The sequence below is a fragment of the Tasmannia lanceolata genome, unplaced genomic scaffold (assembly GCF_043159265.1).
Source record: "Tasmannia lanceolata isolate RefF3 unplaced genomic scaffold, GAP_Taslan_0.1 ptg000011l, whole genome shotgun sequence".
Classification (NCBI taxonomy): Eukaryota; Viridiplantae; Streptophyta; class Magnoliopsida; order Canellales; family Winteraceae; genus Tasmannia; species Tasmannia lanceolata.
Window position 1 is genome coordinate 12899481 of NW_027518688.1, and position 124335 is coordinate 13023815.

A 124335-nucleotide genomic window follows, 5' to 3' on the forward strand; every position below is an offset into this window, starting at 1 on the left:
CTTCCTGGTAAGACTTTCTAATTTCTCCATAACTACTTTATCAACCATGGACTGAGAAGGCCTGCTGCGATCTTCGCTGTACTGCTCTTTTTCAAAATCTTCTTCAGTTTTGTCAGGGATAGGAATGAACACTGGCTGGGCAGGTGCGGCTGAAGTAACTGTATGGTGCATGGACCCTTTATCTTTGGACAACGATGGCCCCAACTTTTCAGAAAGCTGGGCCTTGATAACTTGGTTCTCTTCTTTGAGTTCTTGAAGCTGCCGGAGAATCAAGGTGAGAGTATCGGTAATAGCAGCGGGTGGAAGACTACTGTTCTGGTTTTCTGCCATTGGGGAGGATGAGGATGGGAAAGAAGGAGATGCTGGGGTCCTCAGAGAAGGTGGCGGGGAGACAGATTTCCTCTGCAATCGAGAAGAGATCCGAACCCAAGGAATAGTAGGGTTAGCTATGGTGTTTAGTGCCCTGTCATGGAAATAATGAACACGAGGTATATGAGCTTGACATTCATGGAGTGTTTCTTCTCAATGACTGAAAAATATTACACATTTAAGCAAGTAATTGGGACAATAGAATGAATCCAAATGATGAGGGGAATGCCCTTAGTTCAAGGATTATGAGAGTAAACTCTGAAGGATTTAGCAGAAATATTCTTGAAAAAGGTAGCCCCTTAGAGGAGGAAGAGATCAAGGGTACATGCAAGATTGGATCATCAAGATTGCACGATCAAATGATTGAGACACAATTTCCGCCAATGAAGACACAATCGAATCCCACAAGAGACGAATGATAGACACATGATCAAAATGTGAGATTGCATAGGATTACTTTCAACGGGTAGATCAAGAATAACTAATCCTATGAGATCTTTGGAAATGATGGGATTTATATCCTAACCCCAAAGGAAAAGTTTTTAGTCTTCGCACATTTTAACAGTGTTACCTGAAGGCATCAACCCTAATCCTAATCTAGCGGAGTGGAGAGAGGATCTCGACTCATGACTTTGTTTGTGTACCTAGGACCGATCGTAGCCATTGGAAGATGGACTACGGCCTAATCTAGACACAAATGGGTAAGATATCCTAAACTAGGCTTACACATGTGGTGCACATGTGTTCGTATACTGCATGCATGTATGGGTTAATCTAGGGGTAAGGCCAAGAGTCCCCTTAGCGCGAATCCATGTTCGATATACTGTACCAGTGTCCGGCGTATCAGTACGTGAACAAGAGATCCGTTTACGCACCATAAAGGTACTAGGCTAAGGGTGGAATGCTTCTCTAGCACAGAGGCACCAGGTGATGAAATCCCAGTCAACCATGCTAGATAACACTCCGGGTTCCTAAAATAGGACGTGTGTGCATGTGAAATGCAAGGGTTTAGATGCAAGTGATGTAAGTGTGTGCAATAAGTTCGCGCAATCTATGATGCCTTCAGGTTTTGTTAAATTAAGTTCGAGTAAAATGTGATGAGAAAATAAAACGAGACAAACTAATCTAACAAGTATAGAGTTTTTATGAGCCAGTTTAAATTAAATTCAAATGAATTATCTTTTGAAATTTTAATGAAGTTAGGTGGTCCCCAGCAGAGTCGCCAGACTGTGGGACCCTGATCCCGCGAGAGGGGCGTGGGGCGCGAGCCGCCGCGCGCTCTCTCTTGGTTTCTCGTTCCCACGCGATTGGCGTGTGCATTTTATTTGTTGATTTGAATTCGTCTTTCCTGTGAACTTGGGATCACTAAGGCAATCCGAATTCCACACGAAAGAGATTGACAGAGTCGCCACCTAGATGTGGGATCTAGGACCCATAATTAACCAGAAATCTAGACTCGCTACCTGGTTACGAGAATGGAAGGTATGGGGAGTTATCCACCACATGCACCATTCTTGCCCGATAATCGGTCTTCGATTCCAAAAGCTAACTCTTTTAAATTTATTTTAAATGGCTCATTCAACTCTATGTTATTGTGCGAACTAAGTGACATGCATCCTATGATCTAATTTCAATGTGAATCCTAAATGTGTATCTTGATTTCTTAATTTGTCTGGATTCAATCTAGGTGAAAGTTCTCCTAAAATTCTAATTTCATGAAAAATCCTAAGTGATTTGATTAAGCATTTACAAGAAAATTAATATACAAAACACCACAATTTGTTGTGGTGCCGACTCGCGGGTGGTATGCCGTCAGACATCCAAGCTGCCTACGTACCCAAGCCTCACTGGGATCAGAGTCGACGTAGTTCGGTGCACCTAAGCCAAGCTACTTATGCCTAACTCAACTAGGACACCGACCTAGACAGAATTGACTGTTTCAACAGTTTTGAGAGAAGTTATTTAATTCAAGTTGAGGATTTTATTATCTTAGGATTTCATCTGAGATGCTATATGATTCTTATCTAAATGCAAATTGTTCCTTAGACTAATGCAGGTTTGCCTACATCCTAGGTTACTAGGCTCGTCTTAAGGAAAGATTGGGTGACTAGTGTGACTAGACCTATGGCACGGTTGTTATACATAACAAACGTCCGTGATGAGGCTGGACTCCTAACTCTAGGACTCCCTAAAACTTAGGACACGACACAACACTAGTGTTCCTAAATTGGGCTCTAATGGTTCTTAGATTGGAAACCATAATCCAATGGTTCCGGAAGACTCGAGACAAATCAATTCAAATTCTTGAAGTTAATTAATTTCAGATTTCATGGATTTTCGATTTATGGACACTTGAGGATTACCAATGGTTCTAGGGTTCACCAATTTCGGCCCAGAATAGCATCCAAGGAAGGGAATCGTGCGTTCTTTCCTTGCGCAATTTAATATTTAGGTTATAACATCTTATTGCCTGGCATATCTCAGGATTTCCGTGGACAGTAACCTCGGAGCCAACAACATGCTATAGCTTAAGTATTCAAATTGTCAAAGATCGGTTGCAATTGGGATACGATTATGGATGCACTGACCATTTTTCCAGGGAATTCTAATGATCCTAAGATTTCTGTTTCAATGGATTAAGGAGTTAATGTGTGACAGAGATTTAAGGTTCTTTAGAAATATTCAGATGATTTTCAATTAATTTCGGATTTTCAATGAATTTTATCAATTTTAAACATATGAGTGATTTTACAAGTGAAATTGTAGCAAACGAATTCGAAATGAGTTGAAATTTCTACAGCAGCAAGATATGATGAAATGTAGCTTACGGAAAGAGTTTTACAGATTTTTACATTAAGCTCATATTTAATTTCGATTTAACAATTGATTGACCAGATTGCACAAATAACACAGAAACCACTAGAAATATGAATCTAAATTCAATGAAATTTCTACATTAATAAGATATAAGTAAAAATAACATACTGAGAAATTTTCATGAATTTTGGAAACCATTTACTATCAGTTTCAGATTTTTTAATTTTCAGACCAGATTATGAATTAACCCTACATCCCATATGAAAACAGATCCAAATCACTTGAAACTTTTACAGTAACTAGAAATGTGAGATTGAAGACTACTGTAAAAATTTTAAGAATTTTAGTTGTGATCTGATGTCAGTAACAATTCCTCCAAAAGCTGGTAAATTTCAAAGAAAGCATAAAATAATATACCAAACAAATTCTCAAAATTCTCAAAATTTCATGGTAGAATGTACTGGTATCATATTAGTTTCCCACGAAATTTCATTAATTTTGGAATTCATTTAGTATATATTTTATTTTCGAAACACTCATGGAGATCATGATTTTGAGCATACATATTTAATTTTCAACTAAATCCAATTAAATACTAAAAATCATGCAAATATACCAAATAATTCTAGAAAAATCTAAAAATTAAGTACCTACCTGTGATCGAAATCCTCGCCGAATCCGAGAGCCGAAAAATTCGAAAATCGCACCGCCGCTTGATCCGCTTCCGCTTTCTTTCTCTTTTTCTTTGTTTTATTTTCTTTTATATTTTTTTTTATATGGAACAAGGGAGAGAGATGGGGAGAAACAAATAAGGAGAGAAAGTAGATAATGATAGTGTGAGAGTGAGAGAGTGAGAGATATTGAGGGAGAGAAAGAGAAAACTATCCAAAAACAATGTGTTGTTTTTTTTTTTTTTTTTTTCTCCTCTCATCACCTCTCTTTATATAGTGAAAAACTTAGTGGAGAGGTGGAAATAAACAATGAGAATGGTGGGTGTGGTGGAGAATAATGGAAATAAACAATGAGAATGGTGGGTGTGGTGGAGAATAATGGAATATATAATGGTAATGGTGGGAATTGTGGTGGGGAATAATGGAATATATAATGTGAATGGTGGGTGTGGTGGAGAATAATGGAAATAAACAATGGTAATTGTGGGAATGGTGGTGGGAATAATGGAATATATAATGGTAATGGTGAGAATGGTGGTGGGAATAATGGAATATATAATGGTAATGGTGGGAATGGTGGTGGGGATAATGGAATATATAATGGTAATGGAGATAATGGTGTTATTTTAAAGGGAAAAATGAAGTTAGTGGAAATGGTAGAGAAAGTTAAGTCATGCTAATGGTGAGTCCCACATCAGCGGGTTCCGCACAAGCGGGTCCCACATCAGCGGGCCCTACACAAGCGGGTCCCACATCAGCGGGTCCCACACAAACGGGTCCCACATCAGCGGGTCCCACACAAACGGGTCCCACACTAGCAGGTCCCACACTAGCAGGTCCCACACCAGCGGGTCCCACACAAACGGGTCCCACACTAGCAGGTCCCACACTAGCAGGTCCCACACCAGCGGGTCCCACACAAACGGGTACAAATTCTCCCTAGTTTAGATTTTTCTGAATAATCCTTTTCAACATTTAGCGGGAAAATGCGAAACACGACGGAAATGACCAAAAATATTTAGAAATGTAACAAACGGATGCGGGAAAGAAAGACATTGGAAAACCGACGGAAAACAAACCCTAATTTCTTTATCGATTAAGGTAGAGCAAAATGGGGTGTCTACACCAGCACTAATCCCCAGGTTGTAAAAAAATGCGTAGACAGGGGTACATTCCCGGTGCAGGTCTGGGTCGCAATCATCAGGGGATAGTCGAATGGCCTGATATGAGAAAGAATGAAGGGTCGTTTGGACTCAGATATGAACGTTCTCGTGCTGAGATTAAAGAAATGAGAAATTACATGCGGAAATGGTCCGAGCTCCGTCGTCAAGGTCTGGAGCTGTCGATGAAACCATTTAGTCTGATCAGAAATGGTAAGTACCGCAGAGAGGGAGATGACTTTGCATTATGTGGGTTCGCAGAGCCGTGGGTTGATGAGGTCACAGGGCAAAAGTTACCAGGGTTTGAGATATTTTTCAATATGGATCTGCCAGATGAGTACCCGAGTTTACAGATTCATGAGATTGAACTAGAAGTTGATTGGGCTGATATCCTTGAGTCGTGTCTTCTGAATTCCCTGTTCCAGGTTGAGTTACCGATCGTAGCCATGATCGGAGGAGATGCGCTGATTCTTGATCCCAAAAGCCTTATCACCCCAGCCGAGGGATCCCTCACAAACTGGAGTTCTCAGATCACACCCCAAGTCGTCATCCAGTACAGTCCTGTTTCTATCAAAGAGTCCGTTGTCTCTAGCTATATGTCCATTTCCGAGTCAAAAAATAGAGTTTGCTATATCTGATGTTTCTTTTGATGCAGGTATAGTTGTGATCGAGCCCGTCGATGAGATGGATGAGGAGTCTTCTGATGCCGCTGTTCAGTCCGATGCAGAGTCCGTTGCATCTTCCGTTGAGTCTACCGAGTCTGTCAAGTCTGTTCATACGATAGTCCAGTCTGATGATGAGTCTGTAAAGATTTTTATGGATTCAATACTGAGCCCATTGAGGGCGCGTCAACAGATGTAACTTCGATTTCTTTGAATGAAATAAAAGACTCCTCTTTTTATTCGCCTGTCTCTACTTCAATTTCTGCTTCTTTATCTGATCAAATTAATAATAATAATAATCAAGACCCCCCCTCTGATGAGGATGTCGACGAAACTCCTCCTGAAATCAAACACATGATTAGACAGGAGGAGCAGCGTCGAGCAAAACCATTCGAAGAGGAAATCGAGACCATCAATATTGGCGATGAAATCCTAATTTGGAAAATTCGAATTGGCAAAACATTAACTCCTAAAGAGCGTGAGGAATTAATTGCCCTATTGAGGAATTCAAAGAAGTTTTTGCTTGGTCCTATGATGACATGCCAGGATTAAGTGAAGACATTGTTCAACATAGACTTCCCCTAATCCCGGGTGCCAGGCCGAAAAAGCAAAAACTCCAAAAAATGAAACCAGAGTGGGACTTGCTACTCAGAGATAAAGTTCAGAAACAATTGGATGTTGACTTCATACAAGTTGTTGAATACCCTGAATGGCTAGCCAACATAGTACCGGTGCCCAAAAAGGACAGAAAAGTCAGAATGTGTGTGGATTTCAGAGATCTGAACAAAGCAAGTCCGAAAGATGATTTTCCTTTGCCGCACATTGGCATCTTGGTGGACAACACAGCAGGCCATGCTCTCCTTTCATTTATGGATGGATTCTCAGGATACAACCAGATCAAAATGGCTCCTGAAGACATGATCAAGACGGCCTTCATCAATCAATGGGGGACATATTGTTACAGAGTTATGCCATTTGGACTCAAAAATACTGGAGCAACATATCAGAGAGCTGCTACCACTTTACTACATGACATGATACACAAAGAGGTCGAAGTATATGTTGATGACATCATCGTTAAAGCGAAGACCAGGGAAGAGCATGCAGGGGCATTGAGAAAGTTTTTCCAGCGAATTCAAAAGTTCAAGCTCCGTCTTAACCCGAATAAGTGTGTATTTGGGGTTACATCAGGAAAACTGCTGGGATTCTTGGTCAGCCAGAGAGGGATTGAAGTAGATCCACAGAAAATCAAAGCTATCCAAGAAATGGTGCCTCCAAAGACCGAGAAACAGATCCGTGGGTTCTTAGGCAAGGTTCAATACTTGAGAAGGTTCATTACACAGTTGACAACGACTTGTGAACCGATTTTCAAGCTCTTAAAGAAGAATGCTCCCAAGAAGTGGAATGAAGGGTGTCAAGAGGCTTTCGAGAAAATCAAGCAGTGTTTGGCTTTGTCACCAATCATACAAGGACAACTGATGTTGCTGTACTTGTCTGTTACTGACACATCGATGGGGTGTATGTTAGCGCAACAAGACCCGAAGTCGAACCGAGAAAGAGCCATTTACTACATCAGCAAGAAAATGTTGGAGTATGAGCAGAAGTACACCATCCTCGAAAAGACCTGTCTAGCACTGGTTTTTGCTACTCAGAAACTAAGGCATTATTTGTTATCGAATAGGGTTCTTCTACTCTCACGGATGGATCTATTGAAATATTTGTTTGAGAAGTCAGCCCTCACCGGAAGAACTGTCAGGTGGTTGCTGTTATTGTCTGAGTTCGATATCACTTATGTCACTCAGAAGTCAATTAAGGGGCGCGTGATAGCTGAACAGTTAGCTGATTCACCAACAGAAAATAATGAATTTTTGAAAGCAAAGTTTTCGGATGAGAAAATAATGACTGTGGAAGATGAAGTTCCAGACACAAAGTGGTTGATGTGCTTTGATGGAGCAGTCAACAATCGAGGCCAATGTGAGAGGCGGTGTTGGTGTCACCAAGAAAGGAGTATATCCCTATATCCATCAAACTTCAGTTCAAGTGCACAAACAATATGGCAGAATGCGAGGGGTGTATCGCAGGTTTGGAAGCAGCCATAGCCTTGCACATTCAGGACCTAGACGTATTTGGAGATTCAATTCTGAGCATCTGTCAAATCAACGGAAACTAGAAAACAAGAGAAGATAAGTTGATTCCATATAATACGTACCTACAGTCTTTGGTCAGAAAAGTCAGAAATATCACATTCACTCACCTATCTAGAACAAAGAATCATTTTGCTGATGCATTAGCTACTCAGGCTTCAATGCTTGATATTTCTGCAAGAATGGAGGTTCAACCATTAGAAGTAAGGCTTCAATGGGCCCCAGCGCATGTTAACGCCATTGAAATAGCAGCAAGGTGTCCAGATGGCAAGCATTGGTACACAGATATCAAATACTTCATCTCAGACAAAGGACATCCGTCGGAAGCTTCAGGAAAAAAGCGAAGGTCTCTTCAGAAATTGGCCTCTAACTTTATCATCTGTGGTGAGGAGTTGTACAGAAGGTCGTTCGATGGAATCCAACTTTTGTGTATAAATGAGGATCAAGCAGCTGAACTCGTAGAGCAAACGCACGAAGGAGTCTGTGGACCGCATATGAACGGAAAGATGCTGTCAAGGAAGATTCTCAGACTTGGGTATTATTGGCCGACAATGGAAGCAGATTGCTACGCCTATGTGAAGAAATGTCACAAGTGTCAGGTCTATGCCAATCTCATCCATGTACCACCTTCTCAGTTGCATTCTTTCACTTCACCGTGGCAGTTCTCGGTATGGGGAATAGACATCAGTGGGAAGATAAGTCCGAAGTCTTCTAATGGGCATGAGTATATCTTGGTTGCCATTAATTACTTCACAAAGTGGATAGAGGCTGCTTCGTATGCATCATTGACCTCGGCTTCTGTTGCAAAGTTCATCAAAGCAAATATTATTTGCAGATATGGAGTACCACATGAACTAATTTCAGACAATGGGTCCCATTTCAAGAAGGAGGTGGCGCGCCTGCGTGAGGAGTTTAAGATCAAGCATCATAAGTCTTCCCCCTATAGACCCCAAACAAACGGAGCTGTTGAGGCTGCTAACAAAAACATCAAAGTAATCATCAGCAAGATGATTGAGACTTACAAAGATTGGTCGAAGAAGCTCCCGTATGCTTTGTGGGCCTATAGGACGTTGTAGACACCCTCATTTTGCTACACTTTAACCAACAATAACATAATATATTGATCCGTGGAATTTCATTGGTAAAGTATGCATCCTCAAATTTTCTGAAAACCGAAATGATAAAGAGATGTACCTTGTGAGATGATTAGATCCGAAAAATTGAAAAATACCCTCATTGGTGAATTTAGTGTGTTAAATCCATGTGAGAGCCCCTCTATCATGGATTTATATGTTTTAGGTCATTAATATCTCGATCTGACTTTACGGATCATCAATCGGGACAAAATAAGCTAGGGTCACTTCACAGCTCGGGACCTGATTCCATTCCGAGACCCGATTTCCGTAAATTGTTAGATCAAGGGCAGATCTTAACCTGGGTGTCTTTCCTTACTAAGAATTTGTGATCATTTAGTCAAAATATGATCGATCAAGGTTAATCTCAAATTCAGATTAAACATTGTGTCACTTAATTGAGCAAACACCCAGTGAAAAATCACGGATCAATGTGGGTGAACGAGAGCCGTCGAAATAATTTAACCAAATTATCAACAACAGTGCTTTCAGTACTTTAATTGTTGTCAAAATTCATATTTCAAAGGTTAGGATCATTCATCAAAAATTGATTAAGTTGGTTGGATCAATCGAATCGTCAATTTGATCAACGGTTGGAAAAACGATTCGCTGTTAAAAACCGACAGCTCGCATTGGTCAAAAATTCAGAAAATAATATTTCTATGGCAACATTGGGCTTAAATGAAAGAGGAAAAATTAACAATTTTAACGGCGAAAGAATTATCGAAATCGGACTTCAAAATCTCCTGAAAACCGCATTTTTTGATTTTTACATTCAAAATATTTGAAAAATCTTTTACAAGATTCTAAGAGATTTGGAGGCATCATCTCGTCCATTCTTTCGATCGAAATTGATCTCAACCACCCAATCTTATTCTATATCATTGCAAAGATTTCAGGATATTTGGAAACCCGATCTCGCCCGTTCTTTCGATCACATGGAGATTGCAGTGAATCGCAACCATCCAAATCGTTGCCATTCTCTACAAAGGCAACCAAATTGGACATTTCCCTTACCTTGAAATTTGCTTCCAAAATCTACAAAGATTCCAAGGACAAATGGCATCATCTTGGACCTTGAATTGTTCCTAAATCTTTAGTACTTGATCCTGGCCGCATAAGTGCCTGCCACTTTTAACATAGCCATGGCTTAAATGGACGATGTCAAAGAAGAGGGAGAATATTCTAGAAAAATCCGATCTTGGCCATTCTTTTCCCTTCCTTTTTCCATCACTCAATCTCCACCCTACACCTCTAGGCCCTAATGATGGCAACCTGGCTCATCCCTCACCTATAAATACCCATGCTCTCTTCTTTCAAAAAAAAAAAGAAAAAAGAGGAAGAAGACTCAAAGAAAACTACTAGAGAAATCCTCCATATCCCCGCCTTCAAATCTTGTCCTATTCAAAGGATACCCAAAATCTCCATCACAGGTAGGTTCACTATTCTCAGATTTTTCCAAGATTATTTGATACTTTTTAATGTATTTTTGCATGATTTTTAGCATTTAATTGAATTTAATTCAATATTATATGTGTGTGCACAAAATCACGATCTACATGCGTGTTTCAATTCTGATTCGTCCCAAAATTTAATACACTGATCTATTTAAATAGACTAAAATAACCATGGATTGGATCGGACATTGAATCAAAGGATTTCGAAAATTTGAGTGATGAGTGGAATTTTATTTAAAATAATGGCTGAGAAATTACAAAATTCGAAAAAATAGCCATCTCAGGATGATCTATTTTTTGGAATTAAAATTTTTCTTGTGTTCATCATATCAGAACAAGATTAAAGGATATTTTCCGGAGTCGTAATTTCCTCGAAAATCGTGTTTTAAAAATTGAAAACTCTTCAAAAATATCTTTTCGACGAAGAAAAATAAAATATATACTAAATGGATTACAAAATTAATGAAATTTGGTGAGAAAATAAAATGGTACTGATACATTCTACCATAAAGTTTTAAGAATTTTTGGATTCTGTTTGATATATTATTTAATGCTTTCTTTGAAACTTATCAGATTTTGTGAGAATTGTTACTGACATCAGATCAACATTAAAATTCACAAAAGTTTTACAGTAGTCTTATATTTCATATTTATTTCTGGTGTAAAAGTTTTAATTTATTTGGATCTTGCTTCCTATGGGATGTAGTGTTAATTCATAATCTGGTCTGAAAATTGAAAAATCAGAAATTGATAGTAAATAGTTTCTAAAATTCATGAAAATCGTACAGCATGCTATTTTTACTTATATCTTACTACTGTAGAAATTTCAATGAATTTCAATTTCTATTTCTAGTAGTTTCTGTGTTATTTTTGCAATCTGGTGTCGTTATTGTTAAATCAAAATTAAATATGAGCTGAATGTAAAAATCTTCCAGTAAGCTACATCCCATCATGTCTTGCTGCTGTCGAAGTTTCAATTCATTTCGAATTCATTTGCAGTAATTTCACTTGTAAAATCACTCATATGGTTTAAAATTGATAAAATCCATTGAAAATTCGAAATTAATTAAAAATCATCATAAAGTTTCTAAAGAACCTAGAATTTTTGTCACATATTAATTCCTAAATCCATTGAAACAGAAATTTTAGGATCTTTAGATTTCCCTGGAAAAATGGCCAGTGCATCCATAATCGTATCCCTATTGCACTCGATCTTTGACAATTTGAACATTTAAGCTATAGCATGTTGTTGGCTCCGAGGTTACTGTCCACGAAAATCCTGAGATATGCCAGGCAATAAGATGCTATAACTTAAGTATTAAATTGCACAAGGAAAGAGCGCACGATTCCCTTCCTTGGATGTTATTCTAGGCCGAAATTGGTGAACCCTATAGCCATTGGTAATCCTTAAATGTCCAGAAACTTAAAATCCTTGAAATCTGAAATTCATTAACTTCAAGAACTTGAATCGATCTGTCTCGAGTCTTTCGGAACCATTGGATTATGGTTTTCGATATAAGAACCATTAGAGCCCAATTTAGGAACACTGGTGTCAGGTCGTGTCCTAGGTTTTAGGGAGTCTTAGGTTTTAGGGAGTCCTAGAGTTAGGAGTCCAGCCTCATCACGGACGCTTGCTATGGATAGCAACCGTACCATAGGTCTAGTTACACTAGTCGCCCAATCTTTCCTTAGAACAAGCCTAGTAAACTAGGATGTAGGCTAATCTGCATTAGTCTAAGGAATAACTTGCATTTAGATAAGAATCATATAACATCTTAGATGAAATCCTAGGATAATAAAATCCTCAACTTGAATTAAATAACTTCTCCTAAAACTGTTGAAACAGTCAATCCCGTCTAGGTCGGTGTCTTAGTCGAGTTAGGCATAAGTAGCTTAGCTTAAGTGCACCAAACTACGTCGACTCTGATCCCAGTGAGGCTTGGGTACGTAGGCAGCTTGGATGTCTGATGGCATACCAATCGCGAGTCGGCTCCACAACAAATTGTGGGGTTTTGTATATTAATTTTCTTGTGAATTCTTAATTAAATCACTTAGGACTTTCCATGAAATTAGAATTTTAGGAGAACTTTCACTTAGATTGAATCCAGACAAATTAAGAAATCAAGATACACATTTAGGATTCACATTGAAATTAGATTTTAGGATGCATGTCACATAGTTCGCACACTAACATAGAGTTAAATGAGCCATTTAAAAGAAATTCAAAAGAGTTAACTATTGGAATTGAACACCGATTATCGGGCAGGAATGGTGCATGTGGCGCATAACTCCCCATACCTTCCATTTTTGTAACCAGGTAGCGAGTCTAGATTTCTGTTTAATTATGGGTCATAGATCCCACATCTAGGTGGCGACTCTGTCGCTCTCTTTTGTGTGGAATTCGGATTGCCTTAGTGATCCCAAGTTCACATAAAAGATGAATTAAAATCAATAATAAAAATGCACACGCCAATCTCGTGGGTACGAGAAACCAAGAGAGAGTGTGGCGGCTTGCGCCCCACCCCTCTCGCAGGATCGGGTCCCACAGTTTGGCGACTCTGCTGGGGATCACCTAACTTCGTTACAATTTGAAAGGATAACTCATTTGAATTTAATTTAACTGGCTCATAAAAAACTCTATCTCTCATATACTTGTTAGATTAGTTTGTCTTGTTTTATTTTCTCATCACATCATACTCAAACTTAATCTATCAAAACCTGAAGGTATCATAGATTGCACAAACATATTGCACACACTTACATCACTTGCATCTAAACCCTTGCATCTCACATGCACACACGTCCCATTTTTGGAACCCGGAGTGTTATCTAGCATGATTGACTGGGATTTCATCACCTGGTGCCTCTGTGCTAGAGAAGCATTCCACCCTTACCCTAGCACCTTTATGGTGCGTAAACAGATCTTTTGTTCACGTACTGATACGCCGGACACTGGTACAGTATATTGAACACGGATTCGCGCTAAGGGAACTCTTGGCCTTACCCCTAGATTAACCCACACATGCATGTAGTATACGAACACATGTGCATCACGTGTGTAAGCCTAGCTTAGGATATCCTGCCCATTTGTGTCTAGATTAGGCCGTAGTCCATCTTCCAATAGCTACGATCGGTCCTAGATACACAAACAAAGTCATGAGTCGAGATCCTATCTCCACTCCGCTAGATTAGGGTTAGGGTTGATGCCTTCAGGTAGCACTGATAAAATGTGTGAAGATTAAAAACTTTCCCTTTGGGGTTAGGATATAATTCCCATCATTTCCAAAGATCTCATAGGATTAGTCATTCATGATCTATCCGTTAAAAGCAATCTTATGCTATCTCATCTCATCTCTTGATCGTACGTCTGTCAATATTCCATCATGTGATTCGATCATGTATTCATACTTTCCTTTACTGGCAGGAACTTATCCCAATCTCGTGTTCATATAACCCTGATCATTCTTGTATTCTTTCTCCTGGCTTACAGGCATCATGTCTACTCGTACAATTCTTGATTGGATCCGTGGTATATTAAGAGAATCCCATATCTATGCCATAAGTGAGCAAGAGAAAAATCTCTTCGGCTATGTGGCGACCATTAAGCTCGATTGGGGATTACTCTATGCCGCATCAGAGTGTTGGGATCCCAATCATCATGTCTTCCGTTTTGGCAACCAAGAGATGTGTCCCACCTTTGAAGAATGGTGTGCCTTATTGGAATATCCTGTGGATGGCCCTCTAGTGAAGCCATCCTGTGTTCCAGATTATCGTCCTTTGTTCCTTCGCTTAATGAATAATCCAGATGAATCCATGAACTCTTTCATGAAAGGCCAAGAGGTGTCCATGCAGCAACTAATTGACATTTATCCTCCTATTGGACACATTGGTGCTGTTGATATTCAAAAAGCCCGACGTCGCGCTTTGAGATTCTGCTCCTTCGCCAGGCTCTTCACTGTTCAGCCTTCTCGCTTTGCGTCAGCTGTTCTTTTGGATCTCGTGGATCAATTGGATCGGGGCGCCAATCCAATTGCTACTATGCTTCCAGAAACCTTCAATGGATTGGGTGATATGGCTCGTCTTCGTGCCGGCTCAGGTCCAGGCTCTTATGTTCGCTCCTTTGTTGGTTCTTTCTCAGGATGTCCTGCATTACTTCAGGTGTGGTTGTGCCACAAGCTAAAAATTGCAGCTCCTGTCCATTTTAATCATACGCTGTACACCTTCAGCGAATGGCGTCATGATGTTTCTTTCGATCATAAAAGCGATTGGGTTGAATGGCTAAATTCTCACCGACAAGATCAGATTTATTGGCAAATTCCTGGAATCCAAGAAGCTGTCTTCAACACCGGAGAAGCTAACTACGTTCGCCTTCTTGGTCTGAAAAAGACTTCCTTTTATGTTCCTGCCAGGATCCTGCGTCAGTATGGAAGGGAGCAATCTATTGTGCCTCCCCTTCGTCATTTTTATCCGCCTGAGGATCTCAAGCCCAAGATTGTCAAAGCCGTTTCATCTGCTTGGGATGTCAGAATCATCAAACCTTTAGAGTCAGCTGAGCAAGATTGTCGTCCAAAGAAGAAGTCTAAAAAGAATGCTTAGTTCCATGTTTAATCTTATCCGTTTATCTTTGAAATAATGAATCCTGTACTTAGGCTTTAATGATTGATCAATAAAGTTCATCTTTCTCTCTCATTATCTTGGTCTATGTGTGCATCATTGTCTACTTCTTTCTGATTTTAAAATATGTCTTTCAAATATTTCAGGGCAGTAAACACCATAGCTAACCCCACTACTCCTTGGGTTCGGATCTCTTCACGATTGGAGAGGAATTCTGTATCCCTGCCACCTTCTCTGAGAACCCCAGCATCTCCTTCTTTCTCATCCTCATCCTCGCCAATGGCAGACAACCAAGTCGGTCTTCCACCCGCTGCTATTACCGATACCCTCACCTTGATTCTCCAGCAACTTCAAGAGCTCAAAGAAGAGAACCGAGTTATCAAGGCTCAACTTTCTGAGAAGTTGGGGCCGTCGTTGTCCAAAGATAAAGGGCCTATGCACCATGCAGCTACTTCAGCCGCACCTGCCCAGCCAGCATTCATCACTATCCCCGATAAAGCCGAAGAAGATTTGGAAAAAGAGCAGTACAACGAGGATCGCAATAGGCCTTCTCAGTCCGTGGTTGATAAGACAGTTATGGAGAAATTAGAAAGTCTTGCCAGGAAAGTTCAAGACATCCAGTTTCAAGACCAGGGTGGTTTCAATCCAAGTGATCTTACGCTGTTTCCCGAAATTCGTCTCCCTGCCAATTTTCAAATGCCAGATTTCGACAAATATGATGGTGTGGGTTGTCCAATCACCCATTTACAGATGTTTACCATCATGTGTCAGCCTCAAGGCGTTATCTCCTGAGCAAATGGCTCAATTGTTCCCGGTTTCCCTAACCAAGGTCGCTAGAAGGTGGTTCATGGTCCTAGACAAGACTCGTTATAGGACATGGAAAGACATCGGTGAGCAATTCATCAGGCAGTTCAAATATGACGATGGGACAGAAATTACTAGAAAGGATTTGGAAAGGACCAAGCAAGATTCGAGGGAATCTTTTCTAATTTTTGTGAAGAGATGGAGAAGACTACCAGCTCAGATGATGGAGCGCCCTTCTGAGGAAGAGCAGGTCCAGATAATCATGAAAAATATTTTCCCCCAGCTCCAGTATCACATGTCGTTGCAGTATTATCCGGACTTCAAACACTTTATCGTGGCAGGCACCCAAATAGAGGAGGCTATGGCTCAAGGTGTATTCAACCGCAGTAACCCGAATACAAGAGAATTCAGGAAGTCTCCATCAGCTGAAATTAATAACCTTTCCCGCTCCAAGCCTCAGCCTTCAAAACCTCAGAACCCCATGGTGATGGACTATACCCAACCTGCTGTCGCACCTCGACCACAGGCCCAGACAGAATTTACCCCTCTCCCTCTTCCACCATCTGAGATACTCAAGAGTGTCTAGCCTCAGGTCGCATAACCTTACCCGACATTAGAATTCTTCCTAATCCTTTACCAGCAAATTGGCAAACAGATCAACGCTGTGAATACCATAGAAATTCCGGCCTTCTCACTGATAATTGCATTGCCCTAAAATTCAGAATCCAGAGGTTGCTTGACAATACATGCCTTGTGTTCGAGCCAAGACCCGATACTACCAATAACCCATTACCGAATCGTGCAGTACTTCCGCCAGCCGATCGCAATGCTTAGATATCTGAGGGTTCAAAGGTGCACAGGTCCGGTTGCAATGAAAAGAATCAGAAGTTGAAAGTACCAGTTGTGAGCCAGCTTTCGCCGAGCCTCCGAAGCTGGACAGTTGCAGCATTTAAAGTTTTAGTCATTTACTATTTTATGTTGAGTCAGTCATCATGGTCAGTACAATTGTTGAGTCCGGTCTTACGGTTCAAGGTCAATGCCTAGTCCATGGCAAGTTATCTTTTGCTTTCCTTTTATTTAGAGTTGTGAATCCTGAGCATGTTCAGGATAGGTCGTCAGATGTAATAGCTTTTTCTTTAAATAAAATTTCAGTTCCAATAGTTCACTTGTGTCTATTTCTTAAGTGTGCTTCTGATCTTAAAATAAGACTCCCTCCTCAAATGAGGACAAAATTGACGAAACTCCACTTGAGTCACAACAATTACTTGAACAAGAGGAGGAGCGTCAATCTCAGCCTTTCAAAGATGAAATTGAAGTGGTAAACATTGGCACTGAAACTTTGATTCAGTGAATGCCGATTAAAAGTACATTACCCTCTGAAGAGTGTGAAGAATTGATAAACTTATTTCAAGAATAAGAAGATTGTCTAGAAAAGCTACAACCGATACCAGGAGCAAGACATAGATAGAAAGCTCAAAGAGAATGAAGAAAGTGAGAAGACATATGCTATACAAGGGGCATAGAGTGGAAACAACTTTTATATTTCCAATCAATAACCTTGGTTCTCAAATTCATAACATGAAGCCAACAAATTCAAGATAAGAAGTTCAAGAGCAAAGCATTGAAAAGTGATCATCAGATATCAAGAGTTACAAATTCATAGATGGAGGATGTTAAAGAACAAGTTTCGCTCTATGAAAGTCGAAAGCGCATATTAGAATCTTGAAAGAAGAAGATCCATTATCTCTTACCTGGAAATGCCGTCAAACTTCGAAAAAAAAAAGAAACAATAATAAAGAGAACTCATCAACCTAGATCAATTCCAAACCTGAACATTGGAAGGCCTCCTTTGGCCGAACAAATCCCAGAATCATAACCCGATGTCAAAAGAATACCGGTTTGCAAACCCTTCAAGCCTGAATGAAATTTTCTTGAAAACCCATCAAACTAGGGGCATCCGCCCCGAACTACGCGAGACCTGATCCCTACACTGGGGTACATAGGCAGCTCGATTAAACCGAGTTCGGTCGATTCAAAAAAAAAAAGAGAAAAGAAATTCAATCGTTCCAAAAAAGAAGAAGATGGACAAGTTCCAAAAGAAGAGATGCCAATCATTCTAGAAAGAAATTAAAAAAAAGAAAAAAATCAATTAACCTTCAAACAACTTATCTTCAAACTAGGGGCATTCGCTCTGAACTACGCACGACCTGATTCCTACTCGGGGATACGTAGGCAACCTGTTCACAGGTTCGGTCGAAATCTTTGTTAAACCTTAAGCCATTCTTTGAAAAGCCCTATCCTACCTATAAAGTCCTTCTGGTGTTCAGAACTAATGATCTAGGTCCCGAGACACAATAAGTAATAAAAAAAAATGATGAAAAAAAAAGAACGGAGTTTGAAGATCTGCTAGACTGAAAACCTGAAAGGGCGGTCTAGGCAAAATTTAAGATCATTCCCCTGCTAAGTTGAAAACCCGAAAGGGCGGCTTAGGCAAAAGCTAAGGGGATAGCTTGCTGGATCGAAAACCTAGAAAGGTGGTTCAGGCAAAAGTTAAGGCTAGCACGGTCCGCCAAGTTAAAAACCCCGAAGAGGTGACTTGGTCACGGTAAGAGAACCATTATAAGAAGGCTACAGTCGGTATCAAGACTGAAGATCAATTGAAGTTCAAGCAAATTCAAGTGACATCCTCAAAACTGGGGGCATTGAAGCTAAACAATCTTAGGGGTCGTAATTAAATCCTTGAGGCATTACTGTTTTAAGGAAGAAGTCCAGTGTTTACCAATTGGAAAAAAAAACATTCCTCGAAATGATAGACTTACCAAATAAAACGTTAACTAAGTCAGAAGCATTACTGTGTCTGTCAGTGTAGTTAGTAAATCTTTGTCATCCTATATTCACTCCTTCAGAGCTGCTCAATCCTTTGAGTAGTGCCTTTTATCTAAGTTTCCTCTTTATAAAGAGTCAATCGTCGTTCTTATGTCCAAATGATGCAACTATCTTGGTGAAGGAGGCCCGGCCTCGGCAGCTCCCTGCGATCGTATGAAAGAGCTCGGTAATCTAGTCAAGCAGCTTTATTTCAAAAAAGATCAACTCAGAAAAATTCAGAAGTAGAAACATCAGAAAGCCCAGCTTCCGTAAAAGGTCGTACCCCAGGAAGGTACCTTAAGCTTGGAAGAGCCTGAGATGCAATGGTGGTTGAGCCAATTTCTCAAAAAGATGAACCATTAAAATTCAGAATCTCCTTCCAGTTAGTTAAATACTATCCTGGTCAAGAAATGTTTATCTAAACACCTGTCAAGAGGCAAATCCCACTTTTCCATGATTATATCCAAGAGAGCCGTTGTTCTGGATTACCAATCTCAAAAATCTTGTTCAAGGTTTCAGTTATCAAAATCCCCAGAAGACAAGACCAGCAGTCTCTTTGAGAAAGATCTTGTTGAAGTTTCATAAAAGTGTCCATAATCCATTCTTGTTAGTAATGGTTCTTCGTTCCTAAGGTTTGCCGTTTCATTATTCGTCAAAATCGTAGTTTCCAACATCTTTGTCGGGCACGATTCATAATATCCCCGATTTCATTGAGGTCAAAAAATCAAAAATTCATCAAATCCAATCTTACGTCAAATTCAAATTCATGAAAAATCTCTAAATTCTTCGTTGTTGAATTCATCAATCGAAGCTATCTCGTTTCTTTGAACCCGTTTGTGAACGGTGTCTCATCTTCCGGGTTCATTTGGGAATGGCCTGTTATCTTCTTCTAACCCGTTTGGGAGCGGTGCATCATTTTTTTAAATCCATTTGGGAATAGTTTCTTATATTCTTCGAGCCCGTTTGTGAACGGTGTCTCATTTTCTGAGTCCATTTGTGAATGGTCTCATGGTCTCTTTGAACCCGTTTGTGAACGATGTCTCATTTTCTGAGTCCATTTGTGAATGGTCTCGTGGTCTCTTTGAACCCGTTTGTGAACGGTGTCTCATTTTCTGAGTCCATTCGTAAATGGTCTCATGTCCTCCTTGAGCCCGTTTGTGAACGGTGCCTCATTTCTCAAAAATAAAAAATTCATCAAATTCAATCCCCGATTCAAAAAAAAAATCCAATCCTACGTCAAATTCAAGTTCATGAAAAATCTCTAAATTCTTCGTTGTTGAATTCATAAATCAAAGCTATCTTGTCTCTTTGAGCCCGTTTGTGAACGATGCCTCATTTCTCGAGTCCATTTGTGAATGGTCTTGTCCTCCTTGAGCCCGTTTGTGAACGGTGCCTCATTTCTCGAGTCCATTTGTGAATGGTCTCGTCTTCTCCTTGAGCCCGTTTGTGAACGGTGTCTCATTTCTCGAGTCCATTTGTGAATGATCTCGTCTTCTCCTTGAGCTCGTTTGTGAACGGTGCCTCATTTTCTGAGTCCATTTGTGAATGGTCTCGTGTCCTCCTTGAGCCCGTTTGTGAACGGTGTCTCATTTCTCGAGTCCATTTGTGAATGATCTCGTCTTCTCCTTGAACCCGTTTGTGAACGGTGTCTCATTTTCTGAGTCCATTCGTGAATGGTCTCATGTCCTCCTTGAGCCCGTTTGTGAACGTTGCCTCATTTCTCGAGTCCATTTGTGAATGGTCTTGTCTTCTCCTTAAGCCCGTTTGTGAACGGTGCCTCGTTTCTCGAATCCATTTGTGAATGGTCCCGTCCTCCTTGAGCCCGTTTGTGAACGGTGCCTCATTTCTCGAGTCCATTTGTGAATGGTCTTGTCTTCTCCTTGAGCCCGTTTGTGAACGGTGCCTCATTTCTCGAATCCATTTGTGAATGGTCTCGTCTTCTCCTTGAGTCCGTTTGTGAACGGTGCCTCATTTCTCGAGTCCATTTGTGAATGGTCTCGTCTTCTCCTTGAGCCCGTTTGTGAACGGTGCCTCATTTTCTGAGTCCATTTGTGAATGGTCTCATATCCTTCTTGAGCCCGTTTGTGAACGGTGTCTCATTTTCCGAGTCCATTTGTGAATGGTCTCGTATCCTCTTTGAACCCGTTTGTGAACGGTGTGTCATTTTCTGAGTCCATTTGTGAATGGTTTTCTATCCTCCTTGAGCCCGTTTGTGAACGGTGTCTCATTTCTCGAGTCCATTTGTGAATGGTCCCGTCCTCCTTGAGCCCGTTTGTGAACGGTGCCTCATTTCTCGAGTCCATTTGTGAATGGTCTCGTCTTCTCCTTGAGCCCGTTTGTGAACGGTGCCTCATTTCTCGAGTCCATTTGTGAATGGTCTCGTGTCCTCCTTGAGCTCGTTTGTGAACGGTGCCTCATTTCTCGAGTCCATTTGTGAATGGTCTTGTCTTCTCCTTGAGCCCGTTTGTGAACGGTACCTCATTTCTCGAGTCCATTTGTGAATGGTCTCGTCTTCTCCTTGAGCCCGTTTGTGAACGGTGCCTCTTTTCTCGACTCCTTTTGTGAATGGTTTTCTATCCTCCTTGAGGCTGTTTGTGAACGGTGCATCATTGTCCGAGTCCATTTGGGAATGCTTCTTATCCTAGTTGAACCCGCTTGTGAGCGGCGTCTCATCTTCTTCTAAAAACCGTTCGAGAACGATCTTTGTCCTTTCCCTTCACAATCCATTCGAAAATGATATCTCATTCTCTAATTGCCCATTTGTGAACGGCGCCGCATCGAGTTTTTTTTTTTATTATTTCAATTTTAGGATTTTATCTAGGGTCTTGCATTATAGTAGGTTGCATTGTGTCTAGGGAGTCCTTTGTCGATTAAAGCTACGCAAAATGGCTCTGTCACTTTTACTTTGGTATTCAATGACTACGTCATCTCTACCAAAGAGGGGCATCTGTAGACACCCTCATTTTGCTACACTTTAACCAACAATAACATAATATATTGATCCGTGGAATTTCATTGGTAAAGTATGCATCCTCAAATTTTCTGAAAACCGAAATGATAAAGAGATGTACCTTGTGAGATGATTAGATCCGAAAAATTGAAAAATACCCTCATTGGTGAATTTAGTGTGTTAAATCCATGTGAGAGCCCCTCTATCATGGATTTATATGTTTTAGGTCATTAATATCTCGATCTGACTTTACGGATCATCAATCGGGACAAAATAAGCTAGGGTCACTTCACAGCCCGGGACCTGATTCCATTCCGAGACCCGATTTCCGTAAATCGTTAGATCAAGGGCAGATCTTAACCTGGGTGTCTTTCCTTACTAAGAATTTGTGATCATTTAGTCAAAATAGGATCGATCAAGGTTAATCTCAAATTCAGATTAAACATTGTGTCACTTAATTGAGCAAACACCCAGTGAAAAATCACGGATCAATGTGGGTGAACGAGAGCCGTCGAAATAATTTAACCAAATTATCAACAACAGTGCTTTCAGTACTTTAATTGTTGTCAAAATTCATATTTCAAAGGTTAGGATCATTCATCAAAAATTGATTAAGTTGGTTGGATCAATCGAATCGTAAATTTGATCAACGGTTGGAAAAACGATTCGCTGTTAAAAACCGACGGCTCGCATTAGTCAAAAATTCTGAAAATAATATTTCTATGGCAACATTGGGCTTAAATGAAAGAGGAAAAATTAACGATTTTAATGGCGAAAGAATTATCAAAATCGGACTTCAAAATCTCCTGAAAACCGCATTTTTCGATTTTTACATTCAAAATATTTGAAAAATCTTTTACAAGATTCTAGGAGATTTGGAGGCATCATCTCGTCCATTCTTTCGATCGAAATTGATCTCAACCACCCAATCTTATTCCATATGATTGCAAAGATTTCAAGATATTTGGAGACCCGATCTCGCCCGTTCTTTCGATCACATGGAGATTGCAGTTAATCGCAACCATCTAAATCGTTGCCATTCTCTACAAAGGCAACCAAATTGGACATTTCCCTTACCTTGAAATTTGCTTCCAAAATCTACAAAGATTCCAAGGACAAATGGCATCATCTTGGACCTTGAATTGTTCTTAAATCTTTAGTACTTGATCCTGGCCGCATAAGTGCCTGCCATTTTTAACATAGCAATGGCTTAAATGGAAGATGCCAAAGAAGATGGAGAATATTCTAGAAAAATCCGATCTTGGCCATTCTTTCCCCTTCCTTTTTTCATCACTCAATCTCCACCCTACACCTCTAGGCCCTAAAGATGGCAACCTGGCTCATCCCTCAACTATAAATACCCATGCTCTCTTCTTTCAAAAAAAAAAGAAAAAAAAGAGGAAGAAGACTCAAAGAAAACTACTAGAGAAATCCTCCATATCCCCGCCTTCAAATCTTGTCCTATTCAAAGGATACCCAAAATCTCCATCACAGGTAGGTGCACTATTCTCAGATTTTTCCAGGATTATTTGATACTTTTAATGTATTTTTGCATGATTTTTAGCATTTAATTGAATTTAATTCAATATTATATGTATGTGCTCAAAATCACGATCTACATGAGTGTTTCAATTTCGATTCGTCCCAAAATTTAATACACTGATCTATTTAAATAGACTAAAATAACCATCGGATTGGATCGGACATTGAATCAGAGGATTTCGAAAATTTGAGTGATAAGTGGAATTTTATTTAAAATAATGGCTGAGAAATTACAAAATTCGAAAAAATAGCCATCTCTGGATGATCTATTTTTTGGAATTAAAATTTTTTCTTGTGTTCATCATATCAGAACAAGATTAAATGGACGTTTTCCGGAGTCGTAATTTCCTATAAAATCATGTTTTAAAAATGGAAAACTCTTCAAAAATATATTTTCGACGAAGAAAAAAAAATACTAAATGGATTGCAAAATTAATGAAATTTCGTGAGAAAATAAAATGGTACTGATACATTCTACCATAAATTTTTAAGAATGTTTGGATTCTGTTTGATATATTATTTAATGCTTTCTTTGAAACTTATCAGATTTTGTGAGAATTGTTACTGACATCAGATCACCATTAAAATTCACAAAATTTTTACAGTAGTCTTATATTTCATATTTATTGCTGCTGTAAAATTTTCAATTTATTTGGATCTTGCTTCCTATGGGATGTAGTGTTTATTCATAATCTGGTCTGAAAATTGAAAAATCAGAAATTGATAGTAAATAGTTTCTAAAATTCATGAAAATCTCACAGCATGCTATTTTTACTTATATCTTACTACTGTTGGTTACTTCTGTGTTATTTTTGCAATCTGGTCTCGTTATTGTTAAATCAAAATTAAATATGAGCTGAATGTAAAAATCTGCAAAAATCTTCCAGTAAGCTACATCCCATCATGTCTTGCTGCTGTAGAAGTTTTAATTCATTTCGAATTCATTTATAATAATTTCACAGGTAAAATCACTCATATGGTTTAAAATTGATAAAATCCATTGAAAATTCGAAATTAATTAAAAATCATCATAAAGTTTCTAAAGAACCTTGAATTTTTGTCACATATTAATTCCTAAATCCATTGAAACAGAAATTTTAGGATCTTTAGATTTTCCTGGAAAAATGGCAAGTGCATCCATAATCGTATCCCTATTGCACTCCATCTTTGACAATTTGAACATTTAAGCTATAGCATGTTGTTGGCTCCGAGGTTACTGTCCACGGAAATCCTGAGATATGCCAGGCAATAAGATGCTATAACTTAAGTATTAAATTGCACAAGAAAAAAGCGCACGATTCACTTCCTTGGATGTTATTCTAGGCCGAAATTGGTGAACCCTAGAGCCATTGATAATCCTTAAATGTCCAGAAACTTAAAATTCTTGAAATCTGAAATTCATTAACTTCAAGAACTTGAATCGATCTGTCTCGAGTCTTTCGGAACCATTGGATTATGGTTTTCGATATAAGAACCATTAGAGCCCAATTTAGGAACATTGGTGTCAGGTCGTGTCCTAGGTTTTAGGGAGTCCTAGAGTTAGGAGTCCAGCCTCATCACGGACGCTTGCTATGGATAGCAACCGTACCATAGGTCTAGTTACACTAGTCGCCCAATCTTTCCCTAGAACAAGCCTAGTAAACTAGGATGTAGGCTAACCTGCATTAGTCTAAGGAATAACTTGCATTTAGATAAGAATCATATAGCATCTTAGATGAAATCCTAGGATAATAAAATCCTCAACTTGAATTAAATAACTTCTCCTAAAACTGTTGAAACAGTCAATCCCGTCTAGGTCGGTGTCTTAGTCGAGTTAGGCATAAGTAGCTTAGCTTAAGTGCACCGAACTACGTCGACTCTGATCCCAGTGAGGCTTGGGTACGTAGGCAGCTTGGATGTCTGATGGCATACCAACCGCGAGTCGGCTCCACAACAAATTGTGGGGTTTTGTATATTAATTTTCTTGTAAATTCTTAATTAAATCACTTATGACTTTCCATGAAATTAGAATTTTAGGAGAACTTTCACTTAGATTGAATCCAGACAAATTAAGAAATCAAGATACACATTTAGGATTCACATTGAAATTAGATTTTAGGATGCATGTCACATAGTTCGCACACTAACATAGAGTTAAATGAGCCATTTAAAAGAAATTCAAAAGAGTTAACTATTGGAATTGAACACCGATTATCGGGCAGGAATGGTGCATGTGGCGCATAACTCCCCATACCTTCCATTTTTTTAACCAGGTAGCGAGTCTAGATTTCTGGTTAATTATGGGTCCTAGATCCCACATCTAGGTGGCGACTCTGTCACTCTCTTTTGTGTGGAATTTGGATTGCCTTAGTGATCCCAAGTTCACATAAAAGATGAATTAAAATCAATAATAAAAATGCACACGCCAATCGCGTGGGTACGAGAGACCAAGAGAGAGTGTGGCGGCTTGCGCCCCACCCCTCTCGCGGGATCGGGTCCCACAGACGTCGATCAGGTTCTCTACAGGTGCAACTTCGTATTCTCTGGTGTACGGAATGGAAGCTGTCTTGCCTGTTGAACTGCGAATTCCCTCCCTGAGAGTGATGATGGAAGCTGGGTTGACAGAATATGTTTGGGCTCAAGCTAGATATCGAGAGTTACAAATGATTGATGAAAAGAGGCTGAAAGAATTGTACCATGTTCAGGGGTATCAACGCCGTGTCGAGAAAGCCTTCAACAAGAAAGTTCGTGTTTGAGACCTCAAGAAGGGAGATCTTGTTCTGAAATCCTTCTGGGCACCGGTATATGATCCCAGGGTTAAATTCAAGACGAACTGGTTAGGTCCATACATTGTCGACGAAGTCCTGCCTGGAAAAGCCGTCAGACTCCTCAATGAAAATGGAGAAAAGTTAAAAGAGCCAACAAACCTTGACCAACTCAAGAAATACTATGCTTAGCGCACCAGAAGGCCTTCCTTGGCCGACCAGAACTCCAAACCAAAAAATCCTTTAAAAAAAAAAACCAAGCATATCAAAAGAATCCTTTGCAAAGCCCTTTTGAGCTTACACAAAAAAAGGGAAAAAGGAAGACCATTCTCCTTTTGAAACCCGTAAACCAGGGGCATTTGTGCCTTGAAGTACGCTAGACCTGATCCTCATCCTTTGGGGGTACGTAGGCAGTCTGGCTAGTCTAGATTCGGTCAAAACCTTGGAAAACTTACCAAAACTTTGTTCTTTCAAACCCTAACCTACCTAAAATGTCCTTTTCGTGCAATAGGCAAAGGTTTATGGCTAAGGAAAAACAAAAGAAAAAAAAATGGAGTCTGAAGACCCGTTAGATTGAAAACCCGCAAGGGCAATCTAAGCAAAAGTTAGGGTCATTCACCTGCTAAGTTGAAAACCTGAAAGGGCGGCTTAGGCAAAAATCAAGGTGTGAGCCTGCTGGATTGAAAACTCGCAAGAGCAATTCAGGCAAAAATTAAGGCAAGCGGTCCGCCAGATTGAAACCTTGAAAAAGGCGATCTGGTCAGTGGCAGTGACTTCTAAAGCTGTCAAATCCACTAGGACAATCAGAATAAACCAATGTCTCCAGCAAGTTGAGATTAGAGAAGCTCGAGCACATCTGGAGTCAAACCTCCAAATTCCCCAGCTAAGCCTACTCTATAGTCAGCTCATCAACAAAACTAGTCCCCAATGGAGTCTAGCATCTACTTCTTAGAGAGTCCGCTGGCAACTGCTCAAAGCATTCAATTCCCAGCAAAATCTAATTCTTTAAAAAATGGGTCAATATTCAAAATCTCAGCAAATCATGTGAGTCCAGACCTCAGCAAGGAACTCGCGCCCCCATTTTCTCGGCAAGAGACAAAGCAATTCCCAAAGGGACCAATCTGAATCAATCCAAATCAATCAATCAATCCAGCAAGCATATAAAAAAAAAAGTTCCCGCTTCTTTGGAGAGACAAAGCAATCTCCAAAGAAATTAATCCAAATCAATTAATCAATCAAAAGCAAGAGATTATCAATCTTTTCATAAGAATTTTACTCCTCAATCAAATTCCCGGCTTGTTACTGCTTGAAGGTTCCGCATAACAAAGCTTTTCGTTTTGATTAGTGCGTGAGAGTTCCGCCTAATTAAAATTCCCCATTTTTTTACTGTGTGAGGGTTCCACATAACAAAATTTCCTGCTTGTTACTGTGTGAGGGTTCCGCATAACTAAGATTTCCCTTTTGATTAGTGCGTGAGGGTTCCGCCTAATTAAAATTCTCCCTTTTTGTTACTGTGTAAGGGTTCCACATAACAAAATTTTCCTGCTTGTTACTGCGTGAGGGTTCCGCATAACTAAGCTTTCCCTTTTGATTAAAGCATAAGGGTTCTGCCTAATTAAAATTCCCCATTTTTGTTACTGTGTGAAGGTTCCACATAACAAAATTTTCCTACTTGTTACTACGTGAGGGTTCCGCATAACTAAGCTTTCCCTTTTGATTAGTGCGTGAGAGTTCCGCCTAATTAAAATTCCCCATTTTTGTTACTGTGTGAGGGTTCCACATAACAAAAATTTTCTGCTTATTACTGCTTGAGGGTTCCGCATAACTAAGCTTTCCTTTTTTATTAGTGCGTGAGGGTTCCGCCTAATTAAAATCCCCCATTTTGTTACTGCGTGAAGGTTCCGCATAACAAAGCTTTTCCTTTGATTAGTGCGTGAGGGTTCCGCCTAATTAATTTCTCCTTTTGTTATTGTGTGAGGGTTCCACGTAACAAATTTTTCCCGCTTATTACTGCGTAAGGGTTCCGCATAACAAAGTTTTTTCCGTTAGTACGTGAAGGTTCCGTCTAGCATTTTTTTACTTTTTGTAGTTGGCGTGTGACGGTTCCACCTAACTATTTTCCCCTTTTGATTAGTGTGCGAAGGTTCCACCTAATCAAATCCCTTTTTCAGAGCGTGTAGGTTCCGCCTGATTATTCCAGCCTCATTTTCAGTGCGTGTGGGTTTCACCTGATTGTTCAAAGTCCAAATTTCCATTTAATAAAAATCCATTCCCTTTTGTATCTTTTCATTTGAAATTTTGGGCCGATCAAAATGTGTTGTCTCTTTAGCTTTGGCATTCGTGGAACAAGCGCCCTCTACCAAATAGGGGCATATGTGGACACCCCATTTTGACCGAAACCTTTTCCCCAAAATCAGATAAAATCCCGAAAGTTGAGTCGAGGTCCCGAACCAAATCCCCAAATTTCCAAAAAGTGGGCCCCAAATGCGAAGAAAACCCGAAATGGTACCAACTTGTTATCCCCATTGGTAGGTGCAAGTTCCTTATAGGATAGTTGATACTTTAAAGAAGACATCCGCAAAATTTTGGACAAATTGAGCGAAAAATGGCAGAATAGACGTGCCAAATTTGTGCGGTTATCAAACACTTGTTTGCAGATATCACCCTACTTTTATTATAAAAGACAAGGGATTTTTTATTTAGTAAAATGGGGATTTGCTATCTTTGGAAGGGTGATTTTGTAATTAGGGGGTAGCTTTTGTTTCAAGCAATCCTTAGGAGCCACTAGATCAAATTAAAAAGGTTGAGATCATGTAAAGAGAAGTAAAGAGAAGGGAGTCTTTGCCCCATTTTCTATTTGGCCCCCATGTAGGTTGAAAGAGTAGTCATAAATACATTGATAGGGCTGAATATTTCATTTTCCTTACTAAAACCCACCGAACTAGGGCATTAGGGAGAGGTTTTTCTTGAGAAGCAAGAAAAAAAAGGAGAAACAGAGGCTGCACAGAGAGAGAGAGAGAGAGAGAGAGAGAGAGAGAGAGAGAGAGAGGAGATTCGGCCATGAATTCCGGCCATTTTTCGTTGTCGTTCGTTAACTCCATCCTCAACTTCACCACCACCATCACCTTAACCCCAAAACTCTCTTCTCCATGAATATCTTCAAACCCATCTTCTCCAACCCCATCACCTTACCCTAACCCATCTAAAATCCTCATCTAGATCCAAACCCATCTTCTTCATAAACCCATTTCTTCACCCCTACCACCACTAACTCCGGTCGGCCACCACCTCTCGCCCCCACCACCACCGACACCACCATTGAAGGGGAGAAAAACAGAGAGAGAAAGAGAGAAGAGCTTTACATCTACTTCTCCAACCTCCATTTTCCCTTCCCAACCATCACCACCTTCTATTATCCCACCTTCACCATCTTCTCCGGTCGTCCTTGTCGGAATCTGGCCAAGCCATCTCCACCTTCCTCCATTCTCATTCTCTTCTTCTTCTACCATCATCCTACTCATCTTTCTCATTGATTTCAGCCACCACAACAGATTTATTCCCAAACCCTTCTTCAAAACCCATCATACCCTCTTCCATTTAAACCCACCTCCGCCCAGATCCGACCATCAACTTCCCCTATTCTTTTGCCCTTTCACTACCAACCCCCATCTCCAACAGATTCATACATCATCTATAGCCATTATAACAGCAGCCTTGGACCCCATTTAACCCATTTCTCAGGCCACTTTCAGGTCGGCCACCATCTCCTCCATTGATTTTCACCACCTCCATCTTCTTTGAACCCAGATCCGACCACATTTATTTGTCTTCATGCCCTCTAATCCTTCTATGTTAAAGAGATTGGATTTGTGAAGTAGGGTTTGAGCGGCAGAGAAGCATAGAATTAGAGAGAGATACAGAGAGAGAGCAGAGAGCGGAGCGAGAATGAAAATGGGGAATCAATTGGAGTTTTGATTTCCTTCATCAAAACAGAGAGAATAGAGAGGGGATTGAGAGAGCACAGTAGAGACAGGAGCAGAGAAGGAAGAGGGTCCGCTGCCATTTTTTGTTGCTATCTCTTCGCTGGATCCAACCTTGCCGTCCGGCCGTCATCATCTCGTTGACCGATCACCACTCCGGCCATTATCATCTTCGATCATCACTCCGGCCATTATCATTTCCGATCATCACTACGAACCCCGCATCAACAAATACAGGTAACATTCATTCTTTTTCCCTGTAAGTTCCTTGTCTAATCTATCAATCCATGATTCATTTCATCTCTAAAGAGGGATCTGATTATAATGTCTTGTCTCTATTACCTATGTGATTGTTGGATGGTGTGTTTTCTATTGACTTTGATAAACAAAGAGATGGGATTTCGATTGGGTTTAGGCAACTGTGGTTTTTATGGTTGTCTTGACCTAAAGCTAATCAAGAAAATATATTTTTAATGAAAGGGTTGGTCTAAGATTGGAATTTATCAAAATAGATGAGAATTAACCCCAAACCTCCCGGGACTGTGGGACCCGATTCCGTGAGAGGGGAATGGCCCGCGAGCCGCTCCCTCTCTCTTGGTCTCTCGTACCCACGCGAATGGCGTGTGCTTTTTATTATTGATTTTAATTACTCAACCAAGCAGGGAACAACCAAGCCTTAGGGTGCAAACAAACGTGCAACCCAGTACCGATAAGGGCAGGGGTAAGCCGCCAAGCCTAGCAAGGTGTGATTTAATTCATTCTTTCTGTGAACTTGGGATCACTAAGTTAATCCGAATTCCACGCAAAAAAGAGTGACAGAGTCGCCAATTAGATGAGAGATCCAAAACCCATAATTGACCAGAAATCTAGACTCGTTATCTGGTTATGAGAATGGAAGGTATGGGGAGTTACCACCACATGCACCATTCTTGCCCTATAATCGGTCTTCAATTTTAAAAGTTAACTCTTTTGAATTTTTTTTAATGGCTCACTTAACTCTAAATTAATAGGCGAACTACATGACATGTATCCTAAAATCTAATTTTAATATAATTCCTAAATATGTATCTTGACTTTCTTAATTTGTTTGAATTCAATATAAGTGAAAGTTCTCCTAAAATTCTAATTTCATAGGAAGTCCTAAGTGATTTAATTACTTTTAATTTAATGATTAATATACAAAACCCCACGGCTTATGTGAGGAGCCGACTCAGGCTTGGTATGCCACTCAAGTATTCAAGTTGCCTATGTATCCCGGCCTCACTGGAATCAGAGTCGATCGTAGTTCGGTGCACCTAAACTAAGCTACTTATGCTTAACTCATCTAGGACACCGATCGAGACTGGATTGACTGTTTCAATAGTTTTAAGAGAAATTATTTAGTTGAAGTTGAAGATTTTATTATCCTAGGACTTCATCTAAGATGCTATATGTTCCTAGCTAAGTGCAAGATGTCCTTTAGACTAATGCAGATTAACCTACATCCTAGGTAACTAGGCCTGTCTTATGGGGAAATTGGGTTACTAGTGTAACTAGATCTATGGCGCGGTTGCTATCCATAGCAAACGGCCGTGATGAGGCTGGACTCCTGACTCTAGGACTCCCTAAAACCTAGGACACAACGTGACGTAAGTGTTCCTACGCAATCCAACAACTCCTAAGACTTTGATTAAGTTAATTCAATTTATTGATATCGGTAATTTTTAGATTGACTGATTTTTTATTTTCAATTCCTAAATATCTAAGGGATACCAAAGGTTCCATGGTTTGCCGATTTCGGCCTCGAATCGCAACCATAGATGGGAATCGTGCTCTCAACCCTTGTATAATTTAGCACGTAAGTTATAGTATCTTATTGCCTGGCATGTTTCTCAGGATTTTCGTACACAGTGGACCTCAGAGCCAATATCATATTATAATTTACGCACTCCAATTATGCAGGATTAATCGCAATTAGTATACGATTGTGGTTGCGATCTCGGTAGTTAAACTATCGCAATATAGCGAATTTACATGGGAGATCTCTGAACCGTAAGGTTTTTGTTTCAAACAAGTTAGGGATTGAATTCACGATGAAAAGTCAAGCTTTTTTTTGAGATTTTTACTGGCTTTTGTGCTGATTTGCCATTAAATTGTGATTTATTTACATTAAGACCAGATTGCTAGGATTACACAGTAATCCTAAGCCATCAAACTCCAAATTCATTAAAACTTTTCCAGTTACCAGATATGAATGAGTTTAGACTATTGGAAGAGGTTCATGAATTTAGAACAAGTGTTGCTATCAATTTCTGAATTTTTAAAATTTAGGTTAGATTACAAATTAACAAATCAACTCATAGCATACAAATCTTAAATTAAGTAAACCATTTATAGTACAGCTAGAATCATCGTATTAGACTACTGTAAAAATTTCAAAGGTTTTTATCAAGATTTGATGCCAATTACATTATAATTTACGCACTCCAATTATGCAGGATTAATCGCAATTAGTATACGATTGTGGTTGCGATCTCGGTAGTTAAACTATCGCAATATAGCGAATTTACATGGGAGATCTCTAAACCTTAAGGTTTCTAATTCAAACAAGTTAGGGATTGAATTCACGATGAAAAGTCAAGCTTTTTTTTTTGAGATTTTTACTGGCTTTTGTGTTGATTTGCCATTAAATTGTGATTTATTTACATTAAGACCAGATTGCTAGGATTACACAGTAATCCTAAGCCATCAAACTCCAAATTCATTAAAACTTTTCCAGCTACCAGATATGAATGAGTTTAGACTATTGGAAGAGGTTCATGAATTTAGAACAAGTGTTGCTATCAATTTCTGAATTTTTAAAATTTAGGTTAGATTACAAATTAACAAATCAACTCATAGCATACAAATCTTAAATTAAGTAAACCATTTATAGTACAGCTAGAATCATCGTATTAGACTACTGAAAAATTTCAAAGGATTTTATCAAGATTTGATGCCAATTACAATTCACATAAAATTCGGATAAAATCAATGAATCAATTAAAAAGTAGATTAAATTGTGCCCTAAAATCATGTAAAAATTCCAGTTGATATAAAATAGGTTATATGATTTACTGTCAAAATTTTAAGACCTAAAAATCAATGATCCTTCACAAAATTGATTTTTGAATAAAAAGGAGAATTCGTTTCCTAGGAATTAAAACCCGTTTTTTAAAAGAAAATTATAAAATCATATTAAACCTTTGTAAATTCTTTTGAAATTTTTTCCCTAACTTTCTAATGGCATAAAATATTAGTTTCTAGGAAAAAGATTAGAAATTTCATTAATTTAATATAAAAAAAATTGCACCACCTAAAACGAAGAAGCGATTAGAAAATGGATAAAAAAATAGTTTGTTTGAAAATTGTTTCCATGAGAAATTCAATTTATTATTGAACATTAATTCTGGAGAGTTTCATCATTTTTTAAAACCTTTTGATATTTATTAAAAAATGGCCGAAATCTAAAATAATTGAAAATCAGACTAAAAAGATTCAAACAATTTCGAATATTTTTGGGTCAACTTGAAATTCAAAAATCGGTTTTGGGTCAAAATTTCATCAACCTTGGACTTGATTTGACCTGTTTTCCATTTTATTCTTCAAAAAATAACCTTGTGCTGAGTTACCTTTCGAAAAATCGAACGGAAACTGAGACGGTCCAACCATGGTCCAAGATCACGATTTCCAGTAGTTTTGGAATTTTTAAAACCCTAAAAAAATATTGGTTTTTGAAAACGATCCTAGTTTCAAACACTTGCTTTGTAAATCTCGTTTAAAACCATACCGAAAATAAAAGAAAGAAAATCGATCTTTGAATGGAGGAAAACTAATTTTTGGGTGAAAATTTTGATTTTAAAAACTTATATTCTATGTTATATCATACTTGAATCTTAAATTAATTCATAGATTTGATGCTCCAAAAAAATAAAACCCTAGCATGTTTTTTTCTAATTCTAAAAGAAGAGAATTCTTACCGTTGATCGCGATCCTTGTCTCTAGGGTTGGTGGTGCTAGATATACGCTTTGTCTAACCCTTATATACGCTCAAAAAGATCCAAAGAATACTCAAATAATCTTTGATTGTGTGATGCCTTGGAGAAGAAGAAGGAATTTAAGAATCCCTTTTGTGAAGAACACTTGAGAGAGAGATGAACACTAAAGCAACAAAAGAGAGGAATGAATTCCACGGAGGAAGAGAGAAAGAGATGAATTTTCTAGAGAGAAGCCAAAGGTTGTGCTTGCTTTATTTTTATAGAAAAAGTTAGGGTTAGATTGGATTTAGAAGTTTCCAATGTGAGGACTCCTACCTTTAGTTAGTTTCCAATTCTCACCTATGACTTGCTTTTTCCTTACCTTCTAAATAGGATTTACTTCTAATATTGATTTCTTATTAACCAAGCAATGCTAAATTACACAATGGAGATCCTTCAAGATCAATCTAGAAGCCTTCTCACATAGGAAACTAGCTTTTATGAATGATTTTCGTCCAAAAAGGGCTGCCTGACGTTTGACCTCATTTTTGACCTATTTAGAGGCTGATTTAGAAAAAGTCATGAACTAGAAAGTTGTAGATCTTTTCAAAACGTTCGAAACAAGTATAATAACTAATTTTTTGGACGAGAAGGTAGAACATTATGGTCATTTTACTAACCTAACCTTACAAGCCCTTTTCATTTATAACTCTTCATTTCTTTATTATTTTTTCAAAACAAATATGGTGTCACCAACCACCCTATCCCATGTTGGACGTTTTTGCATATGTCCACCTCATGTGGGGCACCCACTTATGTGGCCGACCCACATGGGCAAATCCACATGGACCCCGACCTTGTGGACTTTTAGCTCAATGGGCCTTCTCACATGGCTTTTAGGTTTTTTTCATAAAAATTTAATAAAACTCTTTTAAATTCAATATTTTATGGATGGACCTAACCCATGTGACCTTTATAGTGCACCCCTAACATATGGTCGAACCATCTCCTTTAAAGAAACAAATTTTTTGGACCAAAACACCAAATGCGACCAAAATACCCTCAAATTGGTTCATTTTTTAAAGGGAAAAATTAAAAATGAAAAGTTTTCGTAGTCAAACCTCAAAAATAGAAAGTTTTTAAGTTTGCTTCTTTTGGTGGGCAATATCAAACAGGATCATTTGGCATTTCCTGAAAATGCCCAAAATGCCCTCAACACTCGAAATTTCCAAATCGAGCGAAACCCCTAAGAGGTCTAAATTTGGCAGGCTTTTCAAAATTCATGGAATCACTCAAGATTTTTCAGACACAACCCGGGGTTCAAATGAAACACATTGAAAATGACTAAATTACCCCTGTGGTGCAAAAATTGATGAAATTAGGGAAAACCCTGAGAAATCCTAAAAATAGCAGGTTTTCTTACTTGATTGGAAACTTGAATTCTAATCTTCCGGAGACTAATGGAATTCCCTAGAGACTTTCAGGATCGCGAATCAACTTCGAAACTCCTATAATGAGACAGAACTTATCCTAAAAATGCAAAAATGCAGAAGACCGGCTCAAGACTCGATGATACTACCGAATCTTTTGCTTTTTAAAGTGTAGCAAAATGGAGGTGTCTACAGATGCCCTCTTTGGTAGAGACGAGGTAGTCATCGAATACCAAAGCAAAAGTGACAAAACCATTTTGCGTAGCTTTAATCAAAAAAAATATTCACTACACACAAAGCAACCTAAATGCAAATGCTTCCTAATGCAAGACCCCAGATGAAGTCCTAGAATTTTGAGAAATTGGATTATTCGGATGAAATTCTTTGTCATAGAAGCACGAAGCTTTTTCTTTAGGGCAGAAGAAATAATCTTTTTGGTTTAGTGGCTCTTGCGCTTTTTCTCTAAACAAAAAGGGAGAAGAATATTTCGATTAAGAGTCACCATTTTTTCTTTTTTTTTAAAGAAAGGAGAGAGAATTTTCAATCCAGATGCACCTTCGCTTTTCTCTGAAAAGAAAAGATAGAGAATTTTCAATCCAAAGGCACCTTCGCTTTTTCTCTGAAAAGAAAGGATTTTCAATCCAGAGGCACTTTCATTTTTTCTCTGAAAAGAAAAAGAGGTTGAATTTCGATCTAGATGCACTTTCGTTTTTCTCTGAAAAGAAAGGAAAAGGAATTTTCGATCCAGAGGCACTTTCACTTTTTCTCTGAAAAGAAAATGGAAGATAGATTTTCGATGCAGAGGCACTTTCGCTTTTTCTCTGAAAAGAAAAAGATGATGAATTTCGAGCCAGAGGCACTTTCGCTTTTTCTCTAAAAAGAAAATGATGTTGAATTTCGATCTAGAGGGACTTTCGCTTTTTCTCTGAAAATAAAAGGAAGATAGATTTTCGATTCAGAGGCACTTTCGCTTTTTCTCTGAAAAGAAAAAGCAGGTTGAATTTCGATCCAGAGGCACTTTCGCCTTTTCTCTTAAAAGAAAAAGGAGGTTGAATTTCGATCCAGAGGCACTTTCGCTTTTTCTCTGAAAAGAAAGGAAAATGAATTTTCGATCGAGAGGCACTTTCACTTTTTCTCTGAAAAGAAAATGTAAGATAAATTTTCGATCAAGAAGCTCTCTCGCTTTTTCTCTGAAAAGAAAAGGAGGATGAATTTCGATTCAGAGACACTTTTTCATTTTTTCTCTGAAAAGAAAAGGATGTTGAATTTCGATCAAGAGGCACTTTCGCTTTTTCTTTGAATAGAAAAGGAAGATGGATTTTCGATCGATAGGCACTTTCGCCTTTTCTCTGAAAAGAAAATGAAGATAGATTTTTGATCCAGAGGCACTTTCGTTTTTTCTCTGAACAGAAAAGGAGGTTGAATTTCGATCCGAAGGCACTTTTGCTTTTTCTCTGAAAAGAAAGGAAAATGAATTTTCGATCCAGAGGCACTTTCGCTTTTTCTCTGAAAAGAAAATGGAATATAGATTTTCGATCAAGAGGCACTTTCACTTTTTCTTTGCAAAGAAAAGGAGGATAAATTTCGATCCAGAAGCACTTTCGCTTTTTCTTGGAAAAGAAAAGGATGATAGATTTTTGATCCAGAGGCACTTTCGCTTTTTCTCTGAAAAGAAAGGAAAAGAAAATTTTGATCTAGATGCACTTTCGCTTTTTCTCTGAAAAGAAAAGAAAATGAATTTTTGATCCAGAGGCACTTTCGCTTTTTCTCTGAAAAGAAAATGGAAGATAGATTTTAAAATTTAATCTGAACTTGATTTGATGACCTGAAATGAACTTGAACTTGGAAAATTGAAATGGACTTGAGTTAATGATTTGAAATGAACTTGAATTTTGAGATTTGAGCATGAACTTGAATTTGATAAATTTGAAAATTGATGAATTTTAGATGCTTAAAATTGGTGTAGGATGAAATCGGGGACAATAGAAATTGTGCTTGATGAAGATATTGGAAACTAAGACTTTGACGAATGACGAGACGACAAACCTTAGGAACTATGGAGCATGATTAACGAGAATGGTTTAGGAACGCTTTCAGGAACCTTCAACAAGATTTTTCGCAAAGAGATTGTTGGTTTTTTCTGCTCAGGATTTTGATAACTGAAACCTTGATCTAAATACCTGGAATTGGAAACCTAGAACAGCAGCTCTCTTGAATATAGAAATTGGAAGGCGGAATTTTTTTCCTGACAGGTGTTTAGATAAACATTTCTTGAACAGGATAGTATTCAATTACCAGGAAGGAAATTAAAAATTTTAAGGATTCGTATTTCTGAGAAACTGGCCCAACCATCATCACATATGAAATCCTCCAAGTCTCAGGTGCCTTTCTGGGGCATGGCCCTCTTATGAAAACTACACTTTCTGATGTTTCTACTTCGAAATGATTCTGAGCTGATCTTCATTAAGAAAGCTCTTTGACTAGATTCTTGAGATCTTTCCTTCAGTATTAACTTGGCGCAGGTACAATTGCAGGGAGCTGACGACACCGGGCCTCTTTCACCGAGACAGTTATATTATTTGGACACAAGGACGACGATTGACTCTTCCTAAAGAAGAAATTTGGATAAAAAACACTACTCAAAAGATTGAGGAGCTCTGAAAGAGTGAACTTAGAATATCAAAGATTGACTGACTACACTAACAAACACAGTGATGCTTCTGACTTAGTTAACGTTTTATTTGGTAAGTCTTAGCTTTTCAAAGAGTAGTTTCTCAATTGGTAAACACTGGACTTTTTCCTTAAAACAATAATGCCTCAAGAATTTAATTCCTTGGTTTGCTTGGTTTCAATTTCTCCAATTTTTAAGATGACACTTGAACTCGCATGAGCTTCTTTTTTATCTTCAGTCTTGATACCGACTGTAGCCTTCTTATAATGATTCTCTTACCGTTACCAAGTCACCTCTTCAGGTTTTTAATTTGGCGGACCGTGTTAGCCTTAACTTTTGCTTGAACCGCCTTTTTGGGTTTTCGATCCAGCAGGTTATCCCCTTAACTTTTGCCTAAGCCGCACTTTCGGGTTTTCAACTTAGTAGGAGAATGATCTTAAATTTTGCCTAGACCACCCTTTCAGGTTTTCAGTCTAGCAGATCTTCAAACTCTGTTCTTTTCTTTATTTTTTTTCTTTTTTGCATTGGGACCTAAATCCTTAATTCTGAACACCGGAAGGACTTTATAGGTAGGATGGGCTTTTTCAAAGAAAAGGCTTAGGGCTTTGCAAAAATTTCGACCGAACCTGTAAATAGGTTGTCAACGTATGCCAGTGTAGGAATCAGGTCGCGCGTAGTTCAGGGCAGATGCCCCTAGTTTGACGACAAACTGATTTTTTTTCTTGATTGACTCTATTTTCTTTTCTTTTTTCTTTTTTTTATTGACTTCTTTTTTTTGATTGATTGACACTCTCTTTTCTTTTTTTGAAACTATTGAATTTTTTCTTTTGAAACGACCGAACTCGGTTTGACCGAGCTGCCTACGTACCCTAGTGTAGGGATCAGGTCTCGCGTAGTTTGGGGCTGATTCCCCTAGTATAATGGGTTTTGAAAGAAAATATTATTCAGGCCCAAAGGGGTTTGCAAAAAGGGTATTCTTTTTCACACTCATGAACTTGGGATTTCTTCGGCCAAATGAGGCCTTCTAGTGTTCAGGTTTGGAATTGATCTAGGCTGATAAATTCTCTTTATTATTATTTTCGCAAAATTTGACGGCATTTCCTGGTAAGAGATAATGGGTCTTCTCCTTTCAAGATTCTGATATGCACTTTTGACTTTGATGGAGCGAAACTTGTTCTTTAACATCCTCCATTTATGAATCGGTAACTTTTGATATTTAATGATCGCTTTTCAATACTTGCTCTTGAACTCTTATCTTGAATTTGTTAGTTTCATATTATGAATTTGGGAACCAAGGTCATTGACTGGAGATATGAAAGTTGTTTCCAATCCATGCCCCTTGTATAGTATATGTCTCTCACTTCCTTCACTCTCTTTAGCTTTCTATCTATGTCTTGCCCCTGGTAATGGTTATAGCGCTTCTAGATAATCCTCCTATCCTCTAAATGAGTTTATTTCGCGCCCTTTTGGAGGGTAATGCATTTCCAATTGGCATTTACTGGATTAAAATTTTCGTGCCAATGTTTATCATTTCAAGTTCCTCTTTGAGAGGCTGGGCCCGGCGCTCTTCCTCTTATTTGAACATATGCTGCCAACAAGGGGAGTTTCGTCGGTATCATTTTTCTCATTTGAGGAGGGAGTCTCATTTTTATTTATTAAGATCAAAAGCAATCACTGAAAACATTATTGGGAAGCAAATTTCATTTAATAGAAAAGCAACTACATATGATGACCTATCCTGAACATGGTCAGGATTCACAAATTTTGGACTTAAAAATAAATGCAGAAAACAAAACTCACCCAGACTAGGCGTTGACTCTAACCTTGTAAGACTACACTCAATTTATGAACTAACATATTGACCGACTCAACACAAAATAGTAAATGACTGAAACTTTAACTTTAAATGTTGTAAAGGTCTGGCTTTGGAGGCTCGACAAAGGCTGCTCACATCAGGATAGCAGCTACTAGAACATCTTCACTGTCTGTATCTTTTTCTTCTTCAAAAGGATCTGACCCAGACAACTCCTGGAGGTTCAGAGGTTGGGAATAATTTGTCGGCGTTTGCTACTTCATTTGATGAACCTCATGAGCCAGGGCAGCCACTTGTCTAGAGAGATTCGTAATCATTTCTTCCATTCTCATAGCCATAGGATTTTGAGATGGCTCCAATGTATTCAGGAAGCTAGGAGCTTTGTCTTTAGAAGTTACAACGGTTGAACCAAATTTCTTAGTCAGTTGAGCTTTGATGGATCGATTTTCTTCCTTCACCTACTGGACAAGCAGGGTCAAGGCTTCCATGATGTAAGAGAGCTGGAAATTTTTCATAGAGTCTGCCATGAGTATGGAAAGAGGGGATTGGAGACACTTCCGAAGAAAATGAGAAATTAGCTTTCTTACTAACCGCGAATAGATTGAAACTCAAGAAGCTTTTCTGGATTTTCAGTGGTGAACAATCCTGACATGGAAACAAAAAAAATGGTATATATGCTTGACATTCAAAGAGTGTTTCATCTCAATGATTGAAAATGATTATGGAGTAAACATGTAATGGAGATGATAGGATAAATCCTAAATGTCCGAGACATAACAATGATGACAGAACTGCGTAGGGGAATGCCCCTAGTTCAAGGATCATGAGAGTGAACTCTGAAGGGCTTAGCAAAATAATCTCGAAAAAGGATGCCCCTAGAGTAAGAAGAGACTAAAGATACAAGTATGATTAGATCATCAGGATCAGGATTGCATAATCAAAGGATTGAGACTCTGTTCCTGCCAATTAAGAGAAGGTATACTGACATGATCGAATCACACAAGAGCGAAGAATGAAAGACACATGATCAAAGGTTTAGATGAGATAGAACAAGATTGCTTGCTTTCAACGGGTAGATCAAGACTAGACAAATCTTATGAGAGCTTAGGAAAAATGGGATTTACATCCTAATCCCAAAGGGAAAGCTTTTAATCTTCTTACATTTAACAAGTATTACGTGAAGGCATCAATCCTAATCCTAATCTAGCAGAGTGGAGAGAGGATCTCGACTCATGACTTTGTTTGTGTACCTAAACCGATCGTAGCCATTGGAAGATGGACTACGGCTTAATCTAGACACAAATGGGCAGGCTATCCTAAACTAGGCTCACACAAGTGATGCACGTGTGTTCATATACTATATGCATATGTGGGGTAATCTAGGGGTAAGGCCAAGAGTTTCCTTAGCGCGAATCCGTGCTCAATATACTGTACCAGTGTCCGGCGTATCAGTACGTGAACAAGAGATCATTTTACGCACCATAAAGGTATTAGGCTAAGAGTAAAATGCTTCTCTAGGACATAGGCACCAGGTGATGAAATCCCAGTCAACCATGCTAGATAACACTCCGGGTTCCTAAAATAAGACGTGTGTGCATGTGAGATGCAAAGGTTTAGATGCAAGTGATGTAAGTGTGTGAAATAAGTTTGCGCAATCTATAATGCCTTCAGGTTTTGTTATATTAAGTTTGCAGTATAATGTGATGAGAAAATAAAGCAAACAAACTAATTTATCAAGCATATAAGATATAAGATAGAGTTTTCATTAGCCAATTAAAATCAATTAAAATGAGTTATCCTTTAGAATTTTAATGAAGTTAGGTAGTCCCCAGCAGAATCACCAAACTGTGGGACCCGATTCCACGAGAAGGGATTGGCCCGCGAGCCGCCTCCCTCTCTCTCGGTCTCTCGTACCCACGCAAATGGCGTGTGCTTTTTATTATTGATTTTAATTACCCAACCAAACAGGCAACAACGAAGCATATGGTGCAAACAAACGTGCAACCCAGTACCCATAAGGGCAGGGGTAAGCCACCGAGCCTAGCAAGGTGTGATTTAATTCATCCTTTCCGTGAACTTGGGATCACTAAGGCAATCCGAATTCCACGCAAAAGAGAGTGACAAAGTCGCCACCTAGATGAGAGATCTAGGATCCATAATTGACCAGAAATCTAGACTCGTTACCTGGTTACGAGAATGGAAGGTATTGGGAGTTACCACCACATGCACCATTTTTGCCCGATAATCGGCTTCAATTTCAAAAGTTAACTCTTTTGAATTTCTTTTTAATGGCTCACTTAACTCTATATTAATATGTTAACTACGTGACATGCATCCTAAAATCTAATTTTAATGTTATTCCTAAATGTGTATCTTGACTTTTTTAATTTGTTTGAATTCAATATAAGTAAAAGTTTTCCTAAAATTTAATTTCATGGAAAGTCCTAAGTGATTTAATTACTTTTAATTTAAGAATTAATATACAAAACCCACCGCTTATGTGTGGAGCCGACTCGGGCTTGGTATGCCACTCAAGTATCCAAGTTGCCTACGTATCCCACCCTCACTGGAATCAGAGTCGATCGTAGTTCGGTACACCTAAACTAAGCTACTTATGCTTAACTCATCTAGGACACCGATCCAGACTGGATTGATTGTTTCAACAGTTTTAAGAGAAATTATTTAGTTCAAGTTGAAGATTTTATTATCCTAGGACTTCATCTAAGATGCTATATGGTCCTAGCTAAGTGCAAGACGTCCCTCAGACTAATGCAAGTTAACCTACATCCTAGGTAACTAGGCCTGTCTTATGGGAAAATTGGGTTACTAGTGTAACTAGATCTATGGCGTCGTTGCTATCCATAGCAAACGACCGTGATGAGATTGGACTCCTGACTCTAGGACTCCCTAAAACCTAGGACACAACGTGACGTAAATGTTCCTAAGGGGCCCTAAAAGGTTCCTACGCAATCCAACAACTCCTAAGACTTTGATTAAGTTAATTCAATTTGTTGATATTGGTGATTTTTAGATTGACTGATTTTTTATTTTCAAAGATTTTCAATTCCTAAATATCTAAGGATACCAAAGGTTCTATGGTTTGTCGGTTTCGGCATCGAATCGCAACCATTGATGCAAATCGTGCTCTCAACCCTTGTATAATTTAGCACGTAAGTTATAGTATCTTATTGCCTGGCATGTTTCTCAGGATTTCTGTGGACAGTGGACCTCAGAGCCAATATCATACTATAATTTACGCACTCCAATTATGCAGGATTATTCAAAATTAGTATACGATTATGGTTGCGATCTCGGCAATTAAACTATCGCGATATAGCGAATTTACATGGGAGATCTCTGAACCTTAAGGTTTTTGTTTCAAACAAGTTAGGGATTGAATTTAGGATGAAAAGTTAAGCTTTTTTTTGGAGATTTTTACTGACTTTTGTGTTGATTTGCCATTAAATTGTGATTTATTGACATTAAGACCAGATTGCTAGGATTACACAGTAACCCTAAGCAATCAAACTCCAAATTCATTAAAACTTTTTCAGTAACCAGATATGAATGATTTTAGACTACTAGAAGAGTTTCATGAATTTAGAATAAGTTTTGCTATCAATTTTTGAATTTCCAAAATTTAGGTTAGATTACAAATTAACAAATCAACTCATAACATACAAATCTTAAATCAAGTAACACTTTTACAGTATAGATAGAAACATTGTATTAGACTACTGTAAAAATTTTAAAGGTTTTTATTAAGATTTGATGCCAATTACAATTCACATAAAATTCGAATAAAATCAATGAATCAATTAAAAAGTAGATTAAATGGTTCCCTAAAATCATGTAAAAATTCCAGTAGATATTAAATAGGTTATATGATTTACTATAAAAATTTCAAGACCTAAAAAGCAATGATCCTCAATAAAATCTATTTTTGAATAAAAAGGGAAATTCGTTTGCTAAGAATTAAAACCCGTTTTTTAAAAGAAAATTGTAAAATCATATTAAACCTTTGTCAAATCTTTTGAAATTTTTTTACTAACTTTCTAATGGCCTAAACTACTGGTTTGTAGGAAAAAAATTAGAATTTTCATTAATTTAATATAAAAATGAATTACGAAACTTAAACGAAGAAGCGATTAGAAAATGGATAAAAAAAAATTTCAAAAATTGTTTCCATGAGAAATTCAATTTATTATTGACCATTAATTCTTGAGAGTTTCATCAATTTTGAAAACCTTTTGATATTTATTAAAAATGACCGAAATATAAAATAATTGAAAATCAGACTAAAAAGATTCAAACAATTTCAAAAAATTTTGGGTCAACTTGAAATTCAAAAATCGGTTTTGGGTCAAAATGTCATCAACTTTGGAATTGATTTGAGCCGTTTTTTATTTTATTCTTCAAAAAATAACCCTTTGCTAGGTTACCTTTCGAAAAATCGAACGGAAACCGAGACGGTCAAACCATGGTCCAAGATCACGATTTCTAGTAGCTTTGGAATTTTTAAAACCCTAGAAAAATATTGGTTTTTGAAAACGATCCTATTTTCAAGCACTTGCTTTCTAAATCCCGTTTAAAACCATACCGAAAATAAAAGAAAGAAAATCGATCTTTGAATGGAGGAAAACTAATTTTTGGGTGAAATTTTTGATTTTAAAAACTTATATTCTATGTTATATAATACTTGAATTTTAAAAGAAAATTCATAGATTTGATGCCCCAAAAAAATAAAACCCTAGCATGTTTTTCTAATTCGCAAAGAAGAGAATTCTTACCGTTGATCGCGATCTTTGTCTCTAGGGTTGGTGATGCTAGATATACGCTTTGTCCAACCCTTTTATATGCTCAAAAAGATCCAAAGAACACTCAAATAATCTTTGATTGTGTGATGCCTTGGAGGAGAAGAAGGAATTTAAGAATCCCTTTTGTGAAGAACACTTGAGAGAGAGATGAACACTATAGCAACAAAAGAGAGGAATGAATTCCACGGAGGAAGAGAGAAAGAGATGAATTTTCTTGAGAGAAGCCAAAGGTTGTGCTTGCTTTGTTTTTATAGAAAAAGTTAGGGTTAGATTAGATTTAGAAGTTTCCAATGTAAGGACTCCTACCTTTAGTTAGTTTCCAATTCTCACCTATGACTTGCTTTTCCCTTACCTTCTAAATTGGATTTACTTCTAATATTGATTTCTTATAAGCCAAGTAATGCTAAATTACACAATGGAGATCCTTCAAGATCAATCTAGAAGCCTTCTCACATAGGAAACTAGCTTTTATGAATGATTTTCGTCCAAAATTGGCTGCCTGACGTTTGACCTCATTTTGACCTATTTAGAGGCTGATTCAGGAAAAGTCATGAACTAGAAAGGTGTAGATCTTTTCAAAACGTTCGAAACAAGTATAATAACTAATTTTTTGGACGAGAAGGTAAAACATTATGGCCATTTTACTAACCTAACCTTACAAGCCCTTTCTAATTATAACTCTTCATTTCTTTATTATTTTTTCAAAACAAATATGGTGTCACCAACCACCCTATCCCTTGTAGGACGTTTTTACATGTGGCCTCCTCATGTGGGGCACCCACTTATGTGGCCGACCCACATGGGCGGGTCCACATGGACCCCGACCTTGTGGACTTTAGCTCAATGGGCCTTCTCACATGGGTTTTAGGTCTTTTTCATAAAAATTTATAAAACTCTTTTAAATTCAATATTTATGGATGGACCTAACCCATGTGACCTTTATAGTGCACCCCTAACATATGGTTGTACCATCCCCTTTAAAGAAACAAAATTTTTGAACCAAAACACCCCTGTTTGACCATTACCCACCAAAATGCGACCAAAATACCCTCAAATTGGTTCATTTTTTAAAGGGGAAAATAAAAATGAAAAGTTTTCGTAGTCAAACCTCAAAAATAGAAAGTCTTTAAGTTTTCTTCTTTTGGTGGGTATTATCAAACAGGATCATTTGGCATTCCCTGAAAATGCCCAAAATGCCCTCAACACTCCAAATTTCCAAATCGAGTGAAACCCGTAAGAGGTCTAAATTTAGCAGGCTTTTCAAAATTCATGGAATTACTCAAGATTTTTCAGACACAACCCGTGGGTCAAATGAAACATATTGAAAATTACCAAATTACCCATGTGGTGCAAAAATTGATGAAATTAGGGAAAACCCTGAGAAATTCCAAAAATAGGAAGTTTTCTTACTTGATTGGAAACTTGAATTCTAATCTTCCGGAGACTAATGGAATTTCTTAGAGACTTTCAGGATCGCGAATCAACTTCAAAACTCCTATAATGAGATGAAACTTATCCTAAAAATGCAAAAATGCAGAAGACCGACTCAAGACTCGATGACAGTACCGAATCTTTTACTTTTTAAAGTGTAGCAAAATGGGGGTGTCTACATGGACCATGGCAAAATTCCAATTCTAATTGTTCAGAAGGAAGTCTGGGTAATTTTTTTTTTTAATCCGAGAACCCTTGTGATGTTGTTATGGGTATATGGTTCCCATGCTAATTCTTAGTCAGGATAATTTTGTGATGCATGCGCAATAGCGGGTCAATTAATCACTTTTGCTTCTGTGATTAATCTGATAAAATTTTGATGAGTACTCTTAGAGAAATGATATATTGTCCATAATCTGCTCTTTGAACTAACCATTTCTCATTAATTTTGCTTACCTCCAACGTTACAAGTGACTGGCCCCGAGTATGAAAATGAGACCGGATTATCAACTCTCCATTCTAACAAGACCAATTTCCCTAGCTCTAAATACTTGACTTAGTATTACCCTTGATTGGTTCAGATGGCATACCGAACCTGTTATTCACCCAAACCTCGCACTTGCTTTGTTCATTATACAGATTCTTGAATCTCAATTGTTTGCTTGAATTTCCTAAACCTAAGCCCAAATTGAATCCTTTTTGGCGCCTTAATGTTGACTAAACACTCGACACTTGATGAGCGCTCGATGCAAATACCTCACAACATGAGAAGGAGGAGAACAAAGTTTTTCTTTTCATTAGAGCTTCACGTTGATGCCATTACTTCTAAAGGTGCTACACTTGTTTTTCATTACTAGTTGCAATGAAGTAGGACAGACCCGTGTTTTGTCCTTCGTATGATACTAGCTTGGTCCTTCTATTTGAGCTATGGTATTGGGATCATGTTCTGTCATCCCAGGTCTGCATATCACAATTCCTTAGGGCTTTCAGGATTATCTTTACCTTTCACGGTCTGTTTCATATCTCCGAAGTTACCCCGAGTGTATTTCATTTACGAGATCTTCTGCGGGCCTGAGATTCCTTTGATTTCAATGAACACTTCCTCTATGGTTAGGGCGATGACGAAATGTTTCTTCAGCCACCCCTTGACCCTCACATCCTCTTTATCTCCTTAGGATTCTTACAGGGTGTAGCAATTTCCCTTCTTTTTGAGATCACCATTTCTTATAGGGCTTAGGGGTCACCTTTTCTTCGAGATCATTACTTCTTTCAGGGTTCGGGGTGTCTTCTTCGGGCTCATTCTCGTCATGTTCTTAGGAATTCTATTCAAACTTCGGGATTTCATCGATTATGGGGACATTTCCTCTGGTTGCTTCTTCATTCACAGTCATTCTCCTCATGTTCATCGGGATCCTTTTCGAGTTTCGGGATTCCCACGATTATAGGAACGATTTGGCGGGTTTAGGCGACGACGACCTCCTGAGCCAAAACCCCCTTTCGATCAAAAGGGATAAAAATCTACAAAAATTCAAAAACAACAAAAAACATAAAAAAAAACACTGAAAAGCATTTTTCGAAAAGCGATTCGAACTACGTTGGCTTGATCCCTTTCCACAGGGTACGTAGGCAGCTTGGGATCTTCATCCCAAGCCCAGTCAAACTTTTCAATAAAATCATTCAAACTTTTCAATAAAATCATTTAAACCCTTCAAAAAATAATTTAAACATAAAAAAAAATCTTTTAAACCTTTCAAAACAAAAACCAAAATGGGCAAGGACGGTGATGGCCAGGTCATTCGGAGCCCTCTTTTCATTCCATTTATGATCTTGATCGTGGTTTTTCGGTTTTCATCGATTTTTTGACGTTTTATCGGGTTTTGGGACTGGTGACGACGTAGCGTGGCCCCTTCACAGGGATTGTCCTCGCTGAGCCTAACGATAGGCTATGACGACTGCGAAACTTGTCCGATCTTTAGCGGATCAGGATCACTGAGCTCGATTCCTTTAGAATCGCTCCCTGAGTCTATCATATGTCCCCTTTTCTTTTCCCTGCCATTTTGGGTTTACGCATATCGTCAATTTTCCGATTCCTTTCTTTCCTCGCATCTTTTAGCTTATCGTGTGTTTGTCTTTGGTTCCTTGTGTGTTCACTTTCAGCTTGCTTATTCCTTGTGTGTTTAGTTTCACATGCTTATTTACATGCTTAGCTGTAACATTTATCTGCTTACTTATCATGATCATATCTTAGTTATAGATATTTACTGCTTTCCTACTTATCATATTTGCTATATTACTTGCTTAGCTGTAGCTGTGCATGCGGAAGTTACTGCATTCCTAGATGCGATGGGTTAGGAGTAGATGCGGTGAGTTAGGATTTGGATGTTTATTTTCTTTTGCCCATCCCCGAGTCGTGCATGCTTAGATAGACATTTTCTAGGGGATACTCCTTCCCGTTTCATCTGATTTTCGCCCAACACTCTTTAAAATTAATAATAAATGGCATAAGAGACCAGGTGCTCGCACTTGGGCAAATTGGGGGTGCTCTTCGGATCTTCCTCATTCGTCACCAGGCATGGACTTTTGTATCTCTGATTATCTGTTGAAACAGAGTATTGTATGGGATCCAGGGCCCATTTCCTTGGATGGCGACTCTTCTTTGTTATAGGTACGTCTTGGTTCCGGGCTAGTCCTTGAATCAAAAAGTATCTCATTTATATCGCTACCCATGCTGTGAGTGGCACCATTTCGAGAGTTCCTTGGTAGAGCTCTCCTTCACATTGTGGAGATCTTAGAGGATTGACGTGGGATCTCGTATCCCTCGCTCACCGTCCTCGGGATCGGGGTCCACAGATACCGTATGGCAGAAGGCATTCCGCCGGCTGTTGCATGAGAGAGCAACCACACACTTTTCAATAGATTTTGTCGTATTCATTTAATTCATCTGAGGTGGCTGCACTGTCATGCAACAGCCGTCCGTGAAAGTGCCTTATGTGATGGTCTCTAGCAAATCCCTACAACAAATAAACATATTCCTTATTGATTTAAGGGATTTGGGGCCATTGGAATAGGAAGGATTTCTGATATTAAGCTTTTGGGAGAGGATAAACAGGGAGGAATGTGGAAGGGTTGCAAACTTGCAATCAAGAATGGCGTTTGGTGTTTGGAAATTACCGAAATTATGGAATGTGAGGAGATTCATACAACAAAAATTGGTAGATATTTTGAAAGACCTATGAAAATAGTTTATTTTAAAAATTCGATTTTATTAAATTCCACATGTGAAAAAAATGCCACATAAATTCAATAGGAGAAGGAGGGGTGTCCATGTCAGGGTGAACAGTGAAACAACGTCCTCCTTAATATATAGATGTACACTCTCCAATTGGCTTCATCATAATGATTAGAAAAGTTTTTAACATGATTCCTTAGATTACTGATTTTGTAACATTAGCCAAAAAGCAAAGCATTATCAATACCATAATAATTACGGGTGGTTGGGCACATCCGTAGAGATTAGTCCCGCCCTAAACTGGGGTGAGGAAACTTATGCAGGTGCATCTACGTTGTTTGTAGGCCAAGAACTACAAAGCCATGATCTAGCCATTTCGAACCGTTGGATCCATAGAGATTAGTCCCACCCTAAACTGGGGTGAGGATACTGATGCAGGTGCATCTACGCCGTTTGTAGGCCAAGAACTACAAAACCATGATTGAGCAATTTCGAACTGTCGGATCACGAAATTGATGACACGTATCAATGATCGAGACTGAGATTATGTCAGATCATTATTTTCTAAGGCCAATATACGCAAGATCATGACGATAACGGACAACGTTATAATCAACGGCCCACGCCGATGAAAAGCTTAAAGAGTATTAGATTATTAGGAGTTTCTTTTTCCTAAAATTGTAGTTTTACTAGTGTAGGGAATTTGACTGGGTAGAAATCACCCCTAAAAGCTAGCCATTAGAGGGAGGGTGCTCATTCCCTTATAACCCATCCCCATCCATTTCACTTATCCGATGTGGGACTATTTGCATTTGCCTGGAACCCTGACAATCTCCCCCTCCACGCGGAAGCCACATAGACAATCTCGCCACTCCACGCAGCGGCAACATGGGAACCACGAGATACTACATCTAGGTTTCTGAGATCTTCCCCGAAGGACATTCCTGCCCTCGGAGGCAAATCAGGGTTACCACGCCTAGAGCTTTGATACATTTGTTGTGGCAAGAACCTGCCACTAGAAATCCATTTATTAGAGACTACTCAAAGCAAACAATGACAAATAACCTCCGACAACCCACAAAATTAGCCTAAACGAGTGTGTGCAACAAATCAAGAGTGTAGTTGTAAATACCTGAATTTACCCCTTCCTTTAAAATTCGTCCCCCCTTGTTAATCAAGGGTATTTCGATCATTAAGAATTTAATTAGAATTAGGGCTTCTTTAGAAAACCTATAAATAACCTCTTAAGGAGAATTTCACAAACATTAAGAAACCCTAAACCATTTGCTCCAGCCGTAAGAGGAGATTTGCGTGGAGAAGAAAAAGAAGAATGCGATTTGGAAAGACAGATCTTGGATCGAGGTAAGACTAATGATCTTTATTGATTAGATGAATAAAAAGAAACCTAAAACGAGGATCTAATTAGACTTGTTATTATAATTTAGATTGTTAAGTTTGATGTAAAGAATCATATAAGAATTTATGTATAGATTTATGGATCCCTATGAAACTAAGAATTTAGTTTTGAAACTCTAAGAATCTAGGTTTGGATTATGCCCTAAAAGCTTAGATTAAATATGGTAATTAGATTTGAGGATTTCAGAGCATGAAATTGGGTTCTATGCATTCCTCTCATCGATACGAATCCAACGGATCCAACCTCACACGAATCGGATGTCAAACGAAGGAGTTATGGCCGTTTTAGTGCAAAAAGGTGAAAAATCGCATTTTGGACAAATCTGGGTTCGCGCGTGGGGCGGCCGTCCGGAAAATGACGGACGTCCGTGATTACCACCTTTGGCCACAGTAGATCCTCGGACGTCCGCTGCCCGGAAGTCCGTCATTCTCGGACGGCCGGCGCGACAATTTTTCCAAAACTTTGGAAATTCACAACTTATTCGTTTCTTGTCCGTTTTCGACGTTCTTTTACTCTACGGGTATGCCGAAAATGCCATCTTTCTGTTAAAAATGGTTCCAAGAGGTTTTGAAAACTTTATAATGATAAGAATCCCAAAATATAATCCCCCTATCAAGAATCTCTGAGAGTTTTTCATTTCTTCTTCATTATATTCGAGGGTCTCTAATTCGGCCCATAAAGAAAGGTGAATTCGGTGTATTCGTGAAGAGAAGTTGTACTCTTTGAGGTAGTGGGCGATTAGGGTTGACTCCTTGGAGGTGGTTGTGCAAAGAAGGTTTGTTCCCTCGGAGGCGGAGAGGTGTTTGTACGGCTTGGAGATTCGGCGTGTAGAATCACACTATTAGTGGAGTAACCAAGGGGACAAACTTGGAAGAGTGGAGTAGGTCTTGTTGATAGACTGAACCACTACAACTCTTGGTGTCTTCATTGTAGTGTGCATCTTCTTTTCTCCTTGCCTTTGGTGATTGGTAATATCTAAACCCGATTTTCATTGTCTTGCTTAATTAAACAAGGGTTAGATATAAATTGCTTAGATTGGTAATTCCTCTTCTTTATTTTCTCATAAGCATATTTGAACAAGGGTTAGAATAATCTAGGATTAATCTTACACACCCTTCCTAATTAAGGCAAAATTTTTAAATTACCCAATTCACCCCCCTCTTGGGTTGCCCTACTGGGAATTCAGTAGTGTGGACCCCGATCCGAGAGAGGCGGGAGACGAGCCCCCACGAGAAGTCTCTCTCTGGAATCATCCACGTGAATGGAGAGCTCTACCAAGGAACTCTCGAAAGAAGTCCCTCTCACAGCATGAGAGGCGATGGAAAGTGAGATACCTCTCGATTCGGGGACTAGCCAGGATTCGAGACGTACCCTAAACAAAAGAGAGTCGCCATCCAATGAAGTGGGCCCTGGATCCCATATTGTGCTCTGTTGCAATGGATAACCAGAGATACAAAGAAAGGCTCATGCCTGGTTACGAATTTGGAAGGTCCGAAGAGCACCTCGTCCGCCCAAGTGTAAGCACCTGGTCTCTTATGCTATTTATTATTGATTTTGAAGAGTTTTGGGCGAAAGTCATGTGAAATGGGAACATATATCTCTGAGAAGACGTCTACCTAATCATACATGTCTCAGAGATGAATAATAAACAAACACAAAATAAATGAAAGAAGTGTCACCTAAGAGTAGCTAGATTTTAAGTGACAAGCCTAAATGATGTCTAAGTTCTGGGTTGCAAACACATACATGCTACAGCTAAAGGTATAAGATCTGTACATGAAAGTAAGAAAACACAGCAAAACACACAACACAATTCAATTCTATACACGACTCGACAAGACGAATCCTAAAACTCTAATGCAATACTTGACTCGGACCAGAATGGCCATCCACCCTGGCTGCTCTACGTATCCCGGCCTCGGGAAGAATCAAAATCAACGTAGTTTGATGACCTATTCTAGACTACGATGCCTAACCATTTAGAACCGCTATCCTAGACTCGATCCACTAGACTCAACTGGTTTTTAAAGCTTTTTGTACGATTATTTAAGTTCAAGTAAATTGTAATTCTTAGGACTCTCTATATGCCCTAACTAATGCAAGTTGATTAGCCTTAAGCTAATGCAGGTGGGCCCTACATCATATGTGTAACTAGGCTGTGCATCCTAAATAAAATCATGGGCTGACTATATGCTTCCTAGTCTAGCCATCGGTTCGACTAAATGTCTAACCGACCAGGACTCGAGGCCTCCTAACTCTAGGGACACTCACACGACAAGACACACCATACCAACACAATCAGAATAGACTCCTAACCCTAAAACACCCCAAACATTTAGGACAGACTCCTAACTCTAGGGGAAGATCTTTTTGAAAAATATTTTGGAGAAGTTTTGTATTTTTGGAAGGTTTAAAAAGTTTATTTTTAAAGGTTTGGCTGGACTTGGGATGTGGATCCCAAGCTGCACTACGTACCCTGTGGAAATGGATCAAGCCAACGTAGTTCGGAAACAGATCTCCTACTACTCACGATGACTCAAGATTTTTGAGTTTTTTGGTTTTTCAGATTTTTTGATGTTTTTGACTCAAGATGACAGAATCCTATCATCATAAGGGTAGGATAGACTCCTGATATCCCGCAAAGGTTGGACAACATCCTATGCTTTGCAGGGGATAGACAGAATCACGACTCTGCAAGTGTTGGACAACATCCTATACCTTGCAAGATTGGATAAAATCACATGACTTGATGAGAAGTTGAATGGAATCCTAACCCCTATGATGATAGGACAGACTCATATGCTAATGAATTGATTCCTAAACTGGTAACTCTAAGAAAGGGTGTTATCTAGACAGAGCATGTCTTCTGGAAGAAGAAGAGACAAGAAGGGATGCTAATGAGACTAGGCAAGTCTCCTAAAAGAGAGGTGAGCTCCAAGTATCCCTATCATCGCCCTTGCAACGATAAAGAGGGTTAGGGCAACTGCCAGACCAAGTTGGCCTTCAACTAGTAGGGGTGCAACTTGTGAGACTAAAGATAGTCTCCTATGAAGGTGATTTTCTAAAGGGACAAAGCTTGTCTCCAAAGGGTTCGGCTCTAGATGACTTTTTCATCGCCCGTGCAATGAATAGGGGAAACTAAGGTCTTAAATGATATACATCTAAAAGACTTGGGCAAGTCTTTTAAATAGAGAGGAGAGTGCTACTTGGACTGAGCAAGTCCCCTAATAATGGGCTTGGGCTATCGCCGTCATCGCCTTTTCGATGAATGGAGTACCTAAAGTGTAAGGGCATTTAAAAATTATGATCTCTAATTTTAAGAAAAACTACATGCGACTAAGAAAACACAAATGTTGGACCATATAATTGCAAGAATTATACTATCTCAATCACACACAGCACCAACAACTCATATAATGAATAAGAATACATCCATTAAACTACACAGTTTTTAAGATCATTCCATCACTGTTCGCAATTTCCATATACATCATTCAGTCCATACCATCACCACCCAACAGAATGTATGGATGCATTCAAAGATATTTCCAATGGAGGCAAATGTAAAATTAAAGGTGCATCCATTTCAAAGATATATATATATATATATATATATATATATATATATATATATATATATATACAATTCCAGGTAGATTCGTTCTTGATATCACATTTTGGCACTTAACAATATTCCAACTGAAAGTAACTACTGATGCTACATATAACATGATCATAACTTTAAGCCTAACCATATTATCAATATCATAGAAATATAGAATCAAGGAAAAATACATTCATAGCTTTTGTACCTCTATGTTCCTCAATAACTAAAACTGACATAAGTGCAACGACTATCCTTAATATGATGTGAGTGTAGCTTCTAATTAAGATCAAATTGCTGAGAGTATAATAATAGAGTATAATAATATAGAATTAATGAGGACATTCTTGTTCCTTGTACATGCGCAATAATATAATTTAGGGAAATATACCATGTTCCCAAAAATCAACAGCTTCCTCAGCTTACACAGTCCAAATATCCATTAATTTTGAAAGGCATTGTCTTTAAAATTGTCATTTTAAAGGAAATGAACCAGTTCAGACAAATATAAGAACAATGCCATCATCAGTATATTGTCAAACCAAAGCATGTTACTTCTTTAAAATTGGCTCTATTTTCGTAAAAACTGGATGAAAGTTCAGCTTAAGACAAATTTATCTTTATATAAAATCCAACATGCTTAAAACTTAAACAAGAAGACAAAACAAAGGCCTATACCCCTATTCCCTTCTTTGTTTTATATTTTAGAAAATCTAGTTCCAAACTAAAGACAACACAGTATGATTTTTCAAATAGAGAGAAAAGTCATCTCATATACATATCACTTAACTAGATACATCATTTAACCTCTTTGTGTGAACATGTCATTTTTAAAGTAATTTTACTATCACAGTTCTCTAAAAAAAAAAAACTAATATTTCTAACATAAACATTCAACATGAACACATTAATTCTATAGTATGATTACCCAATGACCTGAACCAATTGCATGAATAAAGAAGTTATGAAATAAAGTTAGTACCTAAATAGTTAGACTCCTCTCATTTAGAATCCTGAACAGATTACTAGATTCAAACCCCCTCCCCTTTTTTTTAAAAAAATAAAATAAAATAATGAGTGGAAAACAGTACTTTCATGTTTTGTCATTGGCACAATTATGTTATGACATCAATACACTCACCTAGGACATGACTGAGCTAGCATCATAAAAAAAATAATGAACAAAAGCAAATAGGAACAATGCAAATAGTAAACCAGGTTTATATGATGAGCACATTTAAGTGTGAATTATAGGTAGGAAAAGCATGCATATATCATGTTTAGAGCGGTACTACTAAGGTATTTTCTTTGTTTTTTGTGTTTCAGGGTTATATTGGGAATCCGAGGAAAATATGCTAAGAAGATGAAATTTCAAGGAAATTGATGAAAGCTTGGAAAATCCTCGCCGAAGTTTGTATTGCAGCCCTTCGATTGGATGGTGTGGATAACTCATGGAATGATCTAGGGGGTTGTACCTAATCAACATTGGGGCCCACTAAATGGAAAGCTAATCATCCATTGGAATTGAGTTAAAAGGCACAGCCAATTGGTTGAGTCGTGCCCCACTTTTTGAACGGTTTAGATCAGCCCATGAAAGTTGTATTGTAGGCCCCATCAATGGAAATGATATATTGGGATGCAACTAATGTGACCCAATCAAGTGAACGGTTTTGATTAAGTGGGTCTCATAAAGTGGTTTTGCTCACCAATGATTTTATCAAAATTTTCATTTGGATGGATGGTTTGGATGACCCTAAAGGGAATTATTAGGAGTACAAGTTAATCAATATAGTGGCTTATTCGAATGGATGGTTGGGATTACACCAAGGTGGCAACTTTCTCATGTTAAAATTGCACTAACTCCAGCCATTATGGGCATTATTATGGATAAAAACATAATACAAGCAAAATCTTAACCCATATTCCTACGTTGGAAGGTCAAAAAGGAAGAGACAACTTACCAAAAATGGGTGCTAAGTTGCTGAAATTGTGAAGAAAGAAAAGAGTAAGTTTGTTCTTACCAACAAATACTAAAAGTTTCAGAAATTGCCAAAGACAGGTGGGGTTGCCAAAAATACAAAAAGATGCCAAGATTGTGTCTTTTCTTGGAGATAAAAATAGAAGGGGAAGAAAGCTACATATGGAAAAAAAGAAGACATTCTTTTCACTCTATTCTCTCTTTTTCTCTCCACTACTCTCAAGCTCTCTCCCTTAGGTTTTCTTGTTCTTTCTTTTTCTTTTTCTTTTCAACTCTCAATCCAAGGCATCATCATCCACCATTCAAATTCAAGGTGACATTAAAGCTTGAAGGAGGAAGATTCAACCAAAGTTGGAGGAGAAAAAGACTAAGTTCTATTTAATTTTTGTTATTTATTTTAAGTTCAATTTGATGTAATTTTGTTTCAATTCAAGTTAGTGAAGAAGTAATTAGTTTTTGTTTAATTTTCTTTCAAGTTCTATATGGCAATTCTTCTTCCTTCTATCTCGTTTATTTTTGTTTTTCTTCCCTTCTTCATGAGTAACTAAATCCTATTTACTTAGGGTTTAGTTGAAACCATGGGGAAGGAGAAATATTTACAATTAAATCAATCTACTCAATTGAAAAATTGTGTAGGATTTTGTGTTTGGAAAATCCCAATCATTCATGCCATTGGCTTTCCCCTTTCGTATCAATGATTGTTGATTAACAAATATAAAGTTCTATATAATCAATGTAAATTCGAGAGTGGATTTGATTAATTACTTATAAGGAATGACATCCCTTTGATCTTATTCCTTATTGACTAATTAATCGAATTTTCAACCCAATTCAAGAGTTTTTTTAATTAATCAATTTAATCCAAACCCATGGTGGATTCTAACCCTAAGTAATCTTTTATATTGAATTAAGGTTTTTACACTATTCCAAATTACTTTTGCAATTTTCCAATTTACTTAAGCCCTTAGAATTTAGTTTTCTAATTAAATTAGATAAGTAGTTAATAGAGATCATTAAAATTTGGTACACTTTGCCTAAATTAGGATTTTAAATCAAAAAGATCTTAGTTAAATTTGATTCTTAGATTGAATAGAATATACGCTTATATATAGTGTTGGCTCCGAGGTCTAAGTCCACGGAAATCCTGAGTACATTCCAGGCAACATTATATCATAGTTAGTATTCTAATCGATAAAAAACTAGGATTGACAACTAGATTTCTCTTCCTTGAGTTCGACCCGTATTTAGACGATCCGTGCACTTGCGGTTATTTAATTTCTCAATCAAGTTTTTGGCGCCGTTGCCGGGGAAGAGAGTTGTATTAGAATCTTAAATATTCGAAGTGTTAAATTAGTAGTTATTTTTAGTTTAGTTATAATTTTGGTTTCTTGCCTATCCATTTCTCTTACTTGGTTTTCTTGTGTTTATGAGTGTAGGTTGGGTGCGGAACTCAGCCAATCGACTAGAAAGGGCAAACCGGCTAGAGACGACAGAAGACATCACACCAAATCCAAATCAAGTAGTCATGGCGGAAGAACAAGAGCCGCCCAAAATTTTGCGCGATCGCTTCTATCCGGCCCGAACCGCGCAACCTTCTTGCATTCGATTGCCGGTTGCGCAGGGCAATAATTTTGAGCTAAAATCGCAATTTATTTCTTTGCTTCTTCATTTTCATGGCCTCCCTTCGGAGGATGCTTATTTATTTTTGCGTGAGTTTGAAGATGTATGTGCTCCGATTAAGTTGCAACAACTTATCGATGATGCGGTAAAGTTGCGGTTTATTACGTTTTCACTCAAGGATGGAGCCAAGAAGTGGCTCTATGGCTTACCAACAAACTCCATCACCACTTGGGAGGAGTTCGCCGTCGCTTTCCTAAAAAAGTTTTTTCCATTACATAAAACCAATAAGCTTAGGAACGATATTTTACAATTCAAACAAAAGCCATTAGAGTCATTTTCTAAGTTTATGGAGAGGTTCAAAGACCTACTCCAATAGTGTCCTCACCATGGAATTGATTTGTGGCACTTATGCCAAATTTTTTATGAGGGCATAGATTACCAAACAAAGCAACTTCTTGAGTCCATGTGTCCTAACGGTTTTACATCTTTTACGGATGAGGCCGCGGCATGGAACTTCTTACTTGATTTGGCTGAAAAAACAAGAGAGTGGGAATCCACTCAAGACGGTGAGAGAGCCACTTCAAGTAAGAGATTTCTAATTGAGGGTGCCGTAGCAAAATAGGCTCATCTTGATAGCTTAATCAAAAGGCTAGAAGCAATAGTTGTTAAAGGACCTTCACAAGTCAATCAAATTAAACATAGTGTTCCCATGTGTAATTGGTGTCAAGCCACGGACCATGTCATGGAAGAGTGTCCAACTCTTGCTAAATTTGGTAATTCTAATGAAAATGTGAGTGCTCTTTATGCTAATAATCCTTATTCTAGCACTTATAATCCGGGATGGAGAAATCATCCTAACTTTTCTTGGAATCAAGGTGGGCCATCTAATTTCCAAGGCCAAGGCCAATTCGGCCAACCTAGGCCCACCTTCCCTCCCACTTTTGTTCGGCCATCCGCTTCCCCTCCTAGTTTTCAAAACCCCATGATTAATAATGTTTCAAATCAGCAACCGCCGGGTTTTCAAAAACAAGGAGAGTCGGCACGCATAGCTTCCTTAGAAAAAAGCATAGAACTTCTCACTAGCACTTTCATGACAAGCCAACACAATATGGAGAAGCAAATCTCCCAACTTGCCATGGCGTTGCATGAGAGGGAAAAGGGGAAGATGCCAAGTCAACCCGTTCCTAATCCAAGGAACGTGAATATGAATGTGAATCAACAGGTACCGCCAAATCAGTTGAATGCCATTCAACCAATTTTGCCGCCGCAAGAGCCCTCCAACGAATGTAATGCCGTATATGCTTTAAGGAGTGGTAGAGATTACCACAAGGAGGAGGTCAGATCTGAACCTTCTAAAAATGCGCAAGATCTTCCAAAGGAGGTAAGTGAAGAACTTTCCTCCACAGGCTCAGAAGAGGAGCCCAAACAGGTAAGTCCAGAAGAGGTAACTTCTCCCCCTGCACGAGATTTCATTCCTAAAGCTCATTTTCCAAGGAGACTTGCTAATAATAAGAAGGTGGATGCCATAGATAAAATTTTAAATGTGTTTAAACAAGTGCAAATTAACATTCCTTTATTAGATGCGATTTCTCAGGTCTCTACTTATGCCAAAGTGTTGAAAGATTTGTGCACACAAAAGCGCACAACTAATGTGCCCAAGAAAGCTTTCTTGGCCGCAAATATAAGTTCCATCTTGTCTCAACAAATGGTGGTTAAGTATAAGGATCCAGTATGTCCTACTATTTCTTGCACTATTGGTAACACAAATATTGAACATGCTCTTTTGGATTTGGGTGCAAGTGTAAATCTCTTGCCTTTTTCTGTATTTAAGCAACTAGGATTAGGAGACCTCAAACCAACCACCACACTCTTCAATTGACGAATAGATCAATTAAAACACCCAAAGGGATGGTTGAGGATGTGTTAGTTAAAGTAGGTGAATTTTTATTTTCCGTAGATTTTGTTGTGTTAGATACCGAGCCTGTTGCTAATATCAAGGATCAAATTCCTATCATCCTTGGTAGGCCGTTCCTTGCCACTAGCAACGCTCTAATTAATTGTAGAAATGGATTAATGAAATTGTCTTTTGGAAACACATCGGTTGATTTTAATGTCTTTAGATTGGGTAAGCAACCAAATTTTCATGAAGAAATCAATATGTTGCATTCCTTTCCTGATGATATTGTTTCTAACTTTGAAATTGATTTGGATGCAGGATTCCAAGAATGCTTGGATGCACTAGGAGATGATGGAGGAGATGATTTCTTTTCCAAAGCTTTTGCCATCCAAAACGTGGAGCCTGTTGGACCACTCGCAACATCTCTTCCAAAGACATCAATCGAAGAAGCGCCACAGTTGGAGTTGAAGCCTTTGCCTTCTCATTTACGTTATGCATTTTTGAGTGATAATTGTACTTTGCCTGTAATAATTGCTGCGGACCTAACCTCCCCTTAAGAGGAGGAACTCATTAAATTGCTAAAAGATAACAAGGAAGCCATAGGTTGGACAATGGCCGACATCAAAGGAATTAGCCCTTCGATTGTGCAACATCACATCCATCTCGTTGAAGGTGCCAAACCCTCAAGGGAACATAAAAAAAGGGCTAATCCTGTGATGAAGGAAGCCATCCAAAAAGAGATTTTAAAATGGTTAGAAAATGAGATCATTTATCCCATCTCGGATAGCCAATGGGTGAGTCCCGTCCAAGTAGTGCCTAAGAAGTCGGGAGTCACGGTTATACAATCCGCCACCAATGAGCCTATTCCAACTCGCATTCAAACGGGGTGGGGGGTTTGTATTGACTACCGAAAGCTTAATGCTGCTACTTTGAAAGATCACTTTCCTTTGCCTTTTATTGATCAAATGTTAGAAAAGTTAGCGGGTCATGAGTATTATTGCTTTCTTGATGGATATTCTGATTATAACCAAATTCCCATAGCTCCTGAAGATCAAGAGAAAATGACATTCAGATGCCCCTTTGGAACATTTGCTTATAGACGCATGCCTTTTGGGTTATGCAATGCACCGGCAACTTTCCAAAGATGCATGATGAGTATCTTTTCTGACATGGTGGAGACATTCTTAGAGGTTTTTATGGATGATTTATCTATTCATGGCTCCACCTATGTCGAATGTTTACATCACTTAAAATTGGTCTTAGAAAGGAGTAGAGAAAAGAACATTGTCCTCAATTGGGAAAAGTGTCATTTTATGGTAAAAGATGACATAGTTTTAAGTCATGTGATTTCTAAAGAGGGAGTTAAGGTTGATAAAGCCAAGGTGGATCTCATTGTCCATCTTCCACCGCCCAAAAGTGTGAAGGATATTCGATCATTTTTGAGCCATGCGGGCTTTTACCGGCGTTTTATAAAAGATTTTTCTAAAAATGCTAGGCCTCTAACCAACTTGTTACCAAAAGATCAAAAAATTGAGTTTTTCAAAGAATGCTTCGATTCTTTTGAGTGTTTGAAAAAGGAGCTAACTACGGCTCCCATCATTCAAGCACCTAATTGGACCGAACCGTTTGAAATTATGTGTGATGCTTCCGACTTTGCAATAGGAGGTGTTGGGTCAAAGATTCAATAAATTACCGCATGTAATCTATTATGCAAGTAGAACTCTCAATGATGCACAACTCAACTACACCACTACTGAGAAAGAATTCCTAGCGATTGTGTTTGCATTAGAGAAGTTTCAGTCCTACTTGATTGGATCGCATGTGATAATTTATAAGGACCATTCGGCAATCAAGTATCTTGTTGGAAAAAAGGATGCTAAAGCTCGCCTCATTCAGTGGGTTTTACTTCTTCAAGAGTTTGATTTTGAGATTAGAGATAAAAAGGGTACGGAAAACTTGGTTGCCGATCACTTGTCTAGACTTCCTAATGTAAAGAATGACGAAGGTCCAATTAATGAAAACTTCCCTGATGAGCAATTGTTTGCTATTTTTAGTGAGCCATGGTATGCAGATATTGTGAATTACTTGGTTACAGGTGCTACACCGGATCATTGGTCCAACCAAGACAAATATCGGTTTCACTCACAGGTAAAGTATTTCTTTTGGGATGAACCCTATTTGTTCAAAACTTATTCGGATCAAATTGTCCGACGATGTCTGTCCAATCATGAGCACCAATCGATTCTATCTTTTTGCCATGATCAAGCCTGTGGTGGCCACTTTAGTGCAAAGAAAACCGCGCACAAAATTTTACAATGTGGTTTCTATTGGCCAAGTCTTTTTAGGGATGCTTTTGATTTTTGTAAGGCATGTAGATCTTGTCAGTCATTAGGTAGAGTTACAAAGCGAAATATGATGCCCCTCAACCCGATCTTAGTGGTAGAAATCTTCAATGTGTGGGGTATTGATTTTATGGGTCCGTTTCCCAACTCTTTTGGGAACTTGTATATTTTGTTAGGAGTAGATTACGTGTCAAAATGGATTGAAGCCATTGCTTGCAAATCCAATGACCACAAGGTGGTGGTCAAGTTTCTTAAAGAAAATATTTTTTCGCGCTTCGGTACACCTCGTGCCATCATTAGTGATAGGGGTAAGCACTTTTGTAATAGACCGTTTGAAGCTCTTATGAAGAAATATGGTGTTACTCATAAGTTGGCCACCCCTTATCATCCTCAAATGAGTGGCCAAGTGGAAGTTTCAAATAGGCAAATTAAGCAAATTTTGGAGAAGACAGTGAATCCAAACCGCAAAGATTGGTCCATTAGATTAGTGGATGCCTTGTGGGCTCATAGGTCGGCATTCAAGACTGATCTTGGTCAGTCTCCTTACCGCCTTGTGTATGGCAAAGCTTGTCACCTCCCGGTTGAATTGGAACATAAAGCTTTTTGGGCTATTAAGAAACTAAACTTTGATTTGTCTTCTGCAGGTGTTCAAAGGCGATTACAACTTTCTGAATTGGAGGAGTTGCACAATGAAGCGTACGAGAATGCAAAGATCTATAAAGAGAAGACAAAAGCTTTTCATGATAAACATATTTTGAGAAAATCATTTCAAGAGGGCGAAAAAGTGCTTCTCTACAATTCAAGATTGCATATCTTTCCAGGTAAGTTAAGGTCTCAATGGGATGGACCATATGTGGTTAACAAAGTTTTCTCTCATGGTGCGGCCGAGGTTCTAAATCCAAGCAATGGTGAAATTTTTAAAGTTAATGGTCAACGTTTAAAGCCGTTTATTGAGTTGTCACAGCCGAATATGGAAGAAGTCATGGATCTCCATGAACCTTCCTATTCTAATTCTACTTAAGAAAATACGGTACGTACCCTCCTTTCTATTTTTAGTTCTCATATTTTTCTTTCTATTTTTAATGCCTTGAGGACAATGCATAAATCAAGTATGGGGGTAGCTTTTGGAAACTTTCTTTTCTAATATTTTCTGTAGTTAAAGTTAGAAATTTTCTTTTCTTTTTGTTTTTAGTAATTTTTCAAATTAGAAAGAACTTGGTATTCTTAAAAAGAAAGTTGCTTTCCTATTTTAAGAAAGAAAGTTAGTGGATATTTTAATTTTGGAATTTAAAAAATTAGAAAGAATACTTTCCTTTCTTAGTTTTGTTTTCTTTTGGAATCTTTCTTTTAAAAGGATTTGAATAAGAAATAGAAATAGAAACTTGCTTTTTATATGGTATGGATAAAAAGGAAAGAAAGGTTGAAACAAAAGAAAGAAAGAATGATTTTTAGAAAGTTTGCTTCTTGATTATAGTTTTGATTTGTAGCCTTTTTTACTTGAGCTATTAAGTCTGAAGGGTTTTTATGCCTAGTTCTTTAAAGCCAACTGGCTTGAGAGCAACTGACTAAAAACTCCATACATGGGTCAATTAGAAAGCTTAATAAATCAAAGCATTGCACGTAATCAAAGGTAAAGTTTGAACTCATATGCATCAATGTCTATGACATATGCAAATCAAAGATTAGTCGGACACTGCTTAGTAGCCTGGGTGTCTGGTGCATGCCCTGCATGTCATTCACGCCAAAAGCAGTAGAGGATTACAAAAAAAAATGAGTTCTATTCTTAGAAAGTATGGAAAAAATGGAAAGTGTGGTGGACCATATAAATTTGAAAATTTTCTACGAAGTTTCCAAATCAAATTCCTTTTATGATACGATTACATTAGAAGCAAATTTAAGGGAGATGAGTAGGAAAAATTCAAAAGAAGATTCCTTACTTAAAATATTTTTCTAATTTTTTCAACTTGGAATAGGATGCAAAGTTTAAGTATGGGGGTATTCTTGTTCTTCTATTTTGAACAATTTATCAAAGAAACATGATTAGAAATTTTTGGCTTTACTCTATAGTAGGATTTGAAAAGAAAACTTTGTTTTCAGAATTTTGTGTGCATATTCGCTGCAAACACTCACGAGACACAAATCGTCCACTAGGGTAACCTAGGGGTTTAAAGGCTTGTTGCACGTGCTAAGTGCAATCGTGATTCCTACGAAAGTGAGTTAGGTTTCTGTTTAGTTTCTTTTTTTGTTTTTTTTTGTTTTTATTTGCTCGAGGACAAGCAAAGCTTAAGTATGGGGGAATCTGATGAGCACATTTAAGTGTGAATTATAGGTAGGAAAAGCATGCATATATCATGTTTAGAGCGGTACTACTAAGGTATTTTCTTTGTTTTTTGTGTTTCAGGGTTATATTGGGAATTCCGAGGAAAATATGCTAAGAAGATGAAATTTCAAGGAAATTGATGAAAGCTTGGAAAATTCCCGCCGAAGTTTGTATTGCAGCCCTTCGATTGGATGGTGTGGATAACTCATGGAATGATCTAGGGGGTTGTAACTAATCAACATTGGGGCCCACTAAATGGAAAGTTCTAATCATCCATTGGAATTGAGTTAAAAGGCACAGCCAATTGGTTGAGTCGTGCCCCACTTTTTGAACGGTTTAGATCAGCCCATGAAAGTTGTATTGTAGGCCCCATCAATGGAAATGATATATTGGGATGCAACTAATGTGACCCAATCAAGTGAACGGTTTTGATTAAGTGGGTCTCATAAAGTGGTTTTGCTCACCAATGATTTCATCAAAATTTTCATTTGGATGGATGGTTTGGATGACCCTAAAGGGAATTATTAGGAGTACAAGTTAATCAATATAGTGGCTTATTCGAATGGATGGTTGGGATTACACCAAGGTGGCAACTTTCTCATGTTAAAATTGCACTAACTCCAGCCATATGGGCATTATTATGGATAAAAACATAATACAAGCAAAATCTTAACCCATATTCCTACGTTGGAAGGTCAAAAAGGAAGAGACAACTTACCAAAAATGGGTGCTAAGTTGCTGAAATTGTGAAGAAAGAAAAGAGTAAGTTTGCTCTTACCAACAAATACTAAAAGTTTCAGAAATTGCCAAAGACAGGTTGGGTTGCCAAAAATACAAAAAGATGCCAAGATTGTGTCTTTTCTTGGTGATAAAAATAGAAGGGGAAGAAAGCTACATATGGGAAAAAAGAAGACATTCTTTTCACTCTATTCTCTCTTTTTCTCTCAACTACTCTCAAGCTCTCTCCCTTAGGTTTTCTTGTTCTTTCTTTTTCTTTTTCTTTTCAACTCTCAATCCAAGGCATCATCATCCACCATTCAAACTCAAGGTGACATTAAAGCTTGAAGGAGGAAGATTCAACCAAAGTTGGAGGAGAAAAGGACTAAGTTCTATTTAATTTTTGTTATCTATTTTAAGTTCAATTTGAGTAATTTTGTTTCAATTCAAGTTAGTGAAGAAGTAATTAGTTTTTGTTTAATTTTCTTTCAAGTTCTTGTAGACACCCCCATTTTGATTTGCTTTAATCAACAAAGAAGTTAGTGTTTCGTTGTCAGTTTGTCAGTATTCTCCATTTCAGTGTCCGTCCCCTATGTTTTCTCGATCTTTTCGGTTATTTCTGTCATATTTTGCGTCGTCCTGATAATTGTTGAGAGGGGTTTTTTTTCAGAAGAATCCAAGCCAGAGAGAATTTGGACCCATTTGGTGGGGCCGCATTCTGCATTTTTTATTAGCTTTGGACAGAATAAGTTGGTCCAGCCAAAGAGCATTCGAATCATCTATAAAGGTCATTATGAATTTCAAAGGTCCAATTTTATAAAGAAAAAATATGTTCATCCAACCAGGAATGGGGTTCACTAAGATTGAAACAAGCGGACCTACCAAAATTTTGAGGAAGGGATCTCATGGAAAATTCGGCTAAGAAATGGGCCTAGCATTTGGTTGTGGGATTCAAAATCGAGTGGCCCGCTAAATATGCGTGGGGCCCACCCAAAGTAATTCAATTCTATTATTCCGGGTCTATATTTAAATCCATCGAAAAAAGATTTATGGGGGACCAATTAAGCAATATGGGAGGTATTTTGGAAAGGTGTGATCTATTTATATTGAAGCCCGTTAGTTGAATGGTTAAGATCATCCCATGGAAATGATTTTTGGGCGCGATCATTCTGTATCTTGATCCATTGATTAGATGGTTCGGATCATTTTATCAAAGTAGTGTTGGAGCAGGCGCACTAAGTTTGCATTATAGCATGTCAAATATATGGCTAAGATCATCTTATAGAAGGAGGTAGTGTTGGAATTGGAGTGGACGGATTTGGGATTCTCAAAAGTAGAAATTGCTTTATGTAAGTTGGTAATTTTGGAAACGTTCAAATTTGGATTTTTGTGACACCTAACCTTCTTCTCTCATTAGATGAAACTTGCTATCCTTATCTCACAATTTCATTAGGAGGAAAAGAAAGTTTCGGAGGAAAGGAGAATATCCTACATTAAAAATTCGGTTTTTTTCTTCTAAAAAGAAAAAGAGAAAGGAAAGGATAAAAACTTTCTTTCTTTGGTGAGCGTTTATTACCATAGCACGGCAGAAAAAAGAAAAAAAAGAAAAAAATAGGAGAGCTCTCGGGGGTTGGCTGGGAGAAGAACACCATTCTGTATCTCTCAATCTCGCTCTGCCTCCTCCATGTCCTAACCTCTCTCTGCCTCCTCTACTCTCTGTTTTCAGCTCCCACTCTCTCTCACCCTCTTCAACAGATAAAAAAAAAAGAGGGAAAAAGCGACGAAAGAAAGAATAGAGGAGAGAATAGTCGAGCTTTTGATTTCCTGGTGGGAAGAAGCTCCCTCGGATCTGCATCTCTGGGAGATTTTTGATCAAGCCTCTCGTCTTTTGATCTCTTTGAACGATCATCATAATCCCAAGTCTTCGTCTCTCAATAGCAGAAACACGAGAACAGAATTTCAAGAAGAGAACAAAATAGAGCACTCCCAATATATCGCTGTCCCGCACTCTTGATCCCTCTCACACGGCTCTAAAACCTCACCTCTCACATAGCAACTTACCTCACTCCCAACCTTCTATCTCCCATACTCTGTTTCATCCCCTCTCATCTCCTTACCCTCTGTTTTCCATCTCTCCATCCTCTCACACCCATTCGGCCTTTCCCTCTACCTCTGCCCCTCCTCTCACCTTCGGTCCAACCCCCACTCCCTATCCCTCATCTCCCTTATCCATATCACCCATGGTTTTCTCTCTCTCTCTCTCTCTCTCTCTCTCTCTCTCTCTATATATATATATATATATATATATATATATATATATATATATATATATTACTCGTTCACCCCCTCTAATTCCATCTCTCTATCAATCTCCCACTCATCCTTACTCATTCTATTCCCATCTCCCTATTCGCTCCACAGTGAAAAATAAAACAAGAAAAAAAGAGAGAACGAAAGAAAGCGAGCATTGGGTTACGCGTCGGCGATATTTTTTCGGGTTCTTCGGCTCTCGGATTCGGCGGGGATCTCCACCACAGGTAGGTACACTGTTCTCGAATTTTTCCCGAATTATTTGGTATTTTTTTAGATTTTTGCATGATTTTCAAGCATTTAAATGATTTCAATTCATTATTAAATGTGTGTACTTAAAATCATGATCTGCATGAGTGTTTCAATTCCGTTTCGTTTCGAAATTTAATACAATGATCTATCTAAATAGAGTAAAATAACTATCGGATCGGATCAGACATTGAATCAAAGGTTTTTTAGAATTTGAGTGAAGAGTGGAATTTTATTTAAAATAATGGCCGAGAAATTACGAAATTCGAAAAAATAGCCATCTCAGGATGATCTATTTTTTAGAATTTTAAAATTTTCTTGTGTTCATCACATCAGAACAAGATTAAATGACGTTTTCCGGAGTCGTAATTTTCTCAAAAATCGTGTTTTAAAAATAGAAAACTCTTCAAAAATATCTTTTTGACGAAGAAAAATAAATTATATACTAAACGGATTCCAAAATTAATGAAATTTTGTGAAAAATAATATGATACAGATACATTCTACCATGAATTTTTGAGAATTTTTAGATTTTTTTTGGTATATTATTTTATGTTTCTTTGAAAATTATCATATTTTGGGAGAATTTTTACTGACATCAGATCACAGATAAAATTCTCAAATTTTTACAGTAGTCTTATATTCTATATTTCTTGTTGCTGTAAAATTTTCAAATGATTTGGATCTTGTTTCTTATGGGATGTAGTGTTAATTCATAATCTGGTCTGAAAATTGAAAAATCCGAAATTGATAGTAAATAGTTTCTAAAATTTATGAAAATCTCACAGCATGCTATTTTTATTTATATCTTACTACTGTAGATGTTTCAATAAATTTAGATTTCTATTTCTAGTAGTTTCTGTGTTATTTTTACAATCTGGTCAATTAATTGTTAAATCAAAATTAAATATGAGCTTAATGTAAAAATCTGTAAAAATCTTCCGGTAAGCTACATCTCATCGTATCTTGCTGCTGTAGAAGTTTCAACTCATTTCGAATTCGTTTACAATAATTTCACTTGTAAAATCACTCATATGGATTAAAATTGATAAAATTCATTGAAAATCCGAAATTAATTAAAAATCATCACAAAAGTTTCTAAAGAACCTTAAAATTCTGTCACATATTAATTCCTTAATCCATTGAAACAGAAATTTTAGGATCTTTAGATTTTCCTAGAAAAATGACCAGTGCATCCATAATCGTATCCCAATTGCACTCGATCTTTGACAATTTGAATATTTAAGCTATAACATGTTGTTGGCTCCGAGGTTACTGTCCACGGAAATCCTGAGATATGCCAGGCAATAAGGTCCTATAACCTAAGTATTAAATTGCACAAGGAAGCGCACGATTCCCTCCCTTGGATGCCATTCTGGGCCGAAATTGGTGAACCCTAGAACCATTGGTATTCCTTAATTGTCCATAAACTGAAAATCCTTAAAATCTGAAATTCATTAACTTCAAGAACTGAAATCGATTCATCTCGTGTCTCTCGGAACCATTGGATTATGGTTTCCGTCGTAAGAACCATTAGAGCCCAATCTAGGAACACTGGTGTCGTGTCGTGTCCTAAGTTTTAGGGAGTCTTAGGTTTTAGGGAGTCCTAGAGTTAGGAGTCCAGGCTCATCACGGACGCTTGCTATGGATAGCAACCGTGCCATAGGTCTAGTTACACTAGTCACCCAATCTTTCCCTAGGACAAGCCTAGTAAACTAGGATGTAGGCTAACCTGCATTAGTCTAAGGAACAACTTGCATTTAGATAAGAATCATATAGCATCTTAGATGAAATCCTAGGATAATAAAATCTTCAACTTGAATTAAATAACTTCTCCTAAAACTGTTGAAACAGTCAATCCCGTCTAGGTCGGTGTCTTAGTTGAGTTAGGCATAAGTAGCTTAGCTTAGGTGCACCGAACTACGTCGACTCTGATCCCAGTGAGGCTTGGGTACGTAGGCAGCTTGGATGTCTGATGGCATACCAACCGCGAGTCGGTTGAATTCAAACAAATTAAGAAATCAAGTTACACATTTAGGATCTACATTGAAGTTAGATCATAGGATGCATGTCACGTAGTTAGCACACTAACATAGAGTTAAATGAGCCATTTAAAAGAAATTCAAAAGAGTTAACTTTTGGAATTGAAGACCGATTATCGGGCAGGAATGGTGCATGTGGTGGATAACTCCCCATACCTTCCATTCTTGTAACCAGGTAACGAGTCTAGATTTCTGGTTAATTATGGGTCCTAGATCCCACATCTAGGTGGCGACTCTGTCAGTCTCTTTTGTGTGGAATTCGGATTGCCTTAGTGATCCCAAGTTCACATAAAAGATGAATTAAAATCAATAATAAAAATGCACACGCCAATCGCGTGGGTACGAGAGACTAAGAGAGGGCAGTGGCGGCTCGCGCCCCACCCCTCTCGCGGGATCGGATCCCACAGTTTGGCGACTCTGCTGGGGACCACCTAACTTCATTAAAATTTTAAAAGATAATTCATTTGAATTTAATTTAACTGGCTCATAAAAACTCTATACTTGTTAGATTAGTTTGTCTTGTTTTATTTTCTCATCACATTTTACTCGAACTTAATCTAACAAAACCTGAAGGCATCATAGATTGCGCGAACTTATTGCACACACTTACGTCACTTGCATCTAAACCCTTGCATCTCACATGCACACACATCCTATTTTTAGGAACCCGGAGTGTTATCTAGCATGGTTGACTGGGATTTCATCACCTGGTGCCTCTGTGCTAGAGAAGCATTCCACCCTTACCCTAGTACCTTTATGGTACGTAAACGGATCTCTTGTTCAAGTACTGATACGCCGGACACTGGTACAGTATATCGAACATGGATTCGCGCTAAGGGAACTCTTGGCCTTACCCCTAGATTAACCCACACATGCATGTAGAATACGAACACATGTGCATCACGTGTGTGAGCCTAGTTTAGATATCCTACCCATTTGTGTTTAGATTAGGCCGTAGTCCATCTTCCAATGGCTACGATCGGTCCGTAGGTACACAAACAAAGTCATGAGTCGAGATCCTCTCTCCACTCCGTTAGATTAGGATTAGGGTTTGATGCCTTCAGGTAACACTGATAAAATGTGTGAAGATTAAAAACTTTCCCTTTGGGGTTAGGATATAAATCCCATCATTTTCAAAGATCTCATAGGAGTAGTCATTCATGATCTATCCGTTGAAAGCAATCTTATGCTATCTCATCTAATCTTTTGATCGTGCGTCTTTCATTCTTCTGTCATACGATTCGATCGTATCTTCATGCCATCCCCTTACTGGCAGGAGCAGGATCTCACAATCTTTCGATTATGTAATCTCATGATCTGATCATACCTGGTCCAGATGATCCAATCTTGCTTGTACCCTTGGTCTCTTCCTCCTCTAAGGGCAACATTTTTCAAGAATATCTTGCTAAGTCTTTCAGAGTTCACTCTCATAATCCTTGAGCTAGGGGCATTCCCCACGTGCTATCATGTCATCATTGTTGTGTTTGTTAGTTTTGAGGAACCATCACTTTACTTCCCATTCCTTATCTAGTCGTATCATAATTATCATGTCAATCATAGAAAGGAAAAATTTCCTGAATGTCAAGCTTACATCTTGTGTTTATTGTTTCTATGTCAGGATTGTTCACTGCTGAAAATCCAGGAAAGCTTCTTGGGTTTGAATCTATTCGTGGCCAGTGAAGAAGCTAATTCCCCATTTTCTTTGGAAGTCCCTCTATCAACTTTTTCCTACCTATGGCAGATTCTATGGAAATTTTTCAACTCTTTCATGTCACAGAAACCCTGGCTCTGCTTGTCCAACAGATGAAGGAATTGAAGGAAGAAAATCAATTCATCAAAGCTCAACTTACTGAGAAATTTGGTCCAACCACTATTGTTTCTAAGGGCAAAAATCCGAGCCTCTCCATGGTTATGGGTTCGGAAGAATTAATTGTGAACCTCTCTAGACAAATGGCTGCGCTAACAGAAGAAGTTCATCCGATGAAGCAACAAATGCAAACCTGGTATTGTCAGTCCCAAGGTTCTGAACACTTCACTGACAAAAGTACCAAAGTCCAAGATGTTGTTACCAGAAACTCTATCTCTCAGCACCAGCAGGATTCTGTTGGGCCCTTAATTCTTGATTATGACCAAGAGCCACCATCTGAAACTCCTAAAAGAGAATTCACTGATTTGCCTATCCCACGATCTGGTATCCTGAAAGGGTTTAGGGAAAGGGAAAAGGGGATTAATTGGTCACAGGAGCCTATGGTAATCGAATATGATCAACCAAGACCTATACCTCAGCAAAAGCCAGGTAGGCAATTTGCCCCCCTCCCGCTTCCACCATCTGTTATATTGCAGCAAGGGTTGGCTTCAGGCAATGTCTATTTACCTCGCATTAGGAATCCTCCCAATCCACTCCCCAAGACGTGGAAGGCAGATGAACACTGCGACTTCCACCAAGGATCAGGGCACACCACCGATCGGTGTATAACTTTGAGACATGTGATCCAAAAATTGATTGATGAGCGCAAGCTATCATTCCAGCAAACACCAAATGTTGTGTGGAACCATGCCGCACCATCGCCGGATAAGGCTTAGACGCATCGAAGCTTGAGTAGCTCAGGTCTAGCTGCAGTAGAACAGGAAGAATCCAAAATTGAAAGTATCAGCCATGATGATGATTCAGAACGAACCAGCCTTCGCCGAGCCTTCAACACCAGACAGTTGCAGCAGTTAAAGTTTTAGTCATTTACTATTTTATGTTGAGTCAGTCATCATGGTCAGTACAATTGTTGAGTCCAGTCTTACGGTTCAAGGTCAATGCCTAGTCCATGGCAAGTTATCTTTCGCTTTCCTTTTATTTAAAGTTGTGAATCCTGAGAATGTTCAGGATAGGTCGTCAGATGTAATAGCCTTTTCTTTAAATAAAATTTCAATTCCAAAAGTTCATTTGTGTCTGTTTCTTAAGTATGCTTCTGATCTTAAGGTAAAATTCCCTCCTCAAATGAGGACAAAATTGACGAAACTCCACTTGAGTCACAACAATTACTTGAACAAGAGGAGGAGCGCCAATCCCAGCCTTTCAAAGATAAAATTGAAGTGGTAAACATTGGCACTGAAACTTTGATTCAGTGAATGCTGATTAAAAATACATTACCCTCTGAAGAGTGTGAAGAATTGATAAAATTGTTTCAAGAATAAGAAGATTGTCTAGAAAAGCTACAACCGATACCAGGGGCAAGACATAGATAGAAAGCTTAAGAGAATGAAGAAAGTGAGAGACTATGCTATACAAGGGGCATAGAGTGGAAACAACTTTCATATTTTCAATCAATGACCTTGGTTCTCAAATTCATAACATAAAGCCAACAAATTCAAGATAAGAAGTTCAAGAGCAAGCATTGAAAAGTGATCATCAGATATCAAGAGTTACAAATCCATAGATGGAGGATGTCAAAGAGCAAGTTTCGCTCTATAAAAGTTGAAAGCGCATATTAGAATCTTGAAAGAAGAAGATCCATTATCTCTTACCGGAAAATGCCGTCAAACTCCGTGAAAAAAAAAACAAATAATCAGTACCGGAGGGACTCTAGTAACCTAGATCGGTTCCCAATCTGAACATCGGAAGACCTCCTTTGGCCGAATAAATCCCAAAATCAGAACCCAACGTCAAAAGAATACCGGTTTGCAAACCCTTCGAGCCTGAATGAAATTTTCTTGAAAACCCATCAAACTAGGGGCACTCGCCTCGAACTACGCAAGACCTGATCCCTACATTGGGGTATGTAGGCAGCTCGGTTAAACTGAGTTTGGTCGATTCAAAAAAAGAAAAGAAATTCAATCGTTCCAAAAAAAAAAAGAGTTTGACAAGTTTCAAAAGAAGAGGAGTCAATTATTCCAAAAAGAAAAGAAGAAAAGAAAAATCAATTATCCTTCAAACAATTTATCTTCAAACTAGGGGCATTCGCCCTGAACTACACATGACCTGATTCCTACCCTGGGATATGTGGGCAACCTGTTCACAGGTTCGGTCGAAATCTTTGTTGAGCCTTAAGTCAATATTTGAAAAGCCCTATCCTACCTATAAAGTCCTTCCGGTATTCAGAACTAATTATCTAGATCCCTCAACACAAAAAGTAAAAAAAAACGATGAATAAGAAAAAGAACGGAGTTTGAAGATCTGCTAGACTGAAAACCTGAAAGGGCAGTCTAGACAAAATTTAAGATCATTCCCCTGCTAATTGAAAACCTGAAAGGACGGCTTAGGCAAAAGCTAAGGGGATAGCCTGCTGAATCGAAAACCTAGAAAGGCGGTTCAGGCAAAAGTTAAGGCTAGCACGGTCCGCCAAGTTAAAAACTCCGAAGAGGTGACTTGGTCACGGTAAGAGAATCATTATAAGAAGGCTACAGCCGGAATCAAGACAGAAGATCAACTGAAGTTCAAGCAAATTCAAGTGACATCCTCAAAACTGGGGGCATTGAAGCTAAGCAATCTTAGGGGTCATATTTAAATCCTTGAGGCATTACTGTTTTAAGGAAAAAGTCCAATGTTTACCGATTGAAAAAAAACATTCCTTGAAAGGATAGACTTACCAAATAAAACGTTAACTAAGTCAGAAGCATTACTGTGTCTGTCAGTATAGTCAGTCAAACTTTGTTCACTCCTTCAGAGCTGCTCAATCCTTTAAGAAGTGCCTTTTATCTAAGTTTTCTCTTTAGAAAGAGTCAATCGTCGTTCTTATGTCCAAATGATGCAACTGTCTTAGTGAAGGAGGCCCGGCCTCGGCAGCTCCCTGCGATCGTATGAAAGAGCTCGGTAATCTAGTCAAGCAGCTACATTTCAAAGAAGATCAGCTCAGAAAAAATCAGAAGTAGAAACATCAGAAAGCCCAGCTTCCGTAAAAAGATCATATCCTGGGAAGGCACCTTAAGCTTGGAAGAGCCCCAGATGCAATGGTGGTTGAGCCAATTTCTCAGAAAGATGAACCATTAAAATTCAGAATTTCCTTCCAGTTAGTTAAATACTATCCTGGTCAAGAAATGTTTATCTAAACACCTGTCAAGAAGCAAATCCCACTTTTCCGTGTTAGTATCCAAGAGAGTCGCTGTTCTAAATTACCAAGTTCAGGTATTCAGATCAAGGTTTCAGTTATCGAAATCCCCAGAAGACAAGACCAGCAGTCTCTTTGTGAAAAATCTTGCTGAAGTTTCATGAAAGTGTTCCTAATCCAATCTCGTTAGTAATGGTTCTTCGTTCATAAGGTTTGTCATCTCATCATTCGCCAAAGTCTTGATTTCCAATATCTTTACTGAGCATGATCTATAATATCCCCGATTTCATTGAGTCCGAAAAAAAAAAAGAAAAAAAAATTCAAAATTCATCAAATCCAATTCTACGTCAAATTCAAATTCATGAAAAATCTCTAAAGTCTTCATTGTTGAATTCATCAATCAAAGCTATCTCGTTTCTTTGAGACCGTTTGGGAACGGTGTCTCATTTTTCTGAGTCCATTTGAAAATTGTCTTTTCTCTTGGAACATCATATAAATGTGATGTCCCATTCCTTGGAATTCGTATAAATACGATATTCCATTGTCCTCGAGTTATCTTTGAACATCATATGAATATGGTGTCTCATTTTCTTGAAATCCGTATAAATACATCATTTCATTCTCCCTGAGTCCATTTGAAAATGGTCTTTTCTCTTGGAACATCATATAAATGTGATGTCACATTCCTTGAAATTCGTATAAATACGATATTCCATTGTCCTCGAGTTATCTTTGAGCATCATACGAATATGGTGTCTCATTTTCTTAAAATCCGTATAAATACGTCATTTCATTCTCCCTGAGTCCATTTGAAAATGGTCTTTTCTCTTGGAACATCATATAAATGTGATGTCCCATTTCTTGGAATTCGTATAAATACGATATTCCATTGTCCTTGAGTTATCTTTGAGCATCATATGAATATGGTGTCTCATTTTCTTGAAATCCGTATAAATACGTCATTTCATTCTCCCTGAGTCCATTTGAAAATGGTTTTTTCTCTTGGAACATCATATAAATGTGATGTCTCATTCCTTGGAATTCGTATAAATACGATATTCCATTATCCTTGAGTTATCTTTGAGCATCATATGAATATGGTGTCTCGTTTCCTTGAAATTCGTATAAATACGTCATTTCATTCTCCCGGAGTCCATTTGAAAATGGTATTTTCTCTTGGAACATCATATAAATGTGATGTCTCATTCCTTGGAATTCGTATAAATACGATATTCCATTGTCCTTGAGTTATCTTTGAGCATCATATGAATTTGGTGTCTCATTTCCTTGAAATCCGTATAAATACATCATTTCATTCTCCCTAAGTCCATTTGAAAATGGTCTTTTCTCTTGGAGCATCATATAAATTTGATGTCTCATTCCTTGGAATTCGTATAAATACGATATTCCATTGTCCTTGAGTTATCTTTGAGCATCATATGAATATGGTGTCTCATCTTGAAATCCGTATAAATACGTCATTTCATTCCCCTGAGTCCATTTGAAAATTGTCTTTTCTCTTGGAACATCATATAAATGTGATGTCTCATTCCTTGGAATCCGTATAAATATGGTATTTCATCCTCTTCAGAATCCATTCGAAAATGATATCTCATTCTCTCGTTGCCCGTTTGTGAGCGGCACCGCAGCGGGATTTTTTATTGCATTCCAATTCTAGGACTTCGTTTAGGGTCTTGCATTAGGTAGTAAATGTTTGCGTCTAGGTTCCGTTTTGAGTAGAGTCTTTTGTCGATTAAAGCTACGCAAAATGGTTCTGTAATTTTGACTTTGGTATTCGACGACTACGTCATCTCTACCAAAGATGGGCATCTGTAGACACCCCCATTTTGATTCGCTTTAATCAACAAAGAAGTTAGTGTTTCGTTGTCAGTTTGTCAGTATTCTCCATTTCAGTGTCCGTCCCCTATGTTTTCTCGATCTTTTCGGTTATTTCTGTCATATTTTGCGTCGTCCTGATAATTGTTGAGAGGGGTTTTTTTTCAGAAGAATCCAAGCCAGAGAGAATTTGGACCCATTTGGTGGGGCCGCATTCTGCATTTTTTATTAGCTTTGGACAGAGTAAGTTGGTCCAGCCAAAGAGCATTCGAATCATCTATAAAGGTCATTATGAATTTCAAAGGTCCAATTTTATAAAGAAAAAATATGTTTGTCCAACCAAGAATGGGGTTCACTAAGATTGAAACAAGCGGACCCACCAAAATTTTGAGGAAGGGATCTCATGGAAAATTCGGCTAAGAAATGGGCCTAGCATTTGGTTGTGGGATTCAAAATCGAGTGGCCCACTAAATATGCGTGGGGCCCACCCAAAGTAATTCAATTCTATTATTCCGGGTCTATATTTAAATCCATCGAAAAAAGATTTATGGGGGACCAATTAAGCAATATGGGAGGTATTTTGGAAAGGTGTGATCTATTTATATTGAAGCCCGTTAGTTGAATGGTTAAGATCATCCCATGGAAATGATTTTTGGGCGCGATCATTCTGTATCTTGATCCATTGATTAGATGGTTCGGATCATTTTATCAAAGTAGTGTTGGAGCAGGCGCACTCAGTTTGCATTATAGCATGTCAAATATATGGCTAAGATCATCTTATAGAAGGAGGTAGTGTTGGAATTGGAGTGGACGGATTTGGGATTCTCAAAAGTAGAAATTGCTTTATGTAAGTTGGTAATTTTGGAAACGTTCAAATTTGGATTTTTGTGACACCTAACCTTCTTCTCTCATTAGATGAAACTTGCTATCCTTATCTCACAATTTCATTAGGAGGAAAAGAAAGTTTCGGAGGAAAGGAGAATATCCTACATTAAAAATTCGGTTTTTTTCTTCTAAAAAGAAAAAGAGAAAGGAAAGGATAAAAACTTTCTTTCTTTGGTGAGCGTTTATTACCATAGCACGACAGAAAAAAGAAAAAAAGAGGAGAGCTCTCGGGGGTTGGCTGGGGGAAGAACACCATTCTGTATCTCTCAATCTCGCTCTGCCTCCTCCATGTCCTAACCTCTCTCTGCCTCCTCTACTCTCTGTTTTCAGCTCCCACTCTCTCTCACCCTCAAGTTTCCAAGCAAATGAAAAAAACCTGCTATTTTTAGAATTTTCAGGGTTTCCCTTATTTTTGCCTATTTTGAACTGCAGGGGTATTTTGGTCATTCCCGATGTGTCTCATTTGACCCCCGAATTATATTTGAGAAATCTTGAGTGATTTTACAAATTTTGAAAAAGCTGCTATTTTTAGAAACTAATGGGGCTTCCACATTTTCATCATCTTATGGATATTTCAATCATTTCTCATATGTCCAAAACCATCTCGAGGGTACGGCTGATGGATTATGAGTAATTTCGTAAGATTTGGGAAACCTGCTAAATTTAGATCTCTCAACATTTTCTCTTAGTCTTCCACTTCGGGGGTATTTTAGACATTTCCAAACATATCATATTTGGTCCCTAAGTTGTGTCTAAGAAATCTTGAGTCCGGTCATAAATTTTCAAAAATCTGTTATTTTTAGAATTTCTCAGGGTTTTCCCTAGTCTCGCCAAATTCTAGCACCTCGGGGTAATTTGGTCTTTTCCTGTGTAATTCTTTTGATCCCCGAAATATGTCTGAGAGATTATAAATGATTTCTTGATTTTTGGAAAACCTGCTAAATTTAGAATTTCTCAGGAGTTTCGCTTAATTTGGAAATTCTAAGTGTTGAGGGCATTTTGGGTATTTTCAGGGGATACCAAATGATCCTGTTTAATATTGCTCACCGAAATGACCCAATTTTAAAAGTTTCTATTTTGAATTTTGACCACAAAGACTTTTCATTTTTAATTTTTCCCTTTAGGGGTGAATCAATCTGAGGGTATTTTGGTCACGTTTGGATGTCTAACGATCAAATAGGGGCATTTTGGTCCGAAAAGTTATTTTCCAAAAAAGATGGTCCGATCATGTGTGAGAGATGCACCATAAATGTCAAATGGGTTGGGTCCATATATAGAATGTTGAATTTAGAAAGATTTTATTGATTTTTTACGGAAAAAACCGAAACCCATGTGAAATGGCTCATTGGGCTAAAGCCCGCAAAGATGGAGCTCATGTGGGTTCACCCATATGGGTCAACAACCATGGTGGGCAGCCCACATGGTTGACCCACATGAGTTGAGCACCCAACCTTGATGATGTCACAATGGTGACATCATATTTGTTAAAAGAAAAATAAAAAGAATAAAAAATGAAAAGAGGAATGATTGCTTAAAAAAGTTTTCTCCCAAAGAAGCAATGTGGAATGAGAATAGCATGTCTTGATTGACAAGAAATTAAGATTGGAATCAAATCCAATTTGGAAATAAGAAAGAAAGAAAGCAAGAGGAGAAAATTGGAAACAAGCCAAAAAGGGAGCTCTCACATTGGAAATTACTATTTCTCTCTTAACCCTTGCTTTTTTTTTGTATAAAAATCAAAGCAAACAATGCTAGAAAGGATTGAAAAAAATCCAAATTCGTCCTTTTTTCTCTCTCCTCCCAAGAAAAAAAAAACTCTCTTCTCTCTTTAAGTGTGATCTCTCTCATGTGTTCTTCAAAAAAGGAATTCTTGAATTCCTTCTTCTTCTCCAAGGCATCACACAATCAAGAATTATTGAAGTGTTCTTTCGATCTTTTTTAGCTTATAAAAGTATTGGACAAAGCGTATATCTTGGATCACCAACCCTAGAGACAAGGATCGCGATCAACGGTAAGGATTCCTTATCTTTGTGAAGTAGAAAAAAGCATGCTAGGGTTTTAATTTTGATGGATCAAATCAACGAATTTTTCTTTGAAATTCCAGTATGTTATAATATAGATTATGAGTTTTCAAAATCCAAAATTTGATCCAAATATTAATTTTCCTCCATTTAAAAATGGTTTTCTTTTGTTTTTATTCAATATGGATTTAAATTAGATTATCAAAGCAAGTGTTTGAAAACATGGTTCTTTTTAAAAACTGATATTTTTTGGGTTTTATATAAAATACAAAACTACTGGAAACTTAATTTCCAATCGCGGTTCGGCCGTTTTATTTTTCATTCTATTTTCAAAGAATAACCCTGAAAAGGGTTATTTCTTGATTAATGGAGCCAAACATATATCAAATCATGTCCAAATTTAGTGAAATTTTATTTCCAGTATTTTTACAAGGTTTTTAGATTACCCAAAAATTTTCAAACATAAAACGGACCTTTTCAAACATATATCAAACATATATCAAAACATATATCAAAAATGTCCAGACGCTACTGGACCTTTTCTCGGAGTTCCGAGGGAACTCTCGAAGTTCCGAGCTCGGAGCTCCGAGAAAAATCTCGGAGTTCCGAGAGCCTAAAAATCCGCAGTTTTTTATTTTTATTGCTTGTTTGATTTTTAGCTTTTGGAACTCAACTCCTATGGTTATTTTGGAATGTTTATGAGGGTCCCAACATGTTGGTCCACCACATAACCATTCACTAATCCATTTTAAGTTCTTAAGTGTTCTTTGAAAAACAAATTGAAAACACTTTGAAAACGTTTTGCCTTGACTTGAAAATCTAAAGAGAAAGGATGTACAATGATACCTATGCAATCTTCGATCCCTCTTTAGCTTTGGTCTTCAAATGATCTTCCATCTTTGGATGCTTGCTTGAGTGATGATGTGAGCTACACTTAGCTCCTTTGGCTCTTGTTTGGTACACCTTTAAGCATGACCAAGTTGAGTGTTGGTTTCTTCAACGATCAATCCTATCTTAAACACAACACTTCAAAGCAAATTGATTAGTATTCAAAAACACAATCAATTATGTTTAGAATCATCAAAACAAGATAGGAGAGTAGACCCTTGGGCTTACAATCTCCCCCTTTTTGATGATGACAAACAAAATTGATTATGAGGTGTGTGTGGAGTGACATAGTAGGCAAGTGAATACTGGAACTCCCCCTCAATATATGCACACATATAAATGATACAAGTTATAAGCAAGTGGTGCATATAGTCAATTGAATAGATAATCAATTTCAAACTTCTCCCCCTTTTGTCATCGACAGAAAGGGTGTAAAAAAAAATTAGGAGTTGATAACTCCCCCTAAATCAATGCTTATGGTATAAAAATATATAACCAAGTAATGCACATATACCTGTTCATGATCGAGATGTTGACATATGTCAAGATATTAGGTATTTTAATTAAAGTGAAGATACCTCTCCTACTTAGAAAAACTAAGAAGGCTAAGAATATTAATTGAGTGATTTTTAAGATTAAAAATTTGACATCTCATTCATGCAGATACTACCAAACAAAGATTATATATATAAATACTATATAGATAAGCTGGTTAAAGGCACAAAGTATTTATTTGGCAATTTCTTTGATTTGATCCGCACTCCATATGTTTAAGGCACTTCGGATATAGCAAATTCTATCATCACTAAGGGGTTTTGTAAAGATATCCGCTAATTGTTCTTCAGTGTTGATATATTTTAAGCAAATATCCCCTTTTTGTGAGTGATCTCTAATGAAGTGGTGCCTGATCTCAATATGTTTTGTTCTTGAGTGTTGTATGGGGTTCTTTGTTAAGCTTATAGCACTAGTGTTGTCACATTGGATGAGAATATTGTCCATTTTAATTGCATAGTCCATCAATGTGCTTTTCATCCATAGGACTTGAGCACAGCAAGCTCCAGCTGCCACATATTCTGCTTCTGTTGTGGACAGAGCTACTGAATTTTGCTTCTTGCTAAACCATGAAACAAGTGATTTACCCAAGAATTGGCAAGTCCCACTAGTGCTTTTCCTATCTACTCTACATCCAGCAAAGTCTGCATCTGAATATCCGATGAGAGTGAAGGAAGATGATCTTTCATACCACAGTCCTAGACTTTGGGTTCCTCTTAAGTACTTGAAGATCTTCTTAACTGCTGATAGGTGAGATTCTTTAGGATCCGATTGAAATCGAGCACAGAGACAGACAGTAAACATAATGTCTGGTCTGCTGGCTGTCAAATAGAGCAAACTACCTATCATACTCCTATACAATTTCTGATCCACAGATTTGCCAAATTCATCTTTTTCTAGCTTAGCAGTAGTACTCATGGGAATTCTTGATGTCTTACTGCTATCCATGCCATACTTCTTTAATAACTCCTTTGTATATTTTTCTTGATTTAAAAATATTCCATTTTTGTATTGTTTAATTTGGAGTCCTAAGAAGTAGGTTAACTCTCCCATCATGCTCATTTCAAATTCATTTTTCATTAAGGTTGCAAATTCATCACACAATTTTTGATTAGTTGAGCCACAGATGGTATCATCCACATAGATTTGGACAAGGAGGATATCATGATTTTCTCTTTTGATAAATAAGGTTTTATCCACCTTTCCCATCTCGAATCCCTTTTCAACTAAGAAAGTGCAAAGCCTCTCATACCAAGCTCTAGGAGCTTGCTTTAATCCATATAAAGCTTTATCAAGCCTGAAGACATGATTTGGATGTTTGAAGTCTTCAAAACCTGGAGGTTGCTCAACATACACTTCCTCTTGGATATAGCCATTTAGGAAGGCACTTTTGACATCCATTTGATATAGTTTAAATCCTTTATGAGATGCATATGCCAAAAGTATCCTAATAGCCTCCATACGGGCAACAGGAGCAAATGTCTCATCATAATCTATCCCTTCCTCCTGATTGTACCCTTGGGCTACAAGCCTAGCTTTATTCCTAGTGATAATTCCATTTTCATCCAATTTATTTCTATACCCATCTCGTGCCAATGACTGGATGATCACTAGGTCTAGGCACTAGCCTCCACACTTTGTTCCTTTCGAATTGACTTAGCTCTTCTTGCATAGCCATCAACCAATATTCATCCTTTTCAGCTTCCTTGATGGATTTTGGTTCTAATTCGGATAGGAACGCCAAATTGTTACTCACACTACGATAGTATGATCTAGTTCTTACTGGCAATGTGGCATCACCTAAAATTTGGGATTCAGGATGATCTACCAATGTTCTCCTATCCCTAGGTAATGAGTCATCATTTTCATTTTCTACTTCCTCACTAGGTAATGTATGACTTGTTGATGCATGAGGAGGAGCACTCAATTTTGGAAAAAGATGTTCAATGGGTTCATCCTCATCATGTGGCATTTCTTGTGGTGTTGGCTCTCTTTCATCAAATGTCACATGCATGGATTCTTCTACTACTAGGGTTCTCCTATTAAATACTCTATATGCCTTACTATGAGAAGAATACCCTAAGAATATTCCATCATCCGATTTCCTATCAAATTTGTGTAAATTATCTTTAATGTTCAAAATGAAGCATTTACATCCAAACACTCTAAAATAGCTTATATTTGGTTTCAAGTTTTTCCAAAGCTCATAAGGTGTTTTCTTAGAAATTGGCCTTAAATATACCCTGTTTATAATATAGCAAGCGGTGCTAACCGCTTCCGCCCAAAAATATCTAGGGAGATCATTTTCATGCAACATAGTTCTAGCCATTTCTTGGAGAGTTCGATTCTTTCTTTCTACTACTCCATTTTGTTGAGGTGTTCTAGGTGCGGAAAAATTATGTTTTATGCCATGTTCATTACAATAAGTGTCAAAATGTACATTTTCAAATTCAGTTCCATGATCACTTTTAATGTACGAGATAGCAACACCTTTTTCATTTTGTATTTGATTGCACAATGTAAGGAAGTTTTCATAAGTTTCATCTTTGTGTGCTAGAAATATGACCCATGTGAATCGTGAGTAGTCATCCACAACTACAAACACGTACCTCTTTCCACCTAGGCTACTAGTCTTCATTGGTCCAAAAAGATCCATATGAAGTAGCTCCAAGGGGTAGGAAGTTGAAATCATATTTTTAGGTGCAAATGAGCTTTTCAATTGTTTTCCTAATTGACAAGTTCTACAAATGTGATCCTTGATGAATTTGAACTTAGGCAATCCTCTAACACTTTCTTTTGAGGAGAGGGTCGAAATGAGATCCATTCCGGCATGACCCAACCTCCTATGCCATAGCCAAGAATCCTCACTAATGGCATTAAGACAAGTTACATTTTGGAGTCTAAGATCATCTAATCCAATTGTGTAAATGTTATTGTCTCTAGAACCTATGAATTTGACTACTCCATCTATCTTATTTTTAACAATGCATTTATCGGGATTGAAGACAACTTCAAAACCATTATCACATAATTGACTAATGCTAATAAGATTATGGGACAAGCCATCAACAAATAGTACATCATGTATGGGAGAGGTAGAGTTACCTATGGTGCCTTCACCTTTGACTTTTCCTTTCTTATCATCTCCAAAGGTAACGTCTCCACCATCCTTGAGCGATAGGGATGCGAATTGAGTAAGGTCTCCGGTCATATGTCTAGAGCATCCACTATCAAGGTACCATGTGTTCTTCTTGTTATGGCTTTTAAGGCATACCTACATATGAATAGGCAAGTGAGATCCCTTAGGTACCCAAATCTTCCTAATCTTGCTATGTTCATTTGTTTTCACATTAGAGTTCAACTTAATCTTATCTTGTTTAGCATGTAAGCAAGCAACCTTGTAATGACCTTCTAGACCACAATAAAAGCAAATTTTGGTACCGCTAGAAGAAACCTTTTCAAGTTTAGTTTTATAGTTGGATATTGTGGTGTTCCATTTATGTCCAAGTCCACTTTTGTCACTTGACATTCTTTGAAGATTTACAAGCCTATCCAATTTTAATGAACTATTTTCAAATTTTTCAAAAAGTTTCTTTAGTTCATCATACTCAAAAGATAATCTACCATTTTCATGCTTTAGATTGTTGTTTTCATTTGAGAGTTCTTGTCGGTTTTTATTTAAGATTTTGATAGAAGCATTTAACTCATGAATTTCTACTTTGTATTTTTCATTCTTATCATCTAAAAATTCATGATCCTTTTTCAACCAACCAAATTCTTTTGTCATGTTAGCAAGAGAATTTTCAAGAGATGCAATTTTATCAAATTGAATTTCAAGTTCATCATTTGCATTTTGTAGGGAATCAAGAACTTCTTTTAAAACAATAACATCATTTAAAGTGTTTACCTCATTGTTGTCGTTTGTTGAGGCCATGAAGCATACGTTCCTTGCTATCAAGCAATCTTCGCCATCATTTTGTTCGCCTTCGCTTTCAATTTCTTCATCCCACGTGGCGGTCATTCCTTTCTTGCCTTCTCTTCTCTTGAAGCGGTTGTTTGAAGTGGGTTCATTGTTGAGTGGACAATCCGGGCGAATGTGTCCAAGCTTCTTGCAACCGTAACATCGTGGTTGAGAAGATCCATCACCGAGTTCTTCTTTCTTCTTGAATGGAGGGTTTGTCCTTCTATTTCTCATCCCTCCCATGTTCCTTTGCAAGAATTTGATCCTTCTTGTTAGGAGGGCAACTTCATCTTCCATGTCTTCTTTTGCATCTTCATTTTCACCTACATTACAAGCAAAAGCAATTCCTTTTCCTTTTTCGATTTTAGTTTCGATTTCGGGTGCTTTTGTTTTGAAAATCATTTCATGGGTGATCAAGGACCCTATTAGTTCATCTAGGTTCAATGTGTTCATGTCCTTGGCTTCGGTGATTGCGGAGGTTTTGGATTCCCAAGACAAAGGTAAGGACCTAAGGATTTTAGTCACTAAATCTCTATTGGAAAATTGTTTTCCAAGACCCCTTAATCCATTTACAAGATTGGTGAATCTAGTGTACATGTCGGCAATTGTTTCATCGGATGTCATTTGAAAGAGTTCGTATTGCCGAAAAAGATGGTTCATTTTAGATTCTTTTACTTGATTGGTTCCCTCATGGGTGACTTCTAAAGTGTCCCAAATTTCCTTAGCCGAATTCAAATTTGATACTCTATTGAATTCTCCGGGAGATAGAGCACAAATAAGAGAATTCATGGCTTTGGCATTATAATTCGAAGCTTGTTGTTCGGCTTCGGTCCAATCATTTAAATTTCTTGTGGGTAAGATGTATTCATTATTAATTGCTCTCCACATTTGATAGTCTTGGGTTAAAAAGATTTTCATTTTGGTTTTCCAAAAACCATAGTTTGTTCCATCAAAATAGGGTGGACTAGTGTTTGAATAACCTTCATGGTGTTGAGGGTAGCTTGCCATTTTAGAATCTTTACTCTATACCGGTTAGGGTTTTCAAAAAATTAGAGACGAAGCTCTGATACCAATTGAAATACTCAAGAAGGGGGGTGAATTGAATTTAACTCAATATTAGGCCTTTTGAAAATTACCTATAAACCCTAATTGGAATTTTTCTTCACTTAATTAAATATTTGGTTAGTGCAAATATAATTGAAAGAACAAAGTGAAATGCCAAGCCAAACAATAATGGAAATGCAAGAGTGAGAAATGACACACCGATATATAGTGGTTCGGCCAACGGCCTACTCCACTCTACTCAAGGTCGCACTTGAGGGATTCCACTATTGGAGACCTCCACGATGCCCGGCTCCGAGGCGGTTACAATTCCAAGGGATATTAAACAAGGATGCCCTTACACCTTTACAAAGACTCTCCTTCTCCGCCGAGTTCTAAGCGGTTGCTCTCTAGGAAATTAAAAACGGAATGCCCTAGCCACCTATACAAGATATGAAGATTGAGTAGCTTGGCTTCTTCTTGAAAGCTTGATGCTCTTTGTAGATCCTTGATTGCTCTTCAATGATGGTTGTAAGTGAAAGCTCTAGAATCCCAACTCAAATAGATTTGCAAGTTGCAAGGCAAGTTTGGGGAAAAACAAAATCTCAAGCAATAATAGGTTGCAAGTTTTCTTTGATGCTCAAGGATGTTTTTAAATGATCAAGAGAGTGAGAAAAACTTCTCTACATATTGTATTTATAGCCTCTCCAAAGAATATGACCGTTTGGGGTGGAAATATCAAAATACAAGAATTAATTCAAATCCCAACGGCTATATTCTGAGCTGTCGCAGGGTTCTCGGAGTTCCGAGAATCATTCTCGGAGTTCCGAGAATTTTCGGAGTTCCGAGAAATATTCTCGGAGTTCCGAGACAACGGCCAGAAGAAATAAAATTTCTACTGGACCATTTCTCGGAGTTCCGAGAAAATGTCCAGACGCTACTGGACCTTTTCTCGGAGTTCCGAGCTCGGAGCTCCGAGAAAAATCTCGGAGTTCCGAGAAGCCTAAAAATCCGCAGTTTTTTATTTTTATTGCTTGTTTGATTTTTAGCTTTTGGAACTCAACTCCTATGGTTATTTTGGAATGTTTATGAGGGTCCCAACATGTTGGTCCACCACATAACCATTCACTAATCCATTTTAAGTTCTTAAGTATTTTTTGAAAAACAAATTGATAACACTTTGAAAACGTTTTGCCTTGACTTGAAAATCTAAAGAGAAAGGATGTACAATGATACCTATGCAATCTTCGATCCCTCTTTAGCTTTGGTCTTCAAATGATCTTCCATCTTTGGATGCTTGCTTGAGTGATGATGTGAGCTACACTTAGCTCCTTTGGCTCTTGTTTGGTACACCTTTAAGCATGACCAAGTTGAGTGTTGGTTTCTTCAACGATCAATCCTATCTTAAACACAACACTTCAAAGCAAATTGATTAGTATTCAAAAACACAATCAATTATGTTTAGAATCATCAAAACAAGATAGGAGAGTAGACCCTTGGGCTTACATACTCCTTCTTTGGAGATACCAAAACTGCCCCTATTCCTTGACCATGATTATTGACAGCTCCGTCAAAGTACATGAGCCACTTGGTACTCAGAGTCTCTTCTTTAATGTCCCTGATCTCTTCATCAAGAAAGTCTTCCTTCAGAAAAGCATTCTCCTCAACAGGAGCATCAGCCAACTTCTCAGCGATGACCCGTCCCTTAATTGATTTCTGAGTGACATAAGTGATGTCAAACTCAGACAACAATAGCAACCATCTAGCTGTTCTTCCTGTAAGAGCGGGTTTCTCGAACAAATACTTCAACGGATCCATCCGTGAGAGCAAAAGTATCTTATTCGACAGCAGGTAATGTCTAAGCCTTTGAGTCGCCCAAACTAATGCTAGACATGTCTTTTCCAAGATAGTGTACTTGATTTCATACTCGAGCATTTTCTTAGTGATATAGTAGATAGGCTTTTCTTTCTTAGACCCTGCATCCTGCTGAGCAAGCATACAGCCCATTGCAGTATCAGTGATAGATAAGTACAACAGCAGCGATTGACTTGGAATGAGAGGGGATAAGACAGCGGCAAAGACAAGCACTGCTTGACCTTTTCAAATGCTTCCTCACAGTCCTCATTCCACTTCTTGGAAGAATTCTTCTTCAATAACTTGAAGATGGGTTCACATGTCATGGTTAGATGAGATATGAATCTCCTTAAGTATTGCACTTTGTCAAGGAATCCACGAATCTGCTTTTCCATTTTTGGTGGCTGCATTTTTTGGATAGCCTTGATCTTCTGAGGATCCACCTCGATTCCTCTCTCACTGACCATGAATCCAAGTAACTTTCCTTATGTGACCCCAAATACACATTTACTGGGGTTCAAGCGAAGTTGATACTTTCGGATTCGCTCGAAGAACTTTCTTAAGGCAATTGTGTGCTCTAACCGAGTCTTTCCTTTGACAATCATGTCATCTACATAGAACTCGACCTCCTTATGAATCATGTCGTGAAGGAGAGTAGTCGCAGCCCTCTGATAAGTGGCACCAGCATTCTTGAGACCAAATGGCATCACTCTATATGTCCCCCATTGAGTAATAAATGATGTATTCATCATATCCTCAGGCGCCATTTTGATTTGGTTATACCCTGAGAATTCATCCATAAAGGATAAGAGTGCATGTCCAGCGGTATTGTCAACCAAGAGATCAATGTTCGGAAGCGGAAAATCATCTTTCGGACTGGCCTTGTTCAGATCTCTGAAATCGACACACATCCTGACTTTCCCATCCTTCTTGGGTACCGGTACAATATTTGCAAGCCATTCGGGGTATTCAACCACTTCAATGAATTTTACTTCTAGTAGTTTCTTAACCTCATCATGAACTTTCAACTCCCATTCTGTTTTAAGTTTTCGTAGTTTTTGCTTCTTCGGCTTGATGCCCGGGATTAGAGGTAATTTGTGTTGGACAATGTCCTCACTCAATCCTGGCATGTCGTCGTAAGACCACGCAAAAACCTCCTTAAACTCTTTTAGCAAGGTGATTAATTCTTCGCGCTCCTCAGGAGATAAAGTTTTGCTAATCCGTATCTCCCGAATTAAGGTTTCATCACCTATATTTACGGTTTCAATTTCCTCTTCAAGTGGTTTAGCTTGGCGACTCTCCTCTTGTTGAATCATATGTTTGATTTCAAGGGGAGTTTCGTCGGCTTCCTCATTAGAGGGGGAGTCTTGATTGTTATTATTAGTTACTTGATCAGGTTTAGAAGCAGAATCAGCAGAAGAGACAAGTACAGGAATATAAGCAAAAGAGTCTTTTATTTCATCAGAATCAATGATTACATCAGTAAAATAGCCCACAGCAGGCTTTACAGACTCTGAAACAGAATGAAAAGATAAGTCGACATCAGAATCGACACAATGGGAAATATGTGCAGATGAAACATCAACGGAGACATCCTCAAACTCAGACTCAACGCCACCATGGACAGACTCGTCACCTACTCCAGAAATGGACCTGACCTCTACAGTACCTGCATCAAAAGAAAAGTTAGAAATGACAGACTCTGGGACAGACTCAGAAACTGACACAAATTTTAAAACGACTGACTCTTTTGAACGGATGGGACTATACTGAAAGACTACTTGGGGTATAACCTGTGAAGTCCAGTTATCAAGAGGTCCCTCAGCTGGGGTGATGGAGTTTCTTGGGTTAATGAAGGGTGTGTCTCCTCCAATCATTGCAATAACTGGTGCATCAACTTGGAACAAAGAGTCTAGGGGTTCTGATTCAAAGTTGTCAACCCAATCTGAGTCTTGCTTCTCTGATTCAGCTGTCTCTGCAATCTGTTCAAAGAAAAAGTTCTCCAGCAGCTCATCAGTAAAGAAAATCTCTAGACCCGGCATTTTCTTTCCAGTCTCGTCATCCCAAGGCTCTGAGAAATCATAGTACGGACAATCAGCCCCTTCCTTTCTAAATCTACCATTCATCACCATGCTGAACGGTCCCATCGGAAACTCTAAACCCCGGCGGCGACACTCGGTCCATTTCAGCATATAAGCCTTCATTTCTTGGATTTCTTTTCGAGTAAGTTGATACCCTAACCCGAATAATCCATTCACCGCCTTCATCACTGGTCATTCAGTCAGGTCTTGCAGATTTCTTTCCAAGCCAGCTCCCGGGACATAACCAAACTGTCGCATCATCCTTGCGACATGAACATTAGTGCTTGTTAGAAACATGATCTCCTCGTTCATGGCCTCCTCCATAGTAATAGTAGAGACCTCTAGTGAGAAACCTGTCAGACTGACATCCTTAGCATTTTCGACAACTGATTCTGCGGTTATCTGTCCAATTTCAGGTTCGGGATCTCCTCGTACTGTAATCACTCTGTTATTCCAGATGAATTTCAATTTCTGATGTAGCGTTGAAGGAATAACTCCGACCTTATGCAGCCAAGGTCAGCCCAGGAGAAGAAAGAAAGAGGTCTTGATATCAAGCACTTGGAATTCGACTTCAAAAGTCTCTCCTCCAATCTCAATTTTCGTGGCCAATATCCCAATCACATCTCTTCTAGTGCCGTCATATGCCAATATACCTTGTTCAGATGGTATGAAGCTATCTGGCCCAAATCCCAAGGTAACAGCGGTGCTCAAAGGACAAACGTTCAAGGCTGACCCGTTATCTACTAGCACTTCGGGCACTCTTTTCTTATTGCAAATTATGGTAATCCTGAGAGGACGGGTATGGTCTCTTCCTTCTGGAGGCAGGTCTTCATCAGTAAAAGATAACACTTTAGAAGCTTTGGCTACAGCCACCAAACTGACCAGCTCATCAGGGGTGATTTCTACTGACACCTGAGACGCATTTAACTCATGGAGTACTACTTGTCTGTGTTTTGGCGATGCCAGTAGTAGACCCCATATGGACACATTAGCTTGCGTCTTTTTGAGTTGTTTCAGCAAATTGTCCTCTTCTTCTTCAACACTCTGTTTCTGTTTTTCTGTAGCTCTTGCAACTTCGGCAGGATTTTTAACTCTCAGCTCTGCCGGTTTAAAGACACGTCCACCACGTGTAACATGGCGGAGTTCATCACATTGTTCATTCAAGAGTAGCAAATCTTCATCGTTCAACCTTAAAACATAGGGGACTTCCTCATCCACCTCTTCTTTTCATATTTGAAGACATATGAACATTCAGGAGATTCCGCAAATCCCTCATCTCGGGCAGACAGTACATAAGGCTTTTCAGTTTCTGTATCTTCATCTCCCTCTTCCCATCTCAGCACATATGGTTCCTCAAAGATTACTGCGCAGATACGGGAATAATCCTAAACAACTTCCTCTGTAAGGATTGCATAAAGATTTGGTGGAGGGGTGGCATGCGTCGGCAAAGGATTACGAGTAACATTAGGAGCTTCGACAGAAATTTTCTTTACCTCAATCATGTCTTGGATCTTATGCTTCAATGCCATACATCTATCAGTCAGATGTCCGACACTTTGATGGTATTCACAATAGTAATCCTTCCTCCAGTACCTTGGGAGAGGATTTGGAATCTCTTTAGGCTCTAGCAACTCAATCTTCTTGTCCCTCAACAGTTTCTTCAATGCCACTGAAAGGGAATATGGCAAAGGATTGAATCGTCTTGGTTCTTTTCTCTCTTGGCGACCTTCACCAAAGTTTACCCTCCGTGCTGGCGGGGTAGTATTCACATTGTGAACCTCCTTAGGTGCGATCATTGGTCTTTTTCCTTCCCTTGAATCAGAAGAAATTCTCGATCTCAAACCCTTGGATAATGCATCCTCTATATGGGTTCCCTTCTTGATGAGATGATTGAAATCAAGAAAGTATTGGATGGCCATGTAATGATAGTATTGCGGCGACAAATTCTTCACCACAATTTTGATTTGTTCTTCATCTGACAGACGATGAGTCATCTGTGCAGCTTTCCTTCTCCATCTGCGAATGAAGGAAGTGAAGGTTTCATTGTGGCTCTACTTCAATGCTTTGAGATCTCTTTTGGTTAAGTCGATCCCCTCCTCCATGGAGAACTGTTCGACGAACCTATTGGCGATATCCTCCAAGGTTCGGATCTCTTCAGACTTCAGGCTCAAGAACCATTTCTTAGCCACTCCGATCAGGCATCGAGGAAATAAGAGAGCAACCTGCTCTGGAGATAGACCGTGCTGCTGTAAAAGCGGAAGAACTGACATTAGATGGCTCCTAGGACACCCTGTCCCGTCGTATTTATCCATGTCTGGTACTTTGAATCTCGGAGGCCGTGTGACTCCTGGATAAATCATAAAGTCTACCATGTTCAACTTCTTCGGGCCCTGGAATTTTATATTTTCCATCTCCTGGGTCAGCCTGTCCAGTCTATCTGTTATCACTTTGCCCTTATCAGGTCTCTCCAGATGAGGGAGACAATTATCTTTTGCATACTATTCATCCTCAAAGTCATCCTCAACAGTGAACATTGCTGGTCTATTCATCATAGGAGTTGGAGGAGGTATGACTGAAGGATGCTGGGGTGCATGTTCTTTAGAAGTAGAACTTCTATCATTTTTCAGGTGAGGAATTTCTTCATTAATGGTGCCCAATTGTGCTAGGATAGCCTTCATCATCTCATTGATGTCAAGGGTATTATGTCCATTCTCTGCCATGGGTTCAGTTGTGGGTAGAATGGGTGAAAGAGTTTCCTGAAAATTTGAAAGGGGTAACAGCGGGGAAGTAAAAGAGGGTGGTGACAAAGACTGTCGACTCAGCCTGGAATCAGATGTCTGACGGGACCAGGTTATTTTTGAAATGAGGGTTTTCTGAGAAGCTATGATTGCTCTATATCAGAATCCTGAAATAGAAGTATAAAAACTAGATTAAAATGAATGATAAATGAGATAAGATATTCAATCAAATAATGACGAGAGAAAAGTAAACACACTTTCATTAATAGAATTCAAATTGTGATTACAATGGATGGAAATATTAATCTCTGATCACAACTGGATAAGCAGACTGACAATAATGGGAAATGCAAAAATCAAGATAGTAAAACATGATGTGGATCCTCAAGGCTCCTCAATCCGAGCTCTCCTGCTTGCGGGCTCTTCCGGTATTTCTCCACGTCGGATTTTGGATGATAAACCGAACCTCTTTTCCATATTTTTGTTTCCCCAAGCAGGCACAATGGATCTGACGAGATCAGGAGTGAGATCTTCACTAAGAGGAGGGACTATGATTCCGGGAGGACATGGAATTCCCGTAATCTGATGGAGAAATTGCATGGGTGCATAAAAAGAAGATTTCTCTGTACCCACGAGGTAAACAAACGGATGTGGGTAAGTGCTAGTAAAAACTTGAAAACATGAATGACTTACCCAACGAAACTGGCTCTCCTCTACATGTTGCAACCAATTGCGCCATTCATCAATGGACTGAGGTTGATTGGCTATTGGTTTCCATGTATGGAAATTCTTCATGGTATACGGATTTTGGTTTTGTCGCTGAAGAATTTGAAGTTTTTCACCAAGCCAGACATACAACAACTCGACACACCCATAGAAATTGTCTTTGATCTCTTGGGAAGCAATAAGATCTAGTCCTAAGAAGGTTTCTGCTAACATGGTGGGGATTGGATTCTTCCCTTCGTTAATTTGGTCTACCATGGTTAACAAGGTTAACTGAGCAACACGAGGGTTTTTCCGAATGACATATCGCGCAAAGACACTAAAAATCAAAGCATTGCGTCGACAACTCTGAAAATGAGAGTTAGTAGGATCGACATTTTCGGAAAAAAGTGTAATGAGGTTTTGAACTTGCACACACGTATCCGTTAAGCATGGAAGAGCATCAACGGTTTGATTTTTGAAAAGCTTGCAAAAAAGAGAATGAGAGGAATTTATATTCGAAGATCGTATCCAAAGTCCCTCTGTTGGGAGCTCTAATAAAGCACACCAATCCTCGAATATAGGACAAAGCTCGAAGGATCCAAATCGAAAAACATGAAAATTATGATCCCAAAATCCAGCGGCTGCTTGAAGAAACTTCCAATTTATATCAGATACACTCAAATGATTGAAGGTACTGATGAACCGATCAGCCATACTCTTTTCCGAAGATTCTCGCGGAAGAGCCCTAATAGTCTCACTTATCCAGCCTTTCAACACATTGTTCGTCATGATTTGACCTAAACACAAAGAATAGGATGGAATAATTAGGGAATGGAGAATAACTTGGAATAAACAAAGAATAAGGATAAACTTAGCAATTAATCACAAGAATGATATAATTGGCAACATCAAATGTTCCATTGATGATCAAAGATGATCAGAAACTCAGGGAAGAGACCACGGTCATAAAATGACAAAAGTAGATCATAGACCGGATCTAAATCTGGAAGATGGACGACAAAAAAATGTACGATCAAGAAGATCAATAATGATAGACTATGGTCATAGAGACAGCAGACAAGCTATCAACCATATCTAAGACAAAACAAACAACAATTTGAGTAATACATATACAATATGAATCTACAGCAAAAGAATGGATGAATGAAGTTTGAACTTGAAGGATAATAACAGGCAAAATTTATCATCACTAAGTCAAGGAATAAACTATAGCTATGAGTGTGACAAGTAGAAACCACTAGCTACGTTTAGATCTGAGAGATGAATATACACGACTGATTGATTCAAGCCAGGAATCGCTACTAGAAAGTAGGTCCTGATTTTATAATCAAGAGATATATAGACAAAAATCTCAATGAATAGAACAAAAGATAGGCCACGACCATGAGAGAGGCAAGCAAAAGCCACTGGTCGGGTCTAGATCTGAAAAATAGACTGATATAACTGATTTGATTATATAAGGAAGCTTCACTAATGAGTAGGCTCTAATATAATAATCAAAATATATACATATATATATATCCTAACCAGGGGCACCAGCCCTAAATATAATTCTGCATAGTCAAGAAGCTTGGCTCAAGATAGACATGTGAGTGTACAAGGACCGCGTTGTAGCCACATAAAGTGAACTACAGTAATCTATAGACATGACAAGGCTCCTAAATCTAGGCTCCACATGTTTAAGCAACACATGTTTGTCCCTATATGAATGTAATACATATATAAACACATGCGACTCCTAATTGGGTTTTACTAAATCAACAAATATATCCATGTACATAATATATGTAAAATGAAAGTAGACCTCCGGACTCAATATATCGGGCACTATGCATATGATCCATACTTTAAGTGTATAACACAAGTACACCGAGTGTTATATACAGTATGCTTCATTGCTCACCGGCTGCTGTAAACACAAGTACACCGAGTGTTTACGACTGCAGCACTGGCGCATAGCTTAGAAATAGCTACAACAGCACCATCAAGGTAATGACCTCCCATGTGGCACGCATTGTATCTATCCCGTGAAGCCAATAATAATAAAAATCAATAAAAATCAATAAAAACATGATGATGTATGCTGTGTAGTGTGTGAATCCCTTGTTTTAAACACCTATTTGGTGCCCCTGGATTCTAAGTGATTAAATTCCCATTTATAATGATTTTAGCCCAAAATTCTTCAAAGTTAGTAATAAATGGCATTTTAACAGAGTTAGGCAATGTTCCAAGAAATCCCCAACAGAGTCGTCAGCCTGTGGACCCTGATCCGAAAGAGGCAGGGGACGAGCACCCACGAGAAGTCTCTCTCTGGAATCATCCACGTGAATGGAGAGCTCTACTAAGGAACTCTCGAAAGAAGTGCCTCTCACAGCATGAGTGGCGATGGAAAGTGAGATACCTCTCGATTCGGGGACCAGCCCGGATTCAAGACGTACCTTAAACAAAAGAGAGTTGTCATCCAAGGAAGTGGGCCCTAGATCCCATACTGTGCTCTGTTGCAATGGATAACCAGAGATATAAAGAAAGGTTCGTGCCTGGTTACGAATTTGGAAGGTCCAAAGAGCACCTCGTCCGCCCAAGTGCAAGCACCTGGTCTCTTATGCCATTTATTATTAATTTTGAAGAGTTTTGGGCGAAAGTCATGTGAAATGGGAACATATATCTCTGAGAAGAAGTCTACCTAATCATGCATGTCTCAGAGATGAATAATAAACACACACAAAATAAATGAAAGAAGTGTCACCTAAGAGTAGCTAGATTTTGAGTGACAAGCCTAAATGATGTCTAAGTTCTGGTGTGCAAACACATGCGTGCTACAGCAAAAGGTATAAGATCTGTACCTGAAAGTAAGAAAACACAGCAAAACACACAACACAATTCAATTCTATACACGACTCGACAAGACGAATCCTAAAACTCTAATGCAATACTTGACTCGGACCAGAATGGCCATCCACCCTGGCTGCTCTACGTATCCCGGCCTCGGGAAGAATCAGAATCAACGTAGTTCGATGACCTATTCTAAACTACGATGCCTAACCATCAAGAACCGCTATCCTAGACTCGATCCACTAGACTCAACTGGTTTTTAAAGCTTTTTGTACGATTATTTACGTTCAAGTAAATTATAATTTTTAGGACTCTCTATATGCCCTAACTATTGCAAGTTGATTAGCCTTAAGCTAATGCAGGTGGGCCCTACATCATATGTGTAACTAGGCTGTGTATCCTAAAGAAAATCATGGGCTGACTATATGCTTCCTAGTCTAGCCATCGATTCGACTAAATGTCTAACCGACCAGGACTCGAGGCCTCCTAACTCTAGGGACACTCACACGACAAGACACATCATACCAACACAATCAGGAAAAATATTTTGGAGAAGTTTTGTATTTTTGGAAGGTTTGAAAAGTTTATTTTTAAAGGTTTGGCTGGACTTGGGATGTGGATCCCAAGCTGCACTACGTACCCTGTAGAAATGGATCAAGCCAACGTAGTTCGGAAAGAGATCTCCTAACTACTCACAATGACTCAAGATTTTTGAGATTTTTAGTTTTTCAGATATTTTTGATGTTTTTGACTTAAGAGGACAGAATCCGATCATCATAAGGGTAGGATAGACTCCTGATATCCCGCAAAGGTTGGACAGCATCCTATGCTTTGCGGGGGATAGACAGAATCACGACTCTGCAAGGGTTGGACAACATCCTATACCTTGCAAGATTCGATAAAATCACATGACTTGATGAGAAGTTGGATGGAATCCTAACCCCTATGATGATAGGACAGACTCATATGCTAATGAATTGATTCCTAAACTGGTAACTCTAAGAGAGGGTGCTATCTAGACAGAGCATGTCTTCTAGAAGAAGAAGAGACAATAAGGGATGCTAATGAGACTAGGCAAGTCTCCTAAAAGATAGGTGAGCTCCAAGTATCCCTATCATCGCCCTTGCAACAATAAAGAGGGTTAGGGCAATTGCCAGACCAAGTTGGCCTTCAACTAGTAGGGGTGCAACTTGTGAGACTAAAGATAGTCTCCTATGAAGGTGATTTTCTAAAGGGACAAAGCTTGTCTCCAAAGGGTTCAGCTCTAGATGACTTTTTCATCGCCCGTGCAATGAATAGGGAAAACTAAGGTCTTAAATGATATACATCTAAAAGACTTTGGCAAGTCTTTTAAATAAGAGAGGAGAGTGCTACTTGGACTGAGCAAGTCCCCTAATAATGGGCTTGGGCTATCGCCTTCATCGCCTTTTCGATGAATGGAGTACCTAAAGTGTAAGGGCATTTAAAAATTATGAACTCTAATTTTAAGAAAAACTACATGCGACTAAGAAAACACAAATGTTGGCCCATATAATTGCAAGAATTATACTATCTCAATCACACACAGCCCCAACAACTCATATAATGAATAAGAATACATCCATTAAACTACACAGTTTTTATGATCATTCCATCACTGTTCGCAATTTCCATATACATCATTTAGTCCATACCATCACCACCCAACAGAATGTATGGATGCATTCAAAGATATTTCCAATGGAGGCAAATGTAAAATTAAAGGTGCATCCATTTCAAAGATATATATATACAATTCCAGGTAGATTCGTTCTTGATATCACATTTTGGTACTTAACAATATTCCAACTGAAAGTAACTACTGATGCTACATATAACATGATCATAACTTTAAGCATAACCATATTATCAATATCATGGAAATATAGAATCAAGGAAAAATACATCCTATGTTCCTCAATAACTAAAACTGACATAAGTGCAACGACTATCCTTAACATGATGTGAGTGTAGCTTCCAATTAGGATCGAATTGTTGAGAGTATAATAATAGAGTATAATAATATAGAATTAAACAGAAACATATTCATGATCTTATGTTAAAGTGAATTTAATGAGGACATTCTTGTTCCTTGTACATGCGCAATAATCTAATTTAGGAAAATATACCATGTTCCCAAAAATCAACAGCTTCCTCAGCTTACACAGTCCAAATATCCATTAATTTTGAAGGGCATTGTCTTTAAAATTGTCATTTTAAAGGAAATGAACCAGTTCAGACAAATACAAGAACAATGCCATCATCAGTATATGGGCAAACCAAAGCATGTTACTTCTTTAAAATTGGCTCTATTTTCGTAAAAACTGGATGAAAGTTCAGCTTAAGACAAATTTATCTTTATATAAAATCCAACATGCTTAAAACTTGAACAAGAAGACAAAACAAATGCCTATACCCCTATTCCCTTCTTTGTTTTATATTTTAGAAAATCTAGTTCCAAACTAAAGACAATACAGTATGATTTTTCAAATAGAGTGAAAAGTCATCTCATATACACATCACTTAACTAGATACATCATTGAACCTGTTTGTGTGAACATGTCATTTTTAAAGTAATTTTACTATCACAGTTCTCTAAAAAAAAAAACTAATATTTCTAACATAAACATTCAACATGAACACATCAATTCTATAGTATGATTACCCAATGACCTGAACCAATTGCATGAATAAAGAAGTTATGAAATAAAGTTAGTACCTAAATAGTTAAACTCCTCTCATTTAGAATCCTAAACAGATTACTTGATTCAAACCCTCTCCCCTTTTTCTTTTTTTTAAATAAAATAATGAGTGAAAATAATACTTTCATGTTTTGTTATTGGCACAATTATGTTATGACATCAATACACTCACCTAGGACATGACTGAGCTAGCATCATAAAAAAATAATGAACAAAAGCAAATAGGAACAATGCAAATAGTAAACCAGGGTTATACAAAGTCACATCATCCATCATTGTTTATAGAGTTGTTACAGCATCACTTCAATTTTTCAACTCGCAAGCTGATTGGAAAAGAAAAAGGCAAGGTAATCCCATGTAGTCGCTGAAGGCTAGTAGAGTTGTTATTAACATCTGAACCTTAGGGGTTGATATTGGAGCAAAATTTGATAGTAAAACCGGAAGAAAATGCATAAGTCATGAGTACTGACAATCACTGAGTTTAAGATGCAAGGTTATGCCTAATTTTCATCTAGATGCAAACAAATTCAAAATCAAATACATGTGAAAATCATCATCCCTTTTATCCGACCATGAGAGTAACCCCTGTATAACATCATTTTTTTCTTATGAACAATAGTAACCTGAAGTTTTCTCTTGAAACTGAATTTCTTATGAGGATTTGAATTTCAAGGCTGAGAACTATGCAAAAACATGTAACTAAAATTTAAATTCTTCTCTGTTATATAAAAAAAATCATTTTTCTAGATAAATTAATACATGTTCCAATCAAAATCACAATTGTACTTCATCAACTGAACATTATAAAAGGATTTCCACTGATTATGAAGAACAACAAAAACAAAAATAAAAAAAAAAGATTTTTAAGACAGAGAAATAGTAATTACCTTTCTTCACCTCTTTTCTACCTAGCTGTGAAGGAGATCAGAAAAGATCCACCAATTGACGAGCAATCGTCCAACTGAGATGCAGAGTAACAAGAATTCAAGCTCCTTTCTTCCTTATACAACTAAGTGCTATTGATTGTTTTATCTCTCGGATTGCGAGGAGCCAGGGATAAACTAACTCAGATATGACCTAACAAAGGCTGGAGCTGTAGAAAAATGGAAATGGCGGTGATGATTGTTGAGAAGAAACCAGAATTCGTGGAGTTGTGATGAGGACGGCCGATCGGAGATATGCCGGAAAACGGCCCCGAGAAAACGATGATCGGTGTTAGGGTTTGGATCTTGGATGAAAATTAATGGCTATGGACAAGGGTTTGCTTTATAGATAACTCAAAGGGAAAATAAAGGAAGAAGATGAATATCATGAACTTAATGATGAGAATTGTCAAAGCATAACTAGATCTGGCCGAAAGACTCGGATTTTCCGGCGATTTTGCCGGAGAAGACGATCAGATCTAATTTCTCTCTCTAAGTTTCTCACTCTCTCTCTCTCTAAAAAGGAAAAATGAAAAACCCTCTTTTCTTTTCTTTTCTTTTTTTTAAAAACGAAAGATTAGGTTGATATTTATAGAAAATTGGGGACACTTATATTTGCACTACCATTAGTGATGGGCGTGCGGATCCGCGATTTTTTTTTATAGGCGCACTACAAATTGTGTCCTATTCGGATTATGATATGCACCGCTCAGGATAAATTCACCCCCCTTTTCTGCATTCGTACTACAAAATTTCTTTGGTTCGTTTGCTGAGCAAACGAGCTCGGATTTCGACGAAATTTTGCAGGGACCTTGGTGAGACCCAAAGCTAGCCTAGGGTGAAGTTTGGGACCCTAATGAACAAATTTGGTGGGGTTTTTCACAAAATTGGAAGGTTTAGGGCACGGTCAAAATGGGGTGTCTACAAGTAGTCAACCAGCTGACCAAACAACAAGCTTATCAAATGGAAGCCGTTGCAATAAAAAAACATGAATACTCTGTCTCATAAGAAAGGATGAAAGATAAGTAAAATAAACATGAAACAGGGGAAAATCTTATCAAACTCGTTCCCTGATCATAACTAAGTGATGATCACATTAGTGGCTTATATTGTAAACAAAGTCATAGCTAATTTCAACAATGTGCCGTAAAATCATTCTAATCCATAACATCTTATGGCTTCAAGATCAGCTAATTAAATTCTAATAAAAAAAATCCAAAAATAACTTTCCTAATTGCACGTTATCTTAGTATTCGGTCATTTAACATGCACACAATTCCTTGTAGACAAATACATTAAGTGCCTTGAAATCCAAACAACATGAACTTTATGAATTGCGGTATTCGAGCACTATAAACTTGTTACCATGTTATTTAAACAAGGAAATGTAATTCAAATATTAGCTTCAAACATGTGTTAGGAAATCTCTTAACAAAGTCAACATGATTTCAAAGAAAACTTTTACTTATTTTAAACCAAATATCCTGCAGAAATACCATCAGTTTGCAACACTCAAATGAAAAGAAGCTTAAATCACATCATTTAAACATGGTGAAACAAGGTACAATTCATGTGAATTATTTGAAACTTCTATTGAGCTCTCTTTTAAAAGCCAAAAATAATTCTTGTTTACTCTTCAATACAAGCTTAAACATGTAAAAAAAACAACTCAAAGCTTAAAATAATGACTAACTAAACTAAACTTCTACTAAATTCAAATATACTTCAACTGAGAATAAAAGGAAATCATATTGACATGATACCATTACCCTTAATGGATCCAATAAACTAGGCTTGTCCTTTATCTTTCTAAAGAATGATCAAATGACATAAGAGTGCTTACAAAGACATTATGAGAAAGTCATAACCCCAGCCAACTCAGGTAACAATTAAAATGTGATAGCACTATCATCTCTGGATCATAATTTTAGTATTATTATTATCCTATTTGAATAATGGCCTAAAATCCAACTTAAATATCATTTCTAAATACTTGCAAAAAATATGCATTAAGGCCAAACAAATAAATGTATTGTCAAAACAGCTTCAAGAACATGCATATGGATTCACACTGTAGTGCATAACAACTTAAAATTCCAGAATCATTAATCCACACAAAATCAATTATAATACATACAATCTTTATAACCACTGTAATGAAATTTTAGCAACAGGTTTAGCTCTTCTGACATTTTGATTTCACAATGCATTTCACATATCATGGAATCATACCTTTCAAAATCATTGCATTCCAAAACAAATCACCAAAGTTGAAAATTATGCAATTTAATTCACTTTTCTAGTTACTTTCATGTCCTTAATCAATGGAACATTTGAACATAAATTTCTACACAAAACTATTGACACGACCAAAGAGATTTAGGCAAAATCTACAACATATTAGTTAATTGAAACAGAAATATGAGATCTAATCCAGGTAATAACAGATAAATTAGATCCTTAGCGTAAAAAAATCATCATAACACTTGTAACCCAAGTTATTCCAACCAAACATTGTTCGATTGAAACTCAATCGATCGACAAATATCACATATTAAAAATATACAACATTAAAATAAAAATGTTACCTGAGCTCCAACGAAGCCAGATGGAGAAATTAAAAAGGGCAAATCAAATCATAAATAGCCTAAATTTGCTTAAAACTAACCTGATCTTGATCAAAATGATAAGATCCAAGCTGGAAATAGTCGAATTTATAAAGCAAAAGATCATATCTAAAAGATAAGTTGCTCGATCTGAATCTCGGTTATGAGAGTGATCGTGAGCTACAGTTTCGGATAGTTCAAGCTCCAGCAATTTTTGCCAAAGATAATGGAGTTCAAATCGGATCTTGTGACAAGAAATAGTTTAAGGAAGCAAATTTTGAAGAAGAGAAGTAACATGATGCCGGAGCTTGGCCGGAGCTCGGTCGGAGAAGATGAAGAGATTAGGTTAGGGTTTCAGTGACTTCGCTCTCTCTCTCTCTCTCTCTGATTTTTAACGAATGAGCCTCCCCTCAAAATAAACCCATTCTATCCTTTTATAGGTAAATGATATATTAACACCCCCTTTAATTCCAGGTACAGCCCCTCCTAATGTATTTGATGACTACTCTCTACACACAACAGGGGTGGTCTGTGTAAAAGATGGGGAGGGTATTTGGCCCTCATTGCTATTGCACGTGGGGGTGATATTGACTCACCCTTGTTGGACATTTTACCCCCCTTCTACTTTGATAATTAGAATGATGAATGTTTTTCCTTTTCTCAACTTGGCCTCCCCCTTTTTTGGATAAAAATGATATTGGAACACCATGTTTCAATTATTGCACCATTTCAGTCTGTCTTTTCTTCTTTGACTGGTTTGTATGGATACTACGTGAACGAACTAATCATTTAGTGACTTTAAAATATGAAAAGACAAAACAAAGTTAGTGTAAATATCAAAATATGTTTACACTAGTTTCATCAGGGCTCGGGGATTCAAACAAGGGAGTACCAATATCGGGATCCAAAGTCTTTTTGTAATTTTTTAGTTTTTCATAAAAATGAAAGAAAATTTGGACAACTTGTAAAGGGACTTAAATGGGATCCTAACCTACTGTAGGGTGAATTTTGGGACACCAATTCACTTATTTGAAAGGTTTTTATTCAAATATATCGGTTTAAGGTTCGGTCAACATACCCCGTCTACAATTATATGTGATACTAATGGTCACCGATCATTCACATTTTGGACCTCACCTTCGGAAATATAATGAACGTATAAGGCAAAACCTAATTTTGTACGAACCCTTTAAGTATTATTTTGAGGTATACAAATAGGAAGCAAGAACATACTGCTTGGGTGCAAAAAAAAGAAAGAAAGAAAATTTCTGGAGTAAACCTTACAGATATTGTGCGTTGTTGTTGTAATTTGAATCTGACTCTAAGTTTCGCCTTAACGTGTATCTACCATTAGAAGACCTAAGAATTTGTACTTTTGTATGTGCTCTCAAAGTATAAGTTATTGTAATATTTTGAGATATGAAAAAAAAATTCAAGATAAAAGAATTTAGTATTGAACCCGTTTAGCAAAGTCTCTGATCAAAGATTTTGAAAACTCAGAGCTATATATATATATATATATATATATATATATATATATATATATATATATATATATATATATATATATATATAAAGAGAAGAGAACAATTTGTATATATGTAATTGAAAGAAACCGTCTAATATATTTGAACTTAGCTGTGAGATTTGACCCCTCTAAATCTAGTGAATGTGTTACAATTTGATTTGACTAAGTGGTCTATGTTCATAACCTAAACCCTTTTAAATCCAAATAAAATGTGATTAAGTGAACTCCGATAATTGACTTGTGATGCACGTTTGAATCCCTTATATCTTATCAGATTTTGACTGTGTGGACTTTGATATTTGATTTATGTCTGTGGTTAAACCCTCTAAATTCTACTGGATTATGACCGGTTAAATTGTATCCCTTGTTCTGTGTTTAGAGAGAGAGAGAGTTATCTCGTATGTATCAAATCTAATTTAAAATTTTATTTGATAAACTGTAAGGGACTTCTATCGTTGTTATGGACCATTGAACCATTCACATTTTGGGTTTTTACCTTCAGGAATATAATGAACATAGGAAGGAAAATAAAATTTTGTTTGAAACCTATAAGTGCGTTGTTAAAAATATGCATTTGAAAGTTAAAAATAATTACTTTAGTAAATGAATTAAAAGAAATTGAATGGAGCAAACTCAATAGATATCGTATGAATCATAGCCTATGGCTACATATTCTACCCAGGATATCATGTGTCGCCTTATGATAAGGCCTTCTTAGTAATTATCCAGTGTGTGTAGTGAATAGGAAAAAAAATCTAACATAAAATTATATCGCCTTGTGTGTTACAACTCAGCCTAAGAATTGTTCAGAATAAGAAGCTAACTTAGTGAGTAAATTTCGAGGACGAAATTTTTGTAAGGGGCTAGAACGTAAATACCCAAAAAAACCCCTAAACGAAAATTTGTTTTTTCCTTTGGGGGAAGGGCATTTTTGTCCCTTAGTGATTTTCATAATTAGGGCTTCCCAAGGAAAGCCTATAATACATCTCTTGGGAGTTAATTGAAACCCTAAACACGTTTTTCTACAGCCCCAAGAGAAGATTTCCGTGTGGGAAGAGAAGAAAACCAAGTTTTGGAATTAGAGAGTGAAGATCAAGGTAAGAACTATGTTCTTTATTGATTTATGTTATTGTAGACACCCCATTTCGATCGAACGCTTATAACCTTGTCTAGACCAAAATCTTATCAAACTAGTGATTTAGAGTCTCAAATTTAACCCTAGGGTAGTTTAAGATCCCTAGTAGATCCCTGTAAAATTTCAGAAAAATCCACCAAAGTTTGCTTAATAAGATGAGTGTGGTTAAAAGAGTACTGTATAGGGGAGTACATTATCCAGATTATAGGTTGTCTTTTTGAAAAAAATAAGGTTGCTGCAGGAAAAGGGGGTTGCCTGGGAACTTAAAGGGTGTAGTTATAATAGCATGATTTTTCATTGAAGTTTTTCCTCAAGGTCACCTTAATTTAGCAAAAGCAAAAGTTGAAATATACTAAAAAAGGGGTGTTTTGTAAACTTATGGGGTAAAAAAAATTAATTAATCAAAATTTCTATATAAAGAGCTCAAGGGCCTCATTTTTTTTTAAAAAAATTTGGGCTCTTTTTGCAAACCCTAGCAGAGCATTTTCTAGAGAAGGGAAAATTCATCGCTCAAACCCAAAAATCCTTCATTTTTCTTCTTCCAGCCAAGCTTTGGCGAGCTCCGGCTGACCTCTAATCTTCTTCAAATGCTATTTCTTCTTTTGTGAATCGTCAAATCCCCTCATTTCTATGTTCATCGTAATCTTTCAAACCCTAGATTGATACTTTCTCAATTTAAAGCTTTAAATTCCTTTTCAAACCTTAGATCTGTGGTTGCTCTATCTAGGAACCTTAGATCCGAATTATTTCATCTTTTGAAAACTCTAGATTGGTAATTCCATTGCTGAGATCTAATCTGTTGAAGCAAGTTTATATTCATAGCTACATATTTGTTCGTATTGGAGCTGTGAGGAGATAGAATAGAAGAAGAGAAGAACGAAAGAAGGAAAAAGTTAGATCGGATCATCTTAGCTAAAAGAAGACAAGAAACAAGAAGAATCAGGCTAATTTCTTCAGGTATTCATCGTTCATCTCTATGCTGGTTAATTGTATGAGTAGCTTTGATTGATTTGATCATTTTCTCTGATTATTTTATTTGATATTTTTGCTTAATAGATTTACATGTTATTTGATACCTAAATAATAGCACAAGTACGTTTGTAATAGTTGTAGAGGATTAAAGTTTTTTTTTAAGTTAATTAATTCTTTGAGATGATTTCAGTTAGGAGAAAATTTAAGAATGATTGTCATTTTGAAAATTTTGAAGTAGTAAAATGATCTTATTTTATATTCAGTAATATTTCTTGATAAAAGTTTTAATTAGCTTGATTTTTTTTAGCAGATTTGTTAGTAGATATACAAAGATGCTTTTAGTTTGCAGGATTTTGAATGAAAAAAAAAGTAAACTCATGATGTAGTTATGAGCTTCATTAATTGTTTGAACAATGCCTGTGGAATATGGAGTTAATTAGGGATTGTGAAATCATTTTCTTGTTTGGATTTTGTTGATCATATTGATAAAATTCTTTTTGGGTAAATAACCGAGGAGGGACTTAAACTCATGAATGTAAATAAGGAATTTCATGGATGCCTTGTTGAATTCATGTCCTGCATTTATTGTTTAAATTATTTTTTATTTGTAAAAGATGATAAAGGGAGTTTTGCATTGACAGGTTAGCTTCATTTCTTTTTTGTATATGGTCAAAGATTTTCATTAAAAAAAAAGAGAGAACAGATAACACTTTGGACACTTATTTGGGTTGGAATCATGTTTTGTAAACTTATTCATAAAAACAGGATATTTTGATTCCTTTCTTCTATTCTATCTTGCTTCTATAGGTTCGTTTGTTTTCTCATAAGTTTAAATTTATCTATGCCATTTTTTATATACATGCTTGGTTACTTTCCTTCAAAATAATATTTGAGTTTACTCTGTTCCTCACTAAATAAATCAGTCTACCTCTCATTATGCAACACGAGTTGTAAAGGGAAAGGGATCTACTCCTAGTGTTGTGATAGGACATACAGTTATTATCATAACTTAGGCCCTCTCGAGTGGTAATGGAGTGATGTTTATTACCTCTATTTCGTACCCATGTATTAGGTGAGTGTAGACACCCCCATTTTGCTACGCTTTATAAAGCGAAAGGTTTGTTTAGTCTGTGTCAGTCATCTGCATTAGGTTAAGCATTCTTGCTTTTTAAGGTAAATTTCACCTCATTTTTTGTGTCTTAAAGTTGATTCGCAATCCCGAATGTCTCTAGGGGGTTCCATTGATTACCGGAAGATGAGAATTCAAGTTTCCATTAAAGTGGGGAAACCTGCTATTTTTGGAGTTTCTCAAAGTTTCCTCTATTTTTGCACCTCAGGGGTATTTTGGTCATTTTTCATGTGTCTGAGATTATCCCGAAAGTATGTCTGAGGAGTCATGAATGATTTCGAATATTTTAGGAAACCTGCTATTTTTAGAATCTCTCAGGGTTTTCCTCATTTTCCGCATCTCAGGGGTACTTTGGTCATTTCTAGTGTGTCACATTTGATCCCGAGAGTATGTCTGAGGAATCATGAATGATTTCAAGTGTTTTAAGAAACCTGCTATTTTTGGAATTTCTCAGGATTTTTCCTAATTATATCAATTTTGCACCACATTGGTAATTTGGTCATTTCCAAAGTATTTCATTTGACCCCCGGGTTGTGTCTGATAAATCTTAAGTCATTTCATTAATTTTGAAAAACCTGCTAAATTTAGAATTTCTAAGGAGTTTTACTTATTTTAGAAATTTTGTGTGTTGAGGGCATTTTGGGCATTTTCAAGGGATTCCAAGTGATCCTGTTTGATATGACCCACCAAAAGAAGCGAACTTCAAAACTTTCTATTTTTGAAGTTTTTCCATGAAAACTTTCCATTTTTAATTTCCCATTAAGGATGATCCAATTTGAGAGTATTTTGGTCGCTTTTAAGTGCATATTGGCCAAATAGGGGTATTTTGGTCCAAAAAGTTGTTTTTCTAAAGCGGGTGGTTCAACCATGTGTTGAGGGTGCACCAAAATGTCATATGGCTGGGCCCAATAATAAAAAAAATCGAATTTGATTGGAAAGAGGGTTGATTCTTTTGAAAAAGTCCATAAAATAGACCTTAAAAAGCCCACGAACCTAAAGAGCCCATGAACCAAAAAGCCCATGTGGGAACCACATGTGTGGTTCGGCCATGTGGGTTGGGCATCCAAATATATGGTCCACACATGTTGGGCGTCCAAAATTTAGAGGAGATTTGATTGGATTTTGTTGCTAAAAATAAAAGAAATGGCTAATATGGTCAGGTTAGTAAAACGGCCATAACTTTTTACATACTTATCCAAAAAATTTACAACTATACCTGTTGGAAAAACCTCAAAAAGATCTACAACTTTCTAGTTTACTACTTTTCCTGATTCTGCACCTCAATAGGTCAAAATGAGCTTCGACGTTGGGCAGTCTTTTTTGGACGGGAATCTTTCATAAAAATGTTTGTTTCCAATAATGAGTGAGCTTCTAGAATAATCTCTCTTGTGCATAATAACATACATTGCTTTGCAACTAATCCTAATTAGAATCTAATCTAATCAACACATTCGAAACTACATTTTCTTATCAAACGCTTACTTTTTCTATATAAACAACACACAACCCTAGGGGATGGAGATCAGAGAAAACGTCCAATTTTTCTCCCAAGGAAAAGAAAACGTCCTACTTTGTTTGGGTGATTTGGTTTATCTTCCATATTGTTCTTCACAAAGGTGCAATGATATTTCTTCTTCTATTCCTCGATATACATCATATTGGAGATTATTCGATCGATCTTTGGGATTTTCTATTGCGTTTATAAGGGTGTCAATGCGTATATCTCGGATATACACACCCTAGAGACAAGGAGAGCGATCAACGGTTAGTATTCATGCTCTTTGTAATATAGAATCTAGGAAAGCATCTTAGGTTAGAATTTTGGGTTTTCTTTCATACATGATGCATATGGATCTATTTTTTATTGAAATTTTGATATGATGAAGTATGAACCATATTATTCTTAAATCCAGATTTTACTGGAAAATTAATTTTCTATAATTAAAAATTAATTTTCTTTCAAATCTCTTTAGAAGTGGGTTTAAACTCAATTTTCAAAGCAAGTAGTCTGAATCATGGGGTTTTCTAAATCTGATTTTTTCTAAATTTAAATACATTAAAAAAATTTTGGAAACTCTAATTTCCAGTGAAGTTTGATTCGTTTTGATATCGATTTTGTTTTTCGAACGGTAGCCTAGAAAAGGGGTATTTTCGACGAATAAAATCAAATATATAGTAACACAGGTCAAAATTGGATGAAATTTTGTTTCCAGTCATTTTTTTAGATTTCAAGATAATCCAAGAAATTTCATTATTTTTTGAATTAATTTAACCTTATCTTTAATTATTTTAAAATTGATTAAACTTTCATAAATATCAAACGGATTCAAAAAGTCACTGAAATCCAAGTAGTGACTTGGTTTGGCAACCTAGAGGGGGGGTGAATAGGATGTTTATAAAACTTTTACCTTTTGAAAACTTTTACTAAAATTTCACCCAAGACTTATCCCTTGTTTAATTAAGTTTGAAATAGTTGAACTTAAACAATATTACAAATTAATATAAGTTCAAAAACCCTTGTTGATTAGGAAACTTAATTAGGTGATTTATAGCCTAGTTAGCAAGGTACCAATATTCAATCAAAACCAAAATGCTAACTACTCACTCAATTCCAAATATGTAAGAATACAAGCACAAATAAATAAGAAAGTGAGAGGGGGAGAAAGATAGAGAAATACCAACACAAGTGACACAAAGATTTATAGTGGTTCGGCAAACGGCCTACTCCACTCTACTCAAGGTCGCACTTGAGGATTTTCACTATTGAGACCTCCACGACGCCCGGCTCCGAGGCTTTTACACTCCAAGGGAATTAGATAAGGATGCCCTTCCACCTTTACAATGACTCTCCTTCTTCGCCGAGTTCTAAGCGCTTTCTCCCAAGGGAATTAAACACGGATGCCCTTGCCACCGATCGAATAAAGAAGAAGAAGAAGTATTAGCCTCTTACTAGGCTTGATTACAAGTTGTAGCTCACACACTTTCTCTCAAAAATAATTTGCAAATGAAAGCCTAAACCAATCTCAAATGATTTTCCCAAAATCAAGGCACAATGGATTGGTGAGAAAAATTAATCCAAAAATGGTTGCAAATAAGTTTCTAGGGTTTGTTAAGGTTGGAACATGTTCATCTTATGTTTTAAACCCATTAGATGGGTATATATGGTGTCCCAACTCCATGTGACCGTTTGGGGGGCAAAACAGTCAAAACTGGGTCAAAAATTCAACTAGCCGTTGGACAACAACGGCTATATTTTTTTGAATTCATAGTGTTCTCGGAGTTCCGAGACATTTCTCGGAGTTCCGAGCAAATTCTCGGAGTTCCGAGCAAAATTCTCGGAGTTCCGAGAATCCAAACAGAGCCTTTATTTTTAGAACCTGGACCATTTCTCGGAGCTCCGAGAATGGTCTCGGAGCTCCGAGAATGGTCTCGGAGTTCCGAGCTCGGAGCTCCGAGAATATTCTCGGAGTTCCGAGACTGGATTTCCAGCAAACACTGTCTCACTTGTAAAATTCATATCTCCCTCATTTCTCGTCGGATTTTGACGTTCCTATACTCTACGGATATGAGAAAAATGAGAGCTATCTGTTAAAAATATTTTCAAAAATATTTGAAAATGTTTTAAATAAGTTTTGATAGGATTTAGTTGCTGGTCCAGGTTGTTGCTTCGGAACTCTGTTTTGTTCTTTCTTGTGTTGAATGCCATATGGGTCCCAACATGTTGGTACACCACCATGGCCATTCACTTATCCATTTAAGTCCTTAAAGGGTGTGTTAGTCTCTTTGAAAAACATATTTTAGGGGTTTTAAGATGTGCCTTGATCAAGAGAAAACACAAGAGAGAAAGGTGATACATACTACCCTTTTGAACACTCTCTTGAATGAACTCTTGAGCCAATCTTCATTTGATCTTAAATGTGGTTCTTGGATTGCTTGTGGGATCTTCACTTGAGCTCCTTGCTTTAACATCTTCCAAGGATGATGCCACCAATGTGTTCAAGCTCCTTTGCATGTTGATCCTCAAGCATGTGTTGTGTTGCATTGTGTAATGGCGATATGACATGTCAAGCATGTCAAGTTCCTGTCTAAGACACAACACTCAAGGCAACTGATCAATCCATAAACGACTAATCAATTTGTGTTTGTTAATCATCAAAACAAGGTGATTGAATGAACCCATGGGGAACCCTTGGGCTTACAGTCACGAAACTTTCTAGATCATTAGTTTAAATGTATTTAAAATTTTCTGTGAAATAAAATTTTGAAAAATCAGTTTTCTATATGGTTTTATATTTGAGTATCGTTTTGTGTGTGGTAAAAGTTTTTTATATTAAAATTAATATTTTCAGAAATTTTCTCTTCAAAACAGTTACATATGTCACTGGTATATTGCATAAAAAAATTTATGGATTTTTAAAAAGTTTTGATATGAATTTCAATTTTTTTATGATAAAACAGCTTTGGAATTTCAAGGAAACCGTTGATTTTTCAATGAAAATTGAGTTTCTTGCGATATACTGATTTTCAAGTACTTAAATTTGGAAGTAAAATAATATGATTCATATTTGATCTACTATGATTTTTTCATGATTTTAGGATTATAGTAGATGTGCTTTATGATATTTTCTTTCAAAATAGCCATTTATTAATAGGTTTGGAATAAGTAGCAATCATAATAAAAATTCAACAGTATGTTTTTTTTATGATTATTATCTTACTGCAAAATTTTGAACTGATTTGGAATACGTTTGCTATGTGTTGCTTTGTAAAGTCACCAATCTAGCCTAATTTTAATAAAATCATTTAAAATTGAATTTAATTCTAAAACCATGCAAAATTTCAGAAGATCATAATTTTCCAGAATACATCTAATTCTTGAGTTTCTGGGATAAAAACCTTGAAAATCTATATGTTTCTTTGTAAAATCACTAATCTGGTCTAATTTTGATAAAATCATTTAAAAATTCAATTTAATTCTAAACACCATGAAAATTTTTAGAATGCTCTAATTTTCCAATATGCATCTAATCCTTAAGCTACTTAAACAGAAACTCTAAAAATCTATAACTTCCTTTGTAAACTTATTATTCTAGGTTAGTTTGAATGAAATGGTTGAATTTATAATCGTTTCCTCTTTGCGGTCAACCCTAAGCTTTTTATCATCTAAACTAAATATATTGTTGGCTCTGAGGTCTTTATCCAAGAAAATTCTGAGAAAAATGCCAGGCGACAACATATCATAGTTTATTTGCCGAAAAGCATAAGGGTAGAAAGCACGATTCCCTTCCATGAATTCAACTCAAGCATGGAATTAATCAACCCTTAGAACCTTAGATTCTCCCTGAATTTTAGGTGTTAGGAACCCTTAGAAAAACAGAGAAATTATTAACTTAATAATAAATTTGGGTTAGGCAAACCGATGTTCAAGTTGATCTTGGAACCGTTGAATTGCGGTCCCACCTCGTAGGAACCCTTAGAGCCCCTTTATAAACACTTACGTCACATTGTGTTCTAAGTCTTAGGGTGTCCTAGAGTTACGAGTCCAACCTCATCACGGCCTCTTGCTATTGATAGGAAGTGAGCCTTAGATTAGTTTCACTAGTCAATCCCTTTTTCCCTATAGGACAAGCCTAGTTAACCTAGGATGTAGGGCCCACCTGCATTAGTCTAAGGAGTGTCTTGCATTTAGATAGGACCATATAGCATCTTAGATGGAGTCATAAGATAATAAAATCTAGTCAACTTGAATTAAATAATCTCTCTTAAACTGTTGAAACAGTCAATCCAATCTAGATCGGTGTCCTAGATGTCTTAAGCATGTAGCTTAGATTAAGCCACCAAACTACGTTGACTCTGATCCCAGTGAGGCTTGGATGCGTGGGCAGCTTGGATGTTTGGATGGCATTCCTTGCACGAGTCGGCCCTACACACTTCAGTAGGGTTTTTTGGATTTTATTTTATTTCTTAATCATTTTCCAACCCTAAATTAAAGTGATTAAATCACTTAGGATTTTCTTCGAAATTAGAATTTAGGAGAACTTTGATATAGATCGAACCAAACAAATCATGAGAACCAAAAGACGCATCTAGAAACCACATCGAGATTAGATTTTAGGATGCATGTCACATAGATCACATTAAGAGAATTTAAATGAGCCTTTTAAAAGAAATTTAAATGAGTCAATCTTTGGAATTGAAGACCAGATTATCGAGCAAGAATGGTGCATGTGGTGGTAATCCCCCATACCTTCCATTCTCGTAATTAGGTAACGAATCGTGACTTCTGGGACCGCAGATCATTGCAGTGTCACTTATGGGTCATAGGTCTCTTACCTAGGTAGAGACTTTGATTATTCTCTTTTGTGTGAAATTTGGATTGCTTTAGTGATCCCAAGTTCACAGAAAAGATGACTTATATTACTAATAAAAAGGCACACGCCATTCGCATGGGTACGAGAGACCAAGAGGGAGGCGGATCGCGCCCCTCTCGCGGGATCGGGTCCCACAGGGAGTCCTTCATCTTTGTAGCATAAGTTATTGATGTTGCTTGTTTTAAACACATTTGATGTGCATGCAGATGTCAAAGTTATATGCAAGATTATGAACATTCAATGCCCTATAATGCCAAAAACCAGTCCCACGTCAAGTGTTATGCAAAGGTTTGAAAGTCAGGTCAATAGTTAACCATAAAACTTTCTTAAAACCAGTCATTAGTCTTATGTTTTGAACCTAACAGTAGTAGAAACCACAACTTTTAATCTCTAAGCAGCCATCAAAATAGAGTTTTATTGAAGACATTGTTTCTGGCTGATTGTGTAAATTTTCAATTTTTTTATTTATATATAATTGTGCAGAGTTAGTTTTTTATCTTGTTTTAACTATCAAAAGTTTCAATGTGATAAAAAAATGATATTGGAATATCCATTAAGATAGAGTAGTGTTCATAGTAAGGACGATTCATAGATATTCACATCATTCAATGATTTTTCCTAACTAATAATTGTACGAATTCATGTAGTTCTCTTCATAAGAAAGGGGCTTAAAAGTTAATCTTGTAAAACTGAAATCATTTCTTTAGAATTTTGTTGGATAATAAATGAATAAGTACAACTTTAGAAAGTTCAATGAAAGTGATGTAGTACCTTTGACATTGCAATAAAAGGTTAATATTTATTTCATTTTGTTGTGAGAGCACTCACATATAGCTGTGCATTTATGGATGATTCATACATATGTGTTATCTCGTTAGCATATTTAATGATAAAAATAGAACAAATGTGAACAGTAACTTTGGGCCTAAAATGATGGTATAAGTATTGGCTGTGGAATATTGGTATTAATACTACCTTGCCCAACTGAATATGCTAAAGTCATTCCTTATTTAAAAATGTCCTTTCTTATCAATTTAGTGACAGGCTTCTGTATTGTTGCCATGATTGAGTTTAGTTTCTAACTACTAGATCTAGTTTATATTCATTTTTTAATGTTGACTATGACAAACTTGATATTTGTATTGTTACCCTTTGCCTTGTTTTATTCCTTCCATTCCTTTTCCCCTTTTACCTTTTAGAATCTTGCTAGTTTTTTTCAGATATACGCTATTAGATATTAGGTCCTTCGTTCATTGTAAGGGCAATGAAGGAGTCATCCCAAACCCATCCCTTAGGGGACTTGCTCGGTCCAAGTAGTATTTTCCCTTTTCCTTTTCATTTAGGGGACTTGTTTAGTCCCCAGAGATATGTTTAGTTATCTATTCCCTCTTTCATAGCAAGGGCAATGAAAGAGTTATCTAGTGCCCATCCTTTAGGGACTTGCCTAGTCTTGGTAGCATTTTCCACTTTTATTTAGGAGACTTCTTTTGTCTTTTAGACATGAATCCTATAGACATTGTACTCTACCATAGCAAAGGCTATGACGGCGCTAGCCGGAGCCTCCCCTTTAGGAGACATGCTTTGTCTCTATATCAAGTCACCCCTTTTAGGAGACAAGCCTTGTCTCATTAGAAAGGTTATATCTCTAGGAGACCACTCAAGTCTCACAAGTTGAACTCCCAATTAAGTTAAAGACTAACTTAGCATTTTAGTTGTCTATTCCCTATTTACAATTCCAAAGGTAATGATAGGGATACTTAGAGCCCACTTCTGTGTCTATGAGACTTGCCCTGTCTCACTAGCACCATTCTTTGTCTCCTCTTCTTCTAGGAGACTTGCTTTAGTCAGTTAGCACTCCATTTAGAGCTTATAGATTAGAAGTTAGTTCTATAGATTAGGAGTATACCTTCTAGATAGGAGTTTGTCCTCTAGTTAGAAGTCTGTTCTACTGTCATAGAGAGTTAGGATTCTGTCCTACCTTTCATAGAGTCATAGGATTCTATCCAACCCTTACAAAATTTAGGAGTATGTCCTACCTTTGTAGAGTTTAGGAGTCTGTCATTACCCTTATAGAGTATTGGAGTCTGTCCTTTTTCTTCTAGGAGTATGTTCTTTAGAAAGGAGTATACCATTTAGCTCAAGGGATTCTGTCCTTAGTGTTGACACTCCGCCAGGCTGTGGATTGTGGATCATGGAGTGTGGTTATAAAGGTTCCCTTTAGCTGAAAGGGTGAAAACATCTTCAAAATGACGAAAACATTTGAAAACATGAAAATTCAAAAGCATTAGAAATTTAAAATTCAAAAACATCAGAAAAGTAAAAAATATTAAGAGCGTATTAGGAAAGTCTGTTTCCGAACTACGTTAACTTGATCCTCTTCCACGAGGTACGTAGGTAGCATGGGATCTTTATCCCAAGTCCAATCAAACTTTGTACATTAAACTTTTCAAACCTTCAAAATGAACCATTCAAACTTTTAAAAAAAATCTTTCAAATGAAACTTTATAAACTGTTTTCGAAAAGATCTTCCTCTAGAGTTAGGAGTTTGTCCTAGACGTCTAGAGAGTTCTAAAGTTAGGAGTCTGTACTAGAGTTAGGAGAGTCCTAGAGTTAGGAGAGTTTTAGAGTTAGGAGCCCTTGTGCGGTCAGTTTGATTATATAGCTTGGTGCATAGTCGGCTGATGGCTAGACTTGGATTCACTTAGTTAGTCCACTGTTTTCCTAGGATATAGCTTAGTTGTACATAAGATGTAGGGACCACCTACATTAGTTTAGGGTTAAAAACTTTGCATTTAGTTAGGGCATATAGGGTGTCCTAAAATTCACAATTCACTTCAACTTAATTAACATCGTTCAAGAAGCTTTAATCAAAAGTCAAGTCAAGTCAAGTTTAGGAAAATCGAGTCTAGTTTAGTGGTCTAGGCACAATAGGCATTGTAGTTTAGAATAGGCCACATAACTACATAAACCTTGATTCCAAAAAGGGGCTTGGATACGTAGGTAGCTTGGATGGCTGGTCGTCCAAGTCCAGGGAACACAGTTGCACATTTTTTATTTGTTTAGAGTTTTAGGAGTTTGTTGTAATGTTTGTCACTATTTATCATATATGGACATGCTAGTGTGTTTTCTTACATTGTTTTGAGAGTTTATTATCTTTTGACATATTTCTTATACAATTTTACTTACTCTTTTACATGCTTAGTTATAGCGTACATATTATTACTGCTTAGATCACATGCTTAGCTATAGCATTTTCATTTCTTTATTTTCTTACTCGTTTATTCACATGCTTAGCTGTAGCGTTATTTACTTGCATATCTCATTTAACATGTTTAGCTATGGTTCTTGTCTTGTTTTTTCTGCTTATTCTAGTTTATCATATCTACTCATTATCTTGCTTTGTTGTAGCATTATTTGCTTATCTTATCCTGATTATCTGCTTAGCTATAGCTGTGCATGTGTATGTTTACCGTTTTCTGAGATGTAATGAGTTAGGATTAGATGGGATGTGTGGAGATAGGTAGCAGGGTTATCTGATATTGGATAAGCACTAGCTTTCTACACCTCTTTGAGAGACGGTGGATTCTAGTGTTCATTCCAATGACAGATGACACTGATATCAACTCTCATTAGGACTTGGATGATTTCTTTTTCTGTTGCTCATCATCGGGTCATGCATGCTTAGGTAGACGTCTTCTCGGGGATATTCGTTCCTATTTCACACGATTTTTTCCAAAATTCTTCGAAAATAATAATAAATAGCATAAGAGACCGAGTGCACTCGGGCGAATGGGGTGCCTAACACCTTCCCCATTCGTAATCAGGCACATACCCAATTATCTCTGGATTTATCCAGTGCACAGTGTAGATTTTTTGTTCCATGGTTGTATTCCATGGATGGCAACTCTTTCATATTTTAGGTACGTCTCTGTGCTTGTCTCATAATCAAGAGGTATCCCTATATCGTCACTCATGCTGTGAGGGCATCATTTCGAGAGAGCTTTGGTGGAGCTCTCCATCGTGTGAAGATCGAGAGGCCTCGAGATTGCGGGTCCACAATTATTAGAAACCCTAAAACAAGAATTCTGTAATCTTAAAAAGATGAAAGCGAATGTCTGATTTTATTTAAGATGTTCCTTACGGCTGATCTCGGGATCCTTAGGATTCGCTTTGTTATGGAATCCCTAACAAGCCCAAGATCGCAGCGTTTTGGTTTTTAGAAAAGTATGTCTTACAGGGTCGAACCAAAAAGTTTAGATTATTTTTATAGTAATTATGTGTCGATTCGAGTGTCAAATTAGATTAGTTGGATTCCTGTCGTCGATATGAATCCAACGGATCCGACCATGCACGAATCGGAGCTAAAACGAGAAAGTTTGGTCCGTAGAAGTTTTGGTAAAACGGGGACGAATTTGGAATTATCTCAAAGAAATTGGGAAACTTCTAAAATTCGTAACTTCTTCGTTTCTTGTCCGTTTTTTATGCTCTTGTACTCTACAGACAAACCGAAAACGGGTACTTTCTGTTAAAAATAGTTTCAAAAATTTTTAGGGACTCTATAATGATAATAATTTCAAAATACCAAAAAGAACCCTAGGACGGTTTGTCGATTCTTTTCCGAAGAGGCACCAAGGGGTGTCTTGTGTCAGTAGGAGTATATATATGCCTAATATGAGTGAAATTAATGATGAAACTCATGAAGAATATTCAGACTCTTGACTGTAGGTGATTATAAAAATGAAAGTAGTTTGATATAAAGGTATGTAATTTCGTACCACTTTAGTGATATGATTCTCCATTGAACAATATGCCCTTTTGATTTGTAACTCTCTATTCTCTTTGAAAATATAAAATCTATGATAACCTTAGTATTTGATTTGGGTCTTGCAATCTATGATAACCTTAGTCTATTGAATCTTGTACTCATTGATAACCTACGATTTTCGCATTGAATATGTGACCCTTTTCATATAAGAACCTTTTGGTTGTTGTATACCCAACTATTCTGAAAAATCTTATGGAACCAACGTGAACCACAATCTTTGGAACTTTGTACGTACCTTTGGACTTTGTGTATATGTGGACACCTTTTTGTAAGGCTTAGGTATATATGTGAACTATAAGGGCCCACACCAATGGGGGTTATACGTTAGGTATATATGTGAACTATAAGTGCCCGCACCAATGGGGGTTATACGTTAGCTTTTGGGTCTCATCAGTGGGTGCTATTCGCTGACCCTGTCGACAGGTATATGAACTTAGAAACTAGTTTTGAACCGCAGGCAGTCGGATAAGATAACATGCTTTTTGGGCTAAGCTGATGACCTTTGGGTGATTTTGTACCTTTCTGATCGCTTTCAGTGATCTCTTAAGACTTTGTGATTTCTCATATTGAGACCTTCTTTGATGTGATACTTTGAAATATGACTTCGTAAACTTTGCTCTTAGATATTGTATTTGTATCAGGCACTTCATGTGTAGCTTTCTTCATCTTCGTTTACTTATTGACCCTCTCTATATAGCATGCTTTTGACCCCACTTTTGTAGTGCGTTATTACATACTGAGCTTTTCAGCTGACTGTGGTTATATTAACAATTTCAAAGTTTGATCCTCGTGAGATGAACGAGGAAGAAGAAGCTTAGTTTCAGAACCGTAGGAGCTTGGAGATTTTCTTAGCTTATTTGCTTTTTTTCAGACAGTGAGTATTGGTAAACAAATGTGTAAGACTACGTCTATACTTATTCATTTTGGTTCATGGGAGAGCCGATATTTGAATTGGCTATGGTGGGTCTATATTATTTGAGAATTTAATATTTTAGTTATGGAATGCCAAGTTTATTTCTGTTATTGCTTTGTAGCCTTTTATGCATGTGGGATTTACCTTGCAGGTGTACGCCACTGCCATGTTCTACGCCCAGTGTGGGGTTTGGGGCATGACATCATCTTTTGGGCCTACTCCTCCACATGTATTGTTCAATCTCCAAGAGCAATCAGGCTTTACCCAATTGGCAAAACACCAAAATCTGACTGGAATTTCGCCTGGGCTTGGTAGCAACATTCCAGTTCTTAATCCTCCAGCACCTATTCCGCCTGTATTGAACCCCATGAACTTTGTCAATCAAAACCCCCAAGGCAATAACTCTTCGGCAACATTAAGATTTGGTCAATCATTGCTTAATGCTCAAGGAAACATTCAACCAACAGTGATTCCTAATTGCAACTTACAACCAATGCAATCTCATTTGGTACAACCAAACGTTGCGAACTCAGCATTTTGCAACTTACAACCAATGCAATCTCATATGCTACAACCAAACGTTGCGAACTCAGCATTTGTGATGTTTCCTAATCAAAATGTTCAAATAGTTTCACCCTCCCTTGGGGATATTTCCACTGGTCTTATAAAGGGTCCAAACACAATGCAGATCCAACCAAATCATCAGATGAGTCAAGGGCTTTTGGGAAGCAATCAGTTTAACAGTTTCACATGACAAAAACCCTATCTCAAAACAACTTTTCAAGCATGGGAAACGTTAGATTAGTTTCCAACTTAGGATGCATTGGATCAAGTTCAAACTTGGGAAATATGGGTCATATGTCAACCATAGTTGGAATGTTTACACAAGCCCCACCTTACAATTATGGAAACAATTATAGTGGGTTACAATTGACAAGCACCGGAGGCCTGTTTGGATCTACTCAGATTGGTATGAGTGGGGAACCTTCTAACACTAACAACTCAAGTTACAATATGCTGAAACTAATGGGTTGGGTTCTTTTAGTGGGTTTTTCAACGGTGGAACCAATGGCATGTCTACTTTCTATGACATTCAGAACAACAACCAATTCAATGGAGGGCTTGCAGGTGAGGTTAAGCAACAAAATAATAATGTGGCAGGGACAGAGGGTGATGGTCCATCATACATGATGAATGATACTACTATCTTTGAAACTAACTCAATTCCCAATCTGTTTTCTAAAGCAAACTTTCAGGATTTGAATTTCAATCAGGTGAGTTCCTTGAGCACATAAACCAAACCATGATTTATTTTTCAATGAAATGGATGCCTTGTTTTACACACGTGCGTAAAACAAGGACCACTTTTCTTTTAATGGCTTCGAAAGTAGCCACTACTGTCTCGTCTGCAATTAAGGTTAACTCCAAATCTTATTTGCAGAAAAGGATCGATTTTAGTGGGATTTTTCCGGCCTTATACTTTTTATTCATGAATACATTAATGAAAGAATATTTTCAAAATTTAAGGGCTTCTTTGGATGCCTTCTAAAAATTATTTGCATGCAATCTTAGGGAACTGCTATTTTCACACCCTTCTCGAGCATTCAACTATAGTGCTAGAAATGATTATATTCAAATGGTTTGAATATAATCATATATGAAAATGGTTTTGCAGTTAATATAATTATTTGCAAATAATGATTAAAATAGTGCTAGAAATGATAAAGATAATTGCTTCCAAAGAGGCCTTAATTTCCCTTTTGTAAATAAGATTAAATTAAACTAATCTTATGACTAATTAGGAACTGTTTTGTTGGCTTCCAAGAGGCCCTAAGTTTCTATACACGATTATATATAAACAGGTTCTTAACAAAAATTTCCATGTAATCATTCATTTTGGTGTATGCAGAATTCAAATGGGATCACCCTCATGGGAGATGACTTTGATATTAACACATTTATGGTTGATGGCATTCCTCCTCCTACTCCTCCGCCAGCTACCCAGTGAATTCAAGCAAGTCACGGCTCTAGCTGATTAGTTCAATAAGTATACGAATAAAGAAAGAGTACCACCACCAAATGAAGGTGAACATCCACGATGGGAGGAATCCACATGTAATTCAGATTACTATACAATCCCCTAGAAGGAATTTTGATAGCCGGTCGGACTTCGCATTAAGTCCCAGCCAATCTGATGCAGCCCCGATTCATGTGAGAGACAAGCTAGACCATCCAACGGCTTTAAGAAGATCATCCCTCATTCGAGCACAACATTAAGCCCATGTCCAACTTGAATCCATTAAGCGTAAAGACCACCATGGACACGCCGATCAAGCGGGATTCCCGCATTAATGAGTCTGACCACTTTTTGGAGTTTGTTTTTGGACCTCTAGATGGACGAATAAGAGAAAATGCTTAACTAGGAAGTTGTAGGTCTTTGAATTATCTTTCCAACGGATATTCATGGTCTTAATTTGGCTCAGTGGTTGAAGTGTTATGGCTATTTTAGTAGACTGTATTTGCTAGCTTTGACTAGTCAATGTGTTTAGAGTTCCTAACCTACTAATGATGTATGTGAGTCCCTAAACTAGTTAGTAGACCAGTTTGAACGAATTTTCTCATGTATTTCTCTATTTAAAGAGTATCAAACATATGTAATGGAGTTAGTTGAATATTTGAATGAAAATTTGCTTAGTGCATTTTCTCTTGAACCCTGAAGAGTTCTTCCTTTAAACCTAGAAGAGTTTCACTCCTTCCTTGAAGAGTAGGAGTTTTCCCCTATTGTTTGCATCCTTGAAGAGTTGCAACCATCAATCTAGAAGAATTGATGTTACCTATCTTCCTTGGCAACCTAGAAGAGTAAACATTGAAGTTATCTTTATCTATTTTGCCCCACTCTATTTTTAAAAACCTGTCCAATCGCATTCATCCACTTCCATTACCATTTCGAGCCCTTTCCAGTTTTTTCTGAGCAAACTTTTGTCAGAAAAGTTGTAGATCTTTGATTCCTTGAAATTTTGGCTTTTGAATCAAGTCATTTCGACCTATATCGAGGGCGATACGCTCATTTTACTGAATTTGCGCAAATCTGTTTTTCTTGAATCCGAATTCTTGAGCAATTGGTTTGTTTGTCACTCTCCCGATCCTTAGTCCAAGAAGCCTTGGAGAGGCTTGCCTCATTTTGGTGTCAAAGCTTTGGAGGAGAGGACAATGCCTCCAAGACAAGCCCGACGTCGAGGTGGTAAAACAATTCCCTTGGATGAAGTACCCACACTTCCTGAAAACTGGCAGCAACATATGCAACAACAAATCAATGATTTGACTCGAGAAGTTGAACGTCTTCGTGCTGAAACAAACAATCCTCCACCCCATTCCAGATCCAGAAGAACCAATGGTGATTCTTCTTCTTCAGAAAGTGTTCAATCTTTGCAACAAAAAAGATGCCCTCAACTCCACACACAAGGTGTTCGAGAACCGGATTGGGAAAAGGAAATCAAGAGAGACATTCTAGAATTTTTAGGAACTGATTCTCCTGATGAAATCATTGATTGGTTAACACTTGTGAATGAAGTTTTTGATCATAGAAATGTCCCGGAAGAGCGTCGTGTTGCCATCATTGCCATGCGATTCCGAAGCAAGGCCATAGCTTGGTGGAGACGTGAGAAGCAAACCCGCCACTCCTCCGGCAAAGATCCTATCACTCGATGGAGAAAGATGGAGGACAAGATCCTCAAGTACTTCCTTCCCAAAGGTTATAAGAGAGATCTGTACCAACGGTACTAAAATTTGAGGCAAGGAACACGAACGGTAGACCAATACACAATTGAATTCAATGAGTTGGTAATTCGCAACAATATTCAAGATCCGGAGAAGATGCTCGTGAACAAGTATTTGGGAGGCCTTCAACTTCATATCCAAAACACCCTCGATGTTCTTGACAACTGGGATTTGGGAGATGCACACCAAAGAGCTCTCAAGGTGGAGCGTTCGCGCTCTCGAAAGCAACAATCCACATCTTTCACAAATCGAGCAGTTCAAGGTTCGGTTGTCACCACTAAAGGCAGCAACACAAGTGCACACCCCACTAGCATCAACAAAGCCCCTACTCAGCCCAAAGTTTATAATCAGCCCCCTCCTAACAGTCAAAGCTCTACAACCGGTATTCATTGCTATTTATGTGGTGAGATAGGACATCGTGCTAGCAATTGTAGGAAGCGACAAGCAGGTAAAGCATTACTTGTGGAAAATGAATCTGATGATCCGGATGAGGAAGATGCTGATATTGGCCCAAAGTATGATGAAAGTAACTCATTTGATGAGCAAGCGCTTAATTCCGATACCGGTGAGTTCCTTATGATGCGAAAAAAATTTCTTACTCCAAAACAAGAAGCTGCAAAATTTCTGCCAATCTAGGATGAATATTCAGAAGATGGATATCTAATCTTTCCTAAAATTTCCAATGGTGAGTCATTGACTTTTGATGGTGGCCAAAAGATCAACGATTCACTTAAAGAAATGGTTAAGGTGCCATACGGAATATTGAACGAAGAACTCGTAAAAATTGGATTGGACAACACAACGGGTGAACTAATGGAGATTGAAGAGTTAGGTGGGTGGAAACATATTACATCTATTTCTTCATCCATTTACACTGATCCTTTTTATTCGATCCGACATTGAAGCCTATAACATATATTCATAAATTCAAGCATATTCAAGAAGGAGAAGGATTCTATTTTTCTCTTTGGAATTATTCAATAACATTTGATCCTCAAGAGTTTAAGATGATTAACATTCTTCGGCACTTCAAAACTCGAGGACGAGTATTCTTGAACAAGGAAATTTTGAAAAACTTCAAGATCATGTGGATGGTCAATAACTTAACACCTTATGTGAGAAATTCAACCAATAAGCATAATTGGTTGGCAACCTAGAAGAGTAGCCATTGAAGTTATCTTTCTCTATTTT

General features: G+C 37.6%; 1 protein-coding gene and 1 non-coding gene across 2 annotated transcripts; one reads left to right on the forward strand and one right to left on the reverse strand.

The window, feature by feature from the left end:
- Positions 1-6581: 6581 nt before the first annotated feature.
- On the forward strand, positions 6582-63177 carry LOC143885890 (uncharacterized). The gene is made up of 6 exons (XM_077389931.1): positions 6582-6890; positions 7023-7653; positions 7971-8631; positions 59226-59768; positions 61917-62044; positions 62180-63177. The coding sequence occupies exons 1-6, from the start codon at positions 6582-6584 to the stop codon at positions 63175-63177; spliced, it is 3270 nt and encodes a 1089-aa protein (XP_077246046.1).
- LOC143886967 (small nucleolar RNA R71) lies at positions 58204-58310 on the reverse strand. Its single transcript, XR_013253957.1, has one exon. It is a non-coding gene; the product is annotated as a small nucleolar RNA R71 (small nucleolar RNA).
- Positions 63178-124335: the final 61158 nt, after the last annotated feature.

What these genes read in the sequence shown, in the direction of transcription:
- LOC143885890 (XM_077389931.1), top strand. Translation starts at nt 6,582, where the DNA reads ATGGCTCCTGAAGACATGATCAAGACGGCCTTCATCAATCAATGGGGG. An exon ending in AGTCAACAATCGAGGCCAAT is followed by an intron (nt 7,654 to 7,970) that starts GTGAGAGGCGGT and finishes CTGATGCATTAG; the next exon opens with CTACTCAGGCTTCAATGCTT. An exon ending in ACGATGTCTGTCCAATCATG is followed by an intron (nt 62,045 to 62,179) that starts AGCACCAATCGA and finishes TTGATTTTTGTA; the next exon opens with AGGCATGTAGATCTTGTCAG.